Source organism: Ovis aries, chromosome 1 (assembly GCF_016772045.2).
Source record: "Ovis aries strain OAR_USU_Benz2616 breed Rambouillet chromosome 1, ARS-UI_Ramb_v3.0, whole genome shotgun sequence".
In the NCBI taxonomy this organism is placed as follows: domain Eukaryota; kingdom Metazoa; phylum Chordata; class Mammalia; order Artiodactyla; family Bovidae; genus Ovis; species Ovis aries.
This window is the reverse complement of record NC_056054.1, coordinates 28,629,052-28,735,493: the sequence shown is the minus strand read 5'-3', so window position 1 is coordinate 28,735,493 and position 106,442 is coordinate 28,629,052. Positions and strand designations below refer to the sequence as shown.

Genomic DNA, 106,442 nt, shown 5'->3' with positions numbered 1-106,442 from the left:
CAATGTAAGTCACATTAGCCACAAGTTTTCAGATGATGAAATTGAAACTCAGAGAAAGGAAGATTCTTATGTAAAGTTAAAAGATGGGTCACAGACAAAGCTGTAGCAGGTGAGGCTCCAGGGCTGGCCCTTGCAACAGCAGCAGACTCAGGGGCAGGGCCTGTGCGTAGCTGTGGGTGCCCCACCTGAAAGCACCCAGACACAAACACAGGCTCCGGTGCGCTGGAAGGGCTCTTTTATTGTCAGCCAAAGGAGCGCTGTGGCCTCAGGCACCGTCCAGGCTCTAGGATCTGCAGGGAGAGAGGGGCGCAGGCGGCTCCAGCCTCAGAAGAGTCCTTGGCTCACACAGCACCATGCAAATACAGAGCTAAAAACTTCCTGAATGTCTCTGGCTGGAAACCAGTCGGCCCAACAGGTTCCTGAAAAGAACACAGCCCATTAGGATCTTGCTACTAGGTTTAATGGCAGCAATTAAAACAAAGGTCGGTTTTATGTAAATCCTAAGCGCCTGGATAATAACTGTTTCTTTCTCCTGCGATCAAGGAGTGCTGGGGAGCTGGTGCCAAGCTATGCCAGGCGGGGGCTGGGCTCAGGAGGAAGACATGAGGCATCTCTGCGCCTCCAGGCCAACTTATCTACCGACCTTGCCCTGGTCCCTAGTCTCCCTCAACTCAACCACCACGAAAAAATGTTTCGTTTGCTCCTTTTAACTCCCAGGGACAAGAATCCCTCACTCATCCCACACACACTTATCAGGCGCCTTCTCTGTATGAGAGCTGTGCCCAGTGCTGGAAACCCAATAGTAATTTGAATCTGGCTCCTGCCCTCAAGGAGCTTCCAGCCAGGGGTGCAAATAGTGGTAATGAAGGGTGACAGGCCTCATCATGAAGTAGGAAAAAGATGCTAAGAAAGCAGGAGAGTAAAATAACTCACTGACTTCTATACACAGAAGAGAACACGTATGAATGAGCACTAAAGGGCACCTAGAAAGGGCCAAGAAGAAAGAGGGAGGCTGGTGGAGGTGGGGTGGTTAGAGGAAGAGATGGGTGAGGAGGAGCCACATGACCACACCAGGACAGGCCTGGCACTAAGTCACGCTCATGGAAGGAAAAGGTTGAACGAAAGGGACCTGAAGCCACGAAGGGGACACAGAGAGAGGGAAACTAAGAGCAAAGATGCGCGGAGACGGCTGATGCGGCCACACAGGCGAGAGACAGAGAACAGGGCCTGGGGCCAGAGAGAGGGCTCACACCAGCAGGCATTTCGAGGGCATATCAACGTCAACTAACATACAGACGATGCTCAAAGCCTCAACAAGCCTGCATTAAGCAAGTCTACTCAGGCCCCGCGTGAGACGCAGCTAGTGAGCACAGACCCAGCAGCACACCCACGCTGCTCTCTCTCACCCCCAATCCCGTTCTGTCTCTTACAGGCTTCATTACTGCCTGATATTATATTATGAATCCGTTACAATATTGTCACTGCCCAGCACACAGAACACAGGCCTGGTCTCAGCCAGCTGAGCACTGGAGGTGTGGCAGTGAGGGGTTCCCTATCCGTGGAGTGAAATGAAGGCACGCGTCATTCACGGACTCGGCCTTCCAGGAGCTCAGGGCGCACTTTAACAGAGGAGCAGAGCAGTGAATAGACAACCGCAGGACAGAAGTGTGACTGCGCCGTGATGGGGGCCCCCAGGCTACGGCGACCTACCCGAGGAACTTAAGCAACGCTGGGACTGGGTTGCTGGTCTTTAGGCTAAATCTGGAATGACAAGTAAGGACAACCAGATGCAAGAGAAATGGGAGAGGGCGAGTGGAGGAAGAGGGAATGGGGTGCAGGAAGGAAGGAGCCTCCTCTATAAAAAGAGTAGCACTTACTAGGATCCTGAGCTGCTCAGGCAACTGGAGACAGAGCCGAGAGGAGAGGGATGTGGTGGGGCACAGAGGGGAGGGCGAAGAGCTAGGCGGGGCCCAGGGTGGAAGGTGCTATTTCAGCTGACAGGCTGGGCTGAAGCAGCCCTCCAGGCAGACAGAGGTCCTGAACATGAGATTCCTGAAGCCGGTGCTCCACTCACAAGCATGCCCTCCACCCCAAGCCAGGCTCTCCCTGGGGAGGACGAGCCATGGCCCCGGTCCAATCACCAAGCCAGAGAGGGCTGGACTTACCACAACCACCTTCTTTTTGATCACTGGGAGACACCAAAAGTGCTGATAGAGGAGCTGATCGGAGTCCACCCAGACTAGATTCTTGATGCCCTCCTCGGAGGCCAAATCTGTGGTGTTCAATTGCAGCACCAGGAACTGGAAGACACGCCCATCAGTGCCCACGCTCTGCACAACTACTGGCTGCTCCAAAACCTTAGGGTCGTTCTGAGAGGAAAAGAGGACAAGTCAATGCAATCAGAAATGACGAGGTTAAGAACAGCACAAACCAGGCAATTCCTAGCTCTGGCCTTTTAAATAACCCCCTACCCCACTGAGTGGTTTTCCTGCAATGAAAGATGAAAATAGAAGGTGGAGCTAAGGGCACTGTCCAGGGCTAGGCCTTCTCGCACACACCCAGCCTGGCTCTCCCTGGGCTCAGACCAATCGTGGCCCCGGCGTACCTGCTCTTCAACTTGAGCACACTAAAGTACGAATTCCTGCCACCGAGAGGCGACTGCCAGGCAAGCTGCACAGTAAGGGAAGATGAGCTGGGAGGTGAGCGATGGGAAGCCCCCCGGACTCATGGAGTAACCTGACGTGACAATGACGCGCATCAAATGCTGAGCTGGAGCGTCAGTGCGTGTGACAGACACGATCCCATTCAGTGCTCACTCCATCTGAAGGCTGGGGAGACGGACCAGCTGAGGCAGTGACTTGCCTGAGGTCGCAGTGACATGTGCCCTCAGCACCCACAGCGGCTAGTGCTCAGACACACCTTCTCTCTGCCTTACTTTCCCCTTCAGGGCCGGGCTTCTTGGAACGTCCTAAGCTGGCAGGCAGGCATCTCACCTGGGCTTTGGGCTCTCAAAATGCACCTCTGAGTGTGTCAGATTCCTGAGTGTCCACTCCAGCTGTGTCAGCCCCAGGCTTTCGCCAGTCGACACATTTGCTAACTATCTCTTTCAATCAGGGCCAACAGCAACATACTAGCAACCATTTACTAAAGGCCTCTCATGTCCTGGGCATCACAGCAGTTTTACATAGTCACCTCTAATCTCATAAATCCAGTGGTATATACCCACTTAGGTCTCTTCCCCAGTGGCTCAGCAGTAAAGAATCCGCTGCTCTGCAGGAGCCACAGGAGACATGTGTTCGATCCCTGGGTTGGGAAGATCCCCTGGAGGAGGGCACGGCAACCCACTCTAGTATTCTTGCCTGGAAAATTCCACGGACAGAGGAGCCTGGCAGGCTACAGTCCTTGGGGTCGCAAAGAATCAGACACAACTAAAGCGACTTAGCATGGTACGACATGGCACACCCATTTAACAGATGAGGAAACAGATTCAGAGAGGGGATGTAACTTGCTCAAGGTTATCCAGGACAACACCCAGGCTTTTAACTCTCTTAAAATCTTACTGTTCTGGTTTACACCTAGTGTCCCATTGTATCTGACAGCAGCACCTGTCACTCTCCACAGTATTCCAGTTTCGATGACATGTTTGATATGTTCACCCTACTGAGTCTGCAGGCATCCAGCCTGATGACTACTACCCACTGGACAAAGAGTCAACGGGCAGGCCCCGTGAAGCCAAGCATCCTTGACTCAAAGATGCTGCCTACTACATTCACCGCTCTAGGGCTGAATCTGACATTAGGAATAGCTAATGGCAGACCTCAGTGAGGGCCACACTGGGACTGTTGGCCTTAGAAATACCTGTTCTTAGCTGCATGAGAAATAAATAAAAAGAAAAGTACCTCTAAGTGTTAGCTGAGAATTCTGTATTGACTCTTATCTCCCTCTACAGATCAATAAAACTGCAGGTAGTACATAAATTTCTCAGCAATTTTACCTTTTACACAGAGGCTCTTCCCATAATTGCTCAACTTCACATCCCCAGGAATAATTTGTACCTGGAGGGGCTGGGGGAGGCCTCCTCTCTTACCCAACTGGGTGGCAATTAGTGGCAGCACTGCTACCGTGCTCTTCTGGCACAGGAGCTACAATGAGCCTGCAGGCCTGGGACCTGGCATGTGACTCTCTCTGCCTCCCTCTCCTGCCCCACAGTCAGGAGGCAGCCTGTCCCCTGAGGCTGGAGAGATCAGGGTTCCAGTGCCTGCCTCCCTGCTCTTTAGCTGTAGGGTCCTGGGCAAGTTACCCAACCTTCCAGAGCCTTCCAAAAATATGTCAGAGAATAGGAATTAAGATAACCTCCCAAGGACTGGAAAGACACAGAAACGTCACATAAAGATGCAACAGCTGCTTATCTCTTAGCTGTGTTACCCTGGGGAAGTTACTGAGCCTCTCTGAACCTCAGTTTCTTCATCTGTAAAATGAAGCTACTAGTACCTGCCACAAGGGGACTGCTGTAAGGATTAAATAATGCAGTGGTTCTCAAATTTTAGTGTTGTGGTTTTCAAACTTGTGTTTGTACCAGCATCACCTGGAGGGCTTGTTAAAACTGACTGCCAGGCTCCAATCCCAGAGCTTCTGATGCAGGATGTCAGGTGGTCTGAGAATTCACATTTCCAGCAAGTCCCTAGATGGTGTTCACGCTGCTAACAATCCAGAGTCACACTGTAAGAACCACCGCTGTAAGGAGCCGTAGTTAACTGGTTGGCATGTAGCAGGTGCTCAATATAGACAAGCTCCACTCTACTCCCTATCTCATCAGGCTAACCACACTGTACCAACCCCACCTCGTTCCTAGACCGATGAGGATGAGAACAGGACATTCCGAAGTTCACTGCTCCTCCAGGAGGGCCTTAGGTTCTAATCAAGACCTGGGAGCCTGACAGCAGCTCTCAGAAACATTCTTCCCCTCCCACCTTCCAACACACACACAAAACCAGAGGTCTGGTGTCCCAGGCCTATGTGGGGACTTCGATACTGCTGTCCCCTGCCTGGAGGCCTTTGATCCCCGGCCAGGCTTTCCTCCAATCTTGGGACGGCATTGTGTAACCACCACTCAGCTTGCATTCTATAACATCTAGGTCCCTGAGACCTGCTCTTAGAATCACGGGGCGACCATCCAAGTGGTATGTTGGGTCTTCAGAACCTGTCCTAAGAGGGCAGGCAGGCCTGGGCCATCCCCTGCCTTCCTGATAAAGCCCTGTGCTCGGGCTCCATTAGCGCAGTTTAAGGAAGTGTGCTGGAGGACATATAACTGAAGCCTCCAGAGTTGAGACCATCTGGTCCCAATCCTTTCTCCACCACTTACTGTGTGTAATGCTGGACAGGCTGCTTATTAGCTTTCATGGGATTCAGAAGTATAATCTGAAAAATGGGGATCACAATGAAACCTTGTGGGCTACTGTGATGAGGCATCTTATGTAAAGATAGACACACTGTAGGTCCCCAACAGATGGTAGGGTGAGTGGAAGTGCCTCTCCCTGAAACTCTTCAGTCAAGCAAGAGAAGTCCCTCCATACTTCCTTTCCTTTGAGCAGGGTAAGGCAGGAAACTGACACAGCATAAGAGGTCTCGGTGGTAGACCCCACATACATACCCCATACAGGAGCCGGGCCTGAGCCAGCGCATTGCCGAAGGCAAACAGGATCATCTTGGCCCGCAACTGATCTGGCTGAAAGCGGTGTGCTCGGAAATTAGCTGACTCCAGCAAATACAAGGTGTGGGGATAGGGGTAAGGATAGCCCTCTCGGAATCCTGCAAGACATGTCATCACATAGAGGGACAGGTTAACTGACCCACCCAAAGCCTCAGGAAAGTCACCCCACCTTAGCTTAGTGCCAGACACTACATATTTTGGGGTGGTTTTTTTTTTAAGATTTTGTTGTTGTTGTGGACTGTTTTTAAAGTCTTCATAGAAGGCACATGGGATCTTAGCTCTCTGACCAGGGAGAGAACCTGCCTCGGAAGGTAAGGTCCTAACCACTGGACTGCCAGGGAAGTCCCTAATCTGGCCTGTTTTTGAAAGCAAAATTTTTACCAGAGCAAACCACACCCACTCCTTTACATCTATCTATTAAATAGCTGTGACAGAGACTAAATGTGGCCTACAAAACCTGAAATACCATTTGGTTCTTTATAGAAAATGTTCGCTTACCTGTTCCAGGTAATTCTTGCCGGCTAGCTCTAACCCCCACCTTTCTCATTCAATCAAGCACACAGATAACAGTGATATTAGAAAGATAACCTAAAGCCTATGGTAATTATTTTTTTAAAAAGCAAATCACTTGCAAAATACTTCATTATTAGTAACAAACGGGGTCTCATAGAATCAAAGTTCAGCACTCGTTCAAATCAGCCACAACCCTGCCGGGTCACCGTTTCTTCCTTCCATGGCCGTGGGCAAACCCGCAGAGGCTGGAGGCTTCTACAGTGAAGGACAAAAACGGATGAAATAGAGGAAGAAAGAGGCTGGGAAAGTGTGCAGGGGAGGGCATCACTTAAGAGAGACCTGACTTTCCTGTCTGCCTCAGTTCCTCCGCACGTGTGAATAGGCATCACTCAGCACTCACTCTGGCTTAAGCTCGCTCAAGCTCTAAGACAGGTACCAGGGACAGAGCCCACACGGTGCCTGACACTGCCTTTGAGGAGCTCTCCAAGTCTAGAGGGGAGACAGACAGGAAAACTGATCACATCCACGCAGAGGGACATGTCAAGACACGAGGGTAGCCAGGGGCTGGGTGAGGACAGATCAAAGGGCCCTGACCAGACTGTGAGGCTGTGGAGCATTTCTGGAAGAAGTGAGTCCAAAGGTGAATTATGACAGATGAGTAGTTATTTACCTGAAGAGAAAGAGGGGTGAACGGTCAGAGCGCAGGCAGAGGGAAAAGAAAGTGCCAGAGCACAGTGGTGAGAAAAGGACAGTGGGAATAAAGAGGGGAGGAGACAAAGACGAGGCTGGAGAGAGGGGCGGAGGGCTGATGTGAAGGCCCTTGTGTGATAAGCCAAGGAGTTCAAACTTTGTCCAACAGGCAGTGGGGACACGGGCATGAAGAGCGACGGGATTAAATCTACCTTCTAGAAAGACTACTCCGGAACTGTGAAGTAGAGGGACGAGAGAGGAAATAGCCCATTAAGGGGTCACACTAGCCCATTAAGAGACTAGGGTAATGGGCTGGGTGAGAGACAGCGGGGACTGACTGAGGCATAGCTGGGGAGAGGAAGCAGCTTGAGGACGGAGACACTGCAGTTCACAGTGACTGGGGGAATGGCAGGAACCGCAGGCCTGTCCAGGCCGGCTCCTGTTTCTGTTGTGTCTCAGTGGGGACGTGGTGCTTTGTTCAATGGTGGGATGAATAGCCCCATTAGAGGACTGTGAGCTTCCTCCATCCTAGCAGAAGGCTGGCCAGAGTCTATAGGGGGCACAGAGAGGGGGTATCTTTCAAGAGAACTACAAATAAATAAACATCTGATGCCTGGTCAAAAGCCCGTCAAGCCACCCATTAAAACTGACGCAACAAAATGACTTCTTAGGGGTCAAAAGTCAAGTCAGCCTCTGAGTCAATCACAACCACCCGGAGTCTCAGTTTCCTTAGGGTAAACACCACCTATCTCACAGGGCTGCTACACGGCTCTGAGGAGAAAACGCACATGAGAGCCTAATACATAGTAAGTACTCGATGTTTCCTTTCTCTTTGGAAAAAGCCTGTCCCTCACCTGCATGCTGCCTAAAAGTCAAAGGCTTTTTGATACTTACCCGTGTCATCATTCACATCATAAATATGGCATTCCTGAAGGCTGATAGTGGGAGATATGGGATAGAAAGTCTCGAGAACATGATTCTTAGTAGCTTCCACTTCCTCTCGGGAGGCAATGGGAGGCAGAGGATCCTTGGCATTCAGCTGGGTTCCACTGGAACCATGGACCTGAATCAGAGTAGACTCTAAACAGGGAGAAAGGTGGTTAGTCTAACCTGGTCTAAAGCCTTAGCGAGGCAAAGTCAAAAGCTTTCATCCTGCTGCGCTCCTCAAGTCTTCCACAGCTTCACCCTCTGATCTGCCTCATCTCAGAAAACACAGCTCTGGAATTCATCCTTGTGCTTATCATATAAGCAGGTGAGCCTCCTCCTCTTCATGTCTGGGTGCCATCCTGCCTCTGCTACGCCTTGGAGTAGACAAGTGACATCAGATCCAAAAGACCGAGTGGCCAGGCTGAAGTCACAGAAAAAGCTCTTAACAGGACTGGAGTTCAATCTAGTGATCTTCATTCTACAGGCCAGGAGGGGATACGAAGACAAGATGGAGCAGAAAGGACCTGAGCTCGCCTCCCCTCACAAAAACAGCGGAACAGCTAACTGCAGAACAACTGTCATCAAAAAGGACTGGAAGCTACCAAAGGTGATATTCTACTTACAAAGACAAAGACAAGATGGCAGGAGTGTTACACGTGTGACATAATCAAATCCCATACCCGCCAAGTGAGTGAGACACAAACTGGAAAATAACTATATCACAGAGGTTCTCAAGTTCTGAGCCCTACAGAAGGTTCCTCCGCCTGGGGGTCTGGCATCAGGAGGAGGAAGCCCCAGGGCATCTGGCTTTCAAGGCCAGCAGGGCTTGACTGCAGAATCTCAAAAGGGCTGGAATAGAAACATGTCACTCCTGGAAGGTGGATGCAGGGTCTTCTAAGAGCACCAGGACCCAGGGGAAAAAGCACTGAGTTCACAGGATCCTAGGCCAGACCTACTGCTAACCTTAGAGGGTCTCCTGGGGGGGAGGGGGTTGGGGGGCAGGGGCAGCTGTGGTCACACTGGGGTCAAGGAAACCCATGGTGGAGAGGTACTGGGGAGCACTCATTTGGAGTGAGCTGTCCTGGAGGCTGCCATTTTCAGGCCAAGTCCTGGCCCCACCCAACAGCCCATATGGGACCCTCCAGTCAAACAACCACAGAGCAGGAACACAGTCCCACTCACCAGCAGACAGGCTGCTTAAAGTCATCTGAGCCCACAGCCACCTCTACACACAGCCCTGCCCACCAGAGGGACAAGACCCAGCTCCACCCACCAAAGGGCAAGCGCCAGTCCTTCCCACCAGAAAGACTGCACAAGCCTGAAGGCAAGACCAGATACTATAAAACTCAGAGGAAAACACAGGTATTAGGTTGGCCAAAAGGTTTGTTCAGGTTTATTACAGAAAGATCTGAACAAACCTTTTGGCCATCCCAATAGGACCCTCTTTGTCATGAATTGCAGTAATACATTTTCCTATCCACTTCCTAATGAAAACAAACAAACAAACAAAAACAAACAAACTAGAACCTATTCAAACTTAAAAGCTTTTGCACAGCAAAGGAAACCATAAAAAAAAACAAAAGACAACCCACAAAATGGGAGAAAACATTTTCAAACAATGCAACTGACAAGGGATTAATCTCCAAAATATCCAAACAGCTCACACATCTCAATATCAAAAAAACAACCCAATCAAAAAATGGGCAGAAGATCTAAATAGACGTTTCTCTGCAGAAGACATACAGATGGCCAAAAAGCACATGAAAAGATACTTAATACAGAGAGCTTAGTAGGTAAAGAATCTGCCTGCAGTGCAGGAGACCTGGGTTTGATTCCTGAGTCAGGAAGATCCCCTGGAGAAGGAAATGGCAACCTACTTCCATATTCTTGCCTGGAAAACCCCATGGACAGAGGAGCCTGGCAGAATACAGTCCATGGGGTCCCAAAAAAGTCAGACACGACTTAGTGACCAAACCATCACTAATTATCAGAGAACTGCAAATCAAAACTACTATGAGATGTCACCTCACACCAGCCAGGACGGCCATCACCAAGAAGCCTAAAAGCAATAAACGCTGGAGAGGATGTGGAGAAAAGGGAGCCCGCCTACGCTGTTGATGGAAATGTAAACTGGTACAGCCACTGTGACGGATGGTATGCAGGTTCCTTAAAAAATTAAAAATAGAGCTACCATATGATCGAGCAACCCCACTCCTGGGCATATATCCAAAGAAAGCCATACGTTGAAAAGACATATGCACCTGATGTTCACTGCAGCACTATTTACAATAGCCACGATAAGGGAACAACCTAAATGTCCATCGACACGGATTCCTTACCACTGAGCCCCCAAGGAAGCCCTACAATGGAATATTACTCGCCATAAAAAAGAACGAAATAATGCCGTCTGCAGCAACACGAAGGGACCTAGAGATTATCACACTAACTGAAGTCAGAGAAAGACAAGTATCCTACAACATCACTCATATGCGGCATCTAAAAAAATGAACCTATTTACAAAATGGACACAGACTCAGAGTTAGAAACAAACTAATGGTTACCAAAGGGGAATGGTCGGGGGAGAGATAATCAGGCAGTTGGGATTAACATATACACACTACTAAATATATAAAATAGACAGTCAACAAGGACCTACTGTAATAACATACACAGGGAAAAAGGCTAAAAAGAAGATATGTAGATACATAACTAAACCACTTTGTTGTATACCTGAAACACAATAGTTTAAAATTAACTTCAACATAAAATGAATTTTGAAAAAAGATTAGTTAAAAATAAAGCTTTTATCCTAAAAAATAGAAAAGAAAAAGCCAGAGAACTTTGGTTAAGGTGTTACTCCTGGGTTTCTTGAGAGGGACTGACCAGGGCACTCTGACCTGTGCTCTTTCCAATGAACCGTGAGGCCTGGTAATCTCTGTGGGCTCAGAGGCCACGGGTTCAGATCTTCCCAAGCACCTGCTCTGCACTGGGGACCAGTTTTAACTCCCTCGAGCAGAGAGTCCCTCTCAAGGGCTGATGAAGGAGTAAGTGCTCCAACACTGGGAGACAGCAGAGGTAGGGAAACCGACCTCCTCTGGGAGGCTGCCTGAAACGCCTTCAAACTTGCTTCAGAAAGATAGGTAAGAGCAGAGCTTCTCAACTTTGGTGCTGTTCACATTTTAGGTAGTTCTTTGCTGAGGGAGGCTGTCCTATGCACTGTAGGTATCTGGCAGCAACCCTGGCCTCTGCTCACTAGATGCCAACAGAACGGTCACTACCAGCCCCAGCTCTGCTTCAAGTCAGGACAAATAAAAATGTCTCCAGACAAAGCCAAATCTCCCCTGGAGGATTAAACCACCCTCGGTTGAACACAACTGGGTCAGAGTTTGCCAGGCAAAGAAAAGGGAGGAGTGTTCTAGTGAAGGAGGAGTAGTATGTTTCATGGTACAGAAGCCTGCTGCTGCATGGCAGAGCTTAGGGGAAGTCAGCGCAGATAACTGGAGCACGACCCAGTAGGAAGGAAGGATGGAGAGAGAAGTACTGAGACTACAGGCTAAGCCAAAAGGCTGCTAAACCCAGGAAAAGGGTTCAACTGACCTCAGTAACTCAGAAAGCCTGACTTAAGTCAGATGCGCACACTTGCCACAAGGAGACACACGTGTACGAGGAAGCGAATACACATCTGCCTAAGCAGCAAGCCTGCCGCTGTGAACATGAGCAGACCCCCTTCACAGAGGTGCCCACAGGAAGATGAACGCCATCTAGAAAGCCTCCTGGACAGCGGCCTGCTACGGACTCTCCACAGGGGCAAATTTTTCTCTGAAGGTCCTTGAGTTTTCAGAAATACAAATCAAATACTACAATCACAATGTGATGGGAATGGACCAAGGTTGATGATGCTGTATGTCTAAAACCTGGTCTGACCAACAGCACTGTCATTTAACTAACATGTGTCCTCCCTTACTGGCTATGCAAAAAGGGATACTACATCTGTGGATGGATAAACTCTGCCCCACCTGTTAAAACACCTCATACCCACACTTCAAGAACAGTTTTCTCAAGTACTTCCTGTTTCTTCGCATATAATCTGCAAGGAAGATAAATGTGCCCAGACCTCTCCTAACCTTGGGTTTTAGATTCTCCCCACAGAATACTCTACTGTGGTTTCCAATTCAATTCCCTCCACATCTCTTCTCCAGTGACAGCTCCAAATGGGGCAGTTTAATTAGAGGTAATACTTGATAATGGGCCAACAGGCACTCCTCTATTAATGAGGCTCACTAATTTCCTTAGTGGTGCCATTACCTCTGCAAAGCTGACTCTTTGCCAGGAAGTCCATACTCACAGGGGCAAACTGGTGAAGCCTGACCAAGTCGATGTCCTAAAAACCCAAACTGTTCTACAGCTGGTTTCCCTGCTCCAGGGTTCCACCCAGGACAACACTTGTGTTCTCGGAACATCCCTACCTAAAACATCTGGGATTTGGTATTGATTCACCTGTCCCTTTAGTCAGCACTTGTTTGTGTGGCACTGTTAGATACTGTGGGCAAATAAGACACAGTCTCTATTATCAGAAGTTCACAGTTTAGTGGGGCAGGTAGAAAACATACTAGATAATCACAGAACATAATATAGTATAATGTGTGCTATGACAAAAGCAGGCATAGGGACAAAAGAAGCAGAGAGCGGATCTGTGGATGTGCATGAGATGTGGGCTTCCAAGTCATGCGGACAAGTAGAAATTAGGCAAATGAGGAAACCAGAAAACATTCCCTGCAGAACGCATAGCACGTGCAAATGCAAAGCTTGATGCCAAAAAGCGGCAAGTGGCCAAGTGTCAACAGGGCAATGGAGGTGGGGACGGCACAGCAGAGATAAGGCTAGAAAGACCAGCTGGTGGCCAAAGCCCAGAGGACCTGGATGCCACCATAAACTGTCCAGCTATTAGGAGACAATAAAAGATTTGAACCAGGGGAGGGACAGAGAGAACCTGCACTTTAGAAAGATCACTCTAGCAGTTCTGCAGAAAGTGGATTTGGAAAAGGAAAAAGGCATGAGAGTAAGAAGGCTCTTGCAGCAGAATATGAGCTTTGTGAGTACAGACTGTGTTGTAACTTACGGTCAACATTTAGGCACTTGGAGGCACTCAACTGATATGGTGTGAATTAAGTCTTGGAAAGAAATGATTAAAAGAAAAAAAGGCTGGGCAAAAACTAATGACAATGAGGATGTGTCTGAGCCACAAAACTGGACCATGAAGGATGAGAGTGAGAGTAAGTATGGCAGCAAGGATGAGAATATAAGCTGGTGGTGGGGCTGAGACTAGAAAGACAAGGAACCCACAGGGCCTTTCTGGTGTACAGGAGGACTAACCTCGTTTCCAGGTGGTGGATAACATGTTGTTTTGGGCACAGATCCGCCTGGCCAGAGAAGGATGCTTGAGAATCTGCGATCTACACAGCTGGATCAGGCTGTCCACAATGACTGGGCTTGGAGAAAAGAAGAGACATTTGGAGGTATAAAGCTGACTCCAAGATCCATCAGTAGGAAATCTTACTGACTTGGGGAAACTTACCAGTAGGTCTCTCTCTTGGGGATGTCTTCAGTAGAGTGCCAGAGACGAGCATGAGAGATAGCATTCAGAACGCGTTCATCTTGGTTCTCTATGTGGTTCCTCGGGTTATCAGCAAGGCTAAGCACTTTCTCAGGAAGGCCTTCTATTAACTTGGTCTTGGTAAGCCAGAGGGCCTGCTTTACACCTTCAGGGTCATCAATCACAAAAAACAAACACTAAAAAAAGATGATTCAGGAAAAGATGCTTATGCCTGCCCAGCAGCATTTTGGGGAAAGAGCAGCCTTGAGAGGGAGATGGGATTTGTTCTGACATCTGAGGGGACAGAACTAAAAATAAAGAGCAGAAGCCAGGAGAACCAGATTTCAACTCAGCTCCAGGAATGACCATTCGCTTAAAAACAGTTAACAGTTGACTGACATAGAGTACTCGCCACAGGAAGAATTCAAACAGCTATTAAAATGGCTGAGATCACGAGACTGAACCTCGCAGGCAAGGGTCCTTTGTATTCTGTCTGTAGGTATAGAGGATTCAGACCCTAGCATACAAGCCTAGATCAATAAATGCCAACCTTTCAAAACCTAGATCCCTTCTATTAACCCATATCCTAGCCCTGATTGGAAAAGCTCGTGTCTGCCAAATATACTTCATTCAATAGATACGGGCCAAGCATTAAGCACATGCTGCTTTATCAAGGGAAAGAAGCTTTCAGAAATAAGGGAAGTATCTTCTGGATCATGAATAACTTGAGGAGTGCTGAGTTTGGGAGCACCAGATAATTTTTCGCATCTACCTCTGAGATTCTATAACAAGCCTTTTTATAAGCACAATTTTGTATGAAGAGGCCATATGAACTGTACTGCTATATTTGTCAAAAGAATCCTCCTGAAGATGTTTTTCAATTTATTATACTGGGTCCTCCGAGGCCTTCTGAACTTCTCTTTGGCCTCCATACAAGAAGGGTGGGCTGTACCTGGGTAGAGTACTATTTTGTCTTTTGGACACGGTGAACTACGTTAACTCAAAATGTTTCTCGATAGCAGAGGCCAATTTTTTCTTAAAGGGCCAGACAGTAAATATTTTCAGCTTCTGGGCCATACAGTCTCTGTCACAACTACTCAGCTCTGCCACTCTAGCACAAAAGCAGCCATAGGTAACAAGTAAACAGATGTGTATGATTTATAGAAAAAGGCAACGGGCCTGGTCAGCTGACCATCTCTGTTCCATCTGTTGACTGCCAGCAAGCTGAGAGCCAATACTGGTGCTCCCCTATACAAGTACAACCTCTCAGAATGGATTTTTTTGTACTCACCTCACTGTTTCTATGCTCATCCCCTCACCTATTTTTAATTTAATCTGGCTGTACTATAAAATTTCTATAAGATGCCCAAAATGCTTCTCAGGAAAAGGAGTAAGAACAAAGATTTGATCCAGAGTGCTTAGTCTTTAAAAACTAATTTAACCACCCTACTCTCAGCAGGATGGGGCTGCGGTACCAGGCAAAACTCCCTTGCTTCACTTTCCCCAAAACCTACTTCCCTAGAAGAGGAAGAGGCACAGACACAGGGGCCTAAATGCTGCACTAAGTCCACATACCAGTCCTCTAACTCTCAAAGTTAACACTGCGTTCTTTTTAACGACTGTGCCCATCAGCTGGCAGAGCTCTCGTGACTGCTGTGATTGGCAGGCTACTAATTCCAGTTGAAAAAACATCACCTGACTCAGGAACACATCTGAAAAACCATGGAATTAAAGCAAACCCAGAACACTTTGAAGGAAACCACCCTCAGTTTCTCTTGTGGTGACAAACGAAAGGCATTGAAGCTTTTCACTGTAAGGTTCATAATACATCAGAAACACAAATATTTAGAAAATTAACTTCCTGATTGTGTGGTACAGCAGAAAGAACCCTGGACTGGGGATGCAGTAACCCAAGTTTCAGTCCCAACACTGCAACTGTTCCTAGAACTTGAAAATGGATAAAATATTAAGAATTTATGGTTCACAGGTCCATGGGGTCGCAAAGAGTCAGACACGACTGAGCGACTTCACTTTCACTTTTCACTTTCATGCACTGGAGAAGAAAATGGCAACCCACTCCAGTATTGTTGCCTGGAGAATCCCAGGGATGGGGGAGCCTGGTGGGCTGCCGTCTATGGGGTCGCACAGAGTCAGACACGACTGAAGCAACTTAGCAGCAGCAGCAGCAGTATATGAATAATACCATCTACTCTGTGCCAGGAGCCTTATCTACAAGTTGGATGGGATTTCATGAAATGGAGGATGAAACTCAAGAGAGATGAAGGGCTTTGTTTCAAGTCTCAAACCTCATAAGCGATGGGGCTGGGAGGGGAACCTTGACATTAAAGCCCAGGATCTCTCCATTACACCAATCTGTTTCTCTAGCTCTGTATCTTACAGAATTTTATTATAGACTTTACAGAACCTCTCTGCATATGGTGAAAGCGTAGGGTATGTTTTCAGCCTAGTCAAACAAGTTAACTTTAACTTCTGAAATACATCTAATGCAATTTATCCTCATGGTAACGTTACGGGGGTGCCAAGTCTTGTGACGTCCTTCACAGCACCTTTCGAGGACACTGGAAGTGTTTAAAGGCTGAAAAAAACAGCTTTCAGCTGTCAGGAATGGGTCTGAGCAGCTTATGAGGCTGGCCAGCTGACTTCTCAAACGTAAGATGTTTTTCCTCTGGCTTAGTCCCCAAATCCTGCCAGGTCTCTTTCTTCCTGAATTACTTACTGGAAACTTGTGTTCCCACTTACCTGGACCATTTTGTGTTTTCAGGACCTGTCCTAACCCCAGCCTGATTTAGGGACTAAGGAAGAATGAGTTGGAAACAATGGGTAGGAAAAGTCAATAGAGACTGCCCTCCACGGGACTCTGGAACATAATTTCTAGTACTGCCCCAGACACACAGATGGTTTTGGCTAGAGTCATTCTAACCTGTCCTTAGTGAGAGCGAAAGGGTACAGAGGGACTAGGTGGTTTTTAGGTCCAGATCCTTTCCCTCAAAACATCTCAGCTCTGACCTCTGACAAAGGTCACTGATCTGGGAAACCAGAGGTATAGCCCTGGCTTCACTAGATACCCACACTGCACCTGTGAGCAAATCACTGCCAAATCACTCCCCTCTGTCAGTTACCAATCCTGTGAAAAGACGCGATATGCCTGCAGGTTAAACACTGTTTCTGCCGTCTCCATGCACTATAATCCTCCATCTAATTCTTAAACAGTTACATCTCCAGGGTGCAAGAGTTGGGTCACTGTGAATTACCTGGTCAAAACCACTCATTTCACAGGAGACCAAGGCTCAAGAAACTTCAGTCACTTACCCCAAATCACACACACAGTGAGAGGCAGGGCTAGGCCCATGTCTCTTTACTTAGCCACGAAAACTCCAAAATTGCCTCACACATGCTAGTCTTTACATCCCACTTAATCCTGACAATTCTCAGAAATGAGACTCAATACCCGGCCCATTTCGCAGACGAAGAAACCGAGACCCACAGTTTCAAAGTCTTGCCCAACCCCACAGAAGGGCGGGGTTAGTGCTGGGTAGAGCAACAAGGTCCCCCTCCCGGCCGTCCTGGGACCTCACCCTCGAGGAGGCGGCAACGCTGGTGGAAGACGTAGCAGACCTCATCCTTGTATAGAGAATGCTCCTGCAGCGGGGGCAAGCGGCGGAACTTCGGGTGCGTCCAGCCGGGGTCCCAGGGCGGGAAGACTGGTCGTGCCAGCCCAGGCATAAAGTGCATCTTCCCCGCGAAGGTGATGGGCTCCAGTCCAGGAATCTCATACACCCTGTCCAGGGGAGGAGGCTCCGGCTTTCTCGTGGATCGCACGCCCCACTCGTACGCCCCGCGGCTCGGGACCCCGCACCCCTGAAGGCCGAGCCGCCAAGGGCGAGCCAGCGCCCGCCTCGCTGGCCCCGACGCCAACGCCATGCCAATCTGCTTTCAAGACCTCCACCTGGACGCCGCCATCTTCCCGCGCGCAAGGCCTGCCGGGAACGAAAGGGGCCGACCGACAAGGCTCTTTTTACGAGTGGCAGATCCATTAACCAATCACCGCCAGGTAACTCTTGCCTTGCCCCACCCCGCAGGCTGTCCACGTTTTTTCACAGGTGGAACCCTGCCCACCTCCCCCGGGTGGGAGTGAAACCTGCAAGATCTTTACCTGAGGGGAAGCGCAGGAGGGTAGGTGAGTGGTTGTGGTGAGAGCTGTAACGAACTAGGAGAGCTTCAGGACTTAAAACCTGAACTCACGACAGCCTTGATTTCTTACGAGCAATTGGAGCTTGGGCAGAGTACTTCTTCTGAGCCTCAGAGTCACTCGCTGTAAAAATAGGGATGTGTCTGTGTGCTTCAGTCGAGTCTAACTCTTTGCGACCCCATGGACTGTAGCTGGCCAGGTTCCTCTGTCCATCTAATTTTCCAGGCAAGAATGCTGGAGTGCGTTGCCATTCCCTCCGCCTGGGGATCTTCCTGACCGAAGGATCTGTCTCCTGCGTTGGCAGGGGGATTCTTTACCACTCTGCCAACTTGGAAGCCTCAAAATAGGGATGGAAATGCCTAAACTAGCTCAGCTGCGCAGCGCACAGAACGTGGTGGGTATCCCGTAAGTTTCCTTCCCTCTCCACTTCTGACATGGAAGCTGAGCGTGGCCTTTGCACCACGCTGGGGCCGCTCTGACCTCTCACACTGCAAGCCTCCTCCCCAGCGCCCAAAATGAGTTCATTTCCTCCTCTTTCCTCAGAATGTCCCTTTTCGCCTCCTAGGAGCGGGGCCAGAGCGGCAGAGGGGTACCATGCTCCTTGCTCAGTAGGTATTTATGAAATGCTTACTGTGTGTCAGGCACTGTTGAGTATTGGGTTTACACTGGTGAATAAAACGAATGTGCGATGTAGAGCTTACAGTTTAAGTGGGCGATACAGACAGAAAGCAACCAAATAACAATTGCAACACACACTTATGTCCCTTTCCCCCAGTTGTTTTCCTCTAGTATTTAACACTGAACATAGCCTATTTTTCATTTTGATCTTAATGACATTCCCACTGGAATATAAGCTCCATGACTGCAAGGAGCTCCATGAATGCAAGAGTTTTTGTTTCTTCATTGTTGTGAAGTCTGCCTCTAAATCAATCCTGAGCACATAGTAAATATACATTTAATGAATCAATACATTCAATACTAATGTATTGAATACAATCAATACTAAGGTAATGAATAAGCAAATAGGGTACCGGCTAAAGCAGGGGTCCTCAACCCCCAGGATAGTCACTCCCCATCAGCTTGCATCACTGCCTGAGTTCTGCCTGCTGTCAGTTCAGCAGCTGGCATTAGATTGTCGTAGGAACGTAAACCCTAACCCTAAAGTAAAGGCGGAATATCCTGATTCCACAAAATAGAACTAAAGGGCGCAATGAATCTAATGTGCTCATATCATCCTGAGACCATCCCCTTTCCCACCCCAGTCTGAGGAAAAACTGACTTCAAGGAAACTGGTCCAAGCCAGCTGTGCTAGAAAATGAGAAGAGGGTGGTACAGGGGGTGTCTCTGAGAGGAGGTGACCTTGAAGCAGGGTCTGAGGGTGTGGAGAGTCATCCAGGCAGAAGCAACATGTGTCAAGGGCTGGCTTCTTAGACTCAAAAAGTAGAGGCTGAGAGGAGATGTGAAACTGATCTTTAAAATTCATAACTGACATGGCCAGCTTCTCTACTCACTTCCAAAATAGCAGGGAGAGTGGGATTAGTAAAATCCAGAAAGTAAATTTAAGGCAAAGACAGATAAATAACTCTCACACTGTACAGCAGTTTACAGTTAATAGAGCTCCTTCTGCTAACTTGGCTCACTTTATTTCTCCCAAACCTCTTGGGAGTAAGAAATCAGCATATAGAGGAAACCAGATCTCATTCACTTTTAATACAAACCTGGTACATAACATGTAAGAAGAATGAGTTGAACGGATGTGGCACCATTCTTGTCTGGAAGCTCTGTGAAGGTAGAGCCCATGTATTAACCTCTGCTGTATCCCAGCCCGGAGCAGTACGCCTGGCTCCCAGGTCTTGTTTGTAAACTGAGCATGCACTGCTTGCCTGAGCCTTCCGTCTGCCAGGCTTGTGCTTGGCGGCGGAATGCAGGAAGAGTAAGACGCCACACTTGTCTTAGCCTGCGGAACCTTCCTGAAATCATTGAACCAGCAGTAGCAGAAGAAGGGTTTCTTTCCTCTAAAGAGAAACCTTTCCTTTACAAGAGAGATTTGTGGCACACACAGGAACTGCCCTTCTAAAATCAATGATAGTAAGTGGTAAGAGAATTTGGGCAAGTTCTGACCAGGAAGAATGTTGGGCACCAGGCAAGAAGGCTGGATTGTATGTAGTAGGCAGTGGGGGGCTGTTGAAGGTTGCGAAGCAGGGGACAGGTGTGGTCAGAGCTGGTGGCAGGTGTGCTGATGGATAGTGTTGGGGGAGACTGGAAGCACATCATTTGGACCTATAGAAAACTCTAGTGTAAATGGATGTGGGAAGCGGAAAAAGTGGGAAAGATCATAAAAGTTAGGACTCCTGGGAAGTGATTGGCAACCAAGAAACGGGATTTCCATGTCCTCTGACAGACTTAGTGGTCTGCTCCTCGCTTTTCCACAGACTTGGCCCACACCTTGATTCTAGCATTCACCCATGAAGCTACTGCCCTTGGGAGGCTTCAGGGGGCCCATAAAATTCAATGGCAGTTTGGCAAGGTGGGTGTGCCAGCCCAGCCCACTGGAAATTGGAGATGAAGACACCCTCCTCTGCCCTACAGAGGCATGAAATCTAGGAAGAAAGAGTATCCTGGAGTCTAACGAGACCAGGCGTATGCACTAACCTTGCCACTTCTGGCTTCCTGGCCGCAGTTTTCCGTGAAATAAGGAAGGCACAGCCTCCTTACCTATGGCTGCTGGGAGCAGAGTGAGACAGTGCAAAGTGCTTGGGACAGACTGGCCCAGCAAGCGACCTCTATTCTTTTCCCAGTTATTATCTGTTTAGTGTCTGACTCCTCCAGGCCAGGAGCTCCTCCAGGACATAGACGAGTGTCCCAGCACCTCATTCAGCAGCTCCTGCCCAGTAAGTTTCGAATGAATGGGAGGATAGCAAAAACTGCAGCTTTTAGTCGTAATTGCATTTTAAGTAATGTTCTGTGACATCAGATTTCCCCTAAGTTCTGTTCTCAGACAAAAGGGGGAGAAGACCTCCCCCCCTTTACTTTGATTTGCCTGTGGGATTTTAAATGAATAGTTTCCTTGAAAGTGAGATGACAGCTCTATTTCTATATGAACTGTAGTGTTCCACATATAAATACAGAAAACCTTGATAAATCCCCAACTGCCCTCACAGAAACATCTCAGAATAAATCATAACCATTTAAATTTTCCTCCCTGGTCTGTCTTTCAGTATTTACCTAATGGCCCTGAAACCGAGTTCCTTTCCTTCCTCTCTTCCTTTCATATAACATGCGTATTTTAAAGTATACACTGTGCCATTTTATAAAATGAATAAAAAGCAGGTCTCTGCCCTCAAGCAGTTCACAATCTCAAAAAAAAGACATGTAAACTTGTAATTTCTGAACAGTGTGAAAGGCGATGGGGTGGAGATTCATTCACTGGAAGAGCGTTTATTGAGCACCTACCATGAGTAGGGCTGGACCAAGTGCTGTGAGTGCTGCAGGAAGCCAGGCAGGCCTTTGCAGAGGCTCCAGCCTGCTCTCTACCAGCCCATCCCTTTCTTGTCCATTACCCAGAGTTCTATCTCTAGAGTCAGGTTCCTAGACCTGCTTAATCCAAATGGAACTAGATTTTGCCCTTGGATGCCCCACAGGCATTCAGTGTACCTCTCACTGAACTTACCATTTCCCTCCCTCTTTCCTCTAAAATTCAACTCCTTTTGGGCCCACTATCCACCTAAGGTTCCAAGCCGCACACTTGGATGTCCCTTCAGCCCTCTTTCCCCGTCACCTGCTCACCTCACATCCGTCGGTCTCTGTGTTCTGTTAATTCCTGCTTCAGGATTTCTCTCATTGTCCCCTCTCCTCTCGTCTTCTCTGAAACTGTCCTGATCAACTCTCACCTGGACCATCATGACCTCCTTCTCCTGGTTTCCTGTTACTGAAGAACAGTCTGTTCTGAGACCAGACAGAGCAGAGTTCAAGTCCCGGTGCCGTCATTCGTGGAACTGTGACCTGGGTAGGGCTTCCCAGGTCGTGCTAGTGGTAAAGAACCTGCCTGCCAAATGCAGAGGGCGCAAGAGATGCAGGTTCAATCCCTGGATCAGGATGATCCCCTGGAGGAGGGCACGGCAACCCATTCCAGTATGCTTGCCTGGAGAATTCCATGGACAGAGGAGCCTGGCGGGCTACAGTCCATAGGGTTACAAAGAGTCGGACATGACTGAAGCAACAGCACGCACGCGTGTGACCCTGGGTAAGTTATTAAACCTCTTCAGACTCCACTTTGCCCATCCATAAAATGGCACCTCCAGGACTGGCCTTGTTGTAAAGATTAAATAAAATGCAGCAGTTTGGTAGATGATTTGCCAACAATACTGCGTGAAGGAAACTAGGCACAGAGGATATGTTTCATACGATACTGTTGTTGTTGTTTAGTTGCTAAGTTGTGACCGACTCTTGTGACCCCATGGACTGTAGCCCACCATGTTCCTCTGTCCCTGGGATTCTCCAGGCAAGAATACTGGAGTGGGTTGCCACTTCTTTTTCTCCTTGATGCAGGGATTCAACCCGAGTCTCCTGCTTGGCAGGCAGATTCTTTACCACTGAGCCACCTGGGAAGCTGTTCATATAAAGGTAAAAACTAAGCAAATCTGATAAATTGTGGATAGAACTGCAAACAGAGGCGGCACAAGTAAAGCAAAGCAAGGGACCCGATAGTGGTTATGGGGGGTGGAGGTGTGATCAGAAAGGACACAAATGTGCGACTTCTGGGATGCCAGCAAGGTTCTTTTTACTTGAGTGAGTAGTGGTTATAAAATGGCTCTTTTATAACAATTATTCAATTGTACATAGTTGTTTTACTTCATCGTTTAAAATATTTTAAAAGTTCAGTGAAATTTTCTATGTAATCTTTTTTTCTATTTATATTGCTTTTATATTAGAGTATAGCTGATGAATAATGTTGTGAGATTTTCTTTGTAATCTTGATCCAGTACTCAGAGCATGGGAAGAGGTCAAGAAACCGTGGTTGCCTGTTGGGATTATTGTGCCTGTCTGCCTCCTTCCCCTCAGACAGCAGACCCCAGGACTGATTCATCCTGTGCTCACATGGAGCTTGGCACCTGCTGGCCTTGGGGAGAACCAGTGGAATAGAGATGCCCAGAGTGTAAGCACAAGTGTTCCCTCCTCCAAGCTGGCAAGGGAGCAGGGCCTGGGCCTGCTCTGGGAAGAGTATCTGATCAAGCTGCACTGATGATGGACCAGGGGGAGGAAGGTGACGAAGAGGAAGCCTGGCTGCAGCTTCGACCGGTAGAGCCTTTGCCCTCGCAGTGCTGCGGCAGTGGCTGCTCACCCTGTGTGTTTGATGTCTACCAGCGAGACCTGGCAAGGTGGGAGGCTGCCCGAGCCAGCAAGGACAGGAGCCTGCTGAGTAGGGAAGAGACACAGGTAAGGGGGGTTGCTCCTCAGACAGGAGGGCCAGGTGTCGGCATCTTCCTGACCTCAGCCCTATATGGTGTACTGCTCAAGGGAGCTTCCTCTGACTCTGCAGCAGAGAGAAAAGAGTGGGCCTAATGAAGCAGACTGACCCAGGTTCAAAGTCTGGCCTTGAGTTGGTGAGTAGGGGATGGGGGGTATAGTGAGGGAAGGTCCCAGGAGTGAATTGGGTGGGTGCATTTTCAGGGGAACGGGATCTGTGAGTTGGGGCAGTCAGAGAAGACTTCCTGGAAGAGGTTTGGGGGTGGATGGAATATTAAGGGCAATGAGCTGAGACTTAGAAGACATAAATTTGAACCCCTGCTCATGATGGTGACTTTGTACAAATAAGTCACGACCACTTGGGCCTCAGTTTCCCCACATGTGAAATAAGGGTATTGGATTAGGTCATCTTTAAGGTCCTATCAGTTTCTAAATCTGCATACTAGATTTTAGCAGGTTTCAAGGATAGGTGGGTTTTCCATACATTGGAAATGAGTGTTCTGGATGGAGGACACAGCTTGAGCAAATAAAGACTTACAGGTTGGAATCCACAAGGTGTTCTTGTGTGGAACAGAGAAAGGTCTGACACTAGATGCTTGGGAGATAAAATGAGACTCAGGACCCATCCACAGGCACTAGAGTGTCCAACTAAGGACCTTGTGCTTTATCCTGGGGCTGAGAGGAACCGTGGCAGGCTTCAGAGCAGGGTGACCTTGTTGTAAAGTGCTCTGGCTTTCTTAGAGCCTGAAAGGGAAGGCAGGTGGGACTGCACGATTATACAGAACACTTGTCAACCCCAATAGCCGCTCCTTGTAGGGAGTAAGCTCATGGAGGCTTGTCTGTCTCTTGAGTCCCAGATTCTAGCTGGTGAATCTTTTCCTATTACAGAGTTGCCCTTCCAAGCTGAGCCCAGAGACCTTCCTGGCCTTCCTCATCAGTGCTGTGGACAGGCTCACCGAGGACACCTACCTTGTCCGGTTTGCACTACCCGGGAACAGCCAGCTCGGCCTGCGGCCTGGCCAGCACCTCATCCTACGGTACACTCAGGTGGTGGGAGGACCTCATCCTACAGTAAACTCAGGTGGTGGGAGGACCTCATCCTATGGTACGCTCAGATAGTGGGAACACCTCATCCTATGGTACACTCAGGCAGTGGGAGGACCCCATCCTACGCTACACTCAGGTAGGGGGAGGACCCAATCCTATGGTACGCTTAGGTGGTGGGAGCACCTCATCCTACGGTACACTCAGGTGGTGGGAGCACCTCATCCTACAGTATGCTCAGGCAGTGGGAAGACCCTGTCCTACGCTACACTCAGGTAGTGGGAGGACCCAATCCTATGGTACGCTCAGGTGGTGGGAGCACCTCTTCCTATGCTACACTCAGGTAGTGGAAGGACCCTGTCCTACGCTACACTCAGGTGGTGGGAGGACCCCATCCTATGGTACACTCAGGTAGTGAGAGGACCTCATCCTACAGTACACTCAGGTGGTAGGAGCACCTCATCCTATGGTACACTCAGGTAGTGGGAGGACCCCGTCCTATGGTACGCACAGGTGGTGGGAGCACCTCATCCTATGGTACGCTCAGGTGGTGGGAGCACCTCATCCTACGGTACGCTCAGGTAGTGGGAGGACCCCGTCCTATGGTACGCACAGGTGGTGGGAGCACCTCATCCTATGGTACGCTTAGGTGGTGGGAGCACCTCATCCTATGGTACGCTCAGGTAGTGGGAGGACCCCGTCCTATGGTACACTCAGGTGGTGGGAGCACTTCATCCTATGGTACGCTCAGGTAGTGGGAGGACCCCGTCCTACGCTACACTCAGGTAGTGGGAGGACCCCATCCTACGGTATGCTCAGGTGGTGGGAGCACCTCATCCTACGCTACACTCAGGTAGTGGGAGGACCCCGTCCTATGGTACACTCAGGTGGTGGGAGCACCTCATCCTATGGTACGCTCAGGTAGTGGGAGGACCCCGTCCTACGCTACACTCAGGTAGTGGGAGGACCCCATCCTACGGTATGCTCAGGTGGTGGGAGCACCTCATCCTACGCTACACTCAGGTAGTGGGAGGACCCCGTCCTATGGTACACTCAGGTGGTGGGAGCACCTCATCCTATGGTACGCTCAGATAGTGGGAACACCTCATCCTATGGTATACTCAGGTAGTGGGAGGATCGCATCCTACACTATACTCAGGCAGTGGGAGGACCCCATCCTACGGTACACTCAGGTAGTGGGAGGACCTCATCCTACGGTATGCTCAGGTGGTGGGAGCACCTCATCCTACGCTACACTCAGGTAGTGGGAGGACCCCATCCTACACTACAGTCAGGTAGTGAGAGGACCCCATCCTACACTACACTCAGGTAGTGGGAGGACCCCGTCTTACGGTACACTCAGGTAGTGGGAGCACCTCATCCTACGGTACACTCAGGTAGTGAGAGGACCCCGTCCTACAGTACACTCAGGTAGTGGGAGGACCCCATCCTATACTACACTCAGGTGGTGGGAGGACCCCATCCTACACTACACTCAGGTGGTGGGAGGACCCCATCCTACGCTACACTCAGGTGGTGGGAGGACCCCGTCCTACGCTACACTCAGGTGGTGGGAGGACCCCGTCTACACTACACTCAGGTAGTGGGAGGACCCAGGCTTTGCAGCCGTGCTCTGCCATTTGTTAGCAGTGTGGTCTAGGGCAACTTGCTTAACCTTCCTAACACCTCCATTTGTCATCTTCAGAGTAAACACTGTGATACATGACTTAGAGGGCTCTTGGAATTGACCTACATAATGTATTTTCATGATGAATAATAACAACAAACACTTTTTTCATACAGTCTATGAACATATGTATGAGCTTACTTATTGTTCACAAAATCCTGGGTGGTAGGCACCGTTATCATACCAGAGGGGAAACTGAAGTCAGAGAGGTTTAATAACTTCCCCAAGATCACACAATTGGCAGCTGTTGGAGCTAGGGTTCAAAAGCAAACAGTGTAGCTCCAGAGCTTGTGGCGTTAACCTCATACAATTAGCACCAGTTGATAGAAAGGAGACAGACATTGAAAATAAGAGACTTGCCCAGTCTCACACAGCTAATAAGGGTTCAAGCCCAGACAGCCCGCCTCCCGAATTACACCCTTCACTCTTTGGCACTGCCTTCTTCCTCCCAGCTTAATTTTGTCCTCTCCTCCCACCTCAATCCCCACCTCCACCTACCCAGGGACAAGACTCTTTGGGACCTCCAGGTGGAGGCATCTAGCAGGCAGTCAGCTCTCTAAGCCTGACGCTCAGCAGAGAGATCTGAGCTCCAGGCGTGGATCTGGAAGCATCCAGGAATATCGTTGTACCTGGGATGGCCTTTGGGAGCATGTGGGACATGGAAAGAAGGAAGGAGTTAGGACTGAACCCTGGCAACTCCAGCATTCACAGTGTTTTCCAGAGGACGTAGAGCCAGCAAAGGAGACAGAAGGTATAGCCAGGAAGGAAACCAGGGGAGAGCTCATTGCTCATCACACTCTGGTCACTTGCCTCACACGGACCCCTGGTGTGTGTATACAGCTCATTCTGGCCTGTGGCCTGGCTGGCCGGTCCTTAAAGGTCACTGTTTCTTTAGGAGCCATAGGACAGGTCAGAGCCCAAGAAATTCTCCATCCATAAGTCAGGGATGCCCAGAACGGCCTGCCTCTGGTCGGGTCCCTTTCCACTGTCTCTGTCACTCTCAGGACACCCCCATCCCTCCTCATTCAGACCCCTCTGGTGCTCCACAGCACCTCCCCAGCAACACGCCAACCCACAGCCCCAGCTTCTTTGTCTAAAAAGTTCTTCTCTGCTGCCCACCCCCCATGCTTGCCCCTCTCACTAGTTGCTGGCTTGCCCTACGTTAAACTACCTCTAAGCTTTTCCCCCTGGAGGAGGGCATGGCAACCCACTGTCATATTCTTGCCTAGAGAATCCCCATGGACAGAGGAGCCTGGCAGGCTATAGTCCATGGGGTGGCAAAGAGCTGGATACGCCTGAGTGACTAAGCACAGCACAAGCTTTTGCCTAGGTTCTTCCCTTTACTTCCTGTCCCCATGTTCACGTGTTAGTGGCTGGCTCATCTTTTAATACCCAGCTCAGGGAGGCCTTCTGAGGTTCCACAGATGAGAGTGCCTGTGATTCACCTCTGTCACAGCAAATGTCACCGTGCCCTTTGCATCCAAGCCATGCCATATGTTCTGTTAGTTCCTTGTTCTGTAAGCATTTATTGAATGTTTCCGCCCAATTTTTGATACATTAGGATGAGCCTTTTTATTCTTTGCATACCTTGGAGGAGAAAATTTTGTACATAGTAGGTTCCAAGAAAGGGGTGCTTGGGTGCCCCAGGGAAGCTCTGAGGAGTAGTGGTAAATAACCTGGCTCTGAGGCAGACAGAGCTACAGTTGGTTCTAGCTGTGTGACCCCAGGCAGGTGGCATCCCTTCTCTAAGCCTTGGTTTCCTCGTTTTGGTTATTGTTTGCAATAAATGAGGTACTGCCTGTAATATATGTGGTGCCTCAGAGGCACTTAATACAACATGTCTGCATGATTATCCTTCTGGCCCCCTTGATGATAATATGGGGTGGATTCATGCATCAAGTCAAGCTTTGGATGAGGGCACCTTTGAGGATCCTTTCTAATTCCAATGCTCCTGGCATGTGGTAGTATTTGCTAAATGTACCATTCAATATCACAGTTAATCCAAGTCTATGCCCCAACCAGTAACGCTGATGAAGCTGAAGTTGAACGGTTCTATGAAGACCTACAAGACCTTTTAGAACTAACACCCAGAAAGATGTCCTTTTCATTATAGGGGACTGGAATGCAAAAGTAGGAAGTCAAGAAACACCTGGAGTAACAGACAAATTTGGCCTTGGAATACGGAATGAAACGGCAAAGGCTAATAGAGTTTTACCAAGAGAATGCACTGGTCATAGCAAACACCCTCTTCCAACAACACAAGAGAAGACTCTACACATGGTCATCACCAGATGGTCAACACCAAAATCAGATTGATTGTATTCTTTGCAGCCAAAGATGGAGAAGCTCTCTACAGCAAAAACAAGACCGGGAGCTGACTGTGGCTTAGATCATGAACTGCTTATTGCCAAATTCAGACTTAAATTGAAGAAAGTAGGGAAAACCACTAGACCATTCAGGTATGACTTAAATAAAACCCCTTATGATTATACAGTGGAAGTGAGAAATAGATTTAAGGGACTAGATCTGATAGATAGAGTGCCTGATGAACTATGGACATTGTACAGGAGACAGGGATCAAGACCATCTCCATGGAAAAGGAATGCAAAAAAGCAAAATGGCTGTCTGGGGAGGCCTTACAAATAGCTGTGAAAAGCAAAGGAGAAAAGGAAAGATATAAGCATCTGAATGTAAAGTTCCAAAGAATAGCAAGAAAAGATAAGAAAGCCTTCCTCAGCGATCAATGCAAAGAAATAGAGGAAAAGAACAGAATGGGAAAGACTAGAGATCTCTTCCAGAAAATTAGAGATACCGAGGGAACATTTCATGCAAAGATGGGCTAAATAAAGGACAGAAATGGTATGGACCTAACAGAAGCAGAAGTTATTAAGAAGAGGTGGCAAGAATACACAGAAGAACTATACAAAAAAGATCTTCATGACCCAGATAATCACGATGGTGTGATCACTCACCTAGAGCCAGACATCCTGGAATGTGAAGTGGGCCTTAGAAAGCATCACTACGAACAAAGCTAGTGGAGGTGATGGAATTCCAGTTGAGCTATTTCAAATCCTGAAAGATGATGCTGTGAAAGTGCTGCACTCAATATGTCAGCAAATTTGGAAAACTCATCAGTGGCCACAGGACTGGAAAAGGTCCATTTTCATTCCAATCCCAAAGAAAGGCAATGCCAAAGAATGCTCAAACTACCACACAATTGCACTCATCTCACACGCTAGTAAAGTAATGCTCAAAATTCTCCAAGCCAGGCTTCAGAAATACGTGAACCGTGAACTTCCAGGTGTTTAAGCTGGTTTTAGAAAAGGCAGAGGAACCAGAGATCAAATTGCCAATATCCGCTGGATCATGGAAAAAGCAAGAGAATTCCAGAAAAACATCTATTTCTGCTTTATTGACTATGCCAAAGCCTTTGACTGTGTGGATCACAATAAACTGTGGAAAATTCTTCAAGAGATGGGAATACCAAACCACCTGACCTGCCTCTTGAGAAACCTATATGCAGGTCAGGAAGCAAGAGTTAGAACTGGACATGGAACAACAGACTGGTTCCAAATAGGAAAAGGAGTATGTCAAGGCTGTATATTTTTCCCCTGCTTATTTAATTTATATGCAGAGTACATCATGAGAAATGCTGGGCTGGAAGAAGCACAAACTGGAATCAAGATTGCCAGGAGAAATCAATAACCTCAGATATGCAGATGATACCACCTTTATGGCAGAAAGTGAAAAGGAACTAAAAAGCCTCTTGATGAAAGTGAAAGAGGAGAGTGAAAAAGTTGGCTTAAAGCTCAACATTCAGAAAACTAAGATCATGGCATCTGGTCCCATCACTTCATGGGAAATAGATCGGGAAACAGTGGAAACAGTGTCAGACTTTATTTTCTGGGGGCTCCAAAATCACTGCAGATGATGATTGCAGCCATGAAATTAAAAGACGCTTACTCCTTGGAAGGAAAGTTATGACCAACCTAGATAGCATATTCAAAAGCAGAGACATTACTTTGCCGACTAAGGTCCATCTAGTCAAGGCTATTGTTTTCCAGTAGTCATGTATGGATGGGAGAGTTGGACTGTGAAGAAAGCTGAGAATTGATGCTTTTGAACTGTGGTGCTGGAGAAGACTCTTGAGAGTCCCTTGGACTGCAAGGAGATCTAACCAGTCCATCCTAAAGGAGATCAGTCCTGGGTGTTCATTGGAAGGACTGATGCTAAAGCTGAAACTCCAGTACTTTGGCCACCTCATGCGAAGAGTTGACTCATTGGAAGAGACTCTGATGCTGGGAGGGATTGGGGGCAGGAGGAGAAGGGGACGACAGAGGATGAGAAGGTTGGATGGCATCACCAACTCAATGGACATGAGTTTGGGTGAACCCCGGGAGTTGGTGATGGACAGGGAAGCCTGGCGTGCTGCAGTTCATGGGGTCACAAAGAATCGGACATGACTGAGCAACTGAACTGAACTGAAACAGTTGTTAAACATAGCTGTTTTTATTTTGATCATGCTATGGTCAGGGAGAGGTCAGGAAAAACCTCAGTGATGTCCTAAAACAGCTCACATTGTCAGTGTGCTTTTTGAAGCACCTTTTCATCTGTAATCCCAATGGAACCACATAGCAGGGGCATGGGTGATTGTCTCCACTTTACAGAAGGAGCAACTGGAGGTTTAAGTGACCTGCCCAGGGTCTCTCAGCTAGCATGCAGTCGTGGGGGAGCCCAGTACTCTTGTCTTCTGCTCCACCTTGCCTGCCCCTCAATGAGGACCACTGGAATGGTTGGGCCCCTAGCTTCACTTTCACCAGCCTGGCACAGGTTAGGTACTCTAAGGATTTGTTGAATGACTGGCTGACTGCCTGACCAAGTGCATCTCTTTCCCAGAGGGACAGTAGATGACTTAGAAATTCAGAGAGCCTATACGCCCATCAGCCCCGCCAATGCAGAAGGATACTTTGAAGTTTTAATCAAGGTAAGTCAACTCACATGGTTGCTCTAAGAGCCAAGGATTGGACCGCCATTTGCCAACTTGGTCGGGGTTGGGCACTTCCCTTTGACATGGGAAAAGCCAGGATTCACATGGAAGGAGGCTGGCTGAAGGGAAGAGCAGGGACAATGGGGGTGGCCTTTTCTCACCCCCTTTCCTAGGGAAAAGGGGCTGCCGCATCACCAACAGAGGGCATGTTCCCAATAGATTTTATGGACAAAAAGCTTGGACTGAGAAGAGTAAAGCTCTTCCTCCTCACCTTCTTACTATTGCCGGAGCGTGAGTACTAAGCCAGGGAAAGGGGAACCAAGTCATGGGCTCCTTCTGTATGTTGGGCACAGGCATCCAGGGGAGTCAGACCCAGTGCCCACCCTCAGATGGGGCCAGATTGGGACACTGCAAGGTGGTAGATGCTGCAGGCCCCAGCCCAGCTCAGGGCACCTAGGGCCGCAGGGAAAGCGGGCTGGGCTTCCTTGAGGAAGCTGTGCATGTGAGCTCTGTGTTAAACTCAGGAGTGGGAAGGAAGCTCTGAGTGCCAAGCAGTGCGTATATACAGCAGCCAAGGGGCATGATTTGGGGAACTTCCAGTCATTCATCTTGGAACAGAGCGGGTGTACAGGCAAAAGATGGGACATGGAGTACCTTGGGGACCAAGCTAACTGAAATTACCTTATGGAAGGAGTTGGCAGGGGCCAGGGCATTTGAGCTGGGCCTTGAAGAAGGAGTACAGATTAGAGGTGGCGTTCCAGGGCTGGATAACCAAAGGCAGGGAGAGGTGAAATAGAGCAGGGTCTGGTGGGAACTATACTCAGTCTGAGTGGTGGAGGGAGATGTGCTTGTGGGGGCAGCCAAGGTGGGCTGGGCAGTTGGTAGAGATGAGATGAACAAAGTGGGCTGGATGCAGAATGCCCCAGAGACCCAAGGAGTAGGCAATAAATGCATAAGAAGTCATGAAGTTCGAATTACGTGCAAAAATAATTGGGTTGAACTACATGAAATTGCTGACACGCTAACCTTTTTGACTTATGGAACCAGCAGTTTCACACGAGTCGGCCTAATACATAGCTCTAGATCTTTTCCCAAACAGAATCCTAAAGATAGGTGTTCACATCCTTTGTCTCCCTTGTAGGACAGAAATTATCCCCCTTTCATTGACAGGTAAACTGAGACCCCAGAAGAGCCTGAGGCTCCCCAGGTAGTAAGAAGTGCAAGTGGTGGGTAAGCCCTGGCCTCCTGATTCCAAGTCCCCAGCACCGTCTATGGCTCCCGCCTTCCCCGCCTGCCTTCAGAGCTCAAGTATTTATTCCCTCAAACATAAGCTTGGATGGGATCCCTTCACGCAACTGTTTGTCTGGGAGATTCCACAAATCCTCTCCAAATGGCCCACTTCCCCAAGCTGCTTGTCTGGGTGTGTTTCTATTGAAAGGATAAGCCTAGAGACAGTACTTCGGGGCAGCTGGATCACTCCCAGCTGCAAGGCTGATTTTCTCCTTCGTTTACCGGAAAGCCTCTCTTCAGAGAGATGCTTAATTATCCCTAAGCCGCTGGCTGGGAAGAACTGGAAATGTCTTGGCAAATTGGGAAGGCAGGCGGGTTTTCTAAGGTTTACGCTCCCTTGAAGACAGGAAAGGGGAACTCCCATTTCTCAGGCACCTTCTGAGCTCCAAGTACTGCGTCTAGCTCTTTAATTACCTCATTTCAACCTTGTATCCACCCTGCAGAGTAGATCATATTCTCCCCACTTTGCAGATGAAGAAACTAAAGCTCAGAGAGATGATATTGTCCCAAGGCCTCTTGGGTAATATGATCCCAAATGGAAGAACAAGTCCAGTGTCAGTTCTGTTTAACAAACGTGTTTTGAGGGTTTACCCTGTGCCAGGCTCTGTGTGAGTGCCAGAAGCACAGAAAAATCCTTCCTTTCTCCTTGAGTTCTCTCTATGCCATAGGGCTTCTAAGGCCACCCCTGGGGCTGTGCCTCCCCAGGACCGGGACCACAAAACAAGGAATAGGCTGAAATGTATCTTTCAGCAAGTTAGAAGAACTATAGCCTCCTCCCCAGACCTCTTCCATGTCAGCCAAGGACATTCTTTGCTTTATGCGTTTGGTGCCCAAGGAAGGCAGCGATGGTAGCAGAAGTGGCTGCGAGTGCTTAAAAGCAAGTCTGGTGACCAAAGCCCAGTCTCTCCTTCAGGCCTGGTTATAATTTCTCCAAACACTCTTCCAGTCCTCTCTCCCAGTGCTCCCCCCTGACCCCTACTCTATCGTGTCCACTTGCTGTTCCTAGAGCATGACCTGGGCTGTCCCACCCCTGAGCATACCACACCTGATGCCCAGAATTCCCTGTGCCCGTCTGCTCCCATCTCCAGTGAGTCTGATCCTACCCAGTCTTCAAGGTCCAGCCCCACTGCTTCCTTCTCCAGGAAGCTCTCCTCAGTCCCACTCCACGGGAAGTGACTGCACGTCCTCAGGCATTAGGTTGTCTCTGCCTTGTGTGTGTCTGAGGCTTAGGTCCCTCGTAGACTGTGAGCTCCTTAAACTAGGGCCTGATCTCAGTTACTGATTTGTTCATTCAGGTGTTTATGTCCTTTCCATGATTCAGGCACTGGCTGCTTTCACGAAGCTTAAGGTCCAGCTGTCTTCCCTGCAGCCCCAGCATAGTGCCTAGCACAGAGTGGGTGGGCACCCAGCAAGTGCATACTGCCCTTCTCCCATGGAGGAACCCCCTCCACAACCTTCATTTTTTTCATCCAGTCAGGAGACAGTGTAGGGATATGCAGAGATTGCAAGTGAGTGGCCCACAGACTGCCTCTAGCCTACAAATATATTTGGTTTTGGCCTGTATAGTGTGTTAAAATTTTGAATTAATTGCTAACATTTCAAAAATGGGAAAATTTTCTTAAAAATATGGATTTCCTGCCCCTCTTCCAAAGTCAGAAGGTCTGGCATCGCTGGCCCTGTGGACTGTGGACTGGGATTTGCAAGGTGGTTTCTTCCTTTAAAAAGAGTATCCGCTCACCGGTTCACCTTAGTCCGCACCATTCACTCTTGTCTGCCTGATGCTGAGACTGCTGGGTGCCATTAGTTGTCTCCTACCTGATTCTTCAGTCGGTTATGTCACCTGTGTGGCCCCTGGTTATTTGGTTTGAGACCTCTGTGGTTAAGGCTGAAAGTCATACAGATTCTCATCCTGGTCTTACCGTTTACCTTCTGGGTAAGGGTCTGGGCCTCATCTGAGAACAGGGGCTGACAGTACTAACTTCGTGGATGATTGGAAGGATTAAAAGAGACAACACGTGTAAAGTGCTGAGCTTGAGGCTGACGTGGTTTGTATTGGCAGTGCGTGCCTGTCCCAGTGAGGTCTCCTTTTGTTTGCTTCCAGTGCTACCAGACTGGGCTGATGTCCCGGTATGTCAAGTCCTGGAAAGCAGGAGACACAGCTTTCTGGAGAGGACCCTTCGGAGGCTTCTTCTATAAACCAAACCAGGTCAGTGCCCACGCTGTGTCCTCAGGAGACCCCTGCCAGCTTAGCCTCCAGGACTGCGGTTCTCATGTTTCAGGCCATAGAATCTCATTGTGCCATTCTTCTTGAGCCCAGACCTAATGCCAAGAGTATACTTGGGGTTGGACATGGGAGGAGATGGGATAGGTACTAAGAAACAAAACTGCCCATGTCCCAGAACCACCCATGCCTGAACATTGCTTGGAAAAATTCAGACTAAGTTCGGCATGTAGGGCCCTTATGCCAGCTGACTCTCAGATCTCTTTCCAGTTTCACGGGTCATTTGCAAGATTATGGAAACCACTCCCTAAGTATACCTTGTGACTTGCTGCTTGGAAGTCCCCTGCCTCCCAGGCCAAGGGGTCTTCCCCTCATCTTCATGGCGTGTTCAAGTCCCCCCCTGACATTCCTAGGAAAAAACAGTAGTTTCTCATCAACTTGTGCATATAAGAAAACAACTTGACAGTATGTTCTGGGGACTTGGGAATTCCTTGTGTCTTAGTTTGCAAAGAATCTGCCTGCAATACAAGAGACCACCTGTAGTGCAGGAGACCTGGGTTCTGTCCTTGGATTGGGAAGATCCCTTGGAGAAGGAAATGGCAAACCACTCCAGTATTCCTGCCTGGGAAGTCCCATGGACAAAGGAGCCTGGTGGGCCACAGTCCATGGAGTTGCAAAGAGGTGGACTCGGCTGAACAACTAAACCACCACTGGGAGTCAGGAAGCTTCACATCCTTGACCCAGCACTTCCGCTTCTGAAGTCTGTCCTATGGAAAGAATCCAAATGCTTCTTCTTGCACAGGTTCATTGCAGCTTATTTATAATAGCAAGAAATTGGAAACAGCTGAACATCCAACAGCAGAGCAGTTAGGTACACTGGTTACAGATACTTGATAGACTACTATCCTGGATTTTAAAATTATGTTTGTAAATGATGCTGATGCTTATGCTGTAAGTGACCAATACTAAGTAAAATACTGAATACACAACAAGCTAGGAAACTTAAGTTAGATTATACAGAAAAAGTATTTTTTTAAAAAAAGCAATAAAATGTTAGCAGCTCTGGGTGGTGGAATTATAGGTGATTTTTATTTTCTTCATTTTCCAAATTACCCACAATGAGTACCTATTACCTTTATAATGAGGAAAACAAAGCAAAACAAATGGAAAAGAATGAATCATTCTTCCTCTCTATTCTTTTATTTTTAATTGAAGTATAATTGATTTACAATGTTGTGATAGCTTCAGGTATACAGCAGAGTGATTCAGTTATATACACACACATACGCATGCATTCTTTTTCAGATTCTTTTCCCTTATAAGTTATTACAAAATATTAAGTATTGTTTCCTGTGCTATACAGTAGGTCGCTGTTGGTTATCTAGTTTATATATGGCAGTGTATATGTTAATTCCAAACTCCTAATTCATCCCTTGTCTCTTTTCCTCCTTGGTAACCATAAGTTTGTTTTCTTTTTTGGCCATGCCACGCAGCCTGTGGCTCCCAGTCCCTGCACCCAGGGTCAAACTTGCACCCCTGCATTTGAAGTGCAGACTCTTAACCACTGGACCCCCAGGGAAGTCCCCACAAGTTTGTTTGCTCTGTCTGTGTGTCTATTCTTTTTGCATAATTTAAAAATAGCTTTTACTAGTATTCTCCTTATTACAAATGTAGTATCTGTTCATTAACCCCCCAAAATCTGCAGATATAAAGAAGCTAAAAGAAGAAATAAAAAATACCTGCAGGCCATCTTCCCAGACATAACAGTCTTATGACCTTGGCATCCACAGACCCCTCGGGAAAGCCCCACACTTGCTATCTGGCAGGGCACAGGGCCCGGCTGTGAAGGAAAGGACATGGCATCTCGCACACCAATGTTTGGCCGCTGAGACTGTGGCTGAGACTCCGCTCTGCTCCTGTGTGGGTGCCAGGGTGCAAGCCAGTCTTGCCACTCTGCAGCCAGCTTCGTGGCAGGTGGCTCACGTCAACCCTGAGACTGCCATGTTAGCATCTGTCTTGCATTTGTTCCACAGACATTCATAGGGGTTCACCCAGGGCCAGGCCAGTGCTGGATGGACCCTGGCGGCCCGGAGGTGGGTCAGATGAGCCCTGTCCTCCAGACACTCCCAGTCTGATGGGGAGACGGGCGCACAGATTGATGGCAACAACACAGGGTGAGCTGGGTATGCCGAAGGCTGTGGGAACACCCGCCTGTATCTCAGGGGAGGCTCCCCAGAGGAAAGCCTGAGCAGTGATGGGAGAAAGAGGTGATACACGGCAGACCCCGTGACTGGAGGCTGGGGGAATTGGAGCACAGGGCAGGATGATGGGCCAGCAGTAGGGCTCAGTGAGGGGCAGGAATGCAGCTGCATGAGGTCCCAGGCTCCGTACCAGGCACTTGTCATCTCTAATCCTCATGCCAGTTCTGAGATACGTGCTCTTCTGCAGAGGTCTATTTTTTTTTTAAACCAGTGAAGAAACCAAGGCTCTGAGAAGTGAAAGAACTTGCCCAGATCATAGGGCTGAGGGTTTACCCCGAGATCTGCATGGCTCCTGGTAGTCCAAGAAGCATTCCATGCGGTAGTGTGGCATGCAGTGGAAACTCGGACTGCATTCACAGAAACCAACAAAGCATAGAGGTGAACACTTCACTGTGCGGGTCACGCACTAACCTGCCCAGCACTGATCTTAAAGAGACCTTCAGCCAGGAAACAGGTTTAGCGAGGAGGAGTTGATGGAACAGGGGCTCCTTGGGAGCTCACTTTATTGCCTGGCTCTCTGGGCCAGCACTGTGCCAGGCACTGAGGTATAGTATCTCATTTAGCCTAGAGAAGAGCAGGCTCAGGGTCCAAGCCAGGGTCCTCAGATCTCTGCAAGGTGGCCTTGGGGCAGAGGAAGCAGCCCAGAGGGCAGGGCCAGGATGGAGGTGGTGGGCAAAGCTTTGGCTGGAGCAGGTTTCAGGTCATTGAGATGAGAAGCCCTCCCTGGCAAGGGGAGTCAGCTTGTAATACAGCAGACTTCTTGAGAAGTAGAGGGCTTGTTGTTCAGTCACCAAGTCATGTCTGACTTTTTGCGACCCCACGGACTGCAGTCAGGCTTCCCTGAGCCTCACCATCTCCCATAGTTTGCCGAAATTCATGTCCATTGAGTCGGTGATGTCATCCAACCATCTCATCCTCTGTCACCCTCTTCTCCTTCTGCCTTTAATCTTTCCCAGCATCAGGGTCTTTTCCAATGAGTCAGCTCTTCGCATCAGGTGGCCGAAGGATTGGAGCTTCAGCATCAGTCCTTCCAATGAGTATTCAGAGTTGATTTCCTTTAAGATTGGCTGGTTTGATCTACTGGGCTGCCTGTCAGCAGAAGTGTGTAAGCAGAGTCCCGTGGGGATGCTTTAGAAGGCAGCCAGGCATTTGTAGGATGGCTGCACCACTGCTTTTCCTTGCAGCCCCCAAATTCCATGATTTCTGTTCCATAGGCCTCACAAGCTATAGCTCACAGGCACGGAGGGTTCCCCGGAGAGGGTAGAGAGGGAACTCAGATGGGCAGGACACCCCAGAAGGACAGTACCGTCCAGTTCAAGCATGCCCAGGAAAAGGCCCCATAGTTGGTAGGTGGGGTAAGACCCCTTCCCAACCCAGCCCTGTCATGCACTGTCTTGCTCCCCAGTACGGGGAGCTCCTCATGCTGGCTGCTGGCACCGGCCTGGCCCCCATGGTGCCCATCCTCCGGAGCATCACAGACAACGCAGAGGACGAGACCTTCATCACCCTGGTCGGCTGCTTCAAGACCTTTGAGGGCATCTACCTGAAACCCTTCCTCCAGGAGCAGGCCCGTTTCTGGAATGTCCGCACCTTCTTTGTCCTCAGCCAGGTGAGCCCAGGGGATGACTTCTGTCCCTGATGGAGACTTTGCTGCCCCCTTGCACCCCTCCCGAGGGCCTGCTGTGGGCTCTCTCACCCCGGCCGTAATAATCACTCTCGCCGCTGGTGCACCCACAGCGTCAGCGTTCGTCATGCAGATGAGGAAGCTGACGCTCAGAGGTGAAGGCACCAGCTTGCGTCACGCTGCCAGACAGGGTGAGGCCAGGAGCTGAGCCCAAGGCTGACTGCTGAGAGCACCAGCTCTCACCCAGCATGCTTTGCTGCCTGCCATCCACCCTCCGGCATCCTCCGTTGTGTGGGCAAGGGGCCTGGTGATGGAAGCAGTGGGCCAGGCACAGACGGCCTCTGGCTGTCATAGCTGATTGAGGCAGGGACATATTTCTCGGTTACCAGTCTCAGTGCTCCACCCAGTGCCAGGCACGGAGGAGGCGCTCACCCTGTCAACAGCTGGTGGAGAAAACTGGACCTGAGTTCCTGGCATTTGTTAGGGTTTTTTCCACATCTCTCTTCCGTGCAAACCCCAGCCACTCTAGCTAGAAATGGCTTTGCTTCCTGAGCCCTCTTCCCTTCGGTTCCCTGTCCCCCCGTTCATTCAAGGCACCCCTCCGGGCCCTCCCCTCAAGGCCACAGCACGGGGCTGGGGGCTGTCTCGCCCCTTACCTTGAGCTAGGCCTTCAGCTGTCTTTGTGCGTGTGCCTTCCCCTAGTCTGTAGCTTCGTTTCTCTTTCCTGCACACCCTGGGTTGGGGTCCCCTGCTGGTGTCTCCCCTCCATTCTCTTGCTCAGGGTCAGCCTCGTTGCCCTGTACTTTGGAGCACCCTTCTCATCAGTTAACTCTGGAGGCAGCTTTAGAGTGTCCCTAAAAGCTTCCGTGATCCTCGACATTGTGGGTGGGAGGCTGTCAGGAAACCAGAGATCCTGAGGTCCCCAGGAGCCAGAGTCCACAGGCCTGTCTATCAGGAGGAATGCTCAGTGGCCTGATCACCCAGGATGTCATGCTTGGCGAGCGTGAGCAGCAACAGCAATGCCCACGGTCAGAGATGGAGCAGAGGGCTAGTGGACAGCCAAGGGGAGAGGGGTGAGCGAAGGGCCAGTCCTGCTTCAAAAGGAAGATGCCCTCTTTCTGGCCTCTAGGGGCCCACCTATATATGTGGAGACAGCCACAGAGACGGCTGACAGGGCTTCCCTTCATCGAGAACTTTGTCTGTGCCTGGCACTGTTCTAAGCACTGTATGTGTGTTAACTCATCTAGTCCCCACCGAAATCTTTAGAGGCTTGCACTTCCATCATGGCCTTTTAATGAATGTGGAAACTGAGGCACAGAGAGGTTAAGAACCTTGCCCAAGGTAACACAGCAAGTTGGTGGAGAGGCCATGGTTTTCTTGCTTGCTGGTATAAAACAGCACGGGGGTCGGTGCTGTGGAGTGTGTTCAGGTGCTGGCAGCCAGCAGAGAGGGCTTCACGCAGCAGATGGCATTTGAGCCTGGGCTTGAGGGCAGAGTCACAGTTCACCAGCAGTACGGGACCTTCTGCCTTGGGCCAGGGTTTTGGCGATGCAGTGCCCTGGGCTTGGGCAGGCGAGTGGGCTGGCTGTCAGTAGCAAGGGCAGGCGGGGGAGGATGGAGTGAGCGGGGCCTCCTGCCTGTCCATGCTCCCTCCACTCCAGCTGCCTGGCCATAGTGACAGCCTCGTCAAGGGCCTTCCTGCCCATTTGTCCTTCATCCTGCCGCTGGAAGGGCAGCTCTGACCACATCGCCGCCCCGCTTCCTGCCCTTCCCTGGCTCCCCGCGGCTCCAGGACTATGTGCCAGCCCTCTGCAGCCTCGCACCCTGGCCCTCCTCCATCCACTGCCTGCTGCGTTTGGCGTCACTGGTCTGCCCATGGTTGCGAATGCTCCATGCTTTTCTGCCTTTGTGCGTGCTGTTCCCCCACAGGGAGCACTTTTTCCCACTTCTTAAGCTAACACCCACTCATCCCTCACATCTCTCTGCAGAGGTGTAATTCCGTCCTGGGAGCTTCCCTGAGCCTCCAGGCTGGTGTAGATGTTTCTGCTATCACGGCCCAGGCTCTCCTTCACCCACCCCACTGCATCCTCATTGTTGAGGGTCCCCTCCCCACTTGAGCAGCAACCAGACCCCATGCATCCCTTGGTGTGTACAGTCAGGGTGAGCCGCACTGAATGAACTGGTCAGGGAGGAAGGGGGGACTGGGCAGTGGGAAGGAGGGGCAAGGCCAGTGGGCCCTGCTGGTTCCTGCCCTTGAGGGGGCCCGTTGGACAGGTCAGAGCACAAAGGGCACACAAGAAGGTGCGGATCATCAGAGAGGATCGGCTGTGAGCAGCAGAGCAGTGTGCTCAGAGGCCCTCGGGGTCTGATGGCGCTGAGCGCGCCTGGGATTCTAGGCCTGCTCTCATGGAGCCTCTTTCAGGGTTTCTCAATCACCCCGCACTCATCACTCATCACGGTAGCTCCGAGAGGTCATGGTCACTCACCAGAAATTGGTGGCAAAGCTTGCATTCCAGCCCCAACACCCCGTCTCCATCCTGTCTCGCAGCTTCACCTCAATAGCATCTGCAGAGGTGACAGCCCTGTTCTGCTGGGGTTTTATTTGTTTTGGATGCTGGTTACATGGCTTCTTCTCTTTCGTCAAAATTCTCCAAACTGTCAATACATATACAATATATGACATATGTATACATATGTTATACTTCAAGAAAATATTTACTTAAATTTTTCCAAGTCAGCTGGTAGTGGAGATTTTCTTTTGTAACCTTAGGGATGAAAGCCACAAGCTAAGGCTAGAGGAGCAGAACGAGAAAGAGCCTGGGGCCTCATACACCCCTGGAATGCTGCCTCTAGCCTTCCCATGTGAGAGAAATAAACCCCTCTCTTGGTTAAGGCAGCCTGGGATCGCTGTTGCACAGCCAGATGAGGCCAGGAGCCCTGTCTGCCTGGAGCAGCTGTCCTGTCCCTATTGCCTAGCACAGAGCCAGGCACAGTCCACTCAGTCAGTGAGTTCAGTTGCTCAGTCATGTCCGACTCTTTGTGACCCCATGGACTACAGCACCCCAGGCTTCGCTGTCCATCACCAACTCCCCAGAGCTTGCGCAAACTCATGTCCATCGAGTCCACTCAGTAGACATTGGTTAACTCAACAAGTGAATTGAAAACTTAAATGCTCAAAAGTTATGCTCTGAGAGTGATGGTGATAAATAACCTTGGAAAGATGCTGGGAGACCCACAGTCATGGTGAGAAAACATTCCCTCCAGAGTGTCAGGGACAGCAGCCCCTGGGAGGCAGTGGAAATGATGGGACCCACAGTCTGATCCCTCTGCTGCCCCACATCATCATGTGTCCCAGGGACATCCCTCCTCCTCCCTGTGCCTCACCTGTGCTTACTGGTCCACAGGCTTCTGTGAGGGTGACCTGAGTCCACGTGGAAGGAAGTACCTGGCCTGTGGTGGGGCTGGGTGAAGCATGCTTCCCCCCATCCCCTCTGGCTCAGGTTCCTTGTTTGGCAGAGAGGAGCTGACTGTGTGAACTCTGAGGATGCCCAGGAGTTACCCCCACTGTCTCTCATCCTCCCAGGAGAACTCCCTGGAGCAGCTCCCCTGGAGTTACCGGGACAGGACCCGCTTTGGCCGCCTGGACCAGGACCTGCTTGAAGAACTGGTCAGCACCTGTCGGAGAAAGCCATTCGCTCTGGTCTGTGGATCAGCCGAGTTTACCAAGGACGTGGCTGGGTACTTGCTGCACGCAGGCCTGGCCGAGGACTCCTACTTCCTCTTCTAGGCCTGGCCTCACTTCTAAAGCTCAGGCCTGGGGCCCGGCACTGGGAAGCAGGAAGGAGCATGGACTGGAATCCGAAGACATGAATGGGAGACCACTGTTCGTGCTCCAGGTGACCTGGGATGAATACCTTTGCCTCTGCAGACCTCCATTTCTCATCCATCCCACGAGGTCGCTGATGCTCCGACAGGCATCCTGCTGGGAGGAGAGAGGATGGGGCTGTAGGAGTCCTGAACAGGAGAGTATACAGTGGGCAGTCAGGGAGGACTTCCTGGAAGGAGCCAGGTCCTGGCTGAGTAGGAATCAGCAGAAGGAGGACTGGGAGGGGCTTTCCTGATTCCTCAGCCAAAGCCTGCTTTCCCTGGAGTCTGTGTATCTCTTGTGGCCTCCAGGCCAGCTCAGAGGAGGTGCTCACTGACTGTTTAGGGAATGACCGCCGGGGAGGCTGGAGGAAGAACTTGCTGTCTGGGCCTCTAGTGCTGTGAGCCTGACACAATGAAGGTCAAGGCTTCTTTGACCTGACCACATTTCAGAGCAAGGTGGGGCCCTAGACTACCTTTCTTTTGGCCCCAGGCCTTTCCTGCTGCAAAGGGCTTCCCTCTCAGTCTCCTTTTCCTGGCTTGAGAGCTCAATCCAGAGTCCTTTCCCTGGCAAAAGAGGTACGGAAGGAAGCTAATGCCCCTCCCTCCTGCAGGCAGCCAGCTCAGCCTGCGCCGGCAGCTCAACACCCTGGTGACGGTTGCTATGGAGATCTAAAGATAGAGCAGGAGTCGGGAGACCTGGGTCCCTCTCCCTGCTCTGCCCATTGAGCTGCTGCTGTTCCCTCCCCTCCACACGCCACTGGCTCCATCCTGAACGGGGCATGCCCTCCCCAGGGAACCCAGTGCTCCTGGGCAGCACACTGCAGATAATGAATTCTGCTTTTTTTGCAGCCTGTGCTCCTGTCTGCTGCACCAGCTCCAGCTGGCTACAGGCAGTCCCAGAATTGGAATATTAAGCCATGGAATCTCAGAATCAAAGGACCATAAAATCGAAGAGTTAGAATTTTGCAGTCATAAAATCACAGTCTTCGTCACATGTGTGTGTGCATGCTAAGTCACTTAAGTCTTGTCTGACTCTTTGCCCGCCAGGCTCCTCTATCCCTGGAATTCTCTGGGCAAGAATAGTAGAATGGGTTGCCATACCCTCCTCCAGGGGATCTTCCCAGCCCAGGGCTCGAACCCACCCATGCCACCTACATTGGCAGGCAAATTCTTTACCATTAGCCCCACCTGGGAAGCCCAGTCCTCATCATATCAGAGGTTAAAGCTCAGGACTCCAGAAAGTATCTCTTCTATCAGATTCATTGTATCAATGGGGAAATCAGGGCCCAGAGAGGCCATGTGATCTGCCCAATATAAAACAGTTCACTGCGGGGCCAGCATCAGAAGCCAGATTTATAATGTCAGCCCTGTCCACAGATTCTGTACCAGTGATTTTTTTAGACTGGACTCTGTAGGATAGCATAGTTCCTGGCATGGCTGCTGTGAAGGAATGGAAGCTGGGTGGGATCCCCAGGACCCCCTCCAACCAGAGCAGTTCTGTTTTTATCCCATTTCTATCTTGGGGCTTGGAGTCATTTTCATTTGTGAAATAGGGTTTTCCTATACTGCCCAAAAAGTTGCAACAAAACTCCGTGCTGTGCCGTGTTCAATAAATAAGGACAGGCCATTGCGGGGTGGTGCCAAAGGTTTCAAACCAAGTTTCACAGGCAGCATTCCATGGTCATGTAGATGTGGAGAATACCGCCTGTGGCCTTTGCCAGCAATTATGTGCATGTAAGCATGTGAGCATAATAAAGGTTCTGAAAAGTCCAGTGGTGAAGAAAGATTTTTCGTTTTAACCAGGGTTTCCCAGGCTTTTTAAACTAGAGAACATTTTGAGACCAGCCTTCCATGGACTGAGCTTCAGGGAATCCTGGTCTGTTGCAAAGCCTCTTTTCAGCCTAGGGTAAGGAGAAGGCCCTTCTCTGAGCAGCCGCATCCCGGACAGGAACTGTGACCTCACTGCCTCTCCTGTGCCTGGAGAGAGGCACTTTTCCTTTCTCAGGGTCTCTCAGTCGGGGCGTCTTCATTCACCTTTTCCTCTTAGTTGGTGTGTCCTATTGAGTCTACTCACAAATACTCCTGGAGGGCCAGCTGGGAGCCAGACTCTGTTTGCAGCACTGAGGGGAGAACAGTGAACAAGGCGAGGGCAGTCCTGGGAAGCTCCATCATGGAGCTTACAGTATGACAAGAAGACCGGAATTAAAGCTGTAATTCTCAAAGAGGTGAGTATGCTCAAATGGGAAGTACAGAGCGCCGGGAGAATGGCTGGCTCTAGGCTAGCCTGGGGGAGGCTAAGACACACCACTGCGCGGAGGGTGGAGGCCTCTCACCGTTGTTAGGGATGGTCGGGGATCCGCACCTAAGGAGTGAGGATCCTGGGCAGTTCTTTGTCTTTGTCCCATGTTAGGTATCTGATGTGTAGATATTACCACCCAGTGATAACCGACGGCCCCTCTTATGTTAGGATATGTCGCCCCTTCCCCTCCTTCCATATGGGATCTGTGTGGTCTGGATGCTGGTGGGGCTTCTTATCCTGGGACCCTGGTGAGGACCCAGCCACGTCCTTGCTGCCATGATACCGAAGGGCTCATATCATCCAGGAGCTTGAGAGCTGGTGGCTGGGTCCTGTGCCTTGAAAGATGATAAGTGAGCCCAAGACAAAGACTCACTGCGGTGTGTAAGCACAGACCTCTTTGAATCGCGATGAGGTGCCCGTCGGCTGGCCCACTCCTCCCATCTGTGCTGGTGATGCTGCCACAGCGTGATGGGGCAGAATCAGTGGCCGCCTTGGCTCTGCCCTCGTCATGTTTCACTGCACCCCTGCAGCACTCCCATCCTCGGCCTTCAGCCTCTTGCCTCTCCCCCACACCCCTTCCACACTGCAGCCAGGCCCTTTTTAAATTTTTTAAAATTTTTGCCCACACTGCGTAGCATGTGGGATCTTAGTTCCCTGACCAAGGATCAAACCCATGCACCCTGTATTAGAATCGTGGTATCTTAACCCTCTAGACTACCAGAGAGGACCTCCCGAAGTGTAGGAGACATCGTTGCTGAGTGGAGGTACAGTGGTTTACAGCCGCTCTCCAGAGCTTACCTAGACTGCTTCTAACACACAGAATCTATCACTCCCTTGCTTAAAATCCATCAGTGGCTCCCTGTTACTCAAGGTGTGGTGTCTGGGCTCTGCTTACCTCTCCGGGCTTCCCTGATAGCTCCGTGAAGAATCCACCTGCAATGCAGGAGGCCCCAGTTTGATTCCTGGGTTGTGAAGGTCTGCCGGAGAAGGGATAGGCTACCCACTTCAGTATTCTTGGGTTTCCTTTATGGCTCAGCTGGTAAAGAATCCACCTGCAATTTGGGAGACTTGGGTTCGATCCCTGGGTTGGGAAGATCCCCTGGAGAAGGGAAAGACTACCCACTGCAGTATTCTAGCCTGGAGAATTTAGAGTCAGACACAACTGAGCAACTTTCACTTACTTATTTACTTACCTGTCTGGGCTTATTTGATCTTGCTGCCACTCCCCCACGCCCAGCTCTTATGTTCCCTTACGCCCTTCAGTCCCTTCGCATCTACTGCGCCTTCTGCCCCACCCAGCCTTCCATCCTCCCATCTTCCATTCACTTGGCCTCGGTCTTCAGGGGGCTGAGTTTAGTGTCACTGCCTCTCTGAAGCCGTACCTGCCTCTGCACCCTGGCCTAGATCACTGAGCAGTCTTGTGCATTCTCGTGCTGCACTCATCAAACTGTCTCTTCTGCGTGTGAGCACATTGGGAGCCGTCCCTGTTCGCTGTGTCCCCAGATGGAAGCGTGCTCAGTACATCCTGGATATCAAACATGCGGATAATGAACAGCCAACACTCATGGAGTCCTCTGTTGTTCAGTCCCTAAGTCGTGTCCGACTCTTTGTGATCCCATGGACTACAGCACGCCAGGCTTCTCAGTCCTTCACTCTCTCCTGGAGTTTGCTCAAACTCATGTCCATTTAGTTGGTGATGCCATCCAACCATCTCATCCTCTGTTGCCCCCTTCTCCTCCTGCCCTTGATCTTTCCCAGCATCAAGGTCTTTTCCAATGAGTCAGCTCTTCACATCAGGTGGCCAAAGTATTGGAGCTTTAGCTTCAGCATCAGTCCTTCCAGTGAATATTCAGGATTGATTTCCTATAGGATTAGCTGGTTTGACCTTCTTGAAGTCCAAGTGACTCGCAAGAGTCTTCTCCAGCACCACAGTTCAAAAGCATCAATTCTTTGGTGCTCAGCCTTCTTTGTAGTCCAGTTCTTACATGCATACATGACTACCAGAAAAACCATAGCTTTGACTATACAGACTTTGTCGGCACCATGACGTCTCTGCTTTTTAGTATGCTGTCTAGGTTTGTCATAGCTTTTCTTCCAAGGAGTAAGTGTCGTAATTTTGTGGCTACAGTCACCATCTGCAGTGATTTTGGAGCCCAAGAAAATAAAATTTGTCACCGTTTCCACTTTCTCCATCTATTTGCCATAAAGTGATGGGACTGGATGCCATGATCTTAGTTTTTTGAATGGTGATTTTTAAGCTAGCTTTTTCATGCTCCTCTTTCACCCTCATCCAGAGGCTCTTTAGTTCTGCCATTAGAGTGGTATCATCTGCATATCTGAGATTGTTGATATTTCTCCTGGCAATCTTGAGTCCAGCTTGTGCTTCATCCAGCCCAGCATTTCATATGATGTACTCTGCATATAAGTTAAATAAGCAAGGTGACAATATACAGTCTTGACATACCCCTTCCCCAATTTGGAGCCATTCTGTTGTTCCAAGTCTGGTTCTAACTGTTGTTTCTTGACCTGCATATAGATTTCTCAAGAGGCAGGTAAGGTGGTCTGGTATTCCCTTCTCTTTAAGAATTTTCCACAGTTTGTTGTGATCTACACAGTCAAAGGCTTTCGTGTAGTCAGTGAAGCAGAAGTAGATGTTTTTCTGGAATTCCCTTACTTTTTCTATGATCCAATGGACACTGGCATTTGATCTCTGGTTCCTCTGCCTTTTCTAAATCCAGCTTGTACATCTGGAAGTTCTTGGTTCATGTACTGTTGAAGCCTGGCTTGAAGGATTTTGAGCATTACCTTACTAACATGTGGAGTCCTGTACAGGTTGCAAAATGCTTTACACCTGCACTGAAGCATGCCGTCATCACCAAATGTGTGCTGTTTTATTACCCCAGGATACTGATGAGGAAACTAAGCTTCTGAGACGTTACACAATTCTCCAAGGCCATGCAGGGGTATGTGCTGCAACTGTTATACAGGTTGTACGTGATGTGGGTGCACAGGAGATGTGTATAAAGCTATCCACTGCTGCACTGTTTGAAACGACCAAGAATGAAAATATGTTCACCAGTAAGAAAATGGGGAAATGAAGTGTTCTTTGTAGACGCATACAGTGGAAAACCATACAGCTGTTAAAGCGAGGGATCTAGATTTCTGTGTATCAACATGGCTAAATTCTAAAGGCATAATAGAGTGAAAAGCAAATTGCAAAAGGAAGGGTAGAATAAGATGCCCATATTTGGAAAGTTTAAAAACACAAAATAGGGACTTCCCTGTGGTCCAGTGGCTAAGGCTCTGAACTCCCAGTGCAGGGGGCCCAGGTTCGTTCCCTGATCACGGAGCTAGATCCCACATGCCACAACCAAAGATCCTGCGTTGCCCAACTGGAAAGGTCTCCCATGCTGCAGCGAAGAGCGAAGATCCTGTGTGTGGCAACCAGGACCCAGTGTAGCCAAATAACTTTTTTTTTTTCTAATTAAAGCACAAAATAATACCAAATGCTCAGGAAGGAGAGTCACCAATTTCAAGGATAGTGGTGACCCCTTGACAGAAAGAAGAGAAGGAGGTTGGATGAAGTGGGGACTTTCATCTCTATCACTTCACTAGAAAAATACTTGAAATGAATACAGCAAGGTGTTCATCTGATAAATCTAGGTGATGGGTTCACCATTGTCTGCTTTATTAATGTTCTGCCTTTTTCTGTGTTAGAAATATTTCCATAATTAGAGAACTTCTTAAAAATAAGATTGAATATGCCATCAAAGTGCTTCAGAAACTAGAGGCTTAAAAACATTCACTGCTGCTCTCCCACCGCAGGGTAAGCTGCGCCCTTCTATGCCGTCAAGCTTTTCATTCTTTGATCTGAAACTCTCTTGAGCACCTACCCTGTGCCGCGGTCTAGTTGTTGTTGAGTCACTCAGTCGTGTCCGACTCTTTTGCGACCTCATGAACTATAGCCCGCCAGGCTCCTCTGTCCATGGGATTCACCAGGCCAGAATTCTGGAGTGGGTGGCCATTTCCTTCTCGAGGGAATATTCTTGACCCAGGGAAAGTGAAGTGAAAGCGAAAGTCGTTCAGTCGTGTCCAACTCTTTGCGACCCCATGGACTATACAGCCCATGGAATTCTCAGGCCACAATACTGGAGTGGGTAGCCTTTCCCTTCTCCAGGGGATCTTCCCAACCCAGGGATCAAACCCAGGTCTCCGGCATTGCAGGCGGATTCTTTACTAGCTGAGCCACAAGGGAAGCCCTGGTCTAGATACAACAGTAAATAGTGTAAACAGTGCCCCACTTACGTGCCCCTCCACTTGTCCCTCCTTTCCTCGTAAACTCAAACCAGAGTGACTTTCCAGGCATCACAGTTTGGGACTCTTTCCCCGCGCCCCACCCCACCCCCCTTTTTTTTTTTTTTACTGTATTTTGTTTTCCTTTTTAAGTGAGGCAGAACAAGGTTCAGATCTCTTACTGATTCTGCAAGTATCCAGGGCAAGTAACTTGTCCTGTCTGGGCCTCAGTTTACTCACCTGTAAAGTGGGGATGGTACCGTGGTTTCCCAGGGCCTTGTGAAGATGAGGGAAACACATGTGACTCCCAAGCGCAGCTCGTGGTCCAGAGCGGTTGTGAGAACCAGTCCCCTGCCTTTCTTCTTCCCAGAGGCCCTCCCCAGCAGCACCTGGCTCATGCTGGCCTCTGGACAACAGCACTTATTCTCAAACTTTTCAGTTTCAGGAACTCCCCTTTTTATTATTTTCCCCATGCTTTGGAAGATTTTGATCCCAAATTGCATGTATTAAGTCATTATTAATCTATTTCCCATTTTTTATTAATCAAAGACATAGCTGCCCCTCAGAGCTTCTGATCTGTACAGCCCTCCGGGAGCCGCACATGGCTAACATAATTCCAGCCAGAGGCAAAGGAATCAGCAGTGTGTGTGGTCTGGGTGGCCTGAGGAGGGGCCATGTAGAGGCACGGTGCTCATTTTCTTTTAGCCAAGAGCTGTGGAAGCAGCCTGCCTCGCGTGGGTGGGTCTGCTTTCCCAGGTCACTGACCGATGGGCTGGGGGCTGAGTCTTCCCTGTGAGGCTTGAGTCCAGAGCCCTTCACAAGTCCTGGACCCCTCATCTGTTTGACTCACTCCAAATAGATGGCGTGTACCAGCGCCACCCAGAAGAGCGTGGGGTTCACGCAGTGTGTGTGTGTGTGTTAGTCACTCAGTCGTGTCTGACTCTTTGTGACCCCACGAACTGTAACCCACCAGGCTCCTCTGTCCATGGGATTCTCCAGGCAAGAATACTGAAGTGGATTGCCATTCCCTTCTCCAGAGGATCTTCCCAACCTAGGAATTGAACCCTGGCTTGACTCACTCCAAATAGATTGTGTGTACCAGCGCCATGCAGAAGAGCATGGGGTTCACATAGAGGGGTGGCAAAGCTGTCTGCATGTGGGTCCTGCAGGCACCTGCTGGAGACCACCACACTGACCTGCCCCTTGCCCCCAGTGCCGATGGAGCACACCAGCCTGTAGTGGGGTAGGGTGACAGCCCTGACCAGGTCCTGGATCTCGGCACTCAGCACGGCGGCCAGGTGGGCACACAGGGCCGGATGGTAGGCCACACCAGCCAGCTTGCAGGGCAGGTGAGCCTGCATCAGCTCCCGCACCAGACCCAGGGGAATGTCACCTGCAACCTGGCTGCCCCCAGGGGCACCTGGAGGGAGGGGAGGAGGGGGGTGATGGTCGGGAGTGTTTGCAACAGGGAACATATAGAGTTGGGGCTCAAAGCCTAACATGTTGAGCACAGACCCTGAGTCGGAGCAGAGGGATGGACAGACCATGGAACATAAGGACCCAGGAACATAAAGTACAACTCTATAGTCCTGAGCTTCCAAGGGGCTCAGCCTGTGATAGGTGCCCTAACGCCCAGGGCCCCAACTCCCCTCCAGCTCCCCGCGACCCCAAGGCCCTGGCCCACACCTGCTCCTGGATGATGCTGACAGGCCAGTGGCGGTCCGACTGGAGCCATGACTGTGTTCTCGAAGACGTCCAATTCTGGAAAAGTGAGAATGAGCCTGGAGGGAAGCAACGCTTGCTGAAGGTCTCCTGAGCGCCAAGTTTTAGTCATCTGTTTCGGGCTGCGTTTGCCCCAAAGCAGGCTCTGAATGAGGATGCGGGTGCAAGAAGTTTAATGGGAGGGCACTTAGGGAAGCATGGCGAGGGAGGGTGAGGAGAGCCAGCACACGTGTTAACGGGCAGGCTTCCTCCTGCACAGCTGGGGCCCATCCTTGGGGGTCCCACCAGCAACTGTGGAAGGCACTCAGCACTATCCACTCCTGGGGGAGAGGGAACTGGGGAGCTTATCTGCCAGCACCTAGTGTCTCTCTAAGGGCTGAGGCTTGTTCCTAGGGCACCAGCTCCCAGCACTTGTGGCCTCCTGGGAGTGGGCTCAGCCTGGCAGCCCTCAGGCAGGGAGGTGCAGGAAGCCCAGTGTGTGTCCCTCCAGCTGGGCTGGGGTGACAGAAGTGGCAATCAACAGTGTCCACTAGACTCTCACGTAATTCTCACAATCTTGACAGCTGGAGCTTTCCTGTTTTATAGGCAAAGGAATGGATGCTCTCCGGGTAGAACAGCTGGCAGAGGAAGTGATGTGGCCTAAGGGCAGCCTCTGTAGTGTGCCGGCTCCCACCACCCCACCACCCCACCAGCACAGCATCTAGACAGGCAGTGTTGAAGCGGCATTTGTTGGATGAGCTGGTGGGTGCCACACGACCTTGGGCTAGCCACTGCTCTTCTGTAAAATGAAGATGGGATCTCGTTTCCTCCCGGGGCTGCTTTGAGGAGTAAAGGAATTGCCCCAGCACCCAGCACTGGGCTTGGCCCACAGTCAGGTCTCTGAGTGTTCCTTTCTTTTCTCCTCTGAGAGCAGGAGGGGGTCTCTACTGAGAGACCTGCTCAGTGGTTCCAGAAAAATCTCCAGAACGTCCCTACTGACTCCACCCAACCAGACCTGAAGCCTATCCAAGTCCCCTGCATGCTTCCACCACACCCATGTTAGTAAAGCAGCAGCCTGCCTTGCCTCCCCGTTAGTCCAGAGAATACTCTCTCCCTCGCTCTCTCGGTCTCTGTCTCTCTGACTCACATTTTCAGCCTCTCCTTAACCTTCCTCGTCTCCCATCACTCCCCAGTCTGCTGCCGTCTGGTACCTGCCCCACTTGCACCCTATGGGCTCTACAAGGTCCCTGGCATCCAGAGATCATTTTTCAGCTGCATTTGAGGCTGTTGTCAATTCCCTCCTTTCTGACCCTCAGTTTCCTCAATGGCAAAATGCTTCCTCCTGCTGCTGCTGCTGCTGCTGCTGCTGCGTCGCTTCAGTCGTGTCTGACTCTGTGCGACCCCAGAGATGACAGCCCACCAGGCTCCCCCGTCCCTGGGATTCTCCAGGCAAGAACACTGGAGTGGGTTGCCATTTCCTTCTCCAATGCATGAAAGTGAAAGTGAAGTCACTCAGTTGTGTCCGATCCTCAGCGACTCCATGGACTGCAGGCTTCCAGGCTCCTCTGTCCATGGGATTTTCCAGGCAAGAGTACTGGAGTGGGATGCCATTGCCTTCTCCGAAATGCTTCCTACATCACTAATTAACTCCTTCATTCATGTGTTCAGCAAACATTCCTGGACACCCACCTGTGTGCAGGGTGGGTCCTTGAGGACACTGACTTTGGGGGTGTCCACAATCTCTAGGGTAGGTAGTTGGGAGCAGATGCCATTATAACAAATGTGAAAGAGCTTGGCACACTGCCTGGTACAGAGTGGACACTCAGCAAGTGCTGGGCTCTATCTTGTCTTTCTGTCTTTCAGGCCTCAGTTTCCACAGCCAGAAAATGGGTATGAGGGGACTGAACTTGCTCTTTGAAGTCCCCTCCCCAGCTCTGATGGCCCAAGGCCCTGCTCCCACCCCTTCCTCCAGTTGGAGCCATTCCCTCTCACCTTGAACTCCTGAGTTAACCTGCGAACAGCCAGGAGGCCTTGGAAGCTGAGCCTGGCAGCTCCTGCGCTGGACTCTCTGAAGCTTGGCTGGCCGCCTTTCTTGATGGAGGACCTGATGAGGGAGGGCTGCTCCCCTGACCAGGATGGCCAGGGACCTGAAACACAGCTGGGCAGTGGGAGGCAGGAGGGACCAGGGTTCCCAGTAAAGAAGGCAAGAGTAACTTTGGCCCCCAGCTCTGCCATTCCAGGCATCTACAGCCCTCTGTCCCCAGTGTGCATTGAGCTCAGACCTCTTCTTCCTCCCTACAAGTGCCCTTCCTTGTGGGTAGAATCAGTGTCACGGTAAGAACGGCCTTTTGAACTAATCAGATGTAAGCTGAAGTCTCAGCACCACCATTTCTTGGCTGAGTCATCTTGGGCAAGTTCTTCTCTGAACTTCAGTTTCTCCACGTGTGAGCTAGCAGGGCTTGCTTTTCTTGTCTCAGCTCACGTTTATGTGCACACGTGCTCAGTCACTACAGTCGTGTCCGAGGCTTTGTGACTTTATGGGCTGTAGCCCACCAGGCTCCTCTGTCCATGGGATTTCCCAGGCAAGAATACTGGAGTGGGTTGCCATGTTCTTCTATAGGGGCTCTTCCCGACCCAGGGATCAAACCCGCATTTCCTGCATTACAAGCAGATTCTTTACTGACTGAGCCACATGGAAGCCCTTCAGCTGATGTTTACCGAGCACTTAATCTGCAATGGGCTGAAAAACACAGATCTCTGCCACTCCCGGTGATCGTGTGCTGGTGGCAAGACAGACAGTAAACAGCAATACTGCCCTGCTAAGGGGTGTTTGGAAATGGGGACACTAATACCTCCTCACTGAACTGTGAGAATTTAGTGGAATGAAGTGCATAAACTAGGGTGCCTTGGCCTAGCACCTAGTAGGTGCTCAATAAACGATTGTTGAATGAGTGAACAAATACAAGCAATTCTCTCTGAGCCCTGATTGAAAGTGAAAGTGAAGTCGCTCAGTCGTGTCCGACTCTTTGCAACCCATGGACTGTAGCCCACCAGGCTCCTCCGCCCATGGGATTCTCCAGGCAAGACTACTGGAGTGGGTTGCCATTTAGTCTTCATACTTTGTGAGGTTGTTATAAAGATTTTTTACTTTGTTCAAATGCATGAATTTACATGAATAGAATAGAATAGACCCATGTAAAGTGCTCAACCCAGTGCCCAGCTCAAGGCCTGGTGGCTCCAGTTATCATTCATCCACCCGGAAACATGCTGCCCTTGCTGTGCACAGCCCTTCACAGTTTACAAAGCCCTCTTGCATCTTACGTGTGGTCTTCACAGCAGCCCAGGGAGGTCGGGCAGGATTAGAACCCCCTTGGCACATGTGGAAACTGAGGCTCGGTGGTCGGGGGTGGGGAAGTGAGTGACTTGCCCAAAGTTACACAGGCTGTCAGATGGGAAACATGGGTCCAAATCCAGGGAGTTTCAAACCCAAACCTGTCACTCTTTCCACCAAACCAAGCATAACAGCAGTGACCCAGCACCACTGAGGGCGAGCAGCCCCCAGAGTGGGGGGCACTCTCTGCCTGGTCCCCTAGACCTCTGGGTGTCCCAGGATTGGGGGTGCCCACACTGCACAGTCCCAGCTCCAGGCAGGCCCCATCCGGGCTGGGCCCTGGCTTCCTGTCTACAATGTGGGTCAGTATCCCTCCCAGGCAGGAAGAGCCCAGAGCTGGGTGGGCCCCACAAAAGGCGGCAATCTAGGCCCCCTACCCACTTTCCTCCCAGAAGCTACGGATTTGGAGGCTGAGAAGGTCACACCCTTGTCCACGGTCCCCCCAGAAACCTCATCCTTGGTGTATCTGGTCTTCTGTGATGTCATTCCTGGGCTGTGGCCCTTGCACTCAGCCTTTGGGAATGAGGACAGGTCAGCAAGACTGTGAGAGAAAGCAGAGTCACAGGGAGAGGAGGCGGGGCTGTGTCTTCCTCCTCTTGGCCAAGTCCCAGCCTTGGGCTGGTGTGTGGCTCCCAGGGGTGTGGGAAGCCAGCAAGTCCCCAGGGGTCCCCTTCTGCTATCCCGGGACCCCACTCCAGCTCCCCACCAGCCCCAGCTCTGCAGGGGCCTGCCTCCTCGTGCCTCCCTGCTTTCAGCTTTCCGCCTTCCTCCTGAGTTCTCTGCATTCCGGCCCCTTTCTCCTTCCCCTCTGGCATCTTACACACTCGCTAACACTGTGCTGACCTATGGCTTTCAGTCAGACCCAGCAGAGGAAGTCTGGGGTGTGACATCAGGAGCAAAGGAGTGGGTGTGCCCCGAATGTCCTTACCGCCCGACCCCTGCCCCCCGGGTCCCCAGACTCCTGGGAAGCTCCCCTGAGTCCTCAGGGTCCCAGTCAAGAGAAAGATGTGGCTCCCCAGGGCCCAGTCAGGAATCCCAGGGCGGGCACCTCTTCTCTGCCCTCTGCCGCAGCCTCCTTTGTCGGCCCAGACCTCTGGGAAAGGGAGGCATAAGGCAGCACTCTTGCTATCCTGTGGGCTCCGTCCCTGTTCCCGGGCTGGAGGGGCAGACTCAGGCTTGAAAACAAAACAAGCTTAGAGAGGAGCACCAGACATAGATAGGCACACCAGATCCGTGGGAGCGAATGTACTCAGAGCTGGGTGCACACCCAGAGCGACAGGTTTATACTAACACACTGACCTGCGCACTAGCAGATAGCTGTGTACCCACGAAAAGAGCCGTGCACTTACAAAGTGTGTATCTGTGAAGAGTCCCCTGAGACTGTCACACACACCCACAGCTGTGACATTTGCACTCAAGACACACGTACGCACCCAGTGAGGGGCGTTCCCTCGGAAACGTGTATGCATCCAGGGAGAGCGCTGGGTATATGCAGGTCCAGGTGGGTAACCACAGTCATAGCGAAAGACACGTGCCTACACGGGTGTGTGCAGTTCAAGTGTACACAGAGACGTGCGCAAAGGAGCAGGTGTGAGTGCGCAGCACTGGGTGTCGTCACAAAGGGCATTTTCACACTCAGCAGTGGACAGTCACCCGGAGAGGGACCAACATACATGGTGCCCAGTGCCCAGACACTAGGTGAGTTTGTGAGCCCGAGGAAACAGTCTGAGCAGATGGAGACACAGATGCACCTGGAGGTGGACTGTGCGGTGATAGAAGCAGCACGGCAGCGCCCCCCACTGGACATACTCACAGCGACCCTCAGGGACAGCTCCGCGCCCACTGGCTCCAAGGGGCTGCAGAGCCGGTGGCAGGAAGGGGCGTCCTCTCCACGCCAAGACACCCCCTGGAAGTTTGAGGTGGGTCCTCAGGGTTCCGCCGTGGGAATCTTCCCAGCGAGGTGCTGCAAGGCCCCGGGTACCCAGGGGGACAGTCCCATGGGAGGTATAGCACTCCCCAGTGACCTCGGCAGGGTGGCAGCTCCATTCCCCTCGGACTGTCCAGGACATAGCACCGTTCTCTTCGTGCCAATCAGGCCCCACACATAAGCCAGTCCCTCAGGCCTGAGCATTCCTAATGCTCTTGGCTGAATACCTTGCAGGCGGCCTCCCTCCTGTGCTGGCAGCGGAGGGCCCCCTGGGGACCTCCTGACAAAAGGATGGTTCTGAGGCAACACGTGGTCTGGCAGATGGACGTCTGAGCTCCTCAGAGGGCAGCAAAACCCTCCTCGCTCCTGTGCGCTGAGCCAGGCACTGACGATCATCTCATCTCATCCTCTTACTGCAGGCACAGTAAGCTCTCCTTCGTGGTCCAGGAGGCCCAGCTTCAGGGGGGCCCCACAGCCCAGCAGTGAGGGGTAGAGCCGGGATTCAGACCATGTCTGCCACGGCAGAGCCCGGGCTCCTCACTGGGAGGCAGGCATGGGCCATGTTTACCTCAGATGCCCCGGGCTTGGCACAGGCTCTGCACAGAGAAAGAGCTTAGGGAATGAGCCTGGGGCCTGGCTGAACCAAATAGTCTCCTAGAGTAAACTGAAAGATCCTACTTCCTGTTGGACATGGAACCCCTGAGGGCATTGCCACAGCCCAGATCCTAGCACAGGGCCTGGCACATGGTGCTGTTTGAGCCAGGTTTGTGGATCAATAACAAGGTGGGCTGCCGTCTATGGGGTCGCACAGAGTCGGGCACGGCTGAAGTGACTTAGCGGCAGCAGCAGCAGCAACAAGGTGACCACTTAATAGTCTTGGCCATGCAATCCATGACTGTATTGTGCGTGCTACGTGCATGCTGTCACTTCAATCATGTCCAACTCTGTGCGACCCTATGAACTGTAGTCCGCCGGGGTTCTCTTTCCATGGGATTCTCCAGGCAGGAATACTGGAGTGGGTTGCCATGCCCTCCTCCAGGGGACCTTCCTAACCCAAGGATTGAACCCCCGCCTCTAGTCTCCTGCATGGCAGGCAGGTTCTTTAGCCCCAGTGCCACTGGGAGCTGTCCCGTAGTGTTTTCCCATTCTGTTATTCCTGCTACGTTCTTCCCTTCACTCTCCCTCTGAGCTCATCTATGCATGTCTCAGGGATCCTTGTCCCCTCCCATGTGGATAGGCGATGGGGAAACCTGTAGCAAGCGCCAACTGTGTTTTTTAGCATGTGTTACCACATTTTTTTTCCACAATAGCCCTATAGGCAGGGCTGAGTGGCCCCACCAGATAGAGGCATCAGATCAAGACCTAGAGGGGTTGGATGACTTTGTTCAAGGTCACCTGGCAAGTTGGAGGCTGACCCAGGACGATCCCAGATCTGCCTAGCCCCCAGACCCGTGCTCTTTCTCCACCACCAGATTCTCTCCCAGCCCTCTCCCCATCCAGTGTGGCCAGTGCAGATCTCAGAAGTGTCAACCTGGTGACACTATATCCGTCACCTTAGGGTGGAGTGAAGGAAGCACAGGGGATCAGCTTACTAATTCGAGGGCCCGATGAATTATTCACACCACCGTTAACTTGGAGGCCCTTGCAGCCTCACCTCTCTTTCCCCTGCTTCAGACCCTCAAGTCCTGGCCTGCCCCGAGCTCTGCAGACCTACGGGGACCCGATGAGGAGATGCTGGAGGAGCTGGTATTCTGTCTGCCGCTGGCAGTGGCGCTGCTGGGCCCAGACCTTAGAGCCCAAGCCACAAAAGGTAAGAGCTGCTGGGACAGGCAGGACCTCGGCGGGAGGCAAAAGGGTGGCAGGGGGCGGTGGCGTCTCAGGAGGTTTCTGCGTGAGAGGCCAGAAAGTGGAAGGCCTTTCTGGGGAGAGTTGGCTGAATTGAGTTGTACAGCTTCTGAGATTGTAAAAGACAGTATTTGTTGAATGCCTGCTATATGCTGGGTACTTTCCATGCAACATGCATGAATGCATTTAATCTTCACAAGAAACTTCAAAGTGTGTATCAGTCTCCCATTTTACAGGTGAGGAAACTGAGGGAGAGAGAAGTTAGGTAACCTGTCCAAGACTGCATGCTTACCAAGGGTGAGGGGAATGGCTCAGAGAACGATTAAAGATTTGTTGCTGGAAGGAGTCCTTATTTCCCTCCTGAGAGCCTGCTGTACTTCCCCATCACCAGTCAATTGACATCAAAGTTCTCTATAAAGCCAACCTACCCCTCACCCAGGTCTGGCTCCAATCTCTGTATAACATCCAGCCTTGGTTCCCAGCATCCCTTGGGCATCCCATGCTCTGACAAAGGATCACATCCCCTTCAGGAGATCCTTCACCCTTAGGGCTTTCACCCCCTGTGCCCTCTGCCTGGAAGGTCCCTTTTCTCTTTTTCCACCTGAAAACACCTGGCTTATCCTTCAAGCTCAGCTCAAGCACCAGCTTCTCCAGGAAGACTTCCACATCCCTTCATCAGCCTCAGATGCCCCTCCTTGGAGCTCTTAGAACCCTCTTCTGGTACCCTGGTCCCAGGTCCTTTGTGGGGCTCCAGTCCTTTGTGGGGCTCCAGTCCTCTGTGAGTCTGTCTGGGAAGCCAGGGCAGTATCACTCACCTATCTTTGAGGGGCTCGTATGTAGTGGGGCTCAGCCAACGGCTATCTGTGCCTTGCCTTCCTGCAGGCTCAAGGGGGTCTCAGGAAGGAAACCTACTTGGTGGCAGAGATGGGCCAGGCACCCAGGCATCTTACTTCATGCCAGGGTGATCAGAGAAGCTAACTGTTCCTATTTATAGCCACTGGGACTTCAGCGGCTTTGGAGTGGCCCTGGGGGTCAGGGTGCCTGAAGGACAAAGCTTTTACCTGTGCTGGCCCGTGGGTCCTCCTGGGCCACAAGAGTTTTGCTCCAACCTCCTCATGGCCTTTCCCATCCAGTGGGAAGGTCTGAGGGAATGACAGTGACAGTCACTGGACAGGATGTCCCTCTATCCTCTTGACATAAAGGCATGGATCAGACACCACTCCCGCCCTGACCTGCCCCCGGGGCCAGATGACCTGTTGTGAACTGGGTGTGCATCTTGTAGCCCTTACACAGCTTTCTCTTCTCTGAGCTCACAGCTACCCAGCAAGGTCATTATGCCCATTTCACAGATGCCTGACTAGGCTCAGGGAGGCTAAGTGACTGTGAGTCTGAGGCTTTAGTTGTTTCCGGTTCCTTCCTCCAAATCTTCCCCAACCTATGAAGCCTTTGTTCCTCCTAGCCAAACATCCCCTTCTCTTGTGTCCCTCCTCTTACTCAGCTGGCTCCAGCAAGACCGGCCTTCCTCCCTCTGGACCCCAGAGTGCCCTGTGCGGCCCCAGCACATTCATACCGCATGGCTTTGTCTCCTTTGCCTAACTCCCCCCATCTTCCCCCCAGCTGTGAACACCCCAGGGAGGGGCCCATTCTGAATCAGCGCAGGCATGTACGGTGCACATGCTTGACAAATGTGCCTGTCTTACAGGAACTTTGGTGAAGCATCTTCAAGATGCTTTCGGTTGCAAGGGACAGAAACACAACCTGGATGAGTTTAAGCAAGAAGAGAAATGCTCTGGCTCTGTCACCAGGGAGGCAAGAGTGTAGCTGAGCTGGGCCGCTTGGGTTCCAGGCCATTTCGGCTTGTCATGTGGTTGTTGTCATCTGCTGACAAGCTTTCTCAACAGGCCCTGAGCATGGTCCCACCCAGAGCTCTAACTCCCAGCCTAGGGACCAGGGAAGAAAAGGTTCTCATCTGGGCATTCTGCAGCAGGATTCTGGCGGCACAGGCCCACCCCCCAGGCCAGTCACTGTGGCAGTGGTGGAGGCTTCAGGATTTCCCAGCTAGGCTCACGTGTCCTCCCTGGGTCAGGGAAAGATGCAAGAGGGTTATCGTATGGAGGCAAGGGAAGAGAGCAGTGTCTAAAATCAGGGGCTTGTTCTTGGAAGAGATAGAGGAATGGGTGCTGTGTGGACCAAAACAGGATATCAGCTACAGTGGTAACTTCCCTTTCTGGGCCTCAGTTTTCTTATCTGTTAAATGGAGTCAGTAACACCTGTGCTGCCTATTTTATGGGGATATTATAAAGATAATACAAGATCACTCACTCGTTCATTCATTCAGCAAATATATACTGAGCACCTGCTTTATGCAAGGAGCTCTTCCAGATGCCTGATTTACAGCAGAGAACAAAGTAGATGAAAATCCCTGCTTTTATAGAGTTTACAGTTTTGTGGAGAGAGACTGACAGTGAACTGAACAAATGAGGAAGTAAACAGTACATTCAGTGGTGGTGGGTGCTATGGAGAAAGCATAGCAGGAAAGGGAGAGAAGGGCAGAGGGATGGGGAAAGGGTTTCAGTTGTAAACAGGGTGGTTGAGGGAAGCTTCACTGACAAGGTGACTAAGAATGTGTTGATCATTTTTCTTCAACTTTTAACTATGAACATTTTCAAACACTAAGTGGAGAAAATAGTATAATAAATCCTGATGTCTCCATCAACCATCTTCAGCAATTGTCAACATTCTGCCTTTCTTGGTTCTTCTAAAGAAAGTGAAAGCGTTCGTCATTCAGTCATGTCCAACTCTTTGTGACCCCATGGACTGTAGCCCGCCAGACTCCTCTGTCCATGGAATTCTCCAGGCAAGAATATTGGAGTGGGTTGCCACTCCCTTCTCCAGGGAATCGTCCCCACCCAAGGATCGAACCTGGGTCTTCTGCATTGCAGGCAGATTCATAACCATCTGAGCCACCAGGGAAGCCCTCTGGTTCTTCTATCCTACCCCCATCTCCATTTTAGCAAGGTGTGGGACAGGGGAGGGTCAGAGAAATTTAAAGACCATCTCAAATATACTATTTTACCCATAAATATTTCAGAGTATATCTAACAGATATATATTCAATGGATAAATATTCCCAATAGTATTGCAATTATATAACAATTTCTTAATTTTATCTAATAGTTCATGTTCCATTTTCCCCAATTATTGCAAAAACAAAAAAAAATCCTATTGCAATTGGTTTGTTCAAATCAGAATCTGAACAAGGTTCACACATTGCTTTTGGTTGGTATTTGACTCTTGAGTCTTTCTCTCTCTTTCTTTTTAATTGACTTCTCTGACAACCACTTTTCTGCTCTATGAGTCTGACATTTTAGATTTCACATATAAGTGATACCATACAGTATTTGTCTTTCTCTGTCTGGCTTATTTCACTTAGCACGATGCCCTCAATGTCTATGTTGCTGCAAATATCAGGATGAATGCCTTTTTCAAGGCTGAGTAACACCTATGTCGTATGTATCTCCACTCATCTGTTGGTGGATGTTTAGGTTGTTTCCATATCTCGGCTACTGTGAATAATTGTGCAGTGAACATGAGAATGCAGATTATTTTCCGATATGCTGTTTTCAGTTCCTTTGAAATATACCCAGAGTGGAATTGGTGGATCATATGGAGCCCTTTTTTGTTTTTTTTCAGAAGCCTCCATATTGTTTGTCACAGAGGATGCACCAGTTTCCATTCCCAACAACAGTGCAAAAAGATTCCTTTTTTTCCACACATCCTTGCTAACACTTGTTGTTTCTTATCTTTTAAATAATAACCATCCTAACAGATGGGAGGTGGTGTCTCATTGCGGTTTTGACTCGCATTTCCTTGATGATCAGTGATGTTGAGCACCTTTTCATGCACCTGTTGGATCTGTATGACTTCTTTGGAAAAATTCCTATGCAATTTCTCTACTCATTTTAAAGCAGACTCTGTTTTCTTTTTGGCCTTCAGTTGTATGAATTCTTTATATATTTTGGATATTTACCCCTAATCAGATGTATGATTTGCAAATATTTTCTTCATTCCATAGACTTTTCTTTTTCCATTTTATTAACAGTTTCCTCTGTTGTGTGGAGGTTTTAGTTCAATGTAGTCACACCTGCTTATTTTTGCTTTTGTTGTCAAATCAAAAAAATTATTGCTGAGACCAAAGTCAAGGAACTTACCCTCTATATTTTCTTCTAGCTGAGCCTTTTAAAAAATATATTAGTTGTGTCTCCCCCTGCCACCTTATTTACTTTGAAGCACCTGGGTCATTAGAATTTCCCACATTCTGGACTGGGTTGCATGTGTCCTCATAAGGTCATTTAGACTCTTCCTCTAGCTTCCATATTCCTCTAAACTGTAGACAGATCCAGAGATTTCATTAGCTTCAGGTTCCTTTTTTTTTCCTCTATAAGAAGGTATTATAGGTGTTTCATCAGGTCACCTATTATCCAGTGTTCCACTTTGATGTTAAGATTGACCAGCGGGTTCAGTTAGCCTCATCCATCCACCGTAAAGTTTCTTATAAATGTAACTTTTGGGGTATTTTTTTAAATGATTTTTTTAAATTTCTGTGTTTTTGGCCGTGTTGGGTCTCTGCTGTTGCACGGGCTTTTCTCGGTTGCGGCGAGCAGGGGCTCCTCTCTAGTTGCAGTGAAGGGCTTCTCACTGCGGTGGTTTCTCTTGTTGCCGAGCACAGGCTCCAGGCACGCGGGCTTCATTAGCTGCAGCACACAGGCTCAGTATTGCAGCTCGTCTGGTCTGGAGCACAGGCTCAATAGCGTGGCCCATAGGTTTAGCCACTCTGCAGCATGTGGGATCTTCCCAGACCAGGGACTGAACTAGCATCTCCTGCGTTGGCAGGTGGATTCTTTACCACTGCGCCACCAGAGAAGCCTGGTATTTTTTAATTATAAAAATTTTCAAACATTAGCAAAGTTGAAATAATTTTACAGAGAATATTTATCTACTTCAGTAGGTTTTACCTCTCCTCATTTACCTTTTCCCTCCATGATTAGGATAGATGATGATGATGACGATTTCATTAAGGTTTGCAAACTTATGTTTTCTAATGTTGTTATTCTTTTTTTAAGAAAAGTTTATTTATTTGGCTATGCTGGATCTTAGCTGCGGCATGTGGGATCTTTGATCTTTGTTGTAGCATGAGGGATCTTGAGCTGCAGCCTGTGAACCCAGTTGCAGCACGTGGGATCTAGTTCCTTGACCAGGGATCAAATCCAGGCCCCCTGCACTGGGAGCGTGGAGCCTTTACCCCTGGACCACCAAGGAAGTCCCTAAAGTTGTTATTCTTTCTGTAGTCTTCTTTAAGTAATACTTTTTCATCATCAGCTATTTAGTTATCCTGAAATGCGTATAATTTATAACAGGAAAGGCAAATTAAATGCTTAATTCTTTCTCTGTGTAGCAAGAAGAAAGTGACTTCCTGCCCCAGAAATCTTTAAAAGAAATCAATAAGTTCCATTTTAATTTCTTTTAATTTTTTTAGTTCATTATGAATTCATAAATGGTTATATATTTGATGGGTTTCAACTCACTGCAATAAATCTTTTTTGAAGCTCCAAATATACCTTCTTTAGCCAGTGGGAGCCCCTTCTAGCAGGGTTCTGTGTCTTTTGACACAATCCCAGCAGTTTTGATAGCTTATTTACTTTGTAGCTGTCAAGATGTCCCAAGCGTATTTTGTATGTTTTCTGCCCCTGACTATTTCTCTAAGGAGTCCTGGTTCATGTTAGTTGGACATAACAATCTTAACCTAATTTAGTTGGATATAATAATCCTAATTTAAGTCAAAGGGGTACAAAATACTGCTGGAATATTATTGCCTTTAGGCTTTTTAGTGAACAAAGCTGATAAATTAATATTTTTAGAAATAAAAATAAATCTTAAGTTCATACTGATGTTCTCAATTCAAATGAAGGATCTCAAGAGTTCTACTTAGTTTTTTTAAGTTTTAATTTGTATCTCTCTCCTCTTATACTGCAAGTCTTAGTTTCTATTGGCATTGGCACACTTCCTTTGTTCCAATTATCAGTTCAGTTCAGTCGCTCAGTCGTGTTCAACTCTTTGCGACCCCATGGACTGCAGCACGCCGGGCTTCCCTGTCCATCACCAACTCCCAGAGCCTACTCAAACTCATGTCCATTGTGTAGGTGACGCCATCCAACCATCTCATCCTCCATCATCCCCTTTTCCTGACTTCAGTCTTTCCCAGCATCAGGGTCTTTTCCAATGAGTCAGCTCTTCGCATCAGGTGGCCAAAGTATTGGAGTTTTAGCTTCAGCATCAGTCCTTCCAATGAATATTCAGGACTGATTTCTTTTAGGATTGACTAGTTGAATCTCCTTGCAGTCCAAAGGACTCTCAAGAGTCTTCTCCAACACCCTAGTTCAAAAGCATCAATTCTTCGGCACTCAGCTTCCTTTATAGTCCAACTCTCACATCCATACATGACTGCTAGAAAAACCATAGCTTTGGCTAGGTGGATCTGTGTTGGCAAAGTAATGTCTCTGCTTTTTAATATGCTCTCTAGGTTGGTCATAGCCTTTCTTCCAAGGAGCAAGTGTCTTTTAATTTCATGGCTGTAATCACCACCTGCAGTGATTTGGGAGCCCCCCAAAATAAAATTTCTCACTGTCTCCACTGTTTCTCCATCTATTTGCCAAGAAGTGATGGGACTGGATGCCATGATCTTAGTTTTCTTTATGTTGAGTTTTTTTTTAATTAATTAATTAATTTTAATTGGAGGCTAATTACTTCACAGTATTATAGTGGGTTTTGCCATACATTGACATGAATCAGCCATCGGTGTACATGTGTCCCCAATCCTGAACTTCCCTGCACCTCCCTCCTCATCCCATCCCTCAGGGTCGTCCCAGTGCACCAGCCCTGAGGGCCCTTTCTCATGCATGGAACCTGGACTGGCGTCTATTTCACATATGGTAATATATATGTTTCAATGCACTCTCTCAAATCATCTCACTCTTGCCTTCTCCCACAGAGTCCAAAAGTCTATTCTTTATATCTGTGTCTCTTTTGCTGTCTCACATATAGGGTCATCGTTACCATCTTTCTAAATTCCATATATATGCATTAATATACTGTATTGGTGTTTTTCTTTCTGACTTACTTCACTCTGTATAATAGGCTCCATATGCTGAGTTTTAAGCCAACTTTTTCACTCTCCTCTTTCACTTTCTATGGCATTGGGGTTACTTAATCTTTTGATATTTTAAAAATTATATTAAATTATTCATGATTAAAAAGTCAGAATTATAAAATAAGTTGCATTTAAAGATGTTTAGCAGTCACACCTGTTTCCTCCCTGCTGCTTACTTCTTCCTGTGACAGAGAACCATTTTTATTAGTTTCCTTCCATTGTTTTCTTTTTCAAAATATAAACAAATACATTCATATAAGAATGTACTTTACACTTTGTAATAGACTGCACATTTTCACTCAGGATGGGGTGGGTAATATTACTTTTAATTTTTGAATTCCCCAACGCACATCTTTAGTGCCTAGTATATTTTATTTAAAATCACAGGCCCATGGGACTTCCCTGGCAGTCCAGTGGCTAAGACTCCACGCTTCCACTGCAGAGGATACAGTTTCAATCCCTCTACCTATAAAATTACAGGCCTACCTGACACTTCCTATCTCCTTCCCCTGCTTTATTTTTCTCCAGAGCGCTTATCACTAGTTAATACACTCCATATTTTCCTTATTATGTTTGCTGTCCATCTTCCCCACCAGAATTTTTGTCCATTTGTTCCTGCTGTAACCCCAGCACCTAGAACAATGCCCCACACTCAAACAATATTTATTGAACGCATAAGACTGTTTGGCAGTATTTGAAGAATAAGTAAATGAATGAATGAATTGATTTAGGGTCGTGGCCTTTGCTCTCTCATTCCATCCCAAAGACCCTGCTTTGAAGCTGGGCCATGATCCGGGACCCCAGCACTGACTCTGGGTCATTCTTCCCTCTTGCCACAGGTGTCAAATGTGGGGGTGTGCTCTCAGCACCTTCTGGAAACTTCTCCAGCCCCAACTTCCCCGGGCTCTACCCCTACAACACGGAGTGCAGCTGGCTGATCGTGGTGGCTGAGGGCTCCTCCGTGCTGCTCACCTTCCACGCCTTTGACTTGGAGTACCACGACACCTGCGGCTTCGACTTCCTGGAGATCTACAACGGCGCCTCCGGGGACCAGGGCAACCTGCTGGGGAGGTTCTGCGGCAGGGTGCCCCCGCCACCCTTTACCTCCTCCTGGCACGTCATGTCTGTGGTCTTCCACTCAGACAAGCACGTGGCCAGCCGCGGCTTCTCCGCGGGCTACCAGAAAGGCAAGGGGGACTTGGCGGTGGAGAGCGTGGCCTTGGGTGGGGTGGGGAGGGTGGCGGGGGCAAGTAAGACAGGCCGGGTCTAGGCATCTTAGCGTGCAGGCCACCCTGTTTCCTGGATGCCCCTGCTCTCGTAGCTCACGGGCAAAGGCTGCCTCTGTTGGCAGTCTTGGTGGTTGTGTGTCCCCAGCTGCATGGCAGCGCTCCCCTCCTCTCCCTCCATTATCCTGGGAGCCCCCAGAGGGTCTCACTGTGCTCAGGAATGAGGCCTCTTGTGCTCGCCTGTCCTCGTCCTCTCACCCCTGAGTGGCCTTGGGACACAGGACGGGACACTGCGCTGACCCTGCTCCTCACCCCTCTGTGGCATCTTATTATATCATGGGCATGTGAGTTCCCCCCAGCCCTCAAGTCCTCAGCAGTGGAAGGGGCACAGGGTCTGTGTGGAGCTGGTGATTCTCTCCTTCACAAAGCTTTCCTGAGCTCGCCCCTTACATCATGGTCCCTAACCCCAGCCAGGCTTAGCACCTGCCCTCAGGCTAGCGAGGGGAGCACAGGCCTTGCTCTCAGTGCCTGTCTGCTGGACTCCTTCCTCCTTCCTCAGGCTTCTCTGCTCACCCTCAAAGCTCCTTCGTCCTCCCTTCTCCCAAGGCCAAAACCAAAGGCCTTCCTCACGTCAGCTCAAGCAATGGGTGCCACAGAGGCTCCTGGTGCACAGCATCCACCAGCAGCAATCAGGGCCACGGTGTGGGCGGGGGCGGGTGTGTGTGTGTGTGCGCGCACGTGTGTGCAAGCTGTGGACATTAGTCCCCACTGGCTTTGGAGACATAGATTTGCAGAATGCTGAAACATAAGAACTGCAGACAGATCTAATGGTAGTGGGATTTTAGATCCCTAGATTTTTAGATTAAGATATCAAAGTTATAATACCATGTGCAATGTTTCCCAATGTTTTAAAAAAACAGGAGTACCCTTACATCAGGTAGAGCCTTATGTTAATCCCTGATATATAAAAGAGGTAAAGGCAGCATTTTATTGTAAGCATTTAGTTTATAAGTTCGTATTTTTAACATGTACTTCAGTTCAGTTCAGTTTAGTCGCTCAGTCGTGTCTGACTGTTTGTGACCCCATGAATCGCAGCACGCCAGGCCTCCCTGTCCATCATCAACTCCCAGAGTTCACTCAGACTCGGGTCCATTGAGTCAGCGATGCCATCCAGCCATCTCATCCTCTGTCGTCCCCTTCTCCTCCTGCCCCCAATCCCTCCCAGCATCAGAGTCTTTTCCAATGAGTCAACTCTTCGCATGAGGTGGCCAAAGTACTGGAGTTTCAGCTTTAGCATCATTCCCTCCAAAGAAATCCCAGGGCTGATCTCCTTCAGAATGGACTGGTTGGATCTCCTTGCAGTCCAAGGGACTCTCAAGAGTCTTCAACACCACAGTTCAAAAGAATCAATTCTTCGGCGCTCAGCTTTCTTCACAGTCCAACTCTCACATCCATACATGACCGCTGGAAAGCCAAACATTGAAAACATCAGTAAATATTGATGGTCTCCAATTAGTTATATCTTTACAGTTGAGGTATATGACTGTGGATTCTATCTTTCATTGAGTTAAGAAAAAAAGTTTGAATACAATGTAAGAATGACATTTACACCAGATGTCTGCAGATTGATGCCCCGGGGCCACCGTGGAGCCCTGAAACATAGTTTGAAAGTCCCTGCTAAGTTTGAAAGCCCTTGCTAACACAGTTTGAAAGCTAAGGGTATTGAGGTTGGAAGGGATCTCACAGACTGTCAAAACCTGTCCTCTGTTTTCACAAACAATGCATCTCAGACCAGAGAAGGAATGTGCCTTCCCATGGTCACACATCTGGGAAGGGCAAACTCTAGGACAAGAACTCAAGTCCTTAGCTGCCTGGCACAGCGCTCCATTCATACAGCCTTGCCAGGGGATGAGATTCTGCAGTCTCAGGAGACACAACCTAGTGTGCCCCTTCCTGCTGGTGGCCTCCAGCTGGTCACACCATTCATCATCACACACCTCCTGGTTATACTGCCACACTAGGTTCCAAAGGACTTTCACGAGAAACTTCTCAAACTCTGCATGAGTCTGAGCCTGGCGGGTCAGATTGAACAAGTCTTATGAGTTCTAATATTTCCATGGGGCTCAGAGAGGCTGAGTTACTTGTCCAGGGTCACACAGCAGTAGAAGGCAGAGCTGAGAACACAGTTATCTTCAGACTTCAAGTCTATCTCTACTTCTTCAGATCCTCCCTCTAAGCCTCAGTTTCCTCATCTGTTACGGAGGTTTGATAATATTCCTGGCCTGAGGTGTCTCAGCCTCTGTGCACCACTGTCCTTGGTAGGAGGGACAGTAAGACTCACAATGTCAAGCGTACAGACTCAGTAGTTAGTCGCATCTCACGCTCCTTGATACCAGCGGGGTGGCCCGCGGTCAGGGCCCTGCTCTGTCCCTGGGCCTGGTCAATGGCACCTGCTGGTCTCCACGTCTCTGAGAGCTTTTACCAAAGCTGTGGCAGCCTACCTCTACCACCAGCAGCCTTCAGCCTGCATTCTGAGGGGCTGGTGGGTGAGTGCCCCCACTCTCCCCCCTGTCTCCCTCGGTGCCCACCTGTGGTCCCCTGTCTCTCCCAGATAAACTCTTGGGGCTCAGACCCTTCTCTTGGGCTCTGTCTGGGTAAATGCTAACTCACACAGGTAAGTCACTTAACTTCTCTCTGCCTCCAGTTTCCCGGCTGTAACCTGGGGGAACCACCCTGCTTTCCTCATGGGGTCACTTTGCGGTTGTTATTGTTCAGTCATTGTCGTGTCCAACACTTAGGGTGATGGGCTAAAATGATGGCTTGTGCCCGCCACCTAACAAGTACTCAGTGGGTGGTGCCAAGCGTCTGGGTGAACACGTGCGGGAGTGACATTTCCCAAGGGAGGAGATGGGGGTGCCAGGGGAGGGTGCCAGTTCAAGTGGGCTCCCTTGCAGATGTGTGTGGTGGTGTCCTGACCGGCCTGTCAGGGGTCCTCGTCAGCCCCGAGTACCCCAACAACTACCCCAACAATGCGGAGTGCCACTGGGTGATCCGGGCCGCTGGCCCCGCCACCGTCAAGCTGGTGTTCGTGGACTTCCAGATGGAGGGCAGTGAGCAGTGCACGTACGACTACGTGGCTGTGCTTGGGGGGCCCGGCCCCACCCAGGGGCACCACTACTGCGGCAGTGCCAGGCCCCCCACACTTGTGTCGCTGGGCCACGAGCTGCAGGTGGTCTTCAAGTCTGACTTCAACATCGGAGGCCGTGGCTTCAAGGCCTACTACTTCTCAGGTGGGAGGACTGCAGCAGAACCCCGAGGGCTCTGTGCATGCTCAAGGGCGGGGGAGGAGTTCTACTTTTCTGCCTCTGGGTTTGGCACTTCCTGCTCTTTCTCTGCCTGAAATGTTCTGGCACACTCTTTCCTGCCTGGCCGATGCCAAGGCACAAGCATGTCACCTCCTCTGTGAAGACTTCCTGATACCCTCCGAATAATTCTCTTCCTTCAGCTCTTTTGAGAAGTGTTTTCATAGCAATGATCTAACACTCGTCACTTCTTTATGTGGTTTGCATGTCAATCTCCTCTGCCTGACTGCGAGTTCCTATAGATTTATCTTTATACCTGCTACATAGAAGACATTCAATTAATGTTTGTACAAATGAATGGATGAACCTTTGGGAATTAAACTCTGGTGGAGGAGATGGAGAAGAAAACAGTGAATACTCGCTGGGATCTGTGACATCTAATAGTAAGAATGATGGATGACTTCCTGGAGGTGGAAGGAATTGGGCAGCGCTTTGAAGGAGTTAAACAGTGGCAGAAGGAAGGGAAGGGTGTTCAAGAAGTGCATGGTCGCCTCAGTTGTGTCTGACTCTTTGCAAACCTAGGGACTGTAGCCTGCCAGGCTCCTCTGTCCATGGGATTCTCCAGACAAGAACACTGGAGTGGGTTGCCGTGCCCTCCTCCAGGGGATCTTCCCCACTCAGGGATCAAACTCATGTCTCTTAAATCTCCTACATTGGCAGGTGGGTTCTTTACCACTGAGCCACCAAGAAAGCCCAAGCAGCAGGATCAGTATATGGCATGGAGGACCGAGAGGGTTTGTGTGCTCATAGTGCTAGGAGATGTTTGGTGAGGCTGGAGGGTGGGGCTCAGTGAAAAGGGGCAAGGTCATGAACCACCTTGCCCATCAAGTCCAGGTTTGGACTCAACTCCGAGGACAGGTATTATACATTTTTATTGAATTCCCAGTAGGGTCAACACTCAGGCAATGGATTACCCGTTGGAGTGAGAGTCCCAGTTTTCAGCTAGTTACAGTTTAAAGCAGCCTTTGGGATTACTTGTCTGGTTTTCTGCATGGTGCCCACAACCTGCCAGGGTGGTTTTAGGATCTCTATGGTGCCTGCTGCCCAAGCTGTGGTTGCAGAAGATAACAGTCTCCACCCTTCTCACTGTTGCTCCTTTGGACCTGCTCTCCCCAATCCAGGAGAATGCCAGGAGGAGTACACTGCAGTGCAGGGCAACTTCTCCAGCCCGCAGTACCCCAGCCCCTACCCCAACAACCTCCGGTGCCACTGGACCATCCGCCTGCCTCCTGGCTACCGGGTCAAGGTGTTCTTCCTAGACCTGGAACTGGAGGAGCCCAGCAGCCTGACCAGGACCTGCGACTTTGACCATCTAGCAGCCTTTGATGGGGCCAGTGAGGAGGCGCCTCTGCTGGGGAATTGGTGTGGCCACCACCTGCCACCCCCGGTCACCTCAAGCCACAACCAGCTCCTGATTGTGCTGCGCACGGACCGTAGCACCACCCGCAGGGGCTTCTCTGTGGCCTACATTGGAGGTCAGCTGGGGTAGAGGGTGAGGCTGTGCTGCGGGGGAAGGTGAGGCTGGGGTCCCAGGACTTTGCAGTCTCCTTCCTCCATCCCTCTTTCCTCTATTGCACCAATTTCTCTGGTGGCTACATCACTGCCGACTCCTGCCCTGGGACCTCTGAGGCTGTACCAATGTGACTCCTGCTTATTTTCACTATTATAGTGACCTATTTTGCTAGCTTCCAAATCTACGATTCCCAATTCCTCTCTATCTGTCCCCATGGGCCCCTGACTTCTCTTGTGTTATGGTTGATTCTCATATCCAAGGACAATACACAAAATATGGTGATACTATTTATGTTCATAATGCTGAACAACCTTGCTTGTACAGTCATAAGTCCTGACTGACCGTGGTTTGAAAAACTACTGATCTTTAAGACCTTTGATTTCCTTTTATAACAAGAAGTCTAGAGCTAGTCAGCTGCTATATTGGTTCAGGGACTCAACAATATTCCAGTTTGCATGTCTGAGATTCTCTCAGCCTCATGACCACAATTTGGCTGCCACAACTCCAGGCATCATGTCCATGCTCAAGTCTGGAAGAGGGTAGGGGAAGTGCCAGCCACAAATGTCCTTTTATCAGGAAAGTAAAAGCATTTTTGGAAGCACTCAAATTTCTTCTTCTTGATCCTATTATTTTAAGCTTGATCATATGGCTGTGCCTAGCTGCAGAGTTGGCTAGGGAACTTGGCCCTCAGCTTTTCCATCCTCCATAGTGCCAGTTAGATTTGCCAGCTGTCAGCATCTACCATCTATTCCCTCCTCTCACCACCCTTCCCTGGGGCATGGGCCCAGAAAAGCCTGTTCTCTGGACCCACTTTGCCCTCTACCTGACCAGGCTAGAGCCTCTTATGCAGGCGTAGAAACGGAGATGCAGAGAGGAAAGGACTTTGCTGATGTCACACAGGCAGCAGTGGCACAGGCAAGGCTAGAACTCACATTCCTGCTTTTTGTGTGGCTGAGAGGGACTGAGGGGAGGCTCATGGCTGAGCTCAGACAGACTAGGGCCACATTCAAGTGCTGCTGGGCCTCCCCGGTGGCTCAAACAGTAAAGAACCCACCTGCAATGCAGGAGACCTGGGTTCGATTTCTGGGTTGGGAAGATCCTCTGGAGAAGGGAATGGCAACCCACTCCAGTATTCTTGCCTGGAGAATTCCATGGACAGAGGAGCCTGGTGGGCTACAGTCTATGGGACCCCAAAGAGCTGGACACGACTGAGTGACTAACACGTGCACACACACTGATCATCCACTGGGGCTGACCTGTAGGGGAAGGAACCAGGAGAGCTGCAGCAAGCTAGCGGCAGCGAAGTGACCTGGACAGAGCCCCCCTCTGTCTGCTTCAGTCACCTCCACCCAGCAACCTGCAGGAGGACTCTTCCTCTGTTAGAGTGACCTCTTCCTGGATGGCACTTGGAGATCCAAGTGCCACAAGCTCTGCCACAGCTGGCTGACAGGTCTCAGTAAACTGAAGATACCGGCTGAAGGTGCTGCAAAGTCCCCTTTGTTCTGATGGGCCTATTTCCAGGCCTGGGTTCTCTCCCAGCCATGTGTGATCTTGGACAAGCCCCTTCTCCTTTTGGTCCCTCCAGAGACAGAGGGTGGGCCTCTCCTCTCCTGGCTCCTGTTTCAGATGCAAGGGCCCCACTCCCACCCACCCCCTCTCTCTCTGATGTCCTTGGGAGCCTGGGGTCAGACAGGGCATACGTGCTGGGCCAGGATCCAGATGTGGCCCAGGCTGTAGCAGGCCTCCCGGCTGGAGGACGGCCTCAGCATCAATCAGGGGTGACACACAGTTCAGCGCCACCAAGATCATCGTGGGAGACGGCAGGCCCATAAATCGCCGACTGCCCAGACACCAGAGGCTGAAATATGTCTGAGGCGTTTCCCGGAGAGGGGTTGAGAGTTCCTGGCCTCTGCCTGCCAGCTCCTTCCTTTTCCTCCCTCCAGCTCCCCACCCCCACGTCCTTCCTCCTAACCTCACCCGTGACCCAGCAAACACCGCCCCCTACACACCCGCACGCACACAAGCACGCACACACAGGCTCGCACAGACCCAGTGGCTTAGAGTCAGACCGTCCTGTCTGGGAGGGGTTGCAGGGGCTCCCGCACAGGGTGGAGAGACCAGGAACCGTGGAATCTTTACAGACTCGATGGTTAAAATGCCAGCTTGGACACTGCAGGCAGTGTCACCTCTCAGAGCTCGGAGCTCTAAAACTGTAAAATGGACTTAGATGTGTCCGCCTCATGGGGTCATTATGAGGAGGGAGAATGAGACTTTCTTCACTACGCTTTTCAGATTGCAACCACCCCTGCCCGCCCCACCAACCCCACCCATGCATACATGCTGCTCTCCTTATCTCCATCTTTTTCTTTCCTTGATTTTCCTTCGACTACTCTGACACTTCCGTGTATTTTACATCTTTATTGCTCCCTCATCCGACTAGAATATAAACTCGAAGAAGGTAGGCATGTGAGGCTGTTTTTTTTTCTTTTCATTTCTATATCTGGCATTCAGGATAGTGCCTGGACATCGTAGGCTGTAAATACTTGTTAAATGATTGAATTGCCTGGTATATGGCAAACATGATCAGCAAATAGTAGCTTCCATTATGATTAACAAAATTCATTCATTCAATTGTATATTCACCTTTCAAGCTCTGGGCTTAGAGGACTCTGAGAAGTAGGAATGGTGCCTGCCTTGGAGCTCATAGCCTGACGGAGTTAAATGGAGAAATACATGTAAATATGTCCTTGTAGGACTGCATATGAGCCATTCACGCTCTAGGCCTCGGTTTTCCACCCACCACCCTTTGGCCAGGGGCTTGAGGAAGGTGCGGGGGTCAGACTGCCTGCCCACATGGCCTCCAGCTCCCCTCTCCCATCCATCCCCAGTGGTGCCCATGAACGTGAGCTGCTCCCGCACCGACTTCCAGATCCTGATCTCTGCACAGGCGCTGGCCCCACTAGAACGGACCAAAGTCTACCTGGGAAGCCGGAGCTGTGCCGCCCAGGAGATGGGCAGCAACTTCCGGATCCAAGCCCGCTTTGACACCTGCGGCACTGAGTCTCAGGTAGGGGGATGAGGGCTGGCACGAGGCTGGGGCCCTGATCCCTGGGGAGAGGCACCTGCCAGACTTGAGAATTCAGCTTCTCTTCCTGGCTCTGGTCATCACACCTCCTGGATATGGAACTCAGCCTCTTCTTCTCCTCAGCAAACTTGTTCAATGTAGACACAACAAGGAGCTCAAGTAGGGGAGATGGAGAAGGGCGATCCTGCTGCCGAACCTGCTGACGACCAACAGCCCCTACTGGAGGCCCCTCTGTCAAGGTCCTGACGTTTCTGGAGGCTTTCCTGCTGTCCCCTGTCCTCCCTGGAGCTCCCCAGGGCCACACAGTCCCCACCTCTAACGTATAGGGGTGTTTGAGCACTACTGCCTCCCGCCTGCCCACCCCCTCCCTTGTGGGAGGGGGTCCCTTTGGACTACCTTTTGATCCAAATCCTTTTCTGGGTTCCACAAAACAAAAGAGCCCTTCAAGTGACAGGATCCACCTCCCTCCAAAGGCAGCGAGGTGTGCAAATGAAGATTTTCTACTATCCTTGTATTTTGGAAGCCTGGAACCCAGGTTTGAGGCCTTTAGCATCACTGGGTGGTTGCCCAAGCACCCTGGGTGTTTGTATTCTTAGGGGCATGTTGGAAAGGGGAAAGGCCTTGGTATTTGAGGATTCGTGATTTGGCAGAATCACCTGATTTCCAACAAACCGTGTTTCCCCCACACCCAGCATTAACCAAGTGTGTACCTCTGGCTCTTCCAGTTCCCCCTCTGCTCCCCAGCCTCCTGGCAGCCACCATCCTTTTGATCTGAGTAGAGGAGAAGTGGGAGTCAGTCTTGGCTGCCAAGATAATCTGCCCTCGCCTCTACCCTATGCCCTAAATCCCCGAGCGGTTTTCTTTAGGGGCAGAACCACATTCCATAGAATCATAAGATGATGGGGACAGAGAGCACCAGAAGCAGGGAATCATGACCTCTAGAACAAAGGTGGGTCTCAGAGTTGCAGAACCTCCGCTAGAACTTAGAGCCTCATAATCATAGAAGCTTGGCATCAATATCATGGAAACATAAAAACCAGGAACCTTAGACTCATGGGTTCTTAGTGTAACACGTACAAGTCGTAGACCCATGAGGACCAGTCTCTGCATTGAGTTGCTTTCGCAGATGCACAGTTCAAGTGGCCAAAAGCAGGACAACCTTTCTGTGCACGTGTGCTTTGTTGCTTAATCATGTCTGACTCTTTGCGACCCCGTGGACTGTAGGCTGCCAAGCTCCTCTGTCCATGGGATTTCCCAGGCAAGGATACTACAGTGGGTTGCCATTTCCTTCTCCAGGGGATCTTCCCAACCCAGGGATTGAACTTGTATCTCTTGTGTCTCCTGCATTGGCAGGAGGATTCTTTACCCCTGTGCCACTTGGGAAGCCCCCAACTTTTCTGTACTTTTCTTAAAGACCGCAGAGACTTGGTCTCATAACCATAACACCACGTATGTGTGGACTGTCTTTCCTCCTCCAGTCTCACTCATCAAGAGCCCCTGACCCTTTCCCACACACCTGTTTCGTGTGGCCTTCTCTCCATTCTTATTACGTGGATTCACTTTGGCCCTTTCACTGGGCCCACTTTCACTCTCAGATCCTGTCTCTCCCACCCCCCCAATACTTTGTCACAAAATTTCAGGGCTCTGGTCCTCCTCAGAGAGTACGGTGGCAAGACAGGCTGAGGGCACGAGGCAGAAGACGCGGTCTCAGAGCCTTTTGGGAGCCCAGAGTTGGGAGAGACCTACACGGTCTCCTGGTCCACCGAAGTCCAGATCTGCAGCCCCTTCAGTCTCTTCCTGAAAGGGCTGCCCAGCATCCAGTGATGGCAGCTTCCTCCTGTGTGTCTGCACTTTCTAGGCAGCCTTGATTTTTAGAAAAGCCTCAGCTCATAAGTAGGACTTCCCAGGTGGTGCTAGAGGTAACAATCCTGCCTGCCAATTTGCAGGCAGCTTAAGAAATGTGGGTTCAATCCCTGGGTCGGGAAGATCCTCTGGAGGAGAGTATGGCAACCCACTCCAGTATTCTTGCCCGGAGAATTCGATGGACAGAGGAGCCTGGCAGGCTATAGTCGATGGGGTTGCAAAGAGTGGGACACCACTGCAGTGATTTAGCACACACGCACTGCTCAGCAGTAACGCAACCAGACAGGGCAGTTGGGGAGGTCTGAGAAGTGTAATGGCTGCTCTAGATTTGGGGAGAGTATCCTGGCATAACTGCAGCCTCCAGTCAAGACACAACAGACTGTCTGTCAAAACGTTGTCCCTCAGTCCCCAGCCCCAAAGCCCCACCGTCTCAGGGCATCTGGACTCCTATCTCCTTCATCCGTGCAGGTGAGGAGGGCAGCAGCGTGACAGGCTCCCCACATCTCACTCCTCAGTGGCTCTTCCCAACCCCTGGGTGACAAGCTGGACTGACCTGAACTCAACCACAGGGACACAGAATCGCTGTAGACACAACTGGGCCAAAAGATTCCAGAAGGAAAGTCACATCACACCAGGGAGACGGCATCTCATGGGGAGGCAGGAGACTGGCTTCTGGACCTAGCTCTGGGCAAATTATGGCTTTGCTGGGCCTCAGTGGCCACATCTGTGTATTGCCAAGGAAGGGAGATTAAACTAGATACCCTGAAAGTCCCCGTAGTCTACTACTACATGTAGTCCCATGTAGAAATGGTTCTACATTCTTTGGTTTGAGTGAGGTGTGGTGGTTAACAGCACAGTTAAGAATCGAGCAGCTCTGGGGAGGATATATTCCCTATCACTTGTGTGCTGTGTGGCCTCAGACAAGGGATTGAACCTCTGGGCCTCACTTTCCTCATCTGGCAAACGGGGATATTAATGGTACCAATTAGAGGAGGTTGTCATGAGAATTAAATGAGATAATGCACTTAAATGCAGAGCCTGGAACACGGCAAATGTCCCTGTTGTTACAGTTGCTATCTGTCATAGATTCCACCTCCCTGAAGCCAGAGCAAATACTGACCCATCGAATCTCATACTGTCCTTCCAGACATCCTGGTAGTGCCGCTTTTACAGGGGGGGCAAGGAGCTTGAGGCTCTGGGTGGGAAGGAGTCAGTGGCCAAGCTGGGACTGGAACCCAAACTCTGGAGTTCTGTCCCCTTGGCACTGATTCCCCACATTGCTGGGGCAGCAGGGGCACTCCTGGCCCCCTTAGGTGTGAGCAAGTGCCCCTTGACCCCCACAGAGAAGAAATAACACCTCAGTGATCGTCAGCGTGCTATACATCGACTTCTCAGCTGGTGGGCAGGAGGACACCCACGAGTATGAGGTCCGCTGCGAGCCACGCCGCAAGGAGGCCTCTGTGCACCTGCTGTCCAGCTCCCGCTGGCTCGGGCCCTATGCTGCCACGGCCGAGCACCTTCAGGAGGCATCCCCCAGGGATGAGGCAGAGGCACTGGAGGGCCCCGTGGCCATGGTGGCCCAGGACACCAGTGACGTCGTCTTCCTGGGCCTTTGCATCCTGGCCGGAGTCCTCATGGTGGTTGCCATCGTGGTCCTGATGCTGCTGTAGGCGGGGGGACCTGGCGTCTGACATCCCTGGGACCCCAGAGTAGGGGTGAGAGCAGGTCTTATTGACTTGTTAGTGACCATGGGCAAGTCACTACCTTCTCTCTGAGCCTCAGTTTCCTGGGGCCCTTGACTCTATCCTACTTATCTTGGTACAGGTTTGGCATGAGGCTCAGAGAAGAGCATAAATGGATAAGAGCTATGTAAACTATAGCATGCCATGCACAGGTGTGCAATTGTTTTCATTGTCATTAATTTTAAAGATTTTCTGCTATAGAAAAGAACCCTCCTGTGTGTGTTGTTTGTCAGTGTATACGGTTGTGGTCACTGGTGACAGAGTTGATAAAACTGACTTGTGACTTGTATGAGAACTTCACCATCTCAGGATGCAAATAAGTCACCTCCTAATTTTCCAACTAATTGCTCGTCCTAAGCCCTCATTAGTGGGAAGTTCAGTATCCATCCAGGGGCCTCCACTCTCCTGAACTGACCCAGGAACCACGAGGACTTTGTCTAAAGCAGGCCAGTCCTGCCTCCAAACTCCAGGAACAGAGAGGATTGTTGAAGACGGGCTGTGTGCATCCTGACAGACGCCAGTCCCGCCAGGTGGACAGAGCCCTGCCTGTGGACACCCACACTGGACTCAGTAATGAGGCTGGAGACTGAGGACTGGTGGCTCTTTCATGCTGGTGTCTTTCCCTAAATATTTAGTGATCTTTCGGGCTTACCAGGCGGCGCTCGTGGTAAAGAGACTGCCTGCCAGTGCAGGGGTTGTAACAGATTGGGGGGTGGGGCTCAATCCCTGGGTTGGGAAGATCCCCTGGAGGAGGGCATGGCAACCCACTCCAGTATTTGTGCCTGGAGAATCCCATGGACAGAGGAGCCTGATGGGCTACAGTCCTTAGAATCACATAGAGTCAGACATGACTGAGGCGACTTAGAAGGCACGCATACATAGTAATTCTGGCCTGAAATGCTGATTGAAATCCCATGTGTCTCTGCCCTCACCCTTAATGTCAAGCTTAGCTCACCAGCCCATCCTTTTCCTCCAGATGAGTTTTCTTTGGTGCCCTCTGACCTTCCCCTGTTATTGGACTTCACTCAGAGATACTCCAGTCTACTGAGAGCTACTCCAGTCCACCCACGGTTTTCCAGGTTTACACCACAGTGAGCAGGGGTTGGATTCCCAGTGCTTTCCTATGAGAATATCTCTGGCATCCTTATGAGAATTTTCTTGTCCTCCCCAGAGCACTATATATCAAGAAGTGGAACAATCTTGTTACCGAATAGTGAACAAAAAATACATTTATAATACATCACTTTCCCTTGTTCACCTTTATATTTGCATAATGAATCACTCAAGTGAGTCCTTTCATGGCACCAGAAATTGACTGTGCTGACCACTGGCATCAATATAAAAAATTGTAGTCCCATTACAACCCCTTCAACAATCCAACAGACATCCACTGATTTCCAGCCTTGTGACTATTACAGTTTTAGGCACCAGGCATACAGGGAAGAGCAGATCAGAGGAGATTCCTAACTTCCAGATGCTTACAGTTGAGTGTAGCCAAATCTGGGAGACGGAGGCCAGACGAGTTGGTAACTTGCAGAGAAAAGAACTAGAGAGAAAAGAGCTGATAAAGTAAGACATGAATTAAGCAAGGGAAAAAGAGTAGTCTGAACATTGGGAGAACTGGGTTCAAGTCCACGCTCTTCTTTCTAATTGAGTGAGCCTGAGCAGGGTACTTTGATTCTATGAACCTTGATATCCCCACCTGCAGAATGGGACCACAGGTCCTAGCTTGCCATGAAGGTGTGGCACCATGATGAATTAGGGGTCAGTCAGGGTCATGTGCCAGCAGGAGACTCTGGGGTGTTTGAAGAAGAGGCCCCAGGCTCTTTCTCTCCCACTGACCTTCTTACTCTCAGACTCCTCAAGCCATTGAGCCAGGCTTCCTTCACCAGCCTGAGTTGTGAACACCTCACAAACTTCCCAGGTCTCAATTTCCCTGAATGGGCAAGACTGGACACACAGCATGCCCTCTTTGAGGACACCTTTGGGGTTCTGCCCTCCAAGCACTATGGGCTAGATTTTGGGGCGGCATCTGGACTGAAGCTCACCTTGTCCTTATCAGCTCATCAGAGTGGGGGAGATGATAGCCCAGCCTGTGGCTGGGCTCAAGCTGGGATGGTGTGTGTGCGCAAATCTGGGAGTCTCCATCTCCACCCTCAGCTGCCAGTCTTCAAGCGCTCCAGCACGGAGGCCAGAGCCACGGCTCTGCAGACAGACCATCCCCAATTGAACTTCAGCCCCACTACTTGCTAGCTGTGTGACCTTGGGCAGGTCACCCCATCTCTTTTAGCTCAATATTGTCACCTGCAAAGTGACGCCAACGGCATCAGCCCCCTGGGGGGATTAAGTGAGATAATGCATGACAAAGCCCAAGTCAACAAAACTCTCACTTAATACCATTGACTTATGAATGTGACCTTGGGGGAGCCCTTTTCCTTCTCTGGCCTCAGTTTCCCTATTTCCAAAATGTGACTAGCATCACTATCACCCCCAGTACTGTCACTGTCATCGCTACTATTCTTAAGCACCCTACATGGCAGGGATTTAAGACATGTCATCTCACTTAAGCCAACTTGTGAGGTAGACATAGTTGTCTCCATTTTACGGATGAAGAAACTGAGGTTTGGGGAGGGAAAGTGCTGTGCTCAAGGTCACCTGGTGATGTTATGTTGAAACTAGGCTAAGAGAGACAGTGTATCGCTGAGCTGGGGGACAATGTAGCGAGCTGGAGCCTCTTGAGACCTCAGGCGAATGGCCTCAAACATGAGGGCTGTGCCCACCTGGGAGGACTGGACTGGCAGAGAAAGAGAGGATGGTTTTGTCTTCACAAACGTGCCCAGATACTGCCATTCCCAGCCCTCCGGGCAGCCAGCACGTTGATTATCCTGCGTGAGCCACAGGAAATGACAGTCTTTATGACAGCGCAGTGTCTCCAGAAATGAAAGGGCTGAAATGATACCCATTAGCCAGGGCGCCCCAGCCCTGGAAGCGTCGGCATGGGAAACATGGCGCAGCTTTCCTGCTCACCGACTATTTCCCCTTTTCAGAGGGCAAGGGTCTGCGGAGAAAGCCGGCTTAGACCCCAGGTCCCTCCCTATTGGCATGTGGCCTTGAACTGTGCCTTCCCCCAGCCCAGAGCTTTGGCTCCTCCAGACAGCCTGGGCCTGCAGGGCCAATGTTATCGATGAGGGAGCCCTTGCAAATGGCTGTGCTGATCCTCGAAACACCTCTTCTGGCCTGTAGGTCTGGCAGACCTGAGTCCATTTCCAGTCCTTTCTCTGACTCCATGCAACCCTGGGCAGGTTGTTTAACTTCTCTGAACCTCAGTTTCTTTATGTGCAGAATGGGGCAAGAAAGACCTTACTTACGAGGTCACTGTGAGGACTGGAAGAACAAGGGAGTGCACCCCACATGGGGCCTCCTCCCCGGTCATTCAGGAGGTGGCTGCTGGCAGCTGCTTCTCTCAGGACAGTGATGGGAGCAGTCCTTGTGTCCTTGGCTTCAGAGTGAAGCCCACTGGACCAAGAGGGCCATGTGGTCACTCTTAGCTGTTGATGCTTTCTCCTTGTGTCCCTCCTGGGACACAGCCCACCGTGTAGAAAGGCTCTTGAACTGTTGGTACCACACACACTGTTCGGAGTAAACCAGTTGGGCACAGTGAGCCCATGAGCTAAGTTCATGTCTGTTTCTGCCACTACCTGGCCAAGTAACCTTGGTCTGTCGACCCTTTGGTTCTCTGGGTCTCCTTAAGAGACACTACTCCAGCACCCACCCCAAGCCCGGAAATGGGCCAAGGCACTGGGATCCAGAGAGAAGTGAGGCAGAGATGGTGTCAGAAGTTGGACTTAGGAATAGGTTTCTCAGCTTGGCTCTGCCCTAACCTCTCCAAATCTCAATTTCTTCATCTGTAAATTGGGAATAATAGTAGAAGCATTTTTTTGAAGTTTAGGCCAGGCATTTTTCTAGATTTTTTTTTGTATTTACTTTCTTCTTTAAATCTCTAAACGGTAACTATGATTATTCTTTATTCAAAGAAACAGTGGAGGCAGAATTCAAACCCAGGCACTAACTAGATCTGTCTGCAGATCCCAGACTTAACAGGAGAGCAGATGAGGAGAGTCAATACGAAAATCAGGTAACAACCGTAACTCACATTTGTAGCTGTAACAGAAAATATTTTATTATTTTTAAATATTTTTTTCTGTGTGTGGGTTTGTTTTTTTTTTTTTAGCCGACAGAAAGGAACTTAAAAAAAAATATTTGTTTGGCTGCGTCGGGTCTTAGTTGCGGCACATGGAATCTTTACTGCATCGTGCAGGATCTTTCATACAGATTCTCTCTCCTTGTGGTACACGGGCTCCGGAGCTCACCAGGCTCAGTAGTTGCAGCACACAGGCTTAGTTATTCCAAAGCATGTGGGATCTTCCCAGATCAGGGATCGAACCCATGTCCCCTGCATTGCAAGGCAGATTCTTATCCGTTGGACCACCAGGGAGGTCCCCAAAATACATTTCAGATATTGATATTAAACACTTTGTGCCTGGTGTTCTAAGAATCTGAGCACTTCCCATAAGCTAGTTCCTTTAATCCTCGTAATAATGCTGTGGGACAAAAGTACTGTTATGAGGCCCATTTCACAGATGAGGAAATTAAAGTGCTGAGAAGTTGAGTAACTTGCTTGAGGTCACAGCTTATAGCTCCCATTAAAAAAAAAGGCTGATGCTGATAGCATGAATTGTTCTACACATGCTTGTTTAGGCCTCACAGGAGACGAGCTTGGGCAGAGAAGGTGGTGTCCCACCTACAGTCGAATCACTAGTTAGTGGTGGAGCAGGCTTCTAATCAGGGGTCTGATTTCAGAGTCTGGCAGTGCTAGCACTTCGGGGCACAGTGCCCAGTGTGGAGCATGACTGTGGTAAGTGTTGACCAGCCCCAGCCTGAAGCTGCAAAATGATTCGGGATTCCCGAGGTCCCAGAGAGGCCCTGACAAACTGCTGCCCCATCATGGGTACCTGGTCAGAGGCTGCTCCTGGTGGAGCCTTCCAGAAACCCGTGGCCACCCTGGCCTGCTATTTCGTCCCTGAAGGCCTGGAACGCGTGGTGCCCGAAGCCAGGCCCAGCTGCCCTAGAAACTGAGCCTAGGGCCTCCCAGGGCTACTCCACATTCCCCTCTGAAGTCAGCGAGGCTCTAGACTGGCTCCTTCCCAGAAAATCAGTGGGCTCACTGCCCTCTGCTGGCTTCCTCCAAGCCCACCCAGGCTCTAGGAAGGCTGCTCTGGCCATCTCAGCACCCTGGCTTCACCTGGGCTACACTGAGCATGCCTGGCCAGCTCTGGGGGCTACGCTGCAAAGAGCCTGGACACCATCTCTTTTGGTCTTGCTGCAGAAATGGAGATATAACAGTAACTGCTCCCGCTCACTGAGTCCCCAGGCATGCAGGTGCCCCACCCACGCTAATCTGCACGACCACCCCACTTTACATATGAGGAAGCTGAGGCTCAGCCAGGCTGAGGAGTTTACCAAAGACCACCTGCTAGTAAGTGGTTGAAAGGGAACTTGAATTCAGCTCTTTCTAGGGCTCTTTCCACAAAATCAAAACCACATGGAATCTCCCAGATGGTCTTCCTGATGTTTGTGCCAAGAATATCCCCTTCAGGGATATTCATTCATGCCTTTGAGTACCTGATCCTGAACTTATAGGTGTTGGGGAAACAAGGCGATATGAATGGTGTGGGTAGCCTGCTCCTAAACCAACAGTGACACAAGGCGGGTGAGCACTAGGACCAGCAGAGGAGCCTCAGCACTGCCTGGAAGTGGGGAGGGTCCCCTGGGGGTGGTGGCGCCTGGGTGGGGCTCTGGGGAATGCAGAGGCACTGAACAGGCAAGGGAAAGAGAGGGAGGGGCGGAAGGGCTCTTCAGGCAGGACATGGCTAGAGATTAAAGACTGGGGATCCCCAAGTCCACCAGGTGGGAGTGGAGGTGGAGGTGACAGAGAGTGGAGGTGATAGACCAGAAGCGCAGGTGGGGACAAAGCCTGGCTGTCGAGATACTTCCCACACAGCAGGGCCAAGTCCTGGGGGATCTGGGATGGCCATGTCAGGCTCCCCAAATCATAAATCCTGTGCACTGGCTTTATAGCTGAAGCCCGGACAGAAGGCAATTGGCCTACGGTCACCCAGGACAGCAGGAATCACACCCAAGTTGCCTGACTCCAAGGGACACCCTGTCCCTGCAGTACAGTCTCATGGCCCTTCCTCCTTCCTGTGGGGTGAGTTTCTACCTGATCACCATGGGTAGCCATCAGGGACCCCAACCCCTGGGATTCCCCTGGCCACTCTGTTGACAAGGCCCCACCCGCATCACCTGGACGAGGGAGTTTCCCTGTCTTTGAATTCAAACACAAACAAACCCCAAACAGAAACTGCCCCACACCTGAGCTCCAGGTATTCACAGCCCAAGCCTGTGGGGTATACACACCTTTTGGCTCACACCCAGGAGAGGGAAGGAAGCTGTTTGAATATAAAAACTCCTCTGGATGAGTGCCCAGCATTTTACAGTTTGCAAACTGCTTTCCCCAAACATTCTGTTCTTTGATCCTCACACCTGTCCTGAGAAGGAGGTGTTGCCCATTTTGCAGAGGGGGAACCTGAGGCCTGAGAAGTAAAGTGATGTGCTCAAGATCACCCTGAGAGTTACTGATGGGGCTAAGGTTAGAAACAAGCAACTGCAGGAGGCTGTACGTGCTGACCCCACACCAACCAGGCGGCTCGATCCTGATGAGTGTGGAGGGTAAAGCCAGAAGCCCTTTGGTCTGGGTGGAACAGAAGAGGTGCCACTGGGGCTGGGTCCTTCAAAGATGCACCGCAGTCACCAGGCAGAATGGGAGGAGGGCTTTCTGGGCAGAGGGAGCAGCGTGAGCAAAGGCCTGGAGGTAGGAAACCTGGAGGATGGTCGCAAACAGAGAGTATTCCAAGAGGGCTGGTGTACAGGGTGTGTGGGGCCAAGAAGGAGGCTCTCCTCTGTCCCAGGGGCCCTTTTCTCCCTTCCTCTGTCTCCCAGCTGCCTCTGTCAACATCTGCCTTGCTGTCGTTGTCAGCGTTCAGATCTGTCTCCTCCATCATTCTGGAAGCTTCTGGAGGTCAAGGACCCTATCCAGTTCATCTCTGTGTCCTTGTCCTCTAGCACAAGCCTGGGCTGGCAAAGAGATATAGTCAGTGAATGAATAAAAATGAATAAATGAATGAGCCCACAGTGCTGGTTGCATATGAAATAGCAGCCAACAGGGTTTTGAATATCAACTGTGTGCTACCAGGTGCTTGGCTAACTGCTTTCTACATGTATCCTCTCTTTAATCCATTGCCTGTGCTAGCTTTGAAATTTTATTATTCTTATAATCTGTTTTATACGTGAGGAGCCAGAGGCACAGAGAGGTGAAGTAACCGGAGCAAAATCACAAAGCCCAGAAGTGTCTCTGGACTTCAAACCTAAGCCACAGGCTCATCTGGGAGAGTTTGCCCATGTTCCCTGGTGGCTCAGATGGTAAAGAATCTGCCTGTAATGCAGGAGACCCAGGTTTGATTCCTGGGTCGGGAAGATCCCCTGGAGAAGGGACTGGCTACCCTCTCCAGTATTCTTGCTTGGAGAATTCCATGAATAGAGGGGCGTGGTGAGCTACAGTCCAGGGGGTCACAAAGAGTCTGACACAACTGAGTGACTAACACTTTTACTTTCTCAGGCACGTGGAGCGATGTCCTCCTGCACACACACATATGCACACACATTCATGCGCACACACAGATGCACACAGCATGGATATCCAGGCCACAGGCCCATGCTCTTGGGCACCCACTCCTCCCTGGGTTCACTTATGCCTGGCAGGGCCTGGTGCCAGGCCGAGGGAAGGCGGCTGGGAAGGAGTCAGGGGGACTCTGAGCCTCTCACTCCCTTCCCCTCTGTTGCAGCTCCCTGTCCTTAGGCATCTCCAGCTCTGTCAGGGTTGTGGAAATGCTTTCTTTACAACTGACCCTGTCCATACAATCCCCAACACAAAATGTTGGTTCCCTGTCATGAAGGAAGTAAAGACTCTGGTCTGCCTGTGGTGTAGCAGGCCCTGTGCCAGACTCCTTACTAACTGCGTCACTCCTGGAAAGGTTCCTCAGGATGCCCACGGTCACCCAGAGTCAGAGGCGGAAAGGGAGTTCCAATTTATGTGGGTGGGACCCTCGAGACCAGCGTGTCCGTCACTGCCCAAGTTTCTCACTGGGACCCCCAAGCCTCTTTGAGGTCTGACAGAGGACAATCCAGCTACAAGGAGCAGAGTGGGGACCAGAGAGGGGAAGGCCTGGCTTGAGGCCACGCAGCCAGTGGAGAGGAGCTGGAACTAGGGCTAGCTGTGGGGCCAGGTCACAAGAGCACCTGTCCATCCAGAGCTGAGATTGAGGCTGGTTAGGGGCTAGTCTGAAGGTTTGGGGAAACCCTGCCTGGACACCCATCCTCTTTGCCGGCTCCATCTCAAAGTGAAGGGAACCTGGAAGGAAGGGGCCCGCTGGATGTGGGGTGTCCAGACCAGGCCTGCAGTTCTGAATAGCAGGTGACTTGGTGTGCGTGCGTCCCTGCACTGGCTTTCACATGTGCAGCCGCACAGGAGCTCCAATGAGTGCGGTTGGGGGCACAGGTGTGAGGGGCTGTGTGTGGCTGCATGTGCGGGTGTGTTTGGAAACATACATGTGCGTCTAACATTACGCCCACTGCGCTCTCACGAGTGCCCGGCCTGCTTGGCTCTATGAAAGCCAGTCTCTTCCAGTGTCTCCTTTGATCCCCACCAAAGGGCTGTGAGGGGGTCGTGGAGAAAGGGAGGTTGAGAGGAAAGCAAAGGGAGGGGTGTTTGACTGCAGGAGGTGGCTACGTGCATGTGCTCACGTAAAGGGGTGCTCCTATGCATATGTGTGCATGTGTGTGTACTCTGGAAGGGACTGGGAGTGGTGATCCCTGAGGTCCCTCCTGGTTCTACTGAGCCTGTTCCCCCAGAAATGTCGGGTTTGGGGTTTTGGGGAGCCTGTGTGGGCAGGAGAGTGTGTACATGCCTGGTGAGAGAGAGCCCTTGTGTGCACTGTGGGTGTCTTCCTCCACCAGACAGTTCTTAAGGACCTGAGGCCTGAGGCGGGTAGGGGAGCCAGCCCAGAGGGTTGGACAGATGCTTTGGAGGCCACTCTGCCCATCCACCTGGCAGAGGTCTGGGTTGGCGTTGGGCACAGCGCCACCTTGTGGGGCCGCAAGGTGGGCTCTGCGGCATCCCAGGGAAGCTGATGACCTCCCTGGGGAGGATGGAATGTGACAGGGAAACATGGTCTGAGGGATCTGGCAGGTGAAACTACCAAGGAGCCAGCCTGAGCCACTGCATCCTGGTTGTGCCAATTTCCCAGTAGAAAAAAGGTTTTAAACGCCTCCTGGAAGGTTTTCTCCAACATCCCAGACATGGCCCTGAATCCTCCTGGCACCCTTCACCTTGCTTTTAATCTTAAGTCCTATTACCGTTGCTGAGAAAGACAGACACTGACCAAATCCTTAAAACTGGTATGTGTGAGAGGTGATCAGTTGTCCCGGCTTGCCTTGGCTTGCCAGGACCGAGGGGCTCCCCAGGACATGAGACTTTCAGCCCTAAAATCAGGGAAGCCTTGGGCAAATTGGACTTGTCAGTCCCCTAGACGGGTGAGTGTGTCAAAGGGGCAACACACAGCGCAGTGGAGACAATCTCCACTAGCTTAGTGTGAAGGATCTAAGGAGGCTTCTGTGCCCTCACCCAGCAGGCTCTTGGGCAGTCTTGTCTGTCCTGGGAGTTTTGTTACCATCTCCGTGGTATTTGGTGACTCCCAGTCTGGGTCTCCATCCAGGCCTCTCTCCTAGGTTCAGTCCTCGTCCTCGTCCCCACAGGACAACTGCCACACAAGCCTCCAGGGGAGTCATCATGTTCCCTGAGCCTCCTCCCCTCCTGTGTTACTCTCTCAGTGAGCCACTCTGACAGATACCTGGGCTCCTCTTCGATCCCTTCCCCTCCCTCACCTCCCACATCCAGCCAGTCAATTGCGCGTGTCCCTGTCTCTCCAGTGTGTTCCTGTCTCTCTCATCCCCACTGCCACTACGCTGTCATTGGTAACCTCTCCTGGCCTCCCTGCCTCCAGCCATTGCCCTGAGTTCATCTAGAACCTGGACAGACCACAGAGTCTGGGCATGGCTCAAAAATGAGTAAGAATGTTGGTTTGGACTTGGTTCCAGTTTCTAGGTCCTGAGAATTCTTGCCATGCTGGTCTGGGGACACTCCTTACCTACCCTGCACAGGAGGGATGGCGTAGGTCCCCCTTCTGTCCTTCAGGGTCTCTCTGGGCCCTGACTGGAGGCCCCTCTATTTTACCTGGGGATCTTCCTGCCCAGGCCCCTCCAATGCTCCCCATTGTCCTCAGGATGAAGTTGGAGCTCCACAACCTTGCCCACAGGGCCCTGATGACCAGCTGTCATCGTTCTCAGAGTGATACTTATATCCATTGCTCTACCCACTGTGCTGCTGGTTTTCTAACTATGTTCTGTAGAGAAAGATGCTATGTGTGTGATGGGATGTGTGTGTGTGTGTGAATGCTGTGTGTATGGTGGTATTTGTGTATGTGATAGTTGTGATGATGGTGTGTGGTGGGGGTGGTGTGTGTGGTGGTGAAGACGATGTGTGTGGTGGTTGAGGAAATGGTGTGTGTAGTGGTTGAGGAAATGGTGTGTGTGCTGGTGGGGATGGTGTGTGTGCTGGTGGGGATGGTGTGTGGTGGTAGGGATGGTGTGTGTGGTGGTGGGGATGGTGTGTGTGGTGGTGGGGATGGTGTGTGTGGTGGTTGAGGCAATGGTGTGTGTGCTGGTGGGGTGATGCGTGTGGTGGTTGAAGTAATGGTGCGTATGGTGGTAGGGATGGTGTGTGTGCTGGTTGAGATAATGGTGTGTGTGGTGGTGGGGGTGATGTGTATGGTGGTGGGGATGGTATGTGTGCTGGCTGAGATAATGGTGTGTGTGGTGGTTGAGGTAATGGTGTGTGTGCTGGTGAGGATGGTGTGTGTGCTGGTTGAGGTAATGGTGTGTGTGGTGGGATGGTATGTGTGGTGGTTGAGGTAATGGTGTGTGTGGTGGTGGGGGTGATGTGTATGGTGGTGAGTATGGTGTGTGTGGTGGTTGAGGTAATGGTGTGTGTGGTGGCTGAGGTAATGGTGTGTGTGCTAGTGAGGGTGGTATGTGTACTGGTTGAGGTAACATGGTGTGTGTGGTGATGCGGGTGATGTGTGTGGTGGCCAAGAAGATGACGTGCTGTGGTTTGGACAGAATTGGGCTTTGAGACCACTCAAGTCTACTTCAACCAGACCATATCTACTTGTATGTCTTGTGTGTTGGGTCCTCACAAAACTTCATTTGTAAGGCTTCTGCAGCTCTGAAAGTTTTATGAGGAATCACTGCCCTAATATGACTGGCTGTTCTCCGCTCCTTGTCCATGCCAAGCAGGTTCCCATCTCCATGCTTTTACCCATGCTCCTTGGAGGTCTCTATCTCTGTAGAAATTCTGCCTTCTCAAATGCCCATGCCTCCAAGAAGCTTCCAGGGCTCAGTGTCAGGGCAGGACCACTCCCTCCTCTGTATATACTGCCCTTCATCCCTACTTCTCGTGTTCTTGTCTGACTCACATACCTAGGCTGAGAGCTTACCGCCTCAGCCATCTCCATGCTAACGTTCCTCCTTTCTTCTCTGCTGACTCATACACTGAGATGCATAGAACCTCGTAAAGATCTGCCTGCAGCACAAAGTCCGGGAGGCAGGGGAAGACGGACACATAAATGGATGATACTGTGACGTGAGTGTCATATGATGGAGGGGGGCCCAGAGGCCCTGGGACAGGGATGGGGGAGGGGGAAAAAGCCTTCCTAGAGAAAAGACTCCTCAGCATGGTTTAAAGGATGAAGCGTGAGCCTAGAGAAGTGGGAGAAAGTGTCCAGGCAGAAGGCATAGTGTATGCGGGGGCCCAGAGCATTAGAGAGAATGGCTGGCTGGTGCGGCACACTGTAACTAGTGTGTGGAATAGAGTGTATGTGGGGAGGAGCAGCACATGAGGCCTGGGAAGTGGGTGGGGAGCCAGATTACAGACGGCCTTGGGTACCAGACTGTGGAGCTGGAACTTAATCGTAAGAACAATGGGGCCTTTTCAGGGAATTGAAAAGATACTGACAAGGTCAGATCTACTTAAAAAAATTTTTTATTGTGGTAAAATACACATAACATAAAACTTACCATCTAGTCATTTTTGAGTGTGCAGTTCAGTGGTATTAAATACATTCACATCGTTGAGGACTTTCTGTGGTGGTCCAGTGGCTGAGACTCCGTGCTCCCAGGGCAGGGTCCTGGGGTTCGATTCTTGGTCAGGGAACTAGATCCCACATGCCACAACTAAGAGTTTTCGTACCGCAACTAAGACCTTGTGCAGCCAAGTAAATAATTTTCAAAGCCTGTAAAAATAAAGCATTTTAAAAATTATCCACAGGGAGCTCAGCTCTGCGCTCGCTGGTGACCTAGAGGCCTGGAGTGGAGGGTTAGGGTAGGAAGGAGGTTCAAGATGGAGGGATATACACACACAGAGCTGATTCACATTGTTGTATAGCAGAAAGTAACACAACGCGGTAAAGCGACTATACTCGGATTAAAAAATAAATAAATTTATACATTCACGCTGTTGTGTAGCCAGCACCACCATCCATTGCCCTCTCTCCTTTCATCTTTTAAGTCTGAAACTCTACCCATTCAACAAGACCTCCCCATTCTCCCCTCCCCACCAGCTCCTGGCAACTACCATTCTGCTTCTTGTCTGTATGGTTTTGACCACTCTAAGTACCTCATATACATGGAATCATACAGTGTTTGCTCATTTCAATCAGTGTCCTCAGGGCTCCCCCATGTAGCATATGTAGAATTTCCATCTTTCTTTAAGGTCGAATAATATTCTATTATTCAGTATCTGCCGCACTTTGTTTATTTATTTACCCTTCTATGAACATGTGGGTTGCTCCTACCTTTTGGCTGTTGTGAATCTTGCTGCTTTGAATGTGGGTGTGCAAATCTCTCTTGGAGACCCTGCTTCCGATTCTTTTGGCTGTATGCCCAGATGTAAACTTGCTGGGTTATAAGGTGATACAAGTTTTAATTTTTTGAGAGACCACCATACTGTTTTCCACAGCAGCTGTGCTGTCTTACACCCCCACTGACAATGCACCAGGTTCCAGTTTATTTTCTTGCCAATACTTGTTATTTTGCTTTTTTGATATTGGCCATCCTAATGAGTGTAAGAAGGTATTTTAAAAAATAATTTACTGAGATGAAATTCACATAACATAAAATTAACCATTTTAAAGCAAACAATTCTGTGGCGTTAAGTACATTCACAATGTTGCTCAGCCAACAATCAATTCCAAGACATTTTCATGACTCCAAAGTAAAATCCCTTACCTGTTAAGCAGTTTCTTCCCATCCTTCCTCCTCTCAGTCTCTGGCAACAATCACTCTGCTTTCTGTCTTTATGGACTTTTCTATTCTGGACATTTCATTTATAGAACCATACAATAGGAAACCTTCTACGCCTGGTTTCTTTCCCCTTACTTAATAGTTCTGAGGCTCATCTGTGTTGCCATCTATCAGCACTTCATTCCTTGACATGCTGTGCTGTGCTAAGTCACTCAGTCATGTCCAATTCTTTGTGACCCCATGGACAGTAGCCTGCTGGGCTCCTCTGTCCAGGTGGATTCTCCAGGCAAGAATGCTGGAGTGGGTAGCCATTTCCTTCTCCAGGAGATCTTCCCAACCCAGGGATCAAACCCAGGGCTCTCGCATTGCTGGCAGATTTTTTTTACTGCCTGAGCCCCAGGGAAGCCCTCATTCCTTTATATGGATGAATAAATCTCACTGTATGTACAGTTGTCCTTTGGTATCTGTGGGGACTGTTCCAGGACCCCTGTGGGTATCAAAATGCCCAGATGCTCAAGTCCCTTACATGGTATAAAATGGCACATTTTCCAGTATACTTTAAATCATTTCTAGATTATTTACAATATCTAATGCAAAGTACATAGTTGTTAATACAATGTGAGTACCGTGTAAATTGTTGCCAGCCCTTGCCAAATTCAAGTTTTGTGTTTTGAAACTTTCTGCAATATTTTCCTGAATATTCTAGATCCACAGTTGGTTGAATCCATAGATGTAGGACCTGTGGATATAGAGGGCCAACTGTACGTACTACAAATTGTTTATCTGTTGATGAACCTTTGGGCTGTTTGGGTTTACTTTTGATCCCTCTAGCTGAGTCCATGCAGTTGTTTGGAGGGGACAAGTCTGGATGAGGAAGATGGATGCAAGCATAGGTCACTGACATGGGAATACAGAAGGGCTGCACTGATTTAGAAGGCAGATGTTGTAAGTGCTAGAGGGAGGAGTGAAAAACGTCTCCCGAGCTCATTGCTCTTGAGACAAGCTATAGAGGAAGATAGGTTTTGGGAGAAGATCATGAGCTCGGTTTGGACCTTGCAAATTTGAGTTGCTTGTAGACCATCAGGTGCAAACGCCCTCCAAGGGGTTAGAGATGTGGATCTGTGTGGATCTGGAACTCAAGAAAAAGTCTGGGCAGAAGAGGGGGGTTTGACAGTCATCAGTTTGTAGCTGAGATTATCAGGAGGGAGTAGAGAGGCGGCAGGTGGAAGGAGGCTCAGAACAGGACCCTGAGGGTTCTGGAAGGCAGTTCCTGCTCATCCTGACCATCTTGCTCACCATTGAGTAACCAGGCCCAAGTGCAAGACTAACACAAACAAGTAGCAGCATAAATCCTCGTTGAACAAATGAAACAATCCACAGAGGCCTGAGAGACCTAAGAGGAGAAACCAGAAGACTGTGATGTTGGAAAAATTGAGAGGAATTCAAGGATGAAATGGTCCACAGTGCCGATGTTGCAGCCATTATTCTGGGTAAGAACCAATGACCTTGACTTCTATCTGGGAAGGAGGAAAGCACTGATAACCCAGGCAAGTGACACAGATTTGCAGTGGTGCAGAGTAGGGACAATCCCGAGAGGCCTTGCAGGAGAGGAGCTCGGAGGAGAGAGGGTGAGCTGCAAGGTCTCGTCTGGTCAGTCTAGGCTCTGGTCAGGAAGCCAGGATCTGACTGAGTGACTTGGCTGAGTCCCTTCCCTCTCAGGCATTTGAAAGGCCGCTCCTGAAGAATCTGCAGTGACTGCTATACATCCTCACTAGCTGTAACCCCACCTCCCAGAGCCTCCATAGGACCTCCTCACTTTGCAGGTCCCTTGGCTCTGCACAGGAAAGGGCTTATCTCAGGGAACACTAATGAGTCCCCCCCCCCTTTTTTTTTTAAAAATATTTGGCTGCATTGGGTCTTTGTGGCATGGAGAATCTGTGTTGCTGGGCAAGGACTCTGTAGTTGTGGTGGTGAGGGTTTAGTTGCTTTGCAGCGTGTGGTTATCTTAGATGCCTGACCAGAGAGCGAACCCACATCCCCTGCATTGCAAGATGAATTCTTAACCACTGGCCCGCCAGGGAAGTCCCTGGGGTCCCCTGTCTATACGTGGCCCTCAGAAGTATGTAGGTGGAGAAGGGAGAAACAGAAGCTTCTGGCTGCTCGACCAGCATTTCCAGGGTTCCATAACAGTTTTCTTCTCCTTTCTCTAAAGCTGAGGTTTTTCATAAGCCCCAGGCACATCAGATGGGAAGAGGAAAGGTATCTGGGAGAGGCTGAGAGACCCCAGGAGCACTAAAAGTTAGAGGGAGGGCTGACCTTGCATCCAGATGGCTCACAGGACACCCCCCACACACTTACACACAACTCCCTGCTAGCTCAGAGAAGATGCCCACATAGGTGGTGGGAGATCTAGACACCCGGGGCTTTGGATCTGGCTTCTCTCTGCTTCACTAAGTGACCTTGGGCTAGAGCTTCTCTTCTCCAGGGCTGCTTCTCATCTCTACCATGGATCCACCTGGCCACCTCATGCCCTGACATTCTAGGGCTTCAAACTGCCATACCAAGACCAATGTGGACACAGCACAGCATGGCAGATCCCAGCCAATGAGGGGCTGATACACTCTCCAGCTCCCTCACCCCTTGACTGGGACAACTTTGAGGCACATTCTATGTCATCATCCAGAATTCCTTGGTGGAATCCTTGGTTATCAGAAACTTATTTGAGGGCCTTCCTGGGTGGCTCAGTGGTAAAGAATCCACCTACCAATGCAAGAGACAGGGGTTCAATCCCTGATCCGGGAAGATCCCACATGCTGCAGGGCAACTAAGCCCACGTGCCACAGCTATTGCGTCTGCACTCTAGAGTCCAGGAGTTGCAACTACGGAGCCGGTGTGCCATAGCTACTGAAACCCGAGAGCCCGTGCTCTGCAACAAGAGAAGCCACCACGTGAGAAGCCTGCTTACCGCAACTAGAGAGTAGCCTCCACTCGCCACAACTGGAGAAAAGCCTTCACGGCAACGAAGACCCACACAACCAAAAATAAATAAATTAAAACAAAAAAATTTAAAAAAAAATTGATAACATCCTCCACTTCTTTCCTTTCCTTGTCTCACCTTCCAACATGCCTGCAGGTGCTCCCTCTTGTCTCAAATCCTTTTTTAGGGACTGTTCCTGGGGAAACCCAGCCACAGACAGTGCAATAATAACAGTGAAAGTCGCTCAGTCATGTCTGACTCTGCACCCAGTCCTATCGAATGCAAGGAGTGGACCTCCTTGTGGACTGAAAGCTTGTCAACTAGGAGTCCTGGGTCAGGCCACCTCCCCTCTGAACCTGAGGCATCTCAACAGAGACATGGCAGGGGGTGCAGCTAGTGAGGATGTATAGTTGTCATTGCAGATTCTCCAGGAGTGGCCACTCAAATTCCTGAGAGGGAAGGGGCTCAGCCAAATCAGTCAGATTTTGGCTTCCTGACCAGAGCCTAGGCTGACCAGACAGGACCTTGCAGCTCACCTCTCTGCCCCGAGCTCCTCTCCGGCAAAGGCCTCTTTGCGACCCCATGGACTCTAAAGTCCATGGAATTCTCCAGGTCAGAATACTGGAGTGGGTAGCCTTTCCCTTCTCCAGGGGATCTTCCCAACCCAGGGATCACACCCAGGTCCCCCGCATTACAGGTAGATTCTTTACCAGCTGAGCCTCAAGGGAAGCCCAGGAATACTGTAGTGAGTAGCCTATCCCTTCTCCAGCAGATCCTCCCGACCCAGGAATTGAACCAGGCTCTCCTCCATTGCAGGTAGATTCTTTATCAACTGAGCTATCAGGGAAGCAATAATAACAGTAACTGCCATTTATTGAATGCCTGATGTGTGCCAGCCTTCATGTATATAGACCTCATGTAATCCTCCCAACAAGCCTTCCAAGGGCACGTTATCACCTCTATGTCTCTGTTGAGATGCCTCAGGTTCAGAGGGGAGGTGGCCTGACCCAGGACTCCGAGTCGACAAGCTTTCAGTCCACAAGGGGGTCCACTCCTTGCACTCGATAGGACTGGGTGTCAAGGAACCTGAACCCAGGGGCCTGGCCCCAGTGCTTATTACACGCAGAGCAAAGGCAGTGTGGGGCACTTTTAAGCCCTGACACTGTCCCCATGACAGCGCCGTGAACAGTGGCGGCAGTGGACTCCTTCCAAGGCTGTCACTGGCTGAGGACACTGATGAAGATGGAGTCCGAAGCTGGAGAGGAAGAACAGGCAAACATGGTGGCTGCCTTCGACAGGCTGGCTTGCGGCTACTCTTGAGGATTCCTAGCAACACCTGGGGGGCCCTTTGAGAGAGAGAAACTCCCACGTATGCAGAGTGAGGCTCAGGATCCTCGTCCTTTGGACAAAAATTGGACTCCATTTTGTAATCACAGGTCATTAAACTTGAGCAGTGTTTAGGCTGCGTCCAATACATTCTTAATGTGTTTGTATAGACAGACTATGCCTCTGTTTATGGAAGAATAGAGATGTTTTGCTTTAGGTTTAGGTTTCAAAGCATGGCTCCATAGTAAATATTTTAATTATATAAAAAGAAAGTTAGGGATTTCCCTGGTGGTCCAGGGCTTAAGAATCCACCTTCCAATACAGTGGATGTGGGTTCGATCCCTGGTCAGGGAATTAAGATTCCACATACCGCCTTGCAACTAAGTCTGAGCGCTGCCAACTAATAAGCCTTCATGCTCTGGTGCTTGCATATCACAACAAGAGAGAAACCCGAACACTGCAACTAAGACTTAATGCAGTCAAATAAGTAAATAAATATTTTTTTAAAAAGTAAAAAGAAGCAATAGAAATTAAACTCATGTTATTAAACAGAAGAAAGCTATTTGAGTAAAATGAAGTAATACACTCATGTACAGTAAAATAAGCTCCCTTGATGGTATTCGGGAGGCGACATTCCACTTCACACTGGGCCTATTTTCCCAAGCACAGCTCGGAGTAAACCCTCATTTCTGGCCTCAGTTTCTTCACAGGTGACAAGCGGAGCACCTGGGTGAGCCCCAAGCTCTCTGAGGTCCCAGACTTGACAGGGCCAGTGGCTCTCCCCTGGGGCTGTTCGGCAGATCCAGGCAGGTTCCTGCCCCCCTGTCTAGCCTAGAAGCAGATCTGTAATTGAGCCTGCAGGGTCACAGTGACAAGCACAGTCGTAAATCTCAGCTGAGGAAGCAGCCCCTGGGAGATAAATTGTACTGCGGCTGGCTCTTTCCTGTCTCTGGGGTTAACATGGAGAGAAAGGGAGCCGACAAAACCATTCCCTGTGGATTAGACAGTCCTCAGGCTGTAGGGCTCCGGGACCCAGGCCACCCATGGCCGGCAGGGAATGGCTACAGAATGCTGTTTGCTCCTCGGAGCCCTCGAACATGGGCAGAGGGTGGTTTAAGCCAAACAGCGACCCGATTAGAATGAATGCTTTGTCATGGAGTGTCTATGTGTCTCTTTCCTCCCCTGGATTCTGCAGCCAGAGAGTGCATCTCAGTCAGCTTGGTGTGCTCAGCACAGGGGCTGGGAGAGAGGAGGTATTACTGAATACCCATAAAAGATGATAACAATGAGAGCTAATATTGAGTGTAAATTCTGTGTCAGCCCTGTGCTGATTGTTCTACATGTATTATTTACTCCTCACAACAGTGCCAGAAGGTACCCTCAGGAGACAGTTGAGAAGATACAGCACAGAGATGTTAAGTAACTCATCTAGCATCACTCAGCTAGTTGGTGGCTGAGCCAGGATTTAAACGCAGGCAGTTTGGCTCCAGAGACGGGGCCCTGGGGCACAGTGCAAAGTGGTCCACAGCGCAGTCATGACAACAACAGTGCAAACGGACTGGCAGGCACCGATCACGGGGACTGTAGAAGGAATTAAGGAGGATGGCAGGAGCCCACCAGGTCGTCTGGCGGTGGGAGCACCGGGTGAAAGACAAGGGGCTGAGAACGGCCATTCGCATTTGAGGAACGATGATACACTCAGTAGATAGTGGGGTGTGCTGAGAGATGAACATAGGAAGCGGGGGCCTGATGCCAGTGAGCTCGGGGGCCAAGCTAAGGAACACGGGCTCTCTCCTGTGGGAGAGGGCAGAGCACTGACACAACCAGGTATGAGGACCCACCTCTCACTAATTCTGTGACCTCCGGCAAGGCACTGCCCCTCTTGGAACCTTGGTTTTCCAAAACTAAGACCATGGCATTCGGTCCCAATCACTTCACGGTAAATAAAAGGGGAAAAGGTGAAAGCAATAACATATTTTCTTTTCTTAGGCTCCAAAATCACTGCGGATGGTGACTGCAGCCATGAAATTAAAAGATGCTTGCTTCTTGAAAAGGAAAGCTATGACAAACCCAGACAGCATATTAAAAAGCAGAGACATCATTTTGCCGGCAAAGGTCCATCTAGTCAAAGCTATGCTTTTTTCCAATAGTCATGTACTGATGTGAGAGTTGGAGCATAAATAAGGCTGAGTGTTGAAGAACTGATGCTTTTGAACTGTGGTTCTGAAGAAGACTCTTGAGAGTCCCTTGGATAGCAAGGAGATCAAACTAGTCAATCCTAAAGGAAATCAACCCTGAATATTCATTGGAAAGACTCATGCTGAAACTGAAACTCCAGTACTTTAGCCGCCTGATGTGAAGAGCTGATTCTTTGCAAAACACCCTGATGCTGAGAAAGATTGAAGGCAAAAGGAGAAGGGAGTGACAGAGGATGAGATACTTAGATAGCATCACCGACTCAGTGGACATGAATTTGAGCAAACTCTGGGATACTGCAAGACCGAGGAACCTGGAATGCTGCGGCCCATGGGGTCACGAAGAGTCAGACACAACTTAGCGACTGAACAGCAACAACAAAGACTGGGGGTGGCCGTTCCTGCTGCACTCCGCCTCTCGGGGCCCGGCAAGGACTAATAAGACAAGAGACAAAAACGATTGTTTAAATTGTAGCAGATCTGACAGATGCAGGTTGGTGGGAGGCGTGGAAAGAAGTGAGCAGACAGCAGTTGTGAGAGTAGCCAGCTGTTTTCATCCAGAGACTACCAGATTGCCTCCAACTTTTATTGTTATTAAAAGGAATAGCATTTGCATGAGGCCTTGCTACTGCCATGTGGCTTTTATCACCTCATTTGAGGGTCCTCAAACCTTTTAAGTCAGATGTAATTATTCATTTTGGGCTTCCCTGGTGGCTCAGTGCCTGCAGTGCAGGAGACCCGGGTTTAATCCCTGCGTTGGGAAGATGCCCTGGAGAAGGAAATGGCAAACCACTCCAGTATTCTTGCCTGGAAATCCCATGGATGGAGAAGGCTGGCGGGCTACAGTCCATGGGGTGGCAAAGAGTTGGATGACTGAGCGACTTCACTTTTATTCAACTTACAAGTGAAGACACCGAGGTGCAGAAAGATGAGGTGATCCCCGCCCCTGCTGAGCCCTACAGGCCAGGGGCAGAGCTGAGCACAAGTTTGGGGTTCCAGGTGCACAGCTGTGTCCTTTCAGGGTCTCATGTGACCTTCTTTATACTGTCAGCTTGTCAGAGCCAGAGGGCAAACCAAGGGCATGAAGGTAGCAGGAGACAGGAAACAGCAAGAACTGAAGACTAGAGGTATTTGAGGTCTCTAGCACTGGTCAATAACCTCGAAGGTCTGACAGGTCATAACTTGTCATTTTACTGAGGTCCAAATCTGAATTCTTTGCTGTAAGACTGATAAGTGAGGCAAAACCTGTCAGAGAGGCCACCCGGCGGACTGCCCAGTGGGCAGTTCTCAGCTCAGCTGCCCGGTTTTCTTCCTAGCGGAGGCAGAGAAGCCTGGGGTTGAAGTTGCACAGGGTTAGAGGCAGTCCATCTGGGGAGAAATCCCAGCTCTGCCACTTGAAGCTGTGTGAGGTTAAGTGACTTCCTGTCTCTGAACTTGTTTCCTGATATGGGATATAAGAATAATAACATCTACTTCCAACGATGTTGAGAGGATTAAATGAGATAGTCATTCATAGGCTCTCAGGACAGCCAGGGAACTAGGTGGTACAGGGTAGCCTCTGGGAGGGGAAGTGGGAGGCAGGGATGCAGAAGAGGGAGGAAGGCTTACTGCTTACCATATACCTTTTTGTAATCTCTTGTTTTGTTTTAATCATGTGTAGAGGGTTCCTTTTTAGATATATTAATAGAATTTCAAAAAGTGAGATAATGCATATAAAATACTTGGCACAGTCTTGATGTATAACACCCCATAACTCTTAGCCTTATAGTTATTATACATATTAGTATAGTTATTATGAACTCTTTGTGGAAAATGACTCCCTCCTGCAAAGATGAAACACTTGATGGAGCTGAGAAGGAGGATGCTAAAACAAGGGGTGCTTCTTACCTAGAGTTTCATGGAGTTTCAGGGGCAAATACTAGCCTTTGACTGGGCTTCTTGTTAAGAAAGGTTAGGCTGACACCTGGGCACCTGGAGGATCATGGCAGCCTCATTGGAGTAGGAGGCTGGCCTTGAACGTACAGCAAACCATTGGTCCATAGGCCTGGGCTTGGCGCCTTTCTCTGTCATTCACTGGCAGAGTAACCTTGAGCAAGTCATGGAACCTCTCTGAGCCATCAGATTTTCAATTGACAAATGAGGATGGTGAGAGTGGTCTGCCTTGCAGGGCCATTGGGAGGATTTTGAGAGAATTATGTGGTACCTCCCATCATCACGTCTTCATCTTCATCACTGTAAGGCTTTTGTCCTTCATCCGGACACAGCGGGAGCCAGTAAAAGGTTTCTGCCAGGCACAGTAGGGTTGGATTTTAGGTATGAGAGGTCACTCTGGAGGTCAGTGTGGACAGGGGACTGAGTGAGGAGGGGACTGAGAAGGATTCTGTGTGGACCCCCATGCCCACCCCACTTGACTTCTCTGAGCAGCACCTTTGGCCGTGAATTGTACTTACCCTGGAAAAGGACTGTTCTGGATGTGGCAGGGAAACAAAATCTGATGTAACTAAGAGAGCTTTGCCTTATCCACTTGCCTGGGATGATATTTATGTTAATCCTATTCCGAGCTAAAGCAACTCACTAATAAAAGCAGCGCCTCGGCTCTGGGCTCCACACCATCTGTCAGTTCCACTCAGGAGGTGCTCTTCCCAGGGAGCAAGGAGCCCATGGCTGGGCTTCATGGGCCCTTGTGGGCCAGCCTGGAAGTCCTGTTTACCTTGCACATACATACAAAGCCTTGCTGGGGGCCAGGCACTGGGGACCCGAAGGAGAAAAAACAGACAAGGTTGCAGGTGCTCTCATGAAGCATGGGAGTTCCCATGCATTCTGTTGCTGCTGCTGCTATGTCGCTTCAGTCGTGTCCGACTCTATGCAACCCCAGAGACGGCAGCCCACCAGGCTCCCCCTGTCCATGGGATTTTCCAGGCAAGAGTACTGGAGTGGGTTGCCATTGCCTTCTCTGTGCACTCTGTTAGGAGAAGCAAAAACAAAAGCACAAGTAAATAAATAAGTGACTAAGATAAGTTCAGATGGGGTTAAATCCAATGCAGAAAAAAAGCCCTCATGTGTCAGAAAGTGGCCTAATGAGAGGGTGAGGGGAGGCCTTGTTGAGAAGGTGAATCACCCTGGCCCGTCAGGTGTGCCAGGCAGCGGGAACAACAGAATCAGATCCCCCAAAGAAGGGCCACTGTCAGCAAGTCTGAGGACAGAAACCAGAGCACTGGAGCCCGGGTAGGAGATGAGACGGAGCCCACCGGTGGCAGAGGTCAGGACATGGGGGACCCTGTAGGCTGTGGAAGGACTCTGCAACGGGAACCACAGGAGGGTTTTGAGTGCCATGACCTGCAGTGGTTTTAGATGTCACACTGGCTGCTGGGTGGAGAATCCATTGCAGGAGGGACAAGACTGCTCCCAGAAGACAGATAAGAGGCTCTGGCAACTGGAGATGGGAGAGAAGTAAGGATCGGGGTTCCCTTTGAGGGTAACAATGTGAATAAGATCCAGAGTGTAGTTTACCTAGCACAGCATCTGACACACCTCGGGAGCTCCCTCCATGACGGCTGGGAGTTTGATTATTAATATTTTGATTCTCCTCTGCCACAGAGCTTCTCCAAAATAATACCCTTTAAAAATGCTGATATTTGATCAGCTCAGGCACAATGCTATGGGCACTTTCCCCAGTGGGCTGGCCTCTAATCATGTCCCCAGTGGCCACGTGGGCTGCTGACCTCTGAAGTGACCCTCCCAGGAGCCATGCATTCATTTCCTGGCTCTGAAGCAATCCAACATTTAGTGCCTCCTCAGCTCTCTGCTTTAGGCAGGAGGGGATGGGACGTAGAGAGATTTTGAACCTGACACAGTCCCTGCCTTGGAGTGCATATTAAGGTGGAGGGGGAAACAGTGTCTGATGCGCTACAGGTGTCCGTATCTGTTGATTCACAGCTACCCACGTATTAAGCCCCTCCTACAGTACCTATAACTTTACTTGGGTATTTCCTCATCTCAAAACCTTTAAACTTCTCCAAGTAGAAACTCCCAGCCCAGAATTCAGGCCCTTCATAGACTGGCCCCTACCCCATTCTCCAGTCCCACTTCAGGCATTCTTCCCCTTCATGCACTTTGCCTCCTGCCACAAGACACTGGGCCTTCCCTGGTGGCTCAGTGGCAAAGAATCCGCCTGGCAATGCAGATTTGAGCTTGATCCCTGGGTCAGGAAGATCCCCTGCAGAAGGGAGTGGCAATCCACTCCAGCATTTTTGCCTGAGAAATTCCATGGACAAAGGAGCCTGAGAAATTCCATGCACAGAGGAGCCTGAGAAATTCCATGGATAGAGGGCTACAGTCCATGGAGTCACAAAAGAGTCAGATATGGCAGCGACTAAACAATAACAGACACTTACCACTGTCCCCTGTTCTCTGACATTTCTCTGACTTGCACTACCTTTCCTTGTACCTAGAATATCACTTCTCCCATTCACTACCTGGTAAACTCCTATACATCCATCAAAGCCCAGCTCCAGGGAATTCCCTGGCAGTCCAACAGTTAGAACTCTGTACTTTCACTGCCGAGGGTGTGGGTTTAATCCCTAATCAGAGAACTAAGATTCTGAAAGCTGTGTGGCAAGGGCAAAAAATAAAAAAGGTCCAGCTCCAACATTAGAATCTTTGCAAAGCCTTTCTGATTGTCTCCAGACTGAGACACTTAATAGGCAGAGTTGGTCCCCACTCCACGATACTCCCACAGTCTTCATTACTTGGGCATGTCAGACTGCTATGGATCAGTGCTTCAGTCCTTCCATTGGACTGTAAGCCCCTAACTGGTTCATCTCGGTGACCCATAACAGGGCCTGGCTAGAGGAGGGAAGTGGTCAGGAAGCAATTTTGTTGGGTGACAAGGATATCAGTGTGGCCACAGTTACAGGTAGATGAGAGGCACAAGCATGGGGCCAAAGTGGCCAGCAGACGCCTGTAGGGCAAGGACTTGGATGCCAGGGCTTGGGTGGATTTCAGCCACTGGAGAGAAAGATGAGGAAGAAGAGGAAAACCAAATCCCACTTAAAAGAGCTGGGAAGGAGAACTATATGGCATGATGATAGGGGATATAAATATTAATTATGTTTACACAATGTTCTCAAAGGCTATTAGCTCTGGGTTCATTTTCCAACATAAATAAGAGAAGATAACCCTTGCCATTAAGAACTTCAAGTCTACTAATAGGTAACAAAATAGCTGTGCACCTATAAACATATAAAATTGTCTCTTTCTTGACCTCTGACTTCATCTCATCAAACATTCCCTTACGCGGATGTAGAAATCGAGTCATGGAGGGCTGAAGTAACTTGTCTAAAGTTGTTAGTTGAAGCAACAAGCCAATGACTACCCAATTCAAAGGCAGTAGTGAAGTGCTTTGGAGGAAGAAACCTCACCAGTCACAGCACTTGTTTTTCATCCAGCATGGTTGCTCGTGTTTTCTGCCTTATACATGGGTTGACAGTCACTGTGAAAAAAACCCAGATTGGATTACAACCCAAAGTGTAAAATAAGTATGAGTCCATACGTACATAAAATAAATAATGACTAGGGGGGAATGGGCAAGTCTTCCTTAGGAAGAATTCCAAATAATATATGTAGATACTGTACCCTCCTCCAGGAGGTAGAGTTCGCTTCCCATCACTTTTGAGTATGGTCTGGGGAGGAGAGTCTGAGATGAAGATGAGCACACAGGAAGTTTATTAGGGGTTGCTCCCGGGTGGAAGGAGGGAAATGGGTAAGATTAGGCAGAGATCAGTTGGGGGATGGAGTAGTAAGACCTCAGCTGGTGCAACAGAGCTGTGAAGCTCCGGTCCTTCAGGGTTGTGCTGAATTGGGACAGTGGAAATAAGCCTTTATAACCAGGAATCAACCTGCCCTGGGGGAAGGGTCTGACCTGGGGGGAGGTAACTCTCCTCAGCTGAGGGAGTTCCCAGCGAGCGGTTGCTAGCTGAGGGGGAAGGGGGTGTCAGTCACAGGGATAAGGTCTGGGCAACACAGGGTAGCATCCTCTAGAGCCCACACTTTGTGCCAGCCAGTCCCAGGTCATTTAAGTTCTGGGAGCATCTCTTCGGGATTCTGGTGGGCCTCTTTTCCTGCGGGAAACTTACAGAGAAAAGCTGGTGAGTCAAACTGCCACCCTCACCACTGACTGTCTGCGGTTGATACTCAGCTTCCTCTTCTGTTACTTGTTCTAGACTCCCCGTACCCTCAGCTAGCACCTCTTCTGGGCTCAGTGACCTACGTGGTGGCATGATCTTACCCTCCGGCCTGAGAGCCTGTGGTCACCTGATTCTTCTCAGGCCACGGCTCCTGCACTGTCTATTTACTGTAAGTATTGGGAAAAGGATCCCCTGGAGAAGGAAATGGCTACCCACTCCAGTATTTTTGCCTGGGAAATCCCATGGACAGAGAAGCCTGGTGGGCTAGTCCATGGGGTCATAAAAAGAGTTGGACACAACTGAGCGACTAAACAATCTGCCAAGGGAATGCCAAGGGATTTCCAAATGGATTAGCTGGGTATGAAAGATATACCTCTCTGCTCTCCAGTGCTTAACAGCAGCCTTATCACTTCCCGATGATCAGGGTTAATTATGCTGAAAGAATGGTGACTCTGCTTCTTGCCTGCTGGTCCCTGGAAACTAGGATCTCAAAGTACCAGGGTGTCAGACATGGTGAAAAGTTCAATAGTCATCTTGATGTTTCCCCAGCTGAAGCGTTGCCTCTTTGGGAACCAGACCTCCAATCCTGCAGATGCCAGAGGTGTGGGGAGTGATGATAAGTATGAGACCACTCGTGCTTTCATCTTTGGTTCCTGGACCCAAGTATTTATTCTCCCTATTGGAGACAAAGCGCTGTGTAACGGTCTTTGATATACTGCTTCTAGAAGGATGGCATCCTGTCCTCACAGAGTATTGTTTCTGAGCTGGTGGCTCAGCCGTGCCTTCTACAGACAGTTCCAAACTGGCAGCTTAAGGACAGTGCAGTGTGTGGAGGGATGAGTTGCCTCCATGGCCATGTGCCTACTGACGTAGAGTCATGCTGGATGCCACGCCAGTAGCTTAAACACCCTGTAATCTTTGCAGAATTGTGCAGGATGAAGCCCTACAAAGAGATACCTAGGATATATGTCTATTTCAGGAAGGATGAATCGCAGCTCTTTCCAGGGTAGAAAGGGTTTAACGTAATCAAGTTGTCAAGTGGCTATTTTTCTCAAGGAAGGAGACATATCTAAGATTGAAAGTGGGGTTTTGTTACTGGTCGCTTTAACAGTTAGCATCAGCAATAGCTAGACAAGTCTTGGTGAGTGGGAACCCATGCTAATGGGCCCATACATTCCCTCTCTCCATGCCATCATGGTTAGTGTTTACTGACACCCCTATTGCCAACTCTGGGATGGTCTTATAGGCTGACTGCATACACATGGTTGTTTAATGCTTCTCCCGCTGTCTGGTTGGTGTTAACACAGAATTCAATGACCTTCACACTCGGTGCCCATTTCCCTAGGTCCATGCATACGTCTCTAGCCCAGGTCTCCTTGTCCCTGGTTTTCTAATCTTATCCTTCCAGATCCCCAACCAAGCAGCCAAACCATGCACTGCTGCCCATGAGATCCAGTAATACTCCATCCTTGGGCCCCTTTTCTTTCCACAGAGTGGATGACTATGTGTGCTATTCAAAGCCCTGCCCACTGGAATTATTTTCTCCTTTACTGTCTTTCAAGGACACCCCTATGTGAGGCCTGCAGTGCAGCAAGTCTATTTTTGGCTTGCTCACACGTACTGAGCCTACCCACTCATAAACAAATTTTGGCTTTTTTTCCTCCTTCAGCTGGATATAAGGAGCTCTCCAGGCAGCCGTAGGTGAGCAGAGGAAGAGACACTGGTGCAAAGGTGGGGGGTGGCAAGGTGTCTGGGCCACCTGTTCACGCAGCTGCCTTCTGCCCTGTGGTCCTGTGACCAGTCCCAGCTGTACCACATCTGTCTCATGATGAACTACTGCAGGCCTTGTCTGACCTTCCGACTTGGTGGATCTAATAGAACCCAGCTCACAATGAGCAGCCCTGGCTATGTGGTCAACGTGATGACGCAGAGTCAGACGATCTAACCTGGTAGCAAATCGGGAGCTGTATTTTGAAAAGTGTGTCATTCCTGGCTAGAGATGACATGGCCCTGCTCCAACCCCAGGGGTCTAGATGGTGATTCTCCTACTAGGCCTTGTCATAAACTCCACAGGCATCTTTTCCCACTGCAGCTGCCTCCGATACCATGGGTTCTGCCAGATCACATGGGCCACACAGCAAAGCTACTCGTCTCACAGCCTGGACCTGCTGCTGCATTCCAACCTAAACTCCGGGTCCCGATCTAAATAGACAGCCTTGGGGGCTTCCCTGGCTCAGGTGAAGAATCTGCCTATCAGTGCAGGAGACTTGGGCTGGCCTGGTCTGGGAGGATCCCACATGCCGTGGAGCCACTAAACCCATGAGCTGCAACTATGAAGCCTGTGCTCTAGAGCCCAGGGGCCACAACTACTGAGTCCATGTACCCTAGAACCCTAGAACAAAAGAAGTCACTTTAATGAGAAGTTCACGCACCACAGCTAGAGAGTAGCTCCCACTCCCTGCAACTAGAGAAAAGCCTGTGCAGCCGTGAAGACCCAACACAGCCAAAAAAACAAATACATAAAATTATATATTAAAAAAAAAACCAAACAGGCAGCCTCTGTGTTATCTGATACGTGGTAGGATATATGGGAGGAAACAGTATGTACTCCTAGGTATGGAATAGGCTTATCCTCCAAAACCCAAAGAGGCATTGAGCTTCCTTCATAATGGAGGAGGAGAC

At 50.0% G+C, this 106,442-nt stretch overlaps 2 protein-coding genes across 20 annotated transcripts; both read left to right on the top strand.

The window, feature by feature from the left end:
• Positions 1 to 17,014: 17,014 nt before the first annotated feature.
• LOC101121639 (NADH-cytochrome b5 reductase-like) lies at positions 17,015 to 43,862 on the top strand. Of its 19 annotated transcripts, XM_060400093.1 has the most exons (10): positions 17,585 to 18,037; positions 21,583 to 21,886; positions 22,192 to 22,266; positions 22,626 to 22,798; positions 22,897 to 23,079; positions 23,998 to 24,146; positions 30,737 to 30,824; positions 34,219 to 34,323; positions 38,005 to 38,208; positions 41,807 to 43,862. In XM_060400093.1, the coding sequence occupies exons 2-10, from the start codon at positions 21,850 to 21,852 to the stop codon at positions 42,008 to 42,010; spliced, it is 1,218 nt and encodes a 405-aa protein (XP_060256076.1). In that variant the 5' UTR covers positions 17,585 to 18,037; positions 21,583 to 21,849; the 3' UTR covers positions 42,011 to 43,862. The 19 variants fall into 19 exon arrangements, with proteins under 19 accessions (XP_042104313.1, XP_060256076.1, XP_042104316.1 ...); XM_042248379.1 differs by lacking the exons at positions 17,585 to 18,037; positions 21,583 to 21,886 and adding an exon at positions 17,015 to 17,505; XM_042248382.2 differs by having other exon boundaries at positions 17,585 to 21,886.
• A 13,570-nt stretch (positions 43,863 to 57,432) lies between these two features.
• Positions 57,433 to 77,472, top strand: CDCP2 (CUB domain containing protein 2). Its single transcript, XM_012150012.5, has 6 exons — positions 57,433 to 57,511; positions 65,593 to 65,940; positions 68,934 to 69,269; positions 70,463 to 70,816; positions 73,743 to 73,921; positions 77,146 to 77,472. Exons 1-6 carry the CDS (start codon positions 57,433 to 57,435, stop codon positions 77,470 to 77,472), a joined length of 1,623 nt encoding a protein of 540 aa, XP_012005402.3.
• Positions 77,473 to 106,442: the final 28,970 nt, after the last annotated feature.

Coding starts and splice junctions, on each gene's coding strand:
- CDCP2 (XM_012150012.5), top strand. CDS start 57,433: ATGCTGGAGGAGCTGGTATTCTGTCTGCCGCTGGCAGTGGCGCTGCTG. Junction 70,817..73,742: donor CTCTGTGGCCTACATTGGAG/GTCAGCTGGGGT, acceptor ATCCATCCCCAG/TGGTGCCCATGAACGTGAGC. Junction 73,922..77,145: donor CCTGCGGCACTGAGTCTCAG/GTAGGGGGATGA, acceptor TGACCCCCACAG/AGAAGAAATAACACCTCAGT.
- LOC101121639 (XM_042248379.1), top strand. CDS start 17,088: ATGCTCCTGCAGCGGGGGCAAGCGGCGGAACTTCGGGTGCGTCCAGCC. Junction 34,324..38,004: donor TCTTCTATAAACCAAACCAG/GTCAGTGCCCAC, acceptor CTTGCTCCCCAG/TACGGGGAGCTCCTCATGCT. Junction 38,209..41,806: donor CCTTCTTTGTCCTCAGCCAG/GTGAGCCCAGGG, acceptor TCATCCTCCCAG/GAGAACTCCCTGGAGCAGCT.